Source organism: Balaenoptera acutorostrata, chromosome 10, assembly GCF_949987535.1.
Source record: "Balaenoptera acutorostrata chromosome 10, mBalAcu1.1, whole genome shotgun sequence".
Classification (NCBI taxonomy): domain Eukaryota; kingdom Metazoa; phylum Chordata; class Mammalia; order Artiodactyla; family Balaenopteridae; genus Balaenoptera; species Balaenoptera acutorostrata.
This window is the reverse complement of record NC_080073.1, coordinates 40,043,241-40,183,721: the sequence shown is the minus strand read 5'-3', so window position 1 is coordinate 40,183,721 and position 140,481 is coordinate 40,043,241. Positions and strand designations below refer to the sequence as shown.

General features: G+C 49.1%; 5 protein-coding genes and 1 long non-coding RNA gene across 18 annotated transcripts; 3 read left to right on the top strand and 3 right to left on the bottom strand.

The window, feature by feature from the left end:
• Positions 1–48,070: 48,070 nt before the first annotated feature.
• PLXNB1 (plexin B1) lies at positions 48,071–74,422 on the bottom strand. Of its 2 annotated transcripts, XM_007168815.2 has the most exons (38): positions 74,306–74,422; positions 70,134–70,186; positions 67,959–69,071; positions 67,047–67,229; positions 66,641–66,769; positions 66,414–66,514; positions 65,986–66,118; positions 65,565–65,721; positions 65,150–65,258; positions 64,965–65,073; positions 63,870–64,550; positions 63,546–63,665; positions 63,232–63,354; positions 62,846–62,939; positions 62,588–62,760; positions 62,291–62,442; positions 60,370–60,475; positions 60,057–60,193; positions 59,582–59,758; positions 59,184–59,355; positions 58,752–58,994; positions 57,906–58,082; positions 57,680–57,828; positions 57,085–57,185; positions 56,771–56,988; positions 56,456–56,634; positions 56,237–56,303; positions 55,874–56,020; positions 54,883–55,051; positions 54,500–54,603; positions 54,340–54,424; positions 53,926–54,098; positions 53,621–53,781; positions 53,383–53,530; positions 51,423–51,487; positions 51,206–51,281; positions 50,126–50,200; positions 48,071–48,812 (listed from the first exon to the last, which is right to left on the bottom strand). In XM_007168815.2, the coding sequence occupies exons 3-38, from the start codon at positions 69,063–69,065 to the stop codon at positions 48,708–48,710; spliced, it is 6,405 nt and encodes a 2,134-aa protein (XP_007168877.2). In that variant the 5' UTR covers positions 69,066–69,071; positions 70,134–70,186; positions 74,306–74,422; the 3' UTR covers positions 48,071–48,707. The 2 variants fall into 2 exon arrangements, with proteins under 2 accessions (XP_007168877.2, XP_057410046.1); XM_057554063.1 differs by lacking the exon at positions 70,134–70,186 and having other exon boundaries at positions 53,926–54,110; positions 74,306–74,382.
• Positions 70,130–87,711, bottom strand: CCDC51 (coiled-coil domain containing 51). 9 transcript variants are annotated; one of them, XR_009009401.1, is made up of 9 exons: positions 85,665–85,921; positions 85,261–85,318; positions 82,629–82,728; positions 80,099–80,418; positions 78,890–79,054; positions 77,565–78,348; positions 77,140–77,252; positions 75,079–75,224; positions 70,130–70,186 (listed from the first exon to the last, which is right to left on the bottom strand). XR_009009401.1 is itself a non-coding variant. In XM_057554067.1 (6 exons), exons 3-6 carry the CDS (start codon positions 82,654–82,656, stop codon positions 77,593–77,595), a joined length of 1,188 nt encoding a protein of 395 aa, XP_057410050.1. In that variant the 5' UTR covers positions 82,657–82,728; positions 85,261–85,318; positions 85,665–87,711; the 3' UTR covers positions 77,374–77,592. The 9 variants fall into 9 exon arrangements, 8 of the variants coding, with proteins under 8 accessions (XP_057410050.1, XP_057410049.1, XP_007168871.1 ...); XM_057554067.1 differs by lacking the exons at positions 70,130–70,186; positions 75,079–75,224; positions 77,140–77,252 and having other exon boundaries at positions 77,374–78,348; positions 78,971–79,054; positions 85,665–87,711; XM_057554066.1 differs by lacking the exons at positions 70,130–70,186; positions 75,079–75,224; positions 77,140–77,252 and having other exon boundaries at positions 77,374–78,348; positions 85,665–85,920.
• On the top strand, positions 85,769–87,927 carry LOC114236161 (uncharacterized). Its single transcript, XR_009009402.1, has 4 exons — positions 85,769–85,899; positions 85,999–86,054; positions 86,137–86,224; positions 87,708–87,927. It is a non-coding gene; the product is annotated as an uncharacterized LOC114236161 (long non-coding RNA).
• A 2,934-nt stretch (positions 87,928–90,861) lies between these two features.
• On the top strand, positions 90,862–108,109 carry ATRIP (ATR interacting protein). Of its 2 annotated transcripts, none has more exons than XM_057554065.1 (13): positions 90,862–91,410; positions 93,256–93,386; positions 94,068–94,238; positions 95,811–95,929; positions 97,316–97,473; positions 98,731–98,826; positions 99,144–99,273; positions 99,459–100,148; positions 106,174–106,310; positions 106,475–106,563; positions 107,019–107,099; positions 107,319–107,571; positions 107,981–108,109. In XM_057554065.1, exons 1-13 carry the CDS (start codon positions 91,164–91,166, stop codon positions 108,046–108,048), a joined length of 2,370 nt encoding a protein of 789 aa, XP_057410048.1. In that variant the 5' UTR covers positions 90,862–91,163; the 3' UTR covers positions 108,049–108,109. The 2 variants fall into 2 exon arrangements, with proteins under 2 accessions (XP_057410048.1, XP_007168868.2); XM_007168806.3 differs by having other exon boundaries at positions 90,863–91,410; positions 106,472–106,563.
• Positions 108,110–108,644: 535 nt separating this feature from the next.
• On the top strand, positions 108,645–110,104 carry TREX1 (three prime repair exonuclease 1). Its single transcript, XM_007168807.3, has 2 exons — positions 108,645–108,785; positions 109,098–110,104. Exon 2 carries the CDS (start codon positions 109,119–109,121, stop codon positions 110,061–110,063), a length of 945 nt encoding a protein of 314 aa, XP_007168869.1. The 5' UTR covers positions 108,645–108,785; positions 109,098–109,118; the 3' UTR covers positions 110,064–110,104.
• A 242-nt stretch (positions 110,105–110,346) lies between these two features.
• On the bottom strand, positions 110,347–132,442 carry SHISA5 (shisa family member 5). Of its 3 annotated transcripts, XM_007168803.3 has the most exons (6): positions 132,249–132,442; positions 128,701–128,857; positions 118,332–118,415; positions 111,983–112,098; positions 111,619–111,831; positions 110,347–111,537 (listed from the first exon to the last, which is right to left on the bottom strand). In XM_007168803.3, the coding sequence occupies exons 1-6, from the start codon at positions 132,316–132,318 to the stop codon at positions 111,458–111,460; spliced, it is 720 nt and encodes a 239-aa protein (XP_007168865.1). In that variant the 5' UTR covers positions 132,319–132,442; the 3' UTR covers positions 110,347–111,457. The 3 variants fall into 3 exon arrangements, with proteins under 3 accessions (XP_007168865.1, XP_007168866.1, XP_007168867.1); XM_007168804.3 differs by lacking the exon at positions 118,332–118,415 and having other exon boundaries at positions 132,249–132,441; XM_007168805.3 differs by lacking the exons at positions 118,332–118,415; positions 128,701–128,857; positions 132,249–132,442 and adding an exon at positions 113,494–113,649.
• Between the last annotated feature and the right edge of the window lie 8,039 nt (positions 132,443–140,481).

The window sequence follows — 140,481 nt, the reverse complement described above, 5'->3', positions numbered from 1 at the left end:
TGTTCGAGAGTAATTTTTTGCTTCTTACCTTATAACCTAGTCACCAAGGCCATTAAATTTTTAGGTAAAATTTTTTTCCTGATTTCTAGCTTTAGGAAAAAATAATCCTAAAGAGCCAACATTAAGAAATTAAAAAATGTTTAATATATATGTAAAAATATACGTATGTGTGTATATGTGAGCACTTAATAAGCAATATTCTTTCTAAAAGACAATTAGAATATGATCTTATTCCATTAGATTTTAAGATACCTCCTAATTTATTAATTCCCTTCAGAGGCAGACAAGGAGTATTTGTTTATTTGCTCAAAATTTTTGTATTTGTAAAGTGGAAAGTTTTATCAACTTCTGAGCACGTTAGAATAGTTCACTGTGACAAGAACAGAATCTGTAGAAATAAGTTCTGTTATCTGCCTCAAATGCTGATTACTTACCTCGCAGTCAGGTCCTTCTGAGTGGTTTTATGGTTGTATTCTGAATTTGGCACAAAGTGTGTACTGTCAGCAGGACTTCTGTGTCAGATTCATACATCACCAAGATCACACTACACAGTGCTTAGATCGCACCACCGGAATGAGAAAGAGACATCATTATGTAAAACATGCTGGGACTTTTTTTTTTTTTTAATGTTTATAGACTTTGTATTTGAAATCTCACCATATAGCTTCAAGATGATATTAATGTAGCTCTAGAATTAATTCATATTAGAATATTTAAAATGCAAAGGAGCAAAGCTGAATTTACTTGTTGGCACTGTGCTTAGTTTGAGTTCACTATATAAATCGTACCTTAGATAATCTGGTGAGCAAACCTTATTTCCGAGGCAACTCCACCAGAGTGAGCCTAGAATAGGAGAATTTTTTGAGAGTCAGTGATGCTTTTGTTTAAATGTTTTGACTAGTTGTTAGGAGACGTAGTCCACTATGGGCCCTGAGCATCCCTGTACATTCTGGCTGAGTGTTCCCGACTGCAAGGCTGACCCATTTCTGCTACTGAGAAGTATCTGTAGTGGGTCATATAGGCAACTAAGTAGGTCAGAGTGACCACCACATAACTGCTCGTCTCCAGGGGAGGGATTCTGACTTACTTACTGCTTGCTACAGTGTTTGCTGCTTGCTCAAAAGAGCTGTGCGCTTGTCCCTGGGTTCCTCTCTTGTAATGGAACCCACGGTGTGTGTAGCTGTTACCTGGTCCTCCACATTGCCCTGTGGGAATCGGGGCTTAAGGAACCAGAGCAAATAACCTGACATTCTGGATATTACTTTTGCTGAGAGTAATAAACTCTTATCTCTGATTCAGTTTTGTGACTTCTGCCAGTATTTTTGAAAGTAGGGTAAAATCCATGGCTCTTCACAATTCTTGACAATAGTTACCCTGAAAGTAGGAAAGGGGAAGATTAAAACAGAGGAAATGGCATGAATATTCACAAAATGAATAGCTAATAAGCCCCTGATTGAGAGAGATTATTTGCCTTAAAAACACTGATAGACATTTCTGTCTAGCTTTGAATCACCATCTCTGCTGACAACTGCTGAAACAAATATTTTCCGTGAAAAAAAAGTACACTTACAATACCTTCACACTCACTTTTTTTTTTAATTAATTAATTAATTATTGGCTGCGTTGGGTCTTCGTTGCTGCACACGGGCTTTCTCTAGTTGCGGTGTGCAGGCTTCTCATTGCGGTGGCTTCTCTTATTGTGGAGAACAGGCTCTAGGCACACGGGCTCAGTAGTTGTGGTTTGCGGGCTCTAGAGCGCAGGCTCAGTAGTTGTGGCGCACGGGCTTAGTTGCTCCGCGGCATGTGGGATCTTCCTGGACCAGGGCTCGAACCTGTGACCCCTGCATTGGCAGGTGGATTCTTAACCACTGCGCCAGCAGGGAAGTCCCCCACACTCACTTTTTAGATGAAATGTATATTGTTTTCTTTTACTGTTAATGTCGTAAACTGAACTTTTGATCCCCTGAACTCAACTCCTGTCATTAGCTATCAAATTTTCCAAAAAACTCAGGCATAATTTTTGGTTCCTTTCTTTGCTTCATTCCCCTCAACAATCTGTTAGCCAACCTTTTGGTTTTAGCCTTCAACTGTATCCTGAATCTAATCTCTTCTTACCATTTCCTAGCCCAAGTCAGCCTCATCTCTACGTGGATTATCTATTCTTACCCTTCTGTGGCTTATTTTTCATACAACCACCAGATTCATCTTTTTAATGCATAAAGCAGTTCACATCACTCCTCTACCTAAAGAAACTGCCGTGTTTTCCCATTCTATTGAGAACAAAATCCAAACTTCTCACCATCGCCCTTAAAATACTGTCTGACTTGGCCTTTCCTGACCTGTGTGCCTTCACAAACCACTCTCCCCTCACTCCTACCATTCCACTACCTTGTTCCCACCTCAAGCGCCCCGCAGGAGGTGCTCACTGCCTGAAAGCTCATCTCCCCAATATTTGCGTGATTCCCTCCTTGGCCTTGTGTCATCTCCTCAGAGAGGCCTGGCCAGACTTTACTATCTAAAGCAACATCCTTTCTCATCATTCTCTTTCCCATTACCCTTTTCTGTTTTTCTTCTGAGAACTTGCACCTAACTTTGTTGCTTTAGCCCACCCTTTCTTCTGGCCTTACTAAAGAAGAGAGCAGAATCTGGCTAGCAACCCTCCAGCCGTATCACTAGCTTCCTCTCTATATGTGTGGATGTGTGTGTGGATGTGTGTCTGTGTGTGTGTGTGTGGATGTATGACTAGAAATCTATTGAACACAATTAGTAAGATTGCAGAGTGCCTCAGAGGAGAAAAGGTGGTTTCCCTGAGCCAGGTAAAGAGGACCCCAAGAGCCCGACTTGCAGATACAGGATAGTGCCTGCAGGAGAGGGAGATTGGCATATCCCTCCCCTACTGATTCCTTGAATCTAAGGGCCTGGTGTTGTCCTGGTCAAAAGGGGCGTGCAATGAGAGAGTTGGCGTGAAACCTTGACATGTTATCTCCTGGAATTTGGGGCTTATGTGACCATAGAACCTGCTGCCTTCTGTCTACTTGGAGAACCTGCCCACAGCAAGGAAAAAGAGGGAGTTACCCTCACCCTGCCTCCCTAACTGTAACAAATCCCAACCCTAGTCCCTAACCTTACCCTAAATCTTATTTCCTAAGCCCCTAACCCTATCACTGACAGTGATCTAACTTTTTTGACTTGTAACCTAACCCTAGCTCTTCAGACCCTGACCCTGACTCATTCTCTTCTGAAGCTGACCTTGAAACCATGACGCTTGTCCTTAAACTCAAGTCCTAAACCTTAGGCCCTTGGTGCAGCCCTAGCATCTAACCCCACCCCAGTCCCTAACCGCCACCCAAATATCTGACCCTTGATTTGGACACTTTTGATCCCTGACCACCATTCTAACCTTAATATCTCTGATACAGATTTCCACCCCTAACCCAAGCCCTAGCCCCTAAACTCATAACCCTTTAACCCTAGACTTTGTTTCTAGATTCTGAGCCACTGACATCCTCTAACCTCCTAATCCCAACCTCTAATCCCTAAACACCAACCCATAAATTCTAACCTCTGATTCTGGAACCCTAGACTCCCAACCCTGACTCCACAAATGACAAGCCAGTACTTCACTCAACTATGAGCCACAGACAAGGGGAGTTGTAGCAACTCAGATTATGCACAAGTCAGTTGACACAGTGAGTGAAGGCCAGCAAATTAATCCACCCAGTACTGAACATGAGACAACAGGAACCCTAGTAAGCCAGAAAAACTTCCCTAAATACAGGATATGATGGATAACAGCAAGCCTGAACAAACCTCCAAGTCTCAGAAGATGGGCAGTGAAAGTCCCAGTCATTGTGACCACACCTCTATGTCCCAACACAGCAACCTCACTCAGCAAGTCATCCCAGCCTTCCCAAGATGGAAGAGAATAGTCCTTAGTAAGTTGCAAAGCTCTCAGTCATGAGATGGGTGGCTCAGTAAAGCCCTGCCCTAGGGCACAGCAAAAGAAACCTCAGAAACACAATAACCACCATGACCCAGGAAATAAGTTAGCCAGCATTGCCACCACCACCCCGTCTCCCTCATACAATCATCTGGACTCCAGGAGAAGCCCTAGCAGACCAGCTAACAACCCAGCTGAACAGGAGACAGGAACCCTATGTGAAACGAGCTCCTTCCCCAACTCATTAGGGAAAATAAAACAATCCAATTTTAAAATGGGCAAAGGACCTGAATAGACATTTTTTTTTAATTTTTAAATTTTACTTTAATACATACATATTTTTATTACAAAGATGTGATCAATAAAATGTTTTTCAAACATAAAAAGTATTACATTTGGATAACATTTTATGGGGAAGTGGAACATAAATATAAGTTATAAAAGAACAGTGTAGAATTACCGAATGTTAAAGAGCTCATTTATGTAATTTTATTTATTTTTTTTTGAATTTTTGAATTTTAATTAATTAATTTTTTGTACAGCAAGAATAGACATTTTTCCAAAGAAGATATATGAATGGTCAACAGGTACATGAAAAGATGTTCAACATCACTAATCATAAGGGAAGTGCAAATCAAAACAACAATGAAATATCGTCTCACACCTGTTAGAATAGCTGTTATTGAAAAGATAAGAGATAATAAATGCTGGCAAGGATGTAGAGAAAAGGGAACCCTTGTGCACTGTTAGTGGGATGGTAAATTGGTATAGCCACTATGGAAAACAATGTGAATATTCCTCAGAGAGTTAATAGAACTATCGTATAATCTAACAATTCTGCTTCTGTGAATATTTGCAAAGGAAACGAAAACACTATGTTGAACAGATATCTGCATCCCCATGTTCATAGCAGCATTATTTACAATAGCCAAAACATGGAAACAACCTAAGTGCCCATTGATTAATGAATGGATAAAGAAGCTGTGAGACTGTGTGTGTGTGTGTGTGTGTGTGTGTGTGTGTGTGTATGAATAATTCAGCCATAAAAAAAGAAGGGAACCCTGCCATTTGCAACAACATGGATGGACCTTGAGGACATTATGCTAAGTGAAATACGTCAGACAGAGAAAGACAAATACTGCATGATCTCATATGTGAGATCTAAAAAACAAACACACACAACAAATTCATAGAAAAAGAGAATCATTTACTGAAGAAGCAAATCAATGAGTTTGATCGTAGCTATTGGTTCCCTCCAGCACTAGCATTCTCCTCTAAAGGGATATAAAGGCAGTCGTCGTGTTTCACTTGATCATCTGGGGATTCAGTAAGTTCTTTAACGGTAAGTTCAGGATTTTTCCTGCAAGGGAAATATATGCTTAGATAAATCAAATTTGGGGAAATTAAGAGAAAAACTACCATACTGGTAACTATACCCATAGTCCAGCAAGAGGAATGCTGAGCAATTATTCTATGAATTAAGGCAGTCTAGAGACATCCTAGACATTGAAGAAGAACAAAAGCACAAAATGGAGTGGAATGAGAAGAGGAGAGCTATGGATGTGGATGCTTATGTGAGTCTTTGGACCCCAGAAGAGCCTATAGGAACTTCCATGGGGCAGAAAAGGTGGAGGGTAGACAGTGGAGTTGACATGAAGCAGAGTCTGGTCAGAGGCACATAGACTGTTAGTTGAGGCATAGAAAGTGGTGTAAAAGAATAGAGTCTAGAACTGACCCTCCAGGTTCAAGACTCAGCCCTGCTAGTCCCTAGCTCTGTGGCCTTGGGTAAGTCACATCTCCCTCTTGACCTCTGCATCTCTGAATATGAAATGCAGCTAATAGCAACAGCTTCCTCATGGTGGGGGCTGTGAGAAACACAGGAGAGGAAGTGCAGGCAAAGCATGTGACAGTGCAGGATACATGGTTGACTATCAATCAGTGATAATTGTTAGTCCCCCTGTGGGAGATACCATATTCTTTATGATCTTGTCAAGAACAGAGTTTCTGGGGGAGGGTGGGGAGGGATAAGTTGGGGGATTGGGATTGACACATATACACTACTATATATAAAATTGATAACTAATAAGGACCTACTGTATAGCACAGGGAACTCTGCTCAATACTCTGTAATGGCCTATATGGGAGAAGAATCTAAAAAAGAGTGGATATATGTATATGTATAACAGATTCACTTTGCTGTACACCTGAAACTAACACAACATTGTAAAACAACTATACTCCAATAAAAATTTTAAAAAACATACAGAGAAACTGGAAAAAAAATAGTTTCTGTTCTGCTTTGGTGAAGGACTGTGGGGAGGGGCTGCTATTCATTCGTTCATTCATTCATTCATTCCCTTTCTCCATACACCATAGCCAGCCATTTTAATGAGTTCAGTGCATATCATTTTGTTTACATGTGTTTGTGCAAAATATATATTTGTGTTTGTTTATTTTTAACTTATGTTACAATGTTGTGTTACTTGTATTAGTCCGTCCCTTGCTTTTTCTCTCAGTGCAATGTTTTGATATCTACCATATTGCTAAGTATACATCTGATTTATTCTGAAAGCTGCATAGAACTCTATGCAGCTCTAACCTTGATTTCTTGACTAGTCTCACCCAGGCTGCCCCCAAACCTGCCACCTGCCACCATGAATAACTCTGCGGTAAACAAGTATGTCACTTTACAAGTATGAGAGAATTTCTTTGTGGTAAATGCTAGACCATCAGATACATATATATTTAATTACTTACTTTGCATCAGAAGTGGTAGGTTGCTCCTCAGAGTGACTGTAACAGTCTTCCCTATCACCACAGATAGTGAGAGTACAGATATTTTCAACTCATCACTAGCATTGGACATTACCCAGCCTTTTGATTTTTGCTATAACAGGTGCAAATTGGTATCTCATTGTTTTAGTTTGAATTTGTGTGGTTATCCATGAGCTTTTGAACATCCTTCATATGCTAATTAGTCTTTTGTCTTTATTATTCTATAAAACCATGGCCTCTGCCTATTTTTCTATTGGTTTGTTGTGTATTTCCTTATTGCTTTTTTGCATATACATTCCACATATTAGCTTGTTGTTTTTAGGTGTGGCAAATATCTCCTCTTGTTCTGCCAGCTGTCTACTAACTTATCCGTAGTGTCCTTCATTTATCAAAGATCTTCAGTCCAACTGGAATATTGATTGGGAATGAAATGAATTTTTAGAAGAGTCTAGAAACTAGCATAGTCATAATACTTAAGTTATAATCTAGGAGCATGGACTGTCTCTCCATTTATTCATATATTTTCTCTTTGGAAATCTTGAGTATTCTTTTTATTTATTTATTTATTTTTGGCTGCACTGGATCTTTGTTCCTGCGTGCGGGCTTTCTCTAGTTGCAGCGAACAGGGGCTACTCTTCGTTGCAGTGCGCAGGCTTCTCATTGCGGTGGCTTCTCTTGTTGCGGAGCACGGGCTCTAGGCGTGCGGGCTTCAGTAGTTGTGGCACGTGGGCTCAGTAGTTGTGGCTCGTGGGCTCTAGAGCGCAGGGTCGGTAGTTGTGGCACACGGGCTTAGTTGCTCCGCGGCGTGTGGGATCTTCCTGGACCAGGGCTCAAATCCATTTCCCCTGCATTGGCAGGCGGATTCTTAACCACTGTGCCAACAGGGAAGTCCCAGGAAAAGAGTCCTTTGAATCCTAAACTTTTACAGGCAATAAGCAGACTTCAAAAACTACTCAGCTACAAAATTGGGCTACCATATATGGAAAAGGAAAGATGACTCAGAAGACAGAACCAAAAGCCTAGAGAGTGAAGCCAAGAGTCATGAAGAATCTTTCCCAGGCCTTGACTCCTAATAATGCAAGCGTGTTCTCTATTGGATTTCAAATTTTCTGTGTAGTGGTGATTCCTTGGTGTTTCCCACCACCCCAAACCACCTAATTTTTCCACTTTCTCCTTTTTTGAATGAGAGTGTCTATAATGTTGTCCTATGCCTGCCCTACCTTTGTATTTCGGGAATGTAGGGGACAAAAATTCGTATACTTAGTTCTAAGATTTTCACATCGAGATGAACTGAATCTAAAGAGCCTCACCTAGGCCTAATTAAACAACAAGATCCTATATTTTGAATGATATTGTAATGGTATGAGATACTTGGGGGTATTGGGAGACAGTGTTTGTTTTTTGTTTTTTGGGTTTTTTTTAGTGAGTGTATTTTGAATGTGGGAGAGAGGTAAATCATTAGGGGGTACAGGGTGTACTATGTCAGCCAGCCTTTAAGATGGCCCTCAATATTCCTTGTCCCATAGTATTCATGATCTTCTGTAGTCCACTCCTGCATTGAATAGGTCTGACTTTTGTAGCCAATACAATATTGTGGAAATGATGGTGCATAACTTCTGAAGCTAAATCATAAAACACTCCTTCTCAAGTCATTGGCTCTTAGAAAGCCAGCCACAATGTTAGGACACTCAACAAGTCCTACAGGTAGGTCTGTGTGGTGAAGTACTGAGGAACTCCTGCAGTAGCCAGCACACATTTGCCGGCCTTATGAGTGAACCATCTTTTTTTTTTTTTTTTTTTTTTTTATATTTTTGCCTTGTTTTGTGTCCTCAATTGGTTTTTCACTTCAGTTACTTTTTTTTTTTTTTTTTTAATTAATTTATTTATTTATTTATTTTTGGCTGTGTTGGGTCTTCGTTTCTGTGCGAGGGCTTTCTCCGGTTGTGGCAAGTGGGGGCCACTCTTCATCGCGCTGCGCAGGCCTCTCACCATCGCGGCCTCTCCCGCTGCGGAGCACAGGCTCCAGACGCGCAGGCTCAGCAACCGTGGCTCACGGGCCCAGCCGCTCCGCGGCACGCGGGACCCTCCCAGGCCAGGGCCCGAACCCGCGTCTCCTGCATTAGCAGGCAGGCTCTCAACCACTGCGCCACCAGGGAAGCCCTGAGTGAACCATCTTGAAAGTGGAACTTGGCTTCAGCCTCACAGGAGACTGAGCCAGAACTACCTAGCCAAGCTGCACCTGAACTTCTAGCTACCAGAAACTGTGAGATAACAAAAGCTTGTTGTTGTTTTAAGCCACCCAATATTGGAATGATTTATTATACAACAGTAGATAATACTACACAGGCAAACTGTTATAGTGTTGGGAATCAAAATAGTGATTACATTGAAAGGTTGGGGGAGTTAGTAAATAGAGCAAGAACAAGAGGGCTTAGAAGTAGTTATATTGATCACTTTGTAATAATTTATTGAACTTTGTTCTTTGCTCTTGTACGATATACTTCACAATTTTTAAAAGGCTAAAGAAAAGTCTAGAAGGGAAACTCTTCTGTCTTGATTGCAGTGTACAAGGTTGTTGACAGAATAACAGTTATAATAGTTGATGACTTTGAACTCTTACAGTGTACCTGGCAGAATTCTAAGTTTGTTTCATGTGTTGTGAAATGTAATACAACAGCTCTGTAAGAAGCCACAGGAGTAACTTGGGGAATATCACACTGCTAGTAAGAGGCAGAACTGATTTGAGCCCAGGTAGTCTGATGGTTCTTTATATCAGTCATGTAGTGAGTTCCTGCCTTGGAATATATTGCATAGTTCCTTTTCCATATTCACTACCTCTTAAATAATTGAGATGTTTAGGAGAACTGTCTGCTTCTTTTCCCAGAAGCAAGAAATGGATCTGATTTGGAAGAGGCTTCCAAATAAACACTGGCAGGTACTACCAAAAGCTATCTACAGGTTTAATGTGATCCTTATCAAATGACCCATGACATTTTTCACAGAACTAGAACAAATAATCCTAAAATTCATATGGAACCATAAAAGATCCAGAATTGCCAAAGCAATCCTGAAGAAAAAGAACAAAGCAGGAGGCATAACCCTCCCAGACTTCAGACAGTATTACAAGCTACAGTAATCAAAACGGCCTGGTATTGGCACAAAAACAGACATATGGATCAATGGAACAGAATAGAGAGCCCAGAAATAAACCCACACACCTACGGTCAATTAATCTTCAACAAACAAGGTAAGAATATACAATGGGAAAAAGACAGTCTCTTCAGCAAGTGGCGCTGGGAAAGTTAGACAGCCACGTGTAAATCAGTGAAGTTAGAATACACCCTCTCACCATACACAAAAATAAACCAAAAATGGCTTAAAGACTTAAACTTTAAGACATGACACTATAAAACTCCTAGAAAAGATCATAGGAAGAACATTCTCTGACATAAATCATACCAGTGTTTTCTTAGGTCAGTCTCCCAAGGTAATAGAAATAAAAACAAAAATAAACAAATGGGACCTAATCAAACTTACAAGCCTTTGCACAGCAAAGGAAACCATAAACGAAACAAAAAGACGACCTACAGAATGGGAGAAAATATTTGCAAATGATGCGACTGACAAGGGCTTAATTTCCAAAATATACAGACAGCTCATACAACTCAACAACAGAAAACCCAACAACTGAATCCAAAAATGGGCAGAAGACCCTAAATAGACATTTCTCCAAAGAAGACATACAGATGGCCAAAAGGCACATGCGAAGATGCTCAACATCGCTAATTATTAGAGAAAAGCAAATCAAAACTACAATGAGGTACCACCTCACACCAGTCAGAATGGCCATCAGTAAAGAGTCTACAAATAACAAATGCTGAAAAGGGTGTGGGAAAAAGGGAACCCTCCTACAATGTTGGTGGGAATGTAAGTTGGTGCAGCCACTATACTGGAAAACAACATGGAGGTTCCTCAGAAAACTAAAAATAGAATTAACATATGATCCAGCAAGCCCACTCCTGAGCATATATCCAGACAAAACTATAATTCAAAAAGATACATGCACCCCTACGTTCAAGGCAGCACTATTCACAATAGCCAAGATACGGAAAAAACCTAAACGTCCATCGACAGAGGAATAGGTAAAGAAGATGTGATACATTTATACAATGGAATACTACTCTGCTATAAAAAAGAATGAAATAATGCCATTTTTAGCAACATGGATGTAACTAGGGATTATCATCCCTAGTGAATAAGTCAGAAAGAATGACAAATACCATATTATATCACTTATATGTGGAATCTAAAATATGACAAATGAACCTATCTATGAAACAGAAACAGAATCATGGACATAGAGAACAGACTGATAGTTGCCAAGGGAGAGGGCGTTGGGGGAGGGATGGGGTGGGAGGTTGGGGTTAGCAGACGTAACTATTATATATAGAATGGATAAACACCAATGTCCTACTATATAGCACAGGGAACTATATTCAATATCCTATGATAGGGACTTCCCTGGTGGCGCAGTGGTTAAGAATCCGCCTGCCAATGCAGGAGACACGGGTTCAATCTCTGGTCCAGGAAGATCCCACATGCCGGGGAGCAACTAAGCCCATGCACCACAACTACTGAGCCTGCACTCTAGAGCCTGTGAGCCACAACTACTGAGCCCACATGCCACAACTACTGAAGACCGCATGCCTAGAGCCTGTGCTCCACAACAGGAGAAGCCACCGCAGTGAGAAGCCCATGCACCACAATGAAGAGTAGACCCCACTTGCTGCAACTAGAGAAAGCCCGTGTGCAGCAATGAAGACCCAACACAACCAAAAATAAATAAATAAATTTATTTAAAATATATATCTATATCCTATGATAAACCATAATGGAAAAGAATGTTTAAAAATATATATGTATAACTGAATAACTTGGTTGTACAGCAGAAATTAACACAACATTGTAAGTCAACTATACTTCATTTAAAAAAAAAACACTTGCAGAATGAAACAATGGCAGTAGGTGTGAAGAGCTCTTTGAACACGTGAAGTGTTACTCTCATTCTTTAGGGTACTATGATCTGGTCAAGCCCAGCAGTCTAGTATCATGCATCTGGTGACCCTCCTTCAGATGCATCTTGCATTCACGGTGGATTTGGAGGGAAGTGTCAAAGTGGGGAATTGTTGGGATGAGGATGCTCTGGAGATCCTCACCATGCCTCAGGCCTGTTTTTCCCTGGAAGCCTTTCTCACAAAGTATGGCCCATTGCTGATGGTAAGTGAACCCTGAATCCTGAGGGGGCCCACAAAACAAAATGCCTGCTGCCTTGACAAACGTTGTGGCCCTATTACATCACGATCTGTCTTCCTGGAGTTATTCTTATCACATACCCTGAGGGTCACAATATACCAATGAATGTTGGCCATGCAAACCTCCATACCATCTTGGCCTTTGATCTGCTTCAAGTACATTGCCCCAGTCATTCTTCTAAAAAAATTTTTCTCTGAATTATTTCATACCTATGTCTCTTGTTTCAAGTGTGTATTATTGTATAGTACATGAACTTGGACATGGACTATGTGTGGACAAGGCAGTATGGTTTTGGGGACACACTGAGATAAAACAATAGTATTGATGTACCAATGAGTGAGTAATTATCCTTGAGAAGAGTGCTTTGGCGCTTAGAAAGTTTTATTTCTTGGGATTATCCCAACAACTTTGTGAGGCAGGCTGGTCAGAGTTGTTTTTTTGTTTTTTTGTTTTTGGCGGCATTGGGTCTTCTTTGTTGCACGTGGGCTTTCTCTAGTTGCGGCAAGCGGGGGCTACTCTTCGTTGTGGTGAACAGGCTTCTGCATGGTGGTGGCTTCTCTTCGTTGCAGAGCACGGGCTCTAGGCGTGCGGGCTTCAGTAGTTGTGGCATGTGGGCTCTAGAGCGCAGGCTCAGTAGTTGTGGCACATGGGCTTAGTTGCTCCCCGGCATGTGGGATCTTCCCGGGCCAGAGATCGAACCCGTGTCCCCTGCATTGGCAGGCAGATTCTTAACCACTGCACCACCAGGGAAGCCCTCTTTCATATTTTCTGCTCTCTGATTCATATGTAATAAAACTTAGACTACTCTGAAACCTAAAGACCTATTTCCTTTCAATAATTTTATTTTATATTTTTCAATTTATATAAAAATCTTTTAAAATCAGGTTTCTAAATTGAAGTGCAGTTGATTTACAACGTTGTTAATTTCTGCTGTACAGCAAAGTGATTCAGTTATACAAATATGTAGATTCTTTTAATATTCTTTTCCATTATTTTTTTATTTTTTTATTTTTTGGCTACGTTGGGTCTTCATTGCTGTACGCAGGTTTTCTCTAGTTGCAATGAGCGGAGGTTACTCTTCGTGTGGCAGGTGGGCTTTTCATTGCAGTGGCTTCTCTTGTTGCGGAGCACAGGCTCCACGCACGTGGGCTTCAGTAGTTGTGGCACGTGGGCTCAGTAGTTGTGGCTCGCAGGCTCTAGAGCGCAGGCTCAGTAGTTGCGGCACATGGGCTCAGTTGCTCCGTGGCATGTGGGATCTTCCCGGACCAGGGCACGAACCTGTGTCCCCTGCATTGACAGGCGGATTCTTAGCCACTGCGCCACCAGGGAAGTCCCTCCATTATGGTTTATCATAGGATATTGAATACAGTACCCTATGCTATATAGTAGGACCTTGTTGTTCATTCATTCTATGTATAATAGCTTTAAAGTGCTAAACCCTACCTCCCACTATATCCCTCCCCCAATCCTCTGACACTTGGCAACCACCAGTCTGTTCTCTGTGTCCATCATTCTGTATCTATTTCATAAATAGGTTCATTTGTGTCATATTTTATATTCCACATATAAGTGATAACATATGGTATTTGTCTTTCTCTTTCTGGCTTACTTCACTTAGTATGATAATCTCTACTTGGATCCATGTTGCTGAAAATGGCATTATTTCATTCTTTTTTATGGCAGAGTAGTATTCCATTGTATATATGTACCATGTCTTCTTTATCCATTCCTCCATTGATGGACATTTCTGTTGTTTCTATGTCTTGGCTATTCTGAATAGTACTGCTGTGAACATAGGAGTGCATGTATCTTTTTGAATTATAGTTTTGTCTGAATATATGCGTAGGACTGGACTTGCTGGATCATAAGGTAATTCTGTTTTTAGTTTTCTAAGGAATGTAAACACTGTTTTCCATACTGATTTCCAATATGGAAATGAACAACTTACATTCCCACTAACATTGAAGGAGGGTTACCTTGTCTCCACACCCTCTCTAGCAATTGTTATTTGTAGACTTTTAAAAATGGCCATTCTGACCGGTATGAGTTGGTACCTCATTGCAGTTTTGATTTGCATTATTCTAGTAATTATCAACCTAGAGTATCTTTGGTAAGCTTTTGTTTTCAACAGGGCTAGTAAACTTAACCTTTAGAAATTTGTTTCTTGAAGGTTGGCCCTCTTTTGAATTCCTTTTCGATTACCTACCCCAGGACATTTCTTAAGGGCAGGCGTCATTTACAGCCCCTCAGGCCTTGTGAATATTGAGGGCCCGGTAGGCACCGGTTTTCAAGTTGCTGTTACGAGAAATGGCCACAAGGTGGCAGCATTTCTTCCTGCCCAACTCGTAACTCCGGCAACCAGAGCCTTAGGGAAAAGTCCTGTACCTGGGTTGTAAATTAAGAGTGGGCTGTGCCAGAACAAACACCCCAAGGCTTGTGTCTCTTCACATCGTTCCCCTTAGGCTTCACCCTCCAGACAAACCCCCACCCCTGAAAAACCGCCTCACTGAGGGTGCTGTCATCCGTAGGTGGGGCAACTCAAAGGAAGGAGGCTGGAGGTGGGAACCGCTCGCCAGGAGACGTAAGACCAAGAGACACTATTGCTGCCCAGAGGGTCCACCGTCCTTTGGGTGCACTAGGCTTCGTGTAGCTGTTGGAGGGTCCGCCTGTATCTGGAGATTGTGGTCCCATACAGAGGGGACCAGGCACTCCAGGTGCAAGGGGGGTGCTTTTGCTGGCACATCCTGCCCAGCTTCCTGGACAGTCCAGCACTGGGACCCAAGACTGCTCTGGTTCCAGGCATGTGATACCAGTCCAGTTCAACGAGGGCTGATGGGCATATAATACGCTCTTCTTTCCTTCTTTTTTTCTTTTTTTTTTTTTTGTTGTTGTTGTCATTGTTGTATTCTTTAATTGAATTTTTATCTTATATTGGCATATAGAGGATTTCCTGTATTGTGTTTGTTTTCGGTGTGCAGCAACTTGATCGTGTATACACATACATGTGTCTATTATTTTTCCGGATTCATTTCCCACACATGTAAGGGTTATTGCAGATGCTGAAAGGGCTCCCCGTGCTCTACAATAGGTCCCTGTTGGTTATCAAGTTTACCTATCTTAGTGTGTATATGTTAACCTTAGCCTCCCAATTTATCCCTCCTCATCCCCTCAACTTTCCCCTTTGGTAACCATAGTTTGTTTTCTAAGTCTCTGAGTCTGTTTCTGTTGTGTAAATTAGTTCATTTCTATCAATTTTTAGATACCACGTCTGAGTGATATCCTGTGATGTTGGTCTTTCTGTGTTGGACTCACCTCAATTAGTATGATTATGTCTGCCTCCATCCATGTTGCTGCAAATGGCATAACTTCATTCTTTTTGATGGCTGATTAATCTTCTGTTGTATACATGTACCACATCCTGTGTATCCATTCATCTGTCGGTGGACATCTTGGTGGCTCCCGTGTTTTGGCTATTGTACATATGCTACACTGAACGTTGGCGGGCATGGGTGTTTTCGAGGACTTCTTTTCTCCAGGTATATGCCTAGGAGTGGGACTGCCAGATCATATGGTAGCTCTTTTTTTGATTTGGCAAGCAACCTCCACACTGTTCTCCATAGTGCCTGCGACCAGTCTCCATTCCCAGCAACAGCGCTGGAGGATCCCTTTTCTCCACGCCCTCTCCCGCAATCATTCTTTGTAGACTTTTAATGAAGGCCATTGTCACTGGTGCGAGGTGATACCTCGTTGTACTTTTGATTTGCCTTTCTCTACTTATTAGCGATCTTGAGCATCTTTTCCTATGCTTTTGTTTTCAACAGTGGTAGTAAAATTGCCCTCTTGGAATTGGCTTCTAGAAAGTTGGCCCTGCTTTGAATTGTTTTTTGATTACCTACTGCAGGATGTTTCTTTCTTTCTTTCTTTCTTTCTTTTTAGGTGTTTTTATTTTTATTCTGAATATTTGAATTTTATTTTTTTATACAGCAGGTTCTTATTAGTTACCTATTTTATACATATTAGTGTATATATGTCAATCCCAATCTCCCAGTTCATCACATCACCCCCCACCCCCACCCCCGCCACTTTCCCCCCTTGGTGTCCATACATTTGTTCTCTACATCTGTGCCGCAGGATGTTTCTTGAGGGCAGGTGTCATTTACAGCCGCTCAGTCCTTGTGAATATTGAGTGTCCTATAGGCACCTGCTGTCAAGTTGTTGTTATGGGAAACGGCCACAAGGCGGCAGCATTTCTTGGTGCCCAACTCTGGTAACTCGGGCAATCGGAGCCCTATGGAAAAGTCCTGTTCCTCGGGTGTAAATTAGAGTGGGCTGTGTGAGAACAAACACCCCAGTGCTTGTGTCCCTTGCCATATTTCCCCTTACCCTTCACCTTCCAGACAAACCCCAATCCCTGGAAAACCGCCTCGCAGAGGGTGCTGTCGTTTTTCGGTGGGGAAACTCTAAGGAAGGAGGCTGGAGGTGGGAACCCCTCGCCAGGAGATGTGAGACAAGGAGACCCTCTTGCAGCCCAGAGGGTCCACCGTCCTTTGGGTGCACTAGGCTCTGTTTAGCTGTTGGAGGGCCCGCCTGGATCTGGAGATTGTGGTCCCATCCAGAGGGGACCAAGCACTCCAGGTCCAAGAGGGTCTTATTTGCTGGCACATCCTGCCCAGCTCCCCGACAGTTTGGCCTTTGGACCCAAGACTGCTCATGCTCCAGGCATGTGACACCACTCCGGTCACCGAGGCCTACCCAGAATATAGTAGACACTTCTTTTCTTTTTCTTGTCTTTAATTGAATTTTTATCTTATATTTGAGTATAGAGGATTTCCACTGTTTTGTTTGTTTTTGGTGTGCAGCACCTTGATTCAGTTATACCCATACATGTGTCTGTTTTTTTGTGGATCTTTTTCCCACATATGTCAAGGTTATTGCAGAGTGTCAAACAGGGGTCCCCGTGCTATACAGTAGGTCTGTGTTGATATATCTAGTTTACCTATCTTAGTGTGTATATGTTAATATTATCCTCCCATTTATACCTCCTCACCTCCTCAACTTTCCCTTTTTTTAACCATAATTTGTTTTCTATGGCTGTGAATTTGCTTCTGTTTTGTAAATTAATTCATTTTATTTCAGTTTTTAGATACCACCTCTATGTGATATTGTGTGATATTTTTCTTTCTGTTTCTGCCTCACTTCACTTAGTATGATAATGTCCAGGTCCTTCCATGTTGCTGCAAAAGGCATGATTTCATTTTTTTTCCAGCTGATTAATCTTCCACTGTATACATGTACCACATCTTCTTTATCAATTCATCTGTCGGTGGACATTTTGGTGTTTCCTGTGTCTTGGCTATTTTACATTGTGTTGCAGTAAACGTTGGGGGCATGAGTGTTTTGGAGTGATGGTTTTCTCCAGGTATACACCCAGGAATGGGACTGCCGGGTCATATGGTAGCTCTCTTTTTAATTCTTTAAAGAACCTTCATAATGTTCCTTATTGTGGCAGTACCAATTTTCTTCCCCACCAATAGCATAGGAGGGTTCCCAGTTCCCCATGCCCCCTCCGGCATTTAATGTTTGTAGAGTTTTGGATAATGGCCATCTTTCTAGTATTATGTGATATCTCATTGTTGTTTTATTTTGCATGTCTCTTACAGCAATTTGAACATCGTTTCATATGCCTGTGTCTATCTCTATGTCTCTTTTGGAGAAATGTCTATTTCAGTCTTCTGCCCATTTTTTTTTTTTTAATTTTTATTTATTATTTATTTATTATGTTTATTTTTGGCTGTGTTGGGTCTTCGTTTTTGTGTGAGGGCTTTCTCCAGTTGCGGCGAGTGGGGGCCACTCTTCATCGCGGTGCGCGGGCCTCTCACTATCGCGGCCTCTCTTGTTGCGGAGCAGAGGCTCCAGACGCTCAGGCTCAGTAGTTGTGGCTCACGGGCCCAGTTGCTCCGCGGCATGTGGGATCTTCCCAGACCAGGGCTCGAACCCGTGTCCCCTGCATTGGCAGGCAGATTCTCAACCACTGTGCCACCAGGGAAGCCCTTCTGCCCATTTTTTGATTGAGTCGCTGTTTGGTTTTTTTTGCTTGTTTTTTTGGTTTGTTTTTAATTGAGCTGTATGTGCTATCTGTAAATTTTTGATATTAATCCTTTGTGTTTGAATCATTTTCAAATATTTTCTCCCATTCTGTGGGTTTTGAATTTAATTCGGTCCCATTTGATTTTTTTGTTGTTGTTGTTTCTATTAATCTAGGAGATGGATCAAAAACCTTATTGCTGTGATTTCTTTCAAAGTGTTCTGCATATGTTTTCCTCTAAGGGTTTTATAGTATCTGGTCTTACATCTAGGTTTTTAATCTATTTTATTTTTTTGTATGGTGTTAAAGAAACTCTGATTTCATCGTCTTACGTGTAGCTGTCTGTTTTCCCAGCACAAATTATGGAAGATACTGTCATGTCTCCATTGTATATTCTTGCCTTCTTTTCCTAGATACATAGACCGTACGTGCATGAGTTTATTTTTGGGCTTTCTATCCTATTCCATTGATGTACATTTCTGTTTTTGTGGCAGTACTATACTCTCTTGATTACTTTAGCTTTGTAGTACTGTTGAAGTCAAGGACCCTGATTCCTCCAGCTCCCTATTTTTTTCTGAGGATTGCTTTGGAAATTCTGGGCATTTTGTGGCTCCATGTAAATTTTAGGATTATTTGTTCTAGTTTCTGAAAAATGTTATGGGTAATTTGATAGGGATCGAATTAAGTCTGTAGATGGTTTGGGTAGTATGGAAATTTTAACAGTATTCAATTTTCCAATTGAAGAGTACGGGATAGCTGTCCATTCCTTTGAATCATGTTCAGTTTACAGTGTTTTATACTTCTCAGTGTCTAAGTGTTTCACCTCCTTGATCAAGTTTTTCCCAAGTACTTTTGAATGCAATTTTAAAAGGGAATTTTTTTTTACTTTTTCTTTCTGATATTTTATTTTTAGTGTAAAAAGATGCATTAGATTTCTGTATGTTTATCTTGTATCCTGCTACCTTAATGAATTCGTTTATCAGTTCTAATTGTTTTTGCAAGGAGTCTTTTGGGTTTTCTATATAGAATATCATGTCATTTTCATATAATGACAATTTTACCTCTTCCCTTTTAATTTGGATACCTTTTATTTTTTTCTTATCTGATTGCTGAGGCTAGGGGCTCTACTACTATGTTGAATAGAAGTGGTTAGAGTGAGCATTTTTGTCCTGTTCCAGCTTTTAGGCAGAAGACTTTCAGGTTTTCACCACTGAGTATTATGTTGGCTGTGGGTTTGTCCTAAATGTCTTTTATTATGCTGAGATATGTTCCCTCTATACCCACTTTGGTGAGTTTTTATCATGAATGGATGAATTTTATCAAATACGTTTTCTGTATCTATTGAGATAATCATGTGGTTTTTGTCTTTTCTTTTGTTGATGTGGTGTATCACTTTGTTTTGCGTTTGTTGACACTGGGATGGATTCAACTTGATCATGGTGTATGATCATTTTTATGTGTTGTTGGATTTGTTTTGCTAATTTTTGTTTAGGATTTTTGTATCTATATTCATCAAAGATATTGGCCAGTAATATTCTTTTTTGATAGTATCTTTGTCTTGTTTTGGTATCAGGGTGATTGTGGCTTAATAGAATGACTTTTGCTGTGTTCCCTCCTCTTCAATCTTTTTGAAGAGTTTGCTAAAGATCAGTATAAGTTCTTCTTTGTATGTTTGATAGGATTTCCCAGTGAAGCCATCTAGTCCTGGACTTTTGTTTGAAGGGAGTTTTTTAAATTACAGGTTCTGTTTCACTTCTAGCAATTGGTCTGTTCAAATTATCTATTCCTTTTTTTAAAATAAATTTATTTATTCATTCATTTATTTAATTTTTGGCTGCATTGGGTCTTCGCTGCTGCACACGGGTTTTCTCTAGTTGCTGAGAGTGGGGGCTACTCTTCGTTGCGATGTGCAGACTTCTCATTGCAGCAGCTTCTCTTGTTGTGGAGCACGGGCTCTAGGTGCACAGGCTCAGTAGTTGTGGTGCATGGGCTTAGTTGCTCCATGGCATGTGGGATCTTCCCAGACCAGGGCTCGAACCCATGTCCCCTGCATTGGCAGGCGGATTCTTAACCACTGCGCCACCAGGGAAGCCCCTATCTATTTCTTCTTGATTTAGTTTTGGTGGGCTGTATATTTCTAGAAACTTGCGCATTTCTTCTAGGTTTTCCAATCTGTTGGCATATTACTGTTCATAGTATTTTCTTACAATTTTTTTTGTTTGTTTTGTATCTGAGGTGTTGGTTGTTATTTCTGCTCTTTCATTTCTAATTTTGTTCATTTCAGTCCTCTCTCTTTCCTTCTTTGTTAGCCTGGACAGAAGCTTGTTAATTTTTTTTATCCTTTCCAAAAACAAGCTCTTGGTTTTATTGATTTTTTATTGTTTTTTATGTCTATTTTATTTATTTCCTCTCTGATCTTTACTATTTCCTTCCTTCTGCTGACTTTAGGTTTTGTTTGTTCTACTTCTACTAATTCTTTTAGGTGGTAGGTTAGGTTGTTTATGTAAGGTTTTTCTCATTTTATGAGGAAGGCCTATAATGCTATGAACTCCCCTCTAAGAACTACTTTTGCCACATCCCATAGATTTTGTATGGTTGTGTTCTCATTGTCAGTTGTCTCAAGGTATTTTTAAATTTCCTCTGGTTTCATCGTTGACCCATTGGTTTTTTAGTAGCATGTTGTTTAGTCTCATAATCTTTTTTTTCCTCCTTTCTCTTTCTGTGGTTGATTTCTAGTTTCATGCTGTTGTCGTTAGAAAAGGTGCTTGAAATAATTTCTGTCCTCTTAAGTTTGTTGAGGCTTGTTTTGTCACCTAATAGGTGGTCTGTCCTAGTGCACTTGAAGAGACTGTGTATTCTAGTTTTTTGGATGTATTGTCCTGAAACTATCAATTAACTCTAACAGTTCTATTGTGTCATTTAGGGTCTCTGTTGCCTTATTTTTTTTTTTTATAAATTTATTTATTTTTGGCGTGTTGGGTCTTCGTTTCTGTGCGAGGGCTTTCTCTAGTTGCGGCGAGCAGGGGCCACTCTTCATTGCAGTGCTCAGGCCTCTCACTGTCGTGGCCTCTCTTGTTGCAGAGCACAGGCTCCAGACGCGCAGACTCAGTAGTTGTGGCTCATGGGCCCAGTTGCTCCGCGGCATGTGGGATCTTCCCAGACCAGGGCTCGAACCCGTGTCCCCTGCATTGGCAGGCAGATTCTCAACCACTGCGCCACCAGGGAAACCCTCTTTTGCCTTATTGATTTTCTATCTGGAGGATTTCTCCACTGATGTCAGTGGGATGTTATGGTCTCCTACTATTATTGTATTCCCATCAATGTCTCCCTTTGTGTCTGTTACTCTTTGTTTTATGAATTTAGGTGCTCCTATATTGGGTGCATATATGTTAATGAGTATAATATCCTCTTCTTTTTTATCATTATATAATGTCCTTTGTTATCTTTTTTTATGGCCTTTGTTTTAAAGTCTATTTCGTCTGGCATGATTATCGCAACCCCCAGTTTTTTGCCATTTCCATTTGCATGAAATATCTTTTTCCATCCCCTCACTTTCAATCTACGTGTCTCCTTTGCCCTAAAGTGGGTCTCTTGTAGGAAGCATATTGTAGGTTCTTATTTTATTATCCAATCCACCACTCTATGTTTTTTGATCAGAGCATTTAGTCCATTGAGATTTGAGGTAATTATTGATAGGTATGTATTTATTGCCATTTTAAACCTTGTTTTCTAGTTGATTTTGTATTTCTTCTTTTCTTTTTCTTGTTTTTTCCGTTTGTGATTTGATGGTTTTCTTTTGTATTACACTTGAGTTCTCTTCTTTTTCGTGTTTGTGCATCTACTGTAGGTTTTTGATTTGTGGTTACCCTGGTTTTCGACTATGTTAACTCATTATTTTTTTTTTTTTCAAACATCTTTATTGAAGTATAATTGCCTTACAATAGTGTGTTAGCATCTGCTTTATAACAAAGTGAATCTGTTATACATATACAATATGTTCCCATTTCTCTTCCCTCTTGCATCTCCCTCCCTCCCACCCTCCCCATCCCACCCCTCTAGGTGGTCACAAAGCACCGAGCTGATCTCCCTGTGCTATGCGGCTGCTTCCCACTAGCTATCTATTTTACATTTGGTAGTGTATATATGTCCATGACACTCTCTTACCCTGTCACATCTCACCCCACCCCCTCCCCATATCCTCAAGTCCATTCTCTAGTAGGTCTGTGTCTTTATTCCCGTCTTGCCACTAGGTTCTTCATGGCCTTTTTTTTTTTTTTTCCCTTAGATTCCATATATATGTGTTAGCATACTGTATTTGTTTTTCTCTTTCTGACTTACTTCACTCTGTATGACAGACTCTAACTCCATCCACCTCATTACAAATACCTCCATTTCATTTCTTTTTATGGCTGAGTAATATTCCATTGTATATATGTGCCACATCTTCTTTATCCATTCATCTGTCGATGGACATTTAGGTTGCTTCCATGTCCTGGCTATTGTAAATAGAGCTGCAATGAACATTTTGGTACATGACTCTTTTTGACCTATGGTTTTCTCAGGGTATATGCCCAGTAGTGGGATTGCTGGGTCATATGGTAGTTCTATTTGTAGTTTTTTAAGGAACCTCCATACTGTTCTCCATAGTGGCTGTATCAATTTACATTCCCACCAACAGTGCAAGAGTGTTCCCTTTCCTCCACACCCTCTGCAGCATTTATTGTTTCTAGATTTTTTGATGATGGCCATTCTGACCGGTGTGAGATGATATCTCATTGTAGTTTTGATTTGCATTTCTCTAATGATTAATGATGTTGAGCATTCTTTCATGTGTCTGTAGGCCATCTGTATATCTTCTTTGGAGAAATGTCTATTTAGATCTTCTGCCCATTTTTGGATTGGGTTGTTCGTTTTTTTGTTATTGAGCTGCATGAGCTGCTTGTAAATCTTGGAGATTAATCCTTTGTCAGTTGCTTCATTTGCAAATATTTTCTCCCATTCTGAGGGTTGTCTTTTGGTCTTGTTTATGGTTTCCTTTGCTGTGCAAAAGCTTTTCAGTTTCATTAGGTCCCATTTGTTTATTTGTGTTCTTATTTCCATTTCTCTGGGAGCTGGGTCAAAAAGAATCTTGCTGTGATGTATGTCATAGAGTGTTCTGCCTATGTTTTCCTCTAAGAGTTTGATAGTGTCTGCCCTTACACTTAGGTCTTTAATCCATTTTGAGTTTATTTTTGTGCATGGTGTCAGGGAGTGTTCTAATTTCATACTTTTACATGTTCCTGTCCAATTTTCCCAGCACCACTTATTGAAGAGGCTGTCTTTTCTCCACTGTATATGCTTGCCTCCTTTATCAAAGATAAGTTGACCATATGTGTGTGGGTTTATCTCTGGGCTTTCTATCCTGTTCCATTGATCTATATTTCTGTTTTTGTGCCAATACCAAACTGTCTTGATTACTGAAGCTTTGTAATATAGTCTGAAGTCAGGGAGCCTGATTCCCCCAGCTCCATTTTTCGTTCTCAAGATTGCTTTGGCTATTCGGGGTCTTTTGTGTTTCCATACAAATTGTGAAATTTTTTGTTCTAGTTCTGTGAAAAATGCCAGTGGTAGTTTGATAGGGATTGCATTGAATCTGTAGATTGCTTTGGGTAGTAGAGACATTTTCACAATGTTGATTCTTCCAATCCAGGAACATGGTATATCTCTCCATCTATTTGTATCATCTTTATTTTCTTTCATCAGTGTCTTATAATTTTCTGCATACAGGTCTTTTGTCTCCTTAGGTAGGTTTATTCCTAGATATTTTATTCTTTTTGTTGCAATGGTAAATGGGAGTGTTTTCTTAATTTCACTTTCAGATTTTTCGTCATTAGTGTATAGAAATGCAAGAGATTTCTGTGCATTAATTTTGTATTCTGCTACTTTACCAAATTCATTGATTAGCTCTAGGAGTTTTCTGGTAGCATCTTTAGGATTCTCTATGTATAGTATCATGTCATCTGCAAATAGTGACAGCTTTACTTCTTCTTTTCCGATTTGGATTCCTTTTATTTCTTTGTCTTCTCTGATTGCTGTGGCTAGGACTTCCAGAACTGTGTTGAATAATAGTGGTGAGAGTGGGCAGCCTTGTCTTGTTCCTGATCTTAGTGGAAATGGTTTCAGTTTTTCACCATTGAGGACAATGTTGGCTGTGGGTTTGTCATATATGGCCTTTATTATGTTGAGGAAAGTTCCCTCTATGCCTACTTTCTGCAGGGCTTTTATCATAAATGGGTGTTGAATTTTGTCAAAAGCTTTCTCTGCATCTATTGAGATGATCATATGGTTTTTCTCCTTCAATTTGTTAATATGGTGTATCACATTGATTGATTTGCGTATATTGAAGAATCCTTGCATTCCTGGGATAAACCCCACTTGATCATGGTGTATGATCCTTTTAATGTGCTGTTGGATTCTGTTTGCTAGTATTTTGTTGAGGATTTTTGCATCTATGTTCATCAGTGATATTGGCCTGTAGTTTTCTTTCTTTGTGACATCTTTGTCTGGTTTTGGTATCAGGGTGATGGTGGCCTCGTAGAATGAGTTTGGGAGTGTTCCTCCCTCTGCAATATTTTGGAAGAGTTTGAGAAGGATAGGTGTTAGCTCTTCTCTAAATGTTTGATAGAATTCGCCTGTGAAGCCATCTGGTCCTGGGCTTTTGTTTGTTGGAAGGTTTTTAATCACAGTTTCAATTTCAGTGCTTGTGATTGGTCTGTTCATATTTTCTATTTCTTCCTGGTTCAGTCTCGGCAGTTTGTGCATTTCTAAGAATCTGTCCATTTCTTCCAGGTTGTCCATTTTATTGGCATATAGTTGCTTGTAGTAATCTCTCATGATCTTTTGTATTTCTGCAGTGTCATTGGTTACTTCTCCTTTTTCATTTCTAATTCTATTGATCTGAGTCTTCTCCCTTTTTCTCTTGATGAGTCTGGCTAATGGTTTATCAATTTTGTTTATCTTCTCAAAGAACCAGCTTTTAGTTTCATTGATTTTTGCTATTGTTTCCTTCATTTCTTTTTCATTTATTTCTGACCTGATCTTTATAATTTCTTTCCTTCTGCTGGCTTTGGGGTTTTTTTTTTTTTTTTTTTTTTTTTTTTTTTTTTTTTTTTTTTTTTAAAGGATTTTCTTATTTATTTATTTATTTATTTATTTATTTTTGGCTGTGTTGGGTCTTCGGTTCGTGCGAGGGCTTTCTCCAGTTGCGGCAAGCGGGGGCCACTCTTCATCGCGGTGCGGGGACCGCTCTTCATCGCGGTGCGCGGGCCTTTCTCTATCGCGGCCCCTCCCGTCGCGGGGCACAGGCTCCAGACGCGCAGGCTCAGCAATTGTGGCTCACGGGCCCAGCTGCTCCGTGGCATGTGGGATCTTCCCAGACCAGGGCTCGAACCCGTGTCCCCTGCATTAGCAGGCAGATTCTCAACCACTGCGCCACCAGGGAAGCCCACTTTGGGGTTTTTTTGTTCTTCTTTCTCTAATTGCTTTAGGTGCAAGGTTAGGTTGTTTATTCGAGATGTTGCCTGTTTCTTGAGGTAGGCTTGTATTGCTATAAACTTCCCTCTTAGCACTGCTTTTGCTGTGTCCCATAGGTTTTGGGTCGTCGTGTCTTCATTGTCATTTGTTTCTAGGTATTTTTTGATTTCCCCTTTGATTTCTTCAGTAATCACTTCGTTATTAAGTAATGTATTGTGTAGCCTCCATGTGTTTGTATTTTTTACAGATCTTTTCCTGTAATTGATATCTAGTCTCATAGCGTTGTGGTCGGAAAAGATACTTGATACGATTTCAATTTTCTTAAATTTACCAAGGCTTGATTTGTGACCCAAGATATGATCTATCCTGGAGAATGTTCCATGAGCACTTGAGAAAAATGTGTATTCTGTTGTTTTTGGGTGGAATGTCCTATAAATATCAATTAAGTCCATATTGTTTAATGTATCATTTAAAGCTTGTGTTTCCTTATTTATTTTCATTTTGGATGATCTGTCCATTGGTGAAAGTGGGGTGTTAAAGTCCCCTACTATGATTGTGTTGCTGTCAATTTCCCCTTTCATGGCTGTTAGTATTTGCCTTATGTATTGAGGTGCTCCTATGTTGGGTGCATAAATATTTACAATTGTTATACCTTCCTCTTGGATCGATCCCTTGATCATTATATAGTGTCCTTCTTTGTCTCTTGTAATAGTCTTTATTTTAAAGTCTATTTTGTCTGATATGAGAATTGCTACTCCAGCTTTCTTTTGATTTCCATTTGCATGGAATATCTTTTTCCATCCCCTCACTTTCAGTCTGTATGTGTCCCTAGGTCTGAAGTGGGTCTCTTGTAGACAGCATATGTATGGGTCTTGTTTTTGTATCCATTCAGCCAGCCTGTGTCTTTTGGTGGGAGCATTTAATCCATTTACATTCAAGGTAATTATCGATATGTATGTTCCTATTCCCATTTTCTTAAATGTATTGGGTTTGTTATTGTAGGTGTTTTCCTTCTCTTGTGATTCTTGCCTAGAGAATTTCCTTTAGCATTTGTTGTAAAGCTGGTTTGGTGGTGCTGAACTCTCTCAGCTTTTGCTTGTCTGTAAAGGTTTTAATTTCTCCATCGAATCTGAATGAGATCCTTGCTGGGTAGAGTAATCTTGGTTGTAGGTTTTTCTCCTTCATGACTTTAAGTATATCCTGCCACTCCCTTCTGGCTTGCAGAGTTTCTGCTGAGAGATCAGATGTTAACCTTATGGGGATTCCCTTGTGTGTTATTTGTTTTTTTTCCCTTGCTGCCTTTAATATGTTTTCCTTATATTTAATTTTTGACAGTTTGATTAATATGTGTCTTGGCGTGTTCCTCCTTGGGTTTATCCTGTATGGGACTCTCTGTGCTTCCAGGACTTGATTAACTATTTCCTTTCCCATATTAGGGAAGTTTTCAACTATAATCTCTTCAAAAATTTTCTCAGTCCCTTTCTTTTTCTCTTCTTCTTCTGGTACCCCTATAATTCGAATGTTGGCACGTTTAATGTTGTCCCAGAGGTCCCTGAGACTGTCCTCAGTTCTTTTCATTCTTTTTTCTTTATCCTGCTCTGTAGTAGTTATTTCCACCATTTTATCTTCCAGGTCACTTATCCTTTCTTCTGCCTCAGTTATTCTACTATTGATCCCATCTAGAGTATTTTTAATTTCATTTATTGTGTTTTTCATCATTGCTTGGTTCCTCTTTAGTTCTTCTACATCCTTGTTAAATGTTTCTTGCATTTTGTCTATTCTATTTCCAAGATTTTGGATCATCCTTACTATCATTATTCTGAATTCTTTTTCAGGTAGACTACCTATTTCCTCTTCATTTGTTAAGTCCAGTGTGTTTTGAGCCTGCTCCTTCATCTGCTGTGTGTTTTTCTGTCGTCTCATTTTGCCTATCTTACTGTGTTTGGGGTCTCCTTTTCACAGGCTGCAGGTTCGTAGTTCCCGTTGTTTTTGGTATCTGTCCCCAGCGGCTAAGGTTGGTTCAGTGGGTTGTGTAGGCTTCCTGGTGGAGGGAACTAGTGCCTGAGTTCTGGTGGATGAGGCTAGATCTTGTCTTTCTGGTGGGCACGTCCACGTCTGGTGGTGTATTTTGTGGTGTCTGTGGCCTTATTATGATTTTAGGCAGCCTCTCTGCCAATGGATGGGGTTGTGTTCCTGTCTAGCTAGTTGTTTGGCATAGGATGTCCAGCACTGTAGCTTGCTGGTCGTTGGGTGAAGCTGGGTCTTGATGTTGAGATGGAGATCTCTGGGAGATTTTTGCCGTTTGGTATTACGTGGAGCTGGGAGGTCTCTTGTGGACCAGTGTTCTGAAGTTGGCTCTCCCACCTCAGAGGCACGGCCCTGATGCCTGGCTGGAGCACCAAGAGCCTTTCGTCCACACGGCTGCTGAATCAAGTAGCCCCGAAAATGGATGGCGCTGGAGCGAGGAGCCCACACCCGCCACTGCTGGCAGTCCGAGCGTGCAGGAGCAACTCATTATTTTATGTACTTGCTTTAGACTGATAGTCATATAAGCTCAAACACAGTCTAAAAAAATCTGTATTTTCTTACTCCCCTCCCCCACATTTTATGATTTTCATGCATTGTTTTACATCTTTGTGTTTATCCTTTTGCGGTTTATTGTAGTTATAATCATTTTCATAATCTTTTATTTTTTTAAATTTAGGTACTGGCTTATTTAAGTGATCTACAATCCTTTAATATATTTGCTTTTTCTCTTGTGATTTTTCCTTTCCTATCGGTTCTTGCTTCTTTTCTATTTAGAGAAGACCTTTCAATATTTCTTTTAGGATAAGTTTAGTATTGCTGTATTCTTTTAGTTTTTGCTTGTCTGAGAAATTATTTATCTCTCCTTCTATTCTAAATGATAATCTTGCTGGGTAGAGTATTGTAGGTTACAGGTTTTTCCCTTTTAGGACTTTGAATATATCTTGCCACTCCCTTCTGGCCTGCAAGGGTTCTGTAGAGAAATCAGCTGATAGCCCTATGGGGGTTTCCTTGTAACTAACTCTTTGTATTTCTCTTGCTGCCTTTAGAATCCTCTCTTTATCTTTAATTTGCCATTTTAATCATAACATATCTTGGTGTGGGTCTGTTTGAGTTCATCCTGTTTGTGACCCTCTGTGCTTCCTGTACCTGGATATCTCTTTCCTTCTTTAGGTTTGGGAAGATTTTAGCCATAATTTCTTCAAATCCACTTTTGATCCCCTTTTCACTTTCTTCTCCTTCTGGGATCCCAATTATGATTGGCACATTTTACATTATCCCATAGGTCTTGTATATTGCTTTCATTTTTTAAATTTGTCTTTGCTCTTCTGATTGATTTCTATTGTTCTTTTTTCCAGAACACTTATTGATTTTTCTGCATTATTTAGTTTGCTGTTTATTGCCTTTAGCTTGGTTTTCATGTAGGCAATTGAGTTGTCTAATTTTGATTGGCTCCTCTTTACAGTTTTTACCTCCTTATTATAGGAACTGCATTTCTATTGATAGCCTTTCTTAATTCCTTCAGCATTTTTATTGCCTCCCTTTTGAACTTGAGGTCTAATAGACTGGAGGAATCTGTTTCATTGTTCTTTCAGGGGATTTTTCTTGTTCTTTTAATTGGGAGTGGTTTCTCTGCTGCTTCATCTTACTTCTATTTCTGACTCTATGAATTTAGGAGAAATAGTTATCTACTGTGGTCTTAGAGGGCTGTTTTTATGTGGGAGTGTCCCTGTGTAGCCTGCATGAGTCTAATGTGTTTGATGTGAGGGCTGTCCTTGGTATGGATGCCTGCCATATATTTCTTCAGGGTGTGCTAGCCGTTATCGCCTTGATAGGGTGTGTGATTGTTGTTGTGGTGACCAGAGCTTGCACAGGATATTGGGTGCGGGCAACTCTTTGCTCTGTGGTTATCACAGCCCTCTTGGGGGTAGGGTTTTCTTCCCAGTTGTTGCATAGAAGCCCCCAGATCTGGTTCTAAACTGTAGTTTGAGGTAGGCAGGACTGGAGCACTCCCATTGGGAAAGGAGCCATGAGTACTCCCCTGCAGGAGCTGTCCATCAGGGGGTGCGCTCTGAGATGTTGCCTGTCACCCAGAGTGCACACTCACAAAGTACACTCTTGTTGGCATGCCCTCAGCCCCGCCTCAGCTGTGGGAAAGCTGGCAAGGACGTCCCTTGGGCACTATGCTCACAAAGCTGCCAGGGTAAATCCCCAGAAGCAAGCATCCACCGGGAATAGGCTCAGATTGCAGCCCCATCTCCGCGTGTGGACAACCCACCTTGCATGCTCCCAGAGCTCAAAGAGGCAGAGCTGTGCCCACTGTGAGCAGAATGAGTCTGCTGTGGTGGGCCTCGCCCCTCCCTTCATGCATGCTTTTGACAATGTGGCTCCTATGGCGGACCCAGGCTCTGTTGTGCGCACACCCCTAGTTGTGACCCAGACCATTCTCCAGGCCCTTCAGGCTGTCTCCACGCAGCCAGACCTAGTCCTCACACTGGGTCTGTCCCCTGAAGCCTGAGTTTCAGCACCCAGCCCGTGCGCTCCAGCAGACATGCATCTCAGGCTGCGGAGTGCAGCGAGGGGGCCAAGACCTCTGGGCTGGTCTCTCTGTCCTGCCTGCAGGAATCCAGCTGCTGCACTCTCCTCTGAGCCTCTGAGGCTCCCTATCTGTCCGGGCTGATCTCCCAGCTGGTGAAGAGGGAATATTCCCCCTTTCACAGCTCCCTCCCAGGGGCACAGGTCCCATCCCCAATTCTTTTTCCTTTTCCCTTTTGTCCTACCGGTTACATGGTGATCTTTCTTGCAGCTTTGGTTGTATGAGATCTTCTGCCAGTGTTCTGTAGGTATTCTGTGAGAATTGTTCCACATGTAGATGTATTTTTGATGTCTTTGTGGGAAGAGGTAAGCCCCGTGTCCTTCTATTCTGCTATCTTGAGCCAATAAATTCTTACTATATCAGTAAGTGAAATCATGGAGGGATAACTGGAACCAGCACAGTGCAGAAGAGTCACAGTGAGGGAGAGAGTGTGAAGTCAGATATTAGAAAAAGAGCACCAAAGAGGGGAAAGTGTAGAAGAGGGCACGTCAGGAGTGGAGAGAGAGCTAAAGAAGTGAATTTGATGGAAATGTGTGAGGAGAGAGTAAAAAAGGAAATACAAGAAGAAGAGATTTTTTTCACAGTTAAAATGAAATGAGACACAAAGTGAGGCGGCTGTAGCTAAGATTAAAAGCAACACAGGAGTAAATGAATAAGAAGAAGGAAGAGTTGATTCAAAGAAATAGAGGTGGGGGAAGGAATTTTGTGATAGAAAATATGCTAAGGTGAGGGAAGCGAGAGGAGACAAAAATAATAGAACAGCATCAGAAAAGGAATGTGAGAGGAAATGGGTGTGTAAAGTCACGGAGGCAAAAAGACAAGACAGGAGGAGGAGGAGGCCTTTGTAAGGAAATTCAGCCAGTTTACTGATAAGCAGGCACACGTGGATGGGAAACAGGGCAAGGAAAAGAGATTTTAAGAGAGGGATGTGCAGCAGCTGGCACTGCAGTGATGCATTAAGTAGACCTGATGACATTAACGTATGAGACAAGAAGTGAGAACAGGCGCATTAAACTGAAACTCCATAATTTCTAAGCATAGGAAAAGCTGGAAATGGGAACAGGGCAAAGTGAGTACAGAGCCTAGGACAACCTAAGGAAAGAAAGCAATGGATGGTAAGGATGCGGGCGGAGAGAGGGGCAGGCTCAGGAGAAGGACAGAGGAGGGGGGACAGGACAGGAGCTGAGCAATAAGGAATCAATGTCAAGCAAAGACAATATAGCGACCCCTCCACCTTTGCTGTTGGCTGGTGCTGCTCAGGCAGTTGACATGCATTGGGTGATTTTGACCTCCAGAGGCCGGTCTTTGGGAGGAGAGGCAAAAGCCCCCACCACGGTCAGGCATGTGGGTGGAGGCAGAGCTGGGTGAACCTGGGGATTCTGAGGACAGCAACATTGACCAAATTGCTATATAACCCCTCAGAGTCTACGACAATTAGAATAGAGGTCAGAGAGCAAAGGTGGAATGATTTACAAAGTTTCAAGAGTAGGATGGCTTTAGAAAACAGGAAAAGAAATACAAAGAATGCAGTGGTCTTAGTAGGAAAAGAGAAGAATGGTTAAGAAAAGGTAGTATGAGAGAATAAAAATTGACATGGGTTAAACAAAGAGAACAATGAGAAAAATAGAAAGTAAGATAATATGTGAGAAGGATGACAAAGAATACTCAAATGGAAGGAGAATGAAGAGAACATTTTTAAAGGTTTTGAAAGAGAAATGAGAGAAGGGGCTTCCCCAGAAGTGTATCCCCCAGATCTCCAGCTCAGGCCTGAGAAGAGAGACTTGGCTGGCTGGTGTCCCTGAAGCTGAGAATGCTATGGAGAGTGATCACATGGTCCAGGGGACAGGAGGGCGACCTCATCCCACAGTGGGATGTGATTATCATGTCACCCAAAGTGGATTTTACCAGATCATGGTAAGGTCTCTAACATCGCGTCAAATTAGCCTATGGTGAATTAGCCTGCCAAAAAGTCTATTGTGACATTTTGGGGACACCACCTCTTCCAGATGTGCATGTTGTGTGAATGAAAACTCTGTGATATAAACTCAGAATGTAAGTCTATTCTGTTGAAGTAATACGTTACAAGTCAGCTTGATGAAATACAATATAAAATTTTAAAAAATTATTAGCTTGGGCTTCCCTGGTGGCGCAGTGGTTGAGAATCTGCCTGCCAATGCAGGGGACACGGGTTCAATCCCTGGTCTGGGAGGATCCCACATGCCATGGAGCAGATGGGCCCGTGAGCCACAATTACTGAGCCTGCGCGTCTGGAGCCTGTGCTCCGCAACAAGAGAGGCTGCGATAGTGAGAGGCCCACACACCGCGATGAGGAGTGGCCCCCACTTGCCACAACTAGAGAGAAAGCCCTCGCAAAGAAACGAAGACCCAACACAGCCATAAATAAATTAATTAATTAAATTTAAAAAAAATGATTAGCTAACTTCTGCAAATATATGAACTATTTAAAGGAAAATGAAATAGATTCTAGAATGGCATTTAAATATCTACCACAATTATTTAAGGGAATATTCATTTATGGTATACATATAGGTATAACTGAATCACTTTGCTGTACAGCAGAAATTAACGCAACATTGTAAATCAACTATACTTCAGTAAGAAAATTGCACAAGGAGAATATTCATGTATGTGGATAATGACAGAAAAATGTAAACAAGATAATAATATTGGGAGTGGGCAATCCATAAGTTTGTCGACATTTTTGTTTGTTTGTTTGTTTGTTTGTTTATACTGCAGGTTCTTAATACGCATCAGTTTTATACACATAAGTGTATACATGTCAATCCCAATCGCCCAATTCAGCACACCACCATCCCCACCCCACCGCAGTTTTCCCCCCTTGGTGTCCATATGTCCATTCTCTACATCTGTGTCTCAACTTCTGCCCTGCAAACCGGCTCATCTGTACCATTTTTCTAGGTTCCACATACATGCATTAATATACGATATTTGTTTTTCTCTTTCTGACTTACTTCACTCTGTATGACAGTCTCTAGATCCATCCACTTCTCAACAAATGACTCAATTTCGTTCCTTTTTATGGCTGAGTAATATTCCATTGTATATATGTACCACAACTTCTTTATCCATTCGTCTGTTGATGGGCGTTTAGGTTGCTTCCATGACCTGGCTATTGTAAATAGTGCTGCAATGAACATTCAGGTGCATGTGTCTTTTTGAATTACGGTTTTCTCTGGGTATATGCCCAGTAGTGGGATTACTGGGTCATATGGTAATTCTATTTTTAGTTTTTTAAGGAACCTCCACATTGTTCTCCATAGTGGCTGTATCAATTTACAGTCCCACCAACAGTGCAAGAGGGTTCCCTTTTCTCCACACCCTCTCCAGCATTTGTTGTTTGTAGATTTTCTGATGATGCCCATTCTAACAGGAGTGAGGTGATACCTCATTGTAGTTTTGATTTGCATTTCTCTAATAATTAGTGATGTTGAGCATCTTTTCATGTGCTTCGTGGCCGTCTGTATGTCTTCTTTGGAGAAATGTCTATTTAGGTCTTCTGCCCATTTTTGGATTGCGGTGTTTGTTTCTTTAATATTGAGCTGAATGAGCTGTTTATATATTTTGGAGATTAATCCTTTGTCCATTGATTCGTTTGCAAATATTTCCTCCCATTCTGAGGGTTGTCTTTTCGTCTTGTTTATGGTTTCCTTTTTTTTTTTTTATGGTTTCCTTTGCTGTGCAAAAGCTTTGAAGTTTCATTAGGTCCCATTTGTTTATTTTTGTTTTTATTTCCATTACTCTAGGAGGTGGATCAAAAAAGATCTTGCTGTGATTTATGTCAAAGAGTGTTCTTCCTATGTTTTCCTCTAAGAGTTTTATAGTGTCCAGTCTTATATTTAGGACTCTAATCCATTTTGAGTTTATTTTTGTGTATGGTGTTAGGGAGTATTCTAATTTCATTCTTTTACATGTAGCTGTCCAGTTTTCCCAGCACCACTAGTTGAAGCGACTGTCTTTTCTCCATTGTATATCTTTGCCTCCTTTGTCATAGATTAGTTGACCATAGGTGCGTGGGTTAATCTCTGGGCTTTCTATCTTGTTCCATTGATCTATGTTTCTGTTTTTGTGCCAGTACCATATTGTCTTGATTACTGTAGCTTTGTAGTATAGTCTGAAGTCAGGGAGTCTGATTCCTCCAGCTCCATTTTTTTGCCTCAAGACTGCTTTGGCTATTCGGGGTCTTTTGTGTCTCCATACAAATTTTAAGATGATTTGTTCTAGCTCCGTAAAAAATGCCATTGGTAATTTGATAGGGATTGCATTGAATCTGTAGATTGCTTTGGGTAGTATACTCATTTTCACAATGTTGATTCTTCCAATCCAAGAACATGGTATATCTCTCCATCTGTTGGTATCATCTTTAATTTCTTTCATCAGTGTCTTATAGTTTTCTGCATACAGGTCTTTTGTCTCCCTAGGTAGGTTTATTCCTAGGTATTTTATTCTTTTTGTTGCAGTGGTAAATGGGAGTGTTTCCATAATTTCTCTTTCAGATTTTTCATCATTAGTGTATAGGAATGCAAGAGATTTCTGTGCATTAATTTTGTATCCTGCAACTTTACCATATTCATTAATTAGCTCTAGCAGTTTTCTGGTGGCATTTTTAGGATTCTCTATGTATAGTATCATGTCATCCGCAAACAGTGACAGTTTTACTTCTTCTTTTCCAATTTGTATTCCTTTTATTTCTTTTTCTTCTCTGATTGCTGTGGCTAAAACTTCCAAAACTATGTTGAATAATAGTGGTGAGAGTGGACATCCTTGTCTCGTTCCTGATCTTAGAGGAAATGCTTTCAGTTTTTCACCATTGAGAATGATGTTTGCTGTGGGTTTGTCATATATGGCCTTTATTATGTTGAGGTAGGTTCCCTCTATGCCCACTTTCTGGAGAGTTTTTATCATAAATGGGTGTTGAATTTTGTCAAAAGCTTTTTCTGCATCTATTGAGATGATCATATGGTTTTTATTCTTCAATTTGTTAATATGGTGTATCACATTGATTGATTTGCGTATATTGAAGAATCCTTGCATCCCTGGGATAAATCCCACTTGATCGTGGTGTATGATCCTTTTAATGTGCTGTTGGATTCTGTTAGCTAGTATTTTGTTGAGGATTTTTGCATCTATATTCAACAGTGATATTGGTCTGTAATTTTCTTTTTTTGTAGTGTCTTTGTCTGGTTTTGGTATCAGGGTGATGGTGGCCTCATAGAATGAGTTTGGGAGTGTTCCTTCCTCTGCAATTTTTTGGAAGAGTTTGAGAAGGATAGGTGTTAGCTCTTCTCTAAATGTTTGATAGAATTCACCTGTGAAGCCATCTGGTCCTGGACTTTTGTTTGTTGGAAGATTTTTAATCACAGTTTCAATTTCATTACTTGTGATTGGTCTGTTCATATTTTCTGTTTCTTCCTGGTTCAGTCTTGGAAGGTTATACCTTTCTAAAAATTTGTCCATTTCTTCCAGGTTGTCCATTTTATTGGCATAAAGTTGCTTGTAGTAGTCTCTTAGAATGCTTTGTATTTCTGCGGTGTCTGTTGTAACTTCTCCTTTTTCATTTCTGATTTTATTGATTTGAGTCCTCTCCCTCTTTTTCTTGATGAGTCTGGCTAATGGCTTATCAATTTTGTTTATCTTCTCAAAGAACCAACTTTTAGTTTTATTGATCTTTGCTATTGTTTTCTTTGTTTCTATTTCATTTATTTCTGCTCTGATCTTTATGATTTCTTTCCTTCTGCTAACTTTGGGTTTTGTTTGTTCTTCTTTCTCTAGTTTCTTTAGGTGTAAGGTTAGATTGTTTACTTGAGATTTTTCTTGTTTCTTTAGGTAGGCTTGTATAGCTATAAACTTCCCTCTTAGAACTGCTTTCGCTGCATCCCATAGGTTTTGGGTTGTCGTGTTTTCATTGTCATTTGTCTCTAGGTATTTTTTTATTTCCTGTTTGATTTCTTCAGTGATCTCTTGGTTATTTAGTAACGTATTGTTTAGCCTCCATGTGTTTGTCTTTTTTACGTTTTTTTCCCTGTAATTCATTTCTAATCTCATAGCATTGTGGTCAGAAAAGATGCTTGATATGATTTCAATTTTCTTAAATTTACTGAGGCTTGATTTGTGACCCAAGATGTGATCTGTCCTGGAGAATGTTCCATGCGCACTTGAGAAGAACGTGTAATCTGCTGTTTTTGGATGGAATGTCCTATATATATCAATTAAATCTATCTGGTCTATTGTGTCATTTAAAGCTTCTGTTTCCTTATTTATTTTCATTTTGGATGATCTGTCCATTGGTGTAAGTGAGGTGTTAAAGTCCCCCACTATGATTGTGTTACTGTCAATTTCCTCTTTTATAGCTGTTAGCAGTTGCCTTATGTATTGAGGTGCTCCTATGTTGGGTGCATATATATTTATAATTGTTATATCTTCTTCTTGGATTGATCCCTTGATCATTATGTAGTGTCCTTCCTTGTTTCTTGTAACATTCTTTATTTTAAAGTCCATTTTATCTGATATGAGTATAGCTACTCCAGCTTTCTTTTGATTTCCATTTGCATGGAATATCTTTTTCCATCCCCTCACTTTCAGTCTGTATGTGTCCCTAGGTCTAAAGTGGGTCTCTTGTAGACAGCATATATATGGGTCTTGTTTTTGTATCCATTCAGCCCGTCTATGTCTTTTGGTTGGGGCATTTAATCCATTCACGTTTAAGGTAATTATCGATATGTATGTTCCTATGACCATTTTCTTAATTGTTTTGGGTTTGCTTTTGTAGGTCCTTTTCTTCTCTTGTGTTTCCCACTTAGAGAAGTTCCTTTAGTATTTGTTGTAGAGCTGGTTTGGTGGTGCTGAATTCTCTTAGCTTTTGCTTGTCTGTAAAGCTTTTGATTTCTCCATCAAGTCTAAATGAGATCCTTGCCGGGTAGAGTAATCTTGGTTGTAGGTTCTTCCCTTTCATCACTTTAAGTATATCATACCACTCCCTTCTGGCTTGCAGAGTTTCTGCTGAGAAATCAGCTGTTAACCTTATGGGAGTTCCCTTGTATGTTATTTGTCGTTTTTCCCTTGCTGCTTTCAATAATTTTTCTTTGTCTTTAATTTTTGCCACTTTGATTACTGTGTGTCTCGGTGTGTTTCTCCTTGGGTTTATCCTGTATGGGACTCTCTGCGCTTCCTGGACTTGGGTGGCTATTTCCTTTCCCATGTTAGGGAAGTTTTCGACTATAATCTCTTCAAATATTTTCTCTGGTCCTTTCTCTCTCTCTTCACCTTCTGGGACCCCTATTATGCGAATGTTGTTGCGTTTAATGTTGTCCCAGAGGTCTCTTAGGCTGTCTTCATTTCTTTTCATTCTTTTTTCTTTAGTCTGTTCCGCAGCAGTGAATTCCACCATTCTGTCTTCCAGGTCACTTATCCGTTCTGCCTCAGTTATTCTGCTATTGATTCCTTCTAGTGTAGTTTTCATTTCCGTTATTGTATTGGTCATCTCTGTTTGTTTGTTCTTTAATTCTTCTAGGTCTTTGTTAATCATTTGTTGCATCTTCTCAATCTCTGCCTCCATTCTTATTCCGAGGTCCTGGATCATCTTCACTATCATTATTCTGAATTCTTTTTCTGGAAGGTTGCCTATCTCCACTTCATTTAGTTGTTTTTCTGGGGTTTTTTCTTGTTCCTTCATCTGGTACATAGCCCTCTGCCTTTTCATCTTGTCTATCTTTCTGTAACTGTGGTTTTTGGTCCACAGGCTGCAGGATTGTAGTTTTTCTTGCTTCTGCTGTCTGCCCTCTGGTGGTTGAGGCTATCTAAGAGGCTTGATGGGAGGCTCTGGTGGTGGGTAGAGCTGACTGTTGCTGTGGTGGTCAGAGCTCAGTAAAACTTTAATCCACTTGACTGTTGATGGGTGGGGCTGGGTTCCCTCCCTGTTGGTTGTTTTGCCTGAGGCAACCCAACACTGGAGCCTACCTGGGCTCTTTGGTGGGGTTAATGGCAGACTCTGGGAGGGCTCACGCCAAGGAGCACTTCCCAGAACCTCCACTGCCAGAGTCCTTGTCCCCACAATGAAACAGAGCCACCCCCCACCTCTGCAGGAGACCCCCCAACACCAGCATTTAGGTCTGGTTCAGTCTCCCCCGGGGTCACTGCTCCTTCCCCTGGGTCCTGATGCGCACACTATTCCGTGTGCGCCCTCCAAGAGTGGGGTCTCTGTTTCCCCCAGTCCTGTCGAAGTCCTGCAATCAATTCCCACTAGGCTTCAAAGTCTGATTTTTCTAGGAATTCCTCCTCCTGTTGCCGGACCCCCAGGTTGGGAAGCCTGACGTGGGGCTCAGAACCTTCACTCCAGTGGGTGGACTTCTGTGGTATAAGTGTTCGCCAGTCTGTGAGTCACCCACCCAGCAGTTATGGGATTAGATTTTACTCTGATTGCGCCCCTCCTACCATCTCACTGTGGCTTCTCCTCTGTCCTTGGACGTGGGGTATCCTCCTTGGTGAAGTCCAGGGTCTTCCTGTCAATGACTGTCCAGCAGCCAGTTGTGATTCTGGTGCTCTCGCAAGAGGGAGTGAGAGCACGTCCTTCTACTCCGCCATCTTGGTTAATCCTTCAACATTTTTTTTTAATAAATTTATTTTACATTTTATTTTTGGCTGCGTTGGGTCTTCGTTGCTGCACGCAAGCTTTCTCTAGTTGCGGCAAGCAGGGGCTACTCTTCATTGTGGTGCGCGGGCTTCTCGTTGCAGTGGCTTCTCTTGTTGCCTAGCATGGGCTCTAGGCGCTCTGGCTTCAGTAGTTGTGGCTCGCGGGCTCTATGGTGCAGGCTCTGTAGTTGTGGCATGCGGGCTTAGTTGCTCCGTGGCATGTGGGATCTTCCCAGACCAGGGCTCGAACCCATGTCCCCTGCATTGGCAGGTGGATTCTTAACCACTACACCACCAGGGAAGTCCCGATACTGTAGTATTTAAACTATAGTTGATTACAATGTTCTGTTAGTTTCAGGTGTACAGCAAAGTGATTCAGTTATATGTGTGTATATATATATATATATGTATAAATATGTGTGTATACATATAAACACACACTTTTTCAGACTCTTTTCCATTTATTAGATGATATTAAATATGGTTTCCTGTGCTATACAGTAGGCCCTTGTTCTTTTTTTTATATATAGTAGTGTATATATTTTAATCCCAAACTCCTAATTTATACACCTTCCCCTTTCCCCTTTGGTAACCATAAGTTTGTTTTCGATGTCTGTGAATCTACGTCTGTTTTGTTAAAGAGTTCATTTGTATCACTGTTTTCAATTCCACGTATAAGTGATATCTTAGGATATTTGTCTTTCTCTGACTTACTTGACTTAGTGTGATCATCTCCAGGTCCATCCATATTGCTACAAATGGCATGATTTCATTCTTTTTTTATGGCTGAGTAATATTCCATTTTGTGTGTTTGTGTGTGTGTGTGTGAGATATATATATGTCGTCTTCTATATCCATTCATCTGTTGATAAACATTTAGGTATTTAGGTCGCTTCCATGTCTGCACTATTGTAAACAGTGCTGCCATGAACGTTGGGGTGCATGTATCTTTTCCAGTTAGAGTTTTCCTCTTTTCCGAACATATGACCAGGAGTGGGATTGCTAGATCATATGGTAGTTCTAATTTTACATTTTAAGGAACCTCCATATGGCCATTACCAATTACATTCCCACCAACAGGGTAGGAGGGTTCGCTTTAATGATATTGTATCTTTAATTAAAAGAAATAATGGAGATTAAAAACTCATTCAAATAAATTTATGTAATACTCTTACCAGAATATTGCTTTCAGGAGAATTAACAATTTTCTTTCTTGATGTTGTAAAATGTACCTCAGATTAACTGACATAAACTTGATAAGTAGAATAAAATGAAATATTTAAAAACCATAATTTTACGAAATTGAGTTATTTGTAGCAAGGTGGATGGACCTAGAGACTGTCATACAGAGTGAAGTAAGTCAGAAAGAGAAAACAAATACCGTATGCTAACACATACATATGGAATCTAAAAAAAAAAAAAAAAAAAAAACGGTTCTGAAGAACCTTGGGGCAGGACAGGAATAAAGGAATAAAGACGCAGACATAGAGAATGGACTTGAAGACATGGGGGGGGGAAGGGTAAGCTGGGACGAAGTGAGAGAGTGCCATGGACATATATACACTACCAAATATAAAATAGATAGCTAGTGGGAAGTAGCTGCATAGCACAGGGAGATCAGCTCGTGCTTTGTGACCACCTAGAGGGGTGGGATAGGGAGGGTGGGAGGGAGACGCAAGAGGGAGGAGATATGGGGATGTATGTATATGTATAGCTGATTCACTTTGTTATACAGCAGAAACTAACACACCAGTGTAAAGCAATTATACTCCAATAAAGATGTTAAAAAAATAAAATAAAATAAAACAAAATAAAAACCATAGTTTTAAAAGTAGTAAAATCTGTTAATATGGAAACGAATATGTTTCCGGAGTTACAATTACTTCTAAAAAGAAAAGAAACTGTAGAAAATGTGTGACTTGCTGATAGAAGGACAAAACCATTCACTTAGAAGCCCAGCTTTTAACTGTACCTCAGTAACTCCTTAAAGGAAATTATCACTTGATAATTTACACAATAGATGTTAAAAGGTATTCAAATAGACTTTAAGGGAGGAAGTATTACTAGAAATAAAATGTTCAAAATGATAAAATGATCAAAACACAAAGATATACAAATTGTAAATATTTATAACTCGCTTCAAATATGTGAACCAAAACTTGACAGAAATAAAGGAGAAATGCATGAAGCTACTGAAGGGGTGAGGAGTAGATAGGAAACCACAGGACTGAATGAAGTACAAGGAGATGGTGGAAGAAGCAAGAAGCACAGAAGGACCCGCGCTGGGCCACCCAAAACCCAGGAAACTGCTCCAATAATGGAGACAGGAAAGCACAGGGGCCCGGACCACATGCACGAGCCTGAGCACAGGTACACTCATAGGGAAATGGTAAGCGTGGAGGAGGAGGTGAGGCAGTAAATGGTATCTGCCCTCCTGAAGCCAACTACAAGAGGTAAATTTTACACCATGTTAAAAAAAAAAAAAGGACATGAAAAGATCTTCAGCATCCCTAATTCCTTGAAAAATGCACACCAAAACGACAACAAGGTACGATCGGGCACTAGTCATCATAAAGTCTACAAACAATAAATGCTGGAGAGGGCGTGGAGAAAAGAAAACCCTCCTCTGCTGCTGCTGGGAATGGAAATGGCTACCAGCCACTATGGAGGTTTTATAAAACACTAAAAATAGAGCGATTATAAGATCTGGCAATCCCACTCCTGGGCGTATGCTGGGAGAAAACCATCCTTCGAAAAGACACATGCAGACTTCCCTGGTGGCGCAGTGGTTAAGAATCCGCCTGACAATGCAGGGGACACGGGTTCGATCCCTGGTCCAGGAAGAACCTACATGCCGCACAGCACCTAAGCCCATGCACCACAACTACTGAGCCTGCACTCTAGAGCCTACAAGCCACAACTACTGAGCCTGAGCACCTAGAGCCTGTGCTCCGCAACAAGAGAAGGCACCACAGTGAGAAGCCCACGCACTGCAATGAAGCCCCAATGCAGCCAAAAATAAATAAATAACATTAAAAAAGATAGAAAATTAACCCTTTAAAAAGAAGAAAAAGACACCCGCACCCAACATTCATTGCAGCACTATTTAAAATACCTGAAGCATGGAAGCACCCAAAATGTCCATCGACATAGGTATGGCTACACAAGATATGCTACATATATAAAATGGAATATTTCTCAACCCTAAGAAAGAATGAAATCACGCCATTTGCAGCAACATGGATGGACCTAGAGATGATCCCACTAAGTCACACAGAGAAAGACAAATATCATATGATATCACTTATAGGTGCAAACTAAAACTTGATACCAATGAACCAATTAACCAAACAGAAACAGACTCCCAGACATAGAAAACTAACTTAGTGTGACCAAAGGCAAAGTTGGGGTGGGGGGAGAGATAAATTAAGAGGTTCGGATTAAAACATACACCCTAATATATGGGATAATCAACAAGGACCTACTAGACAGCAAAGGGAACTCTCCTCAACACTCTCTAATAACCTGGAATGGGAACAGAATCCGAAAAGGAATAGAAACATGTATAACAATCAGGTTGCTGTACACCTCAAACAAACACAGCATTGTAAACCAACTATACTTCAATAGAAGATACAAATTACAAGGGCTTCCCTGGTGGCGCAGTGGTTGAGAATCTGCCTGCTAATGCAGGGGACACGGGTTCGCGCCCTGGTCTGGGAAGATTCCCACATGCCGCAGAGCAACTGGGCCCGTGAGCCACAACTACTGAGCCTGCGTGTCTGGAGCCTGTGCTCCGCAACAAGAGAGGCCACGATAGTGAGAGGCCCGCGCACTGCGATGAAGAGTGGCCCCCACTTGCCGCAACTAGAGAAAGCCCTAGCACAGAAACGAAGACCCAACATAGCAATCAATCAATCAATCAATCAATCAATCTTTAAAAAAAAAAAAGAAAACAAACAACAGCATCAACAAACCATAATGGAAAAGAATATAAAAAATAATGTATATATATGTATAACTGAATCACTTTGCTGTACAGCAGAAATTAACACAACATTGTAAATCAACTATACTTCAATTAAAAAATAATTTAAAAAAAAAAAAAAGAAGATACAAATTACATTAGAAGAGAAAAATGAAAACAAGTGCCTACTCTAGTCCCCTCAGGCCTCAGCAGCCTGGGCTGGTGTCACATCCCTGGAACTTGAGCAGGCCTGGGTCCCAAGGCTGGACTGTCGTGGGGTTGAGGGAGCTAGGGGGGAGGTGCCAGCAAGTGAGCCCCCCTTGTACCTGGAGTGCCTGGTCTCCTCTGGGTGGGACCACAATCTCCATATCCAAGCAGACCCTCCTCCAGCTACACCAAGCCTATGGCACCCCAAAAATGATGGACACTCTGGGCTGAAAGAGCTTTGAAAGTCTCCCTGTCTCCACATCTCCTGGTGGTGGGGTTTCCACTTCCAGCCTCCTTCCTTAGAGTCGCTCCAACTACCTAGGACATCACCCTCAGCACAGCACTTTTGCAGGGGTTGGGATTTGACTGGGAGGGTGAAGGGTAAGGGGGAAGAAGTAAAAAGGCACAAGCCCTCGTTTGTTTCTTCTGGCACTTTGCACTCTAATTTACAACCCAGGAACATGACTTTTGCTAGGCTCAGGTTGCCCAAGTTACCAGAGTCGGGCATGAAGAAATGCTGCTGCCTTGTGGCCGTTTTCTGTAACAACAACCTTAAAACCAGTACTTAGGGGAACTTAATACTCACAAGGCCTGTGGGGCTCTAAATGACCCCTGCCTTCGAGAGATATCGCGCGGTAGGTAATAGAAAAAGAATTCAAAACAGGGCCAACTTTCAGAAGCCAGTTTCAAGAGGTAAAATTTTACTCACATTAAAAAAAAAAAAAACTACATGAAATGATCCTCAGCATCGCTAATTGTTAGAGAAATGCAAATCAAAACGACAACAAGGTATAATCAGGCACCAATCATCACAAAGTCTACAAACAATAAATGCTGGAGAGGGCGTGGAGAAAAGACATCCCTCCTCCGCTGCTGCTGGGAATGGAACTTGCTACCAGCCACTACGGAGAACACTATGGAGGTTTTATAAAACACTAAAAATAGAGTAATCATGAGATCCGGCAATCCCACTCCTGGGTGTATGCCCAGAGAAAACCATCCTTCGAAAAGACATCTACACCCCAACGTTCATTGCAGCACTATTTACAATACCCAAAGCATGGAAGCACCCAAAATGTCCATCAACATAGGTATGGCTACACAAGATGTGCTACATATATACAATGGGATATTTCTCAACCCTAAGAAAGAATGGAATCATGCCATTTGCAGCAACATGGATGGACCTGGAGATGATCCCACTAAGTCAAGTAGGTCACACACAGAAAGACGAGTATTATATGGTATCACTTATAGGTGCAATCTAAAACATGATACCAATGAACTAATTAACCAAACAGAAACAGACTCCCAGACTTAGAAAACTAACTTATCATGACCAAAGGGAAAGTTCGGGTGGGGGGAGCGATAAGTTAGGAGGTTGGGATTAAAACATATACCCTAATATACATACATACATATATATATATACACACACACACACACACACACACACACACACACACACACACACACACACACAGATATATATGATAATCAAGAAGGACCTACTGCATAGCACAGGGAACTCTACTTGATAATCTGTCCTAATCTATAAGAGAAAAGAATTTGAAAAATAGTGGATATACAAATATGTATAATGAATCATTTGTTGTATACCTGAAACTAGCACAACATTGTATATCAACTATACTCTGATAACATTTTAAAATTAAAAAAATAAATAAGTAAGCTTAAATGCTTTTGTACAGCAAAACATCCATAAACGAAACAAGAAGACACCATATGATTTTGGAGAAAATATGTGCATATGATGGAAATTTGAGGGATTAATTTACAAAATGTACAAAGAACTCATACAGCTCAACGTCAAAAAAACAACCCAATTAAATAATATGCAGAAAACTTAAGTAACATTTCTCCAAGGAAGACATCCTGATTACCAACAGGCACATGAAAAGATGGCCAACATCACTAATTATTAGAGAAATGCAAATCAAATCCACAATTGATGTATCACCTCATACTCGTCAGAATGACCATCGCCAAAAATTCTACGAATAGGGACTTCCCTTGTGGTCCAGTGGTAAAGAATCTGCCTTACAATGCAGGGCATGCGGGTTCGACCCCTGGTCAGGGAACTAGGATCCCACATGCCTCGGGGCAACTAAGCCCTCGTGCCACAACTACTAAGCTTGTGCACCTCAACTAGAGCCCGCGTGCAGCAAACTACAGAACCCACATGCTCTGGAACCCACGCACCACAACTACAGAGCCCACACACCTTGGAGCCTGCACACCACAACTAGAGAAAACCCGCACGCCACAACTAGAGAAAAGCTCATGTGCCACATGATCCTGCATGCCTCAGTGAAGATCCCATGTGCCGCAACTAAGACCCAACACAGCCAAAAATAAAATAAATAAATAAATAATAAATCTTTTTAAAAAGTCTACAAATAATAAATGCTAGAGGGGGTGTGAGGAAAAGAGAACCCTCCTGTACTCTTGATGGAAATGTAAATTGGTGCAGCCACTATGGGGAATGGTATGAAGGTTCCTTAAAAAAGTAAAATAGAGTTACCATATTTTCCAGCAATCCCACTCCTAGGCATATATCCAGAAAAGATGAAAACTCTAATTCAAAAAGATAAACCCACCCCAATGTTCATAGCAGCACTATTTACAACAACCAAGAAATGTCCATGAACAGATGAATGGATAAAGAACATGTGGTGTATATATATACAATGGAATATTACTCAGCCATGAAAAAGAATAAAATAATGCCATTTGCAGCAACATGGATGGACCCAGAGATTATCATGCTGAGAGGAGTGAGTCAGACAAAGACAAATATCATATATCGCTTATATGTGGAATCTAAAAAAGTGATACAAATGAACTTATTTACAAAACTGAAATAGACTCTAGACATAGAAAACAAACTTACGGTTACCAAAGCGGAAAGGAGGGAGGGATAAATTAGGAATTGGGGATTAACAGATACATACTACTACATATAAAATAAACTAAAAGGACTTACTGTATAGCACAGGCAACTATATTTAGTCTCTTGCAATAACCTATAATGGAAAGAATCTGAAAAAAATATATATATATATCAATCACTTTGCTGTACACCCGAAACACTGTAAGTCAACTATACTTCACTAAAAAAAAAAAAAGATACGGAGCTCCTGGTCCTCTAACTGGACAATTACTCTGATATTTAAGTTGGTGAAAGTTCACTTAATGAAGCAAGTCACTCCCTAATCTCCTTAAGGTGTCCCCAGTGATGAGAAACGAAGGTCCTTTGCATACTAACATGTTTATGGGTAATGTAGTAGGTGAGGGCACTTTTTGCAGTCTTGATCAGAATAAAGAGATTGATCAACCTGAATGACAAATGTCCTACACTGAAATTGTGGCCAAGACCCAATTAGAATCCTTAAGTTCTGTCAGGTTTAGAATCTCCACTTGCAGCTGTGGTGTTTGAATGAAGACTTAGAAGTTCCTATCTTATTGTGCAGGTTTGTGTTCTTTGTATCTTTTATTAGAACAACATTCTGTGAGGGCTGAGACATGAAAGTGAATTACTCAGAACATGTTCAATAGTCACAGCTGCCAGGTGTGCAGGTACATAGTTTTCCTCTCCCCAGAGCCCTCACCTACCCTGTTATAGGCCTCCTAGGACCTGTAGGGGCCTGAGCCCTGAACAGAGGCACGAGTCTGTCACGGCCCCTGTGGTGTCAACCAGGCTCCCTCCCTCTCCGGGCCTGCTTGACGTCCACCCCAAACTGAATTCCCCATCAGCCCTGCTCCCTGAGACTGTCACAATGGGGGATCAACTCCATGGTTTGGCCAGATGAAGGAGTCAGACCCATTCTGAGCCACTACAAAGACCTGGCAGGAGCACGCATTTGAAGCACTAAAGCTCACACACCGGAATGACTGACAGTGCCTGACTGCTGGCTGACCTGTCTCTGACTGTGGTCTGGACATCAGGCAGAAATGAGGAGGGAAGGACATTAGAGCAGAGAAGAGCAGTGGTGACTACAGTGGGCATGGACGCACCAATGTGGCTCCTGCCATCTTAGGGACGAGGACCTTGAGAAGGCACTATTTAGGGCCAATAAGAGGGCGGGAAGAGGACTCTTCCTGGACTCATATTAGCCTGTGTCTCTTCAAACCCCCAATGAAGACCCCTAAGTTGGGGGGTGGGGCCTCTGTGTCAGAGGGGAAGGAAGGCTAGGGGGTCTCTGGGCTATAAGCAGAGAGCCATGGGGGAGAACCTTGTGAGGACCTGAAGGCTGGAGGGCCATCGACTCACCTCTGTTCAGTAGGCTGGCCTCCTGTGGAGGCCAAGGGTGGTCTCAGTCAAGGGAGCATCAAGCCCCACCCGTGTAGACCCAGCCAGCAATACAAGATCCAGCTGAGACAGTCTCGAAGCTCACCTCCAGCTACAAATCAGGAAACCCAAACAAGGTGGCCTTCACGCAGGCAGACAGTTGGGTTATCTGCACCCAAAATACCTTGACTTAGAAGACAACCCAGTAACCAGAAGCCCCTCAGAACAGCCCAGGCTACAGGGGTTCAGGGAGTCTAGAAGCTACCGACAAAAAGGGCCCCAAGATCCACTCTGCCTGGAGTTCACTACAGTGATGCCATCCTTTCCCAGTTCCTTTCAAAACAAATGCAACAGGAAAGGAGAAATTTGAACACTCAAATTGCTGATAAGGCAGACCTGCTTGAAGAAACCACAGACCCCTGCACCTTGGGTTTCAGGCCCCCCAGCCCCGTCCTGGATGGGGTTCTCACTTCCTTCACAGCAGCTTTGACTCCAGCAAGCCCTGCCCAGGAGTCAAGGAGAACCCAGCCAGCCCTGTGATCTGGAGCATTCTGTGGGTGCCATGAGACCTCCCGGAGGCTGCAGATCCCACCTCCCCATGGTGCCTGCCAGGCACAGTTGCCACCCTCCAGCTAAGGGAAGGCTGGGCCAAGCCCACATCTCAGACGGCAGACAGTGTGTTATCCTTTAATGAAGAGCCGGGTCAGTAGGGCCACCATTCTCCCCGAGGACCCCCTGCAACAGACACCCCTCACTCCTGGCTGCCTCAGTGGCAGGGTGGCCCTGAAGCAGCCTGCCCTGCTGAGAGGTCAGTTTGCAGCGGCCTAGTAAAGGCATTCATCTCTCCAACCTAGGAACGTGGCAGCAGCAACATGGCCAGAGGCAGCTAATGAGGTCAGGGATGGTGGAGGAGGAGGGCGGGGCAGGAAGTGGGGGCTCTCCTTCCTCTCTGAATCCCCTGGGATAAAAGCCAGTGTTCAGGAGCAGTACAGTCTCCCCAGGGGCTGGAGGCCCTTCCAGCCACTCTCTGGAAGCCCTTAGTCCCCAGTTTCCCTCAGACTAACGTCACACAGAAAGTAGCCCGCAGGGTCACTGGCCTCAGGGTCACCACTCCATCAGCCTCAAGGCCCCAGGCCTGCGAGATGAGTCCAGTAGGGCCCAGGCCAGAGCCACCAGGAGACTTGGAGCCACCTTTCACTAACTCCGCTGGGCAGGCACTACAGGCATCTAAGAAGGTGGTCTCTCCCTCGTGGTTCCGGGGCTGCCCAGGCGGGGCTGAGGCACAGCAGGCCAGGGCTCTCCAAGTCCCTACAGATCTGTGACCTTGTTTTCTACAGCCGCTGCGATCTGCTGGAGCCGATAGCCCAGCTGCATCTTCTGGGCCGTGCCATCTTCCTCCAGGGCAGTGATGATCTGAAACACAGAGACCAACTCAGCAGGGGGAGACAGCCAGCCTGCTGTCTGCCTTTGCCACAGACTTCAATAGGCCTCCACAGCTACCGCAGCAGGTGTGGGTAGGGGCCCGAGAAACCCTGTGAGCCGCCGCACTCACTTCCTCAGGGCCTCCTCAGGGAGGGGATGATGACAGCAGAGTCACTGTGGGGTTTTAAGGATTAGTGAGGACCTAGCACTCACGGTAATGCATATCACCTCCCCGGTAAAATCGTTTTGAGTGGAGGCCAACTTCACCCACCATGCTGGTCTTCTCGGCCACAAACCCCCTGGAAGCCCTGCTCCACCCATCCTGGCTCCCCCGCCCACCAGGCAACAAGCAGTTCCTAAATTCCTGCGTGCCGGGTGCTGGACAAGGAGCAGGGACCCGGCAGTGATGACAGGTACGATCCCTGCCCTCGTGGGGCTCACTGGAGGGGAGACAGGTATTGACCAAACACGGACAACTACAAAACCACAAGGGGGGCTGCCACAGAGGGAAGGGTGGGAACAGGAGGGGCTCGCCGGCCACGCCTCCACAAGGGGACAGCTGTGTCACGCGGCCCCGCCTCCCCCACACCGGCAACCACACTGCTCGGAGCAAGGCACCTGGACTTCACGCTTGCGCATCACTCCTGGGTCAAATGCCTGCCCCCACTCCAGGCCTGAGCCGCGAGGCAGGGCCCTCATCTCTCAACAGCAACGGCCACATCCCTGGGGCCACGCAAACATCTGGGTAGATGATTCCAGCAGGCACTCAGTGGGTTGACCGGTGGATGCTCTGATCCTGAGGCCCAGCCCAGGAATCCCCCAGAAAGCCCCCTTACCGGTTCTGTTGTGCCCTCATCTGCCCCAGACCCTGTACCCAGACCCTCCTCTCTGGCAGCGCATGCAGCCCAGCCAGGCCCACACCCCCAGAGATGGCCTGCACAGCACACTGCCACATGTGGTCTCAGGTGGGGCTCTGAGCGAGCGCAAGGTCGGGGCACAGGTGGCCGCTGTGTGTCCCTCCCAGCACATCCTGCACACCATCTCCAGGCCCTGGTAGATCCCCAGCCATCCATCACCACCACCATGCCCAGGAGCCCAGCTGAGGAGCCCGGATGGGGAGGGCAGCAGCAGGTAAGAGCCGGGCCACTACCAGGAAGCACACCTGAAGAACAAACACTTCCCGAGCCCAGGGCCCAGCCCCCCACCACCACCCTGTGCCTGGGGGAGACCCGAAGGCCCCACACTTGCGTCACAGAGCCAGTCACCCTCTCACATCATCCTGACCATGCCCAGGTTCTGCCCACCTGGTCATAGTATTTGTTGATATACTTGTAGAGTTCGTGCAGGGCCACTCGCACCCCCAGGTCTCCAGAGTAGTTCTAGGGAGGAGAGACAAGAGGTTACAGAGATAGGGGGTGCTGCCAGCCACCAGAGGAGGCCCAGGACCCCAGGCAAGGGGAGTGGGGAAGAGGGCGCTGGGAGGTAGAGGAAGGAACAGGGCCCTGCATTGGGAAGCAGAGCCCCTCCACAGACGGGGGATGCCAGGCTAGATGTGCTAAGCTGGGGACAGGATAGGACCAAAGGGCCTCCTTGGTGGAGAGACCCTGGATCTGTAGTTTCACCATGGCCTGGGGTCTCCACTGGGGCTCGGTGTCTCTCCCCGTCCAGGCTCCAGCTGGGACCCTCTGGCGTCCCAGGCAATCGCAGAGCCAAGCAGAATAGGTGCTGCTCACAGGCTGTGACCCAGCATAGTTCTGCTCTGACCTCATTCAAGTCTTTCCTGAGGTCACACCCAGGCCCCTCCATGGGGACATCTCTGAGCCTCAACCTCCTCTTCAGGACAATGGAGTTGATATCACCTAACTTGTAGAGCTTTTATGGGAATCAAATGAGAAGTAATCAAAGCACCCCACACACGGCAACACCCCAAAACTGTAGCTGCTATTGTTATTGTGGTTGTGGTCATCATCATCATGGTTTCAGATTTACATTGTTTGGACTGGACTGTTTGGAGGCTGTTTTAGGAGTAGGTGGGGGCATGTCTATAGTGCCAAGGAAAGCAGAGCAGTAGGAAGACGTGGACAGGCTGACCCAGGCAGTCCTGGGGCTGAATCCCCGCCACCTCGCTGCCTTGGAACTATGGTCCACAGGCCCCGAGGGGCTGCAGACATCTAAACACCTGGCTGAGTCAGGTTAGGTGGCAGCTGCTAGGACAAGGCCCCTGCTGCTCTCTGATGAGACACTGGGAGCCCTGGTCTTTCACAGAGGCAGCGGGAACACTGTGCTGAGGCCCCCAGGGCTTCCCTGCAAAGGAGCAGTGTGAAGGGGGCAGGACCCTTGTGGCAGAAGGCCTGTGCCCAACCCAAGAAGCAGGAGGGCCATACCCGGGACAGCTCGGCCAGGATGGAGTTCATCTCTTGATCACTGGCGGGGATGGTCTGTCTGATGTCTGCGTAGTACCTGCCAGAGATCATGGGTCCGGCAGCCGCTGGGAAAGCAAACCCCTCCTCACCCCACCAGGCCCACCCCTGGGCCTCAGCTGTAAACACCCACCAATCTGTCCACCCATTATCCCCCAGATGCAGTCCCTTTCCCTCGTACCTTTCCACCATCTGTTTGTACCGGGGAATATCCCGAGCATACAGAAGTTTGTTGATGGGAGAGTCCTGGGTGCCAGCAGGTGAACAGTGAAAGGAAAAGAAGGATGAGAGCTTCTGTTAGGGTGACCAGCTGTCCCAATTTTCCCAGCACTGTTTCAGTTTTAAAACTAAGTCCCGAATCGCAGGAAACCTCCTCAGTCCCAGACAACCCGGATGGTTGGTCACCCCACCTCATTCCTTCTGTCACCCCTCCCCCAATGTCCCATCTCTGCTGTCATCACCTTGAGCTTCCCCCCATCTCACTCCAAGGTCATCTCTCAGCTCCATGTGCCTCCACCCGGACCTGGCAGGGAACTGGCATGCAGGGTGGGAAGGGTGCAGTGCCATGTGGAGCCCTAATACTGCTTCTCCAAGTGCTGTTCATTCCCCATGTAATCATTTTAAAAATCAGGAAACTAACCCCGATATTTAATTAAATTGCCCCAGACCACCTCACTCCTGTGTGGCTGAGCTGGGATTTGAAGCAGGTCTCTCAGACCAGGGCCCACACTCTAACACAGCCAGACACATCCTCTACCACCGAACTGGGCTCCAATCCCAGCTCTGTCCCAGTGGCTGTGGGCAGCACACTTCCATTCTCTGGACCTGCTGCCTCATCCTACAGCTGCTGGGAGGGTGAGGCAAGACTGCACTGCCCCCTGTGAGCAAGGGTGTGAGCGCTGGGCCTGAGGCAGGATGCCTGCTTTTCAGCAACTCTCCATGGGTGGCCCTTGGCATCCTGGTTTGCACTATTCCTGAGCTACCTAGGAAGCATTTGCAGTGCTGCTGGGAAGGGGAAGCAGTGTGAAGATCAGGCAGAAGAACCCAGCTACCATACAGCACACACCCTGGAGGTGACCCCTGTGTCCTGGTGTGTCTTTGTGGTTCTCAGCTCATCGCAGGCAGAGTAATGAGAGCAGGCAGAGCAAAAATGGCTTCCAAAAGACAGCACTACAGAGTGGAACTTTCCATCTTGTTTCCCCATGGAGATCTAGAGCTAGATCTCTCAAGAGGTCCCAGGCCCAGGGGTCGAGGCTAAGCAGAGTCCGTTCTCATGCAGAGCCACGACAGCCCTGCCTGCTGGGTGCCTGAGCAGTCATGGTGGTGACCCCATATCTGTCACGGGACTCTCTGGGTCCTGACCACTGTGACAACATACCTCCCCCTCTCTGTGCCACCAGGCAACCCTGACCACCTCTCCTCCATGCTTCCCAGCTCCCCTGTCAGCACATCCCTCCTCGCCTGGCCCTCCCCTGGACTCTCCTCCCTGTACTGCACGGGCTGGCAGACACTTCCACTGCCCTCGGGAATCAAATCTCCGAGGCAGCCTGGAGCTGCTCTGTGATTGTAGAATCCATGGGCTCACCTCCTCCAAGTCTCAGCTCACCACCGCCAGAGGCCCAGGGCGCGTAAGGAACTCCTCCTTCTTCCTCACCCCCATATCCAACCCACAGCTTCTGCCTGCCCTGTACCCTCTAGTCCCAGCTTGAACCTGGCCACCGCTCGTCCCAGGGACAACACAGCTTCCTCTCTGGACTCCAGGCTCCAGTCCATCCACTGCACGATTGCCAGGAGGCTCCAGCTAACTCTCAGGTCTGACCACCCCCATCGCCCTCGGGGTGAGTCCTAGCCAAGTGGCCCTGGCCTCCTGCCGCACCGCCAGCACTCTTTGCTCCACTTAACCCCGTGAATCAGCACACGTGCCCCCTTGCCCTTGCTCATCCCTGAAGGCTGAGGCACGGCCACCTCCTAGGGAGCCCAGGGACAAAGCCTGGCCCCGGGCCTGGGGTCAAAGGCCTCCCATATCCTCGTCCTTGACATCCTCAAGAAGGCCTGGAGTCTGTGCATGCACAGCACTCTCCATCCCCGGCCACACTGCCCCACCCCACCCATGCCCTCCCGGTCCACCCCAACCAGCTCACCCGGCCCAGCTTGTGGTCAGCCAGAGTGCAGGCATCCATGAAGGTCTGTGCAATGACCAGGAACACCGCATCCATGTTGTCAGATGTCTGCACGTCGAACACAAACTGCGGGTTTTTTATTATATTGATCCAGAACCTCAGCGGCAAGCTGCGGGCAGGGCAGGTGTGGCCAGTGAGTGTGCTGGGGAGACAGGAGAGAAGACCGCGCACATGCTAAGCCCGCCCACCCCACCCCCACCTGTTGGTCTTCCATATATGGACAGTGTCCTGGTCCGAGATGCCATGCTGCTGGGCCTGCTCGTCCAGCAGGTCAAAGAAGTACTTCACAGCGAGCGGCACGGGACGGCTGGTGCTGAGAATCACCTGGAACAGGTCATCCACAAACTTCTGCAGGGTGCCCTGCGGAGGAGGGGAAGCACGAGATGCAGTCAGCAAGGGGACCTCAGCCCAGCCCAGCCTCAGACGCCTTGTGACACCAGGCCTGTGCAAGCCCCCCACACCCCCAAATCCCACTACCTGTCTCGTCCCTGCCCCCAGCCCCACCTTCATGGACAGCAGGCGGGTCAGGTAGATCTCAGGGATGGCCTTGGCTCGCTCCCGCTCCCCGCCCCGGAGGCTGCCCCTCCGAGGCCTGGGCGGCTCCGGCTCCTCGCTTGGCTTCACCAGGTGCCAGGGCCGGATGCCCCCCTCGTCCACATCCTCCAGCATTGGGGTCCCTGTACCAAGACCTTACAGCTTGTTACCCCTCATCAGGTGCCCCCTGCCCTAGACCCCCGGGGTCCTGCCAAAACCTAGGAGTGGGGGCACCTGGTTAAGGGCTTCTCTGGGTGGAAGGGAAGTAGACACAAGCCCACCCTGCGGTCCAGAGAACCTTCCCCCATTACTGGAGACTGGGCAAAGCAAGGGTAGAGGACTGCAATGGCAGGGGCAGGGCAGGGGGGGAGGGTAAGTACTCACTCTCTCCAGGGACATAATCCTGGCTTTCCCGGAGGACATGCTTGGTGAGGCAGGGGACGAGGGCCACAGTTGCTCCGTCTGGGACCTGTTGACCACAGTTGGTGACCCCCTCCACCAGCCCACCCCACCACAGCCCTCCCCCAACTCCCACCCCTCCCACCTTGTAATGCTGCAGGGTGTTCAGGCGCCTCCACAGACCCTGGACCTCAGAAGTCACGTCCTCGTCGGAAAGAATGAGATGCCCGGCCACCCCAGACCGCCATTCTGCAAGGACAAGATGAGCTTGGTCCAGGGCTTTCAGAATACCCTCCCTGCAGTGGAACCTGTCCCCTTTTCTACAGGGACACTGGCCCCTCCATCAGGGGCAACCTCACCCAACTTCTCTGAAGTCCAGAAACAGGGGCCCCTCACCAGGTGACAGGTCGTCCCTGTAGAGGTGTTCCAGAGCCCACTTCCCCTGGGTGATAAGCTGACCCTGCAGAGCTGGTCTAGGGCCAGCCTAGCTCTGGGGGTCCCCAGACCACCCTTCCCCTCTGCCCTCACCGACGTCCAGGGTGTGGGGGTCTGGCCGCTGGGCAAGAGGCACTCCTTTATAAAGCTGGTCCAACATCTTTTCCTTGGCCTGGGAGATGGTGTCACAGTCCAGGACCTTCACGGGCACACCCTGGGCTTCTCCCGCTCCAGGCCCCACGGCCAGTAGTGCATTCAAGGTCTATATGCACGATACATGGGAGCATTCAGGGCTCATGCCACATGTGGGATGACCAAGATGCAAGGCCAGGGCCAGGGACAACCCATAAGGAAGCCACTGCCTCTGACCTCCAAGCACCAAACAATCACTCCTTCTTGTCTCTTCACCTGCCTGCCTCCCCAGGGACAGCAGCTCCCTCCACTCTGTGGCCCCAGCACCTGGCACAGTGCATTAGTGTCTGCTGGGTGAATGGCAGAAAAAATGGGAGAGCACAAGTCCCTCTGAACTCTGATCCTCAGGCTCCTGGCGCAGACAGTTAGGCTGAGGCACCCGAGGAAGCCTGCATAAGAAGTGGGGTCTCCACTAGCCAGAGGAGCAGGCCTGGCGGAGCCTGAGTGGGATTTTCCCAAAGGAACTCCACGTGGGCCATGAAGGGAAAAGTTCCCCAGAGGGAAACAATGGGCAGGTCTGCCAGGGCGACTCCCAGCTTGGTGGGCATAACCATGCCCCTGGCAGGATGCTGAGACCACGATTAGGCAGACACTCAGGCCCTTACACAGCAAGGACCCGGATGGGCCCCGGGCAGGGTGGGCTGCTCCCTAGTCTCTGGCTGTGGCCACCCTGACCCCACCCCAAACCTGGGGAACCTCTGAGGCCCTATCTTCAAGGTCTGGCCCTCAAGCCCCTATCCTGCCAGCCGGAGGTTAGGCTGGCTCAAACCAGATGCAGACACCCACACAATCATACGTGGTCACCCTCCTCACCTTCATGGGAGACTGACTCACCAGCAGGTTCTCTCTCTCTCCCCCTCTCTCCCTCTCTCCCTCTCTCTCCCCCCCTCACCAGGGGACGGTACTCCACGTCCTCTCGGAGCAGGCGGTTGTCATTCAGGGTGTATTTGGCTTTGCCAGTCACGCTGTCTACCGGCCCCTTGTCCACTTGATGCTTAATTCCACGGAAAAGCATGTACAGAGGCTCCCCTACCGAGTCCTGGGGGGAGTGGCGGGCAGTTAGGACGCCCGGGGCAGGGGACAAGCATGGGACGGAGGTGCTGGGGAAGGGGACAGGATGCAGGCTGCAGAAGGCTTAAGGTGACTGAGGACATGCTGGGCAGGGGTGCCCAAGCTGTGCTGGGGCAAGAAGCTGCGTGGTTCGGAGTCCTGACTCTCCCTGGAGGGGAGCCCCACCCACCTCTGCCTCACTCACCCTCACGAAAGTGTAGAGGCAGATGGACATCCAGTTGGTGAGCAGCTTCTCCACCACGGTCTCTGTCCTGGGATGACAGGAAAGAGGGGGCAGAGTCAGCAGGTGGGGACCCAGGGCTTTCTATTCTTCAGACCCCAGGCCCCAGAGGGCCTGACTCAGGTCTTGGCTCCAGCTGTCCACGGCTGCCTGGCCCCCGTGGTGTCTGACGGGCATACAGACCTGCGCAGCATCAGTTTGGGGTTCTTGGCCACGTACTGCGCCACCAGGTCACTGAGCAGGGTGCGCAGGATGTCAGTGAAGTACTCAAGCTTCCCATGCAGTGCCACGGTGAGCAGAGATGCCACATAGGCGCGGTCCCGAGCTGAGAAGGTGCGCTGGCTCTCCAGGGTGTGGATGAACTGGCGCCAGGGAGAGGGGACGGGTGGGCGGGGAGGGCAGATTCAGAAACGGAGGGACTGAGAAGGGATGGGGCTGGAGGGTAGGGGGGCCCCCTCCCCACCCCTGGAGGGCCCAGATAGGGGGCGGGGCCGGCACCTTGATGAGGAAGAGCTTGCTGTTAAGCAGGTTGGAGAGCTGCCCCAGCCCTTGTTCCACAGTGGGTCGCCGGCTCTCAGGCACGCCCAGGTCCCGGTGCAAGGGCGACTCCTGGTGCCCAGGGAAGAAGACCCTCTCGGCATACACCTTGTAGTCGAGGAAGGGGATGCCGCTGCCCAGAAGGTCACTGGTAAGATCGGTCATCTCGGTCATAAGGTCTGTTGAGCAGAAGAAGCCAGGTTTGGGTGCAGATCCCAAGGTGATGGGAGCAGGCTTGGGCAGAGCCCTGGAGCGTGGGGTCTTCGCAGCCTCACCTGTGAACTCCTTCTTGCAGCGGTCCCGCACGCTGCTCTCCAGATTCTCCAGCTGGATCTGCACCTTCTTATAGTCCCTCAGAGCCTGCTTGCTCTTCCTCCTGCTCAGCGCCAAGGTCAGGGCAGGGATGGCCAGAGGAGGCCCGAGCCCTTGCTAGGTCCCACCGGGCCCAGGCCTGCCCAGGCCAGCACAGTCTAACCCCGCCATGCCCAGCCAAGCGAGGGCCTAGTCAGAATAATTAAGTCTGTCCCATCCCACGCAGGTCACACCCACCCACAACTTGTCTAGCCCAGCCTAGCCCAGGGATCAGCAAACTATAACACGGCCAAATCTGGTCCCTGGCCTGTTTTTGTAAATAAAGATTTGTTGGAGCACAGCCATGCTCATGTGTTTATATGTTGTTCGTGGCTGCCGCAGGGCTATAATAGCAGAGCTGAGTCACTGCCACCAAGACCGCCTGGCGCACAAAGCCTGAAATAGTTACTCTCCTGCCCTTTATAGGAAGTGTTTGCCTATCCCTGGTCTAGTCTGCCCCTTCCCAATCCAGCCACACCCTGCTACCTGCCCAACCCAGCCACACCTGGCTGCACCCACCTGTACATGAGGACAATGATGATGACACCCAGAGCCAGAAGAGAGGTGCCCACCCCCAAGCCCACCTGGGCTGCCATGGGAAAAGCCACAGGGTTCTCGCCATCGTACTGCACGTGGCCCAGGGAGAAGCGTAGGTTCCCCATCTGCACCTGCACGGGGAGCCACCTGTGAGCAAGAGGTCAGCGCACGCCCGATGCCTGCCCCGGCCCAGGGCCTGCCCACTGACCGTGAACTCAGGCAAAGCGTCAGGCACCTCCCGGAGGGCATGGTGCCAGGGTAGGGGCTGCTCCACGGGGGGCTCGCAGTACAGGTGGTGCCGGGTCAGCGTCTTCACCATGCAGGGGCCGTCCCCTATCATGGCCACCACCTCCTCCTTGGACATCGCAAGGTCCAGATTCTCCCCCTGGAACATGGGGTCACTGATCGATCATTCAGAACTCTTCCTTAAGGGGAGGAGCTGATGGTCACTCAGATCCTATCTCCCCAAACGTGGGACGGATGGTCCTGAGACCCACCCCCAGGAGCAGGGCTGATGGTGCCTCAGCACCTCTTGTCCTGCACACGGGGTGACAGCCCCATGGATGTTTCCCAAGCTGCCCCCTGACCCTTTTCTGCCCCTCCCTATCCTCCTTCCTTGAGTCTAACTTCTCCAGAGCTAAAAATCTGGAGAATATAAAGCTGTCCCCAAATCCTACCCAGTGACCTAACAAAGCAGAGCCCCTGCTACTGTGTGTGTCAGAACACACGCCAAGTATGTGTCCACATGAGACAGGCTGCCAAATGGGCATCAGCCCAGGCGCCTATTGTGTACCTCGCCGCCACTGCGTGTGCCAAACTATTTACATATCGTTATTCAGACACCTGCCATGGAGTGTGTCAGGACCCAGACCACAGGACCTAAGCCCCGGCCAGGTGTGTCAGGCTAGGCACCCCGCCACCAGCCCCCTCGGCACTCGCCATGTCCATCCACTGGCCTTTGCTTTGCTGTCATGCCCCCTCTGCCACACAGAGCAGTACCATCCAGCAAAGTGAAGGGTCTTGGGACCCTGCCAGGCCCCTCTAGGAGCAGTACCTCCACAGAGAGCACACTCCCAGGCTTGTGCCGGAAGGGTGCGGTGGGGTCCTCAGGGTTGAGGGGCTGCAGAGTGGGGTCGGCCTCATAGGAGAAGGGTGTGGGGTTCAGTGTTGCAAAGTCAAAGACCAAGTTGTCAAGGATGAATTCCACACGGACCCAGGGGTCCTCAGGCAGGCCTGGGAGGGCCGGCGTGCGGCACGTGATGAGCTGGGAGGAGTTCACGTGGCAAGGCTCCTCAAACTAGGGCAGAGGGAGGGAGGACAGGGAGGGTCCGCTGAGGGTGCACAAGGGGGGGGGGTCCAGAAAAGATGGGGACATAGCCTCCACTGGTACCCGCCACCCACGGCTGTCTAGGGGGTGGGGGGGATGAGGGGCAAGGTGGGCGATGGCTAGCCCAGTGAAGGCAGGGGATGCCCATGGGGGTCCTACGTGAAGGCCACCACAGGAGGCTCCGGGGGAGCACGCCGTCTCCGGGATCACGCGGTGCCTCCGCCCAAGCCCCTGGCCTGGCCCTGGCGCTCTCATGGCCACAGTCACTCGGATTCTTGGTGTCTGTACCACGTCCAAATTCTGGCCACGGACCCATATCTCACGTCCTCCACTGAAAACACAGCCCATGAGCCACTTATGGCTTATGTGAACAAGGCTTTAAAGCACAGCCCAGTCCCTGATGTTAGGTCAGCTCCGACCCAAAGCCCCACGGCCCCTCTCCCCACCAGCAGCATGGGAGTCGAAGCCCCCCACATAGAGCCCTACAAACCCCCATGTACTGGAGCTGCAAAGACCTCCCGACCGCATGCCCTGCAGCCATGCCCTCGGCCCAGCACCTGAGGAAGCTCTTGGCGGGGCCAGCAGAGGTGACATTGGGGTCTGATGTGTACTCGAACTGGCTGTGATGAAGCCTCCGCTCAGCAGCCCCAAACCACACAGCCACGGGGAGCGTGGCAGGCGTGGCGTGTGGGCTGGTCTCACACCGCAGCTGCTCCGCCTGCTGCTCCAGCAGCCTGAGAAGGGAGGGAGAAGTGGCAGGCAGGCCCGACTGGGCTGGAGGGGCATAGGAAGGGGGAAGGGGTGATTCCAGGACACGGGACCCACTCGGGCCGCAGCTCACTTCCCTTCAGTGCTGATTGCAGTCTCCACAAGTGACCCTGGAGGCTGCACTCCCAGCTTCGAGAGGGGCTGGCCACTTTCTGATGGAGCAGACTTGGCCCTCTCCCCTGTTTCTGCTCTCCCTAGTATCCCACCCCTCCATCTTCTCCCCGGAGCTCAAGGATATTTGCAGAATGAGGAAGCGGCCCTCACAGGTGACAAGGCTGGTCTCCAACTACCACTCGGATGTCCTCCAGCCGCCCGGTCAGAAGCTTGGAGCCGTGCAGGGTGAGGCTGGTGCCCCCGGCTCTGGGGCCTCGGGCCGGGAAGATGGAATGCACCTTTGGGTCCTGTGGGAAGGGGACAGGGAGAAACAGACAGGCATCAGGCCAGAAACAGGGAGGCAGGGGGAGCAGACAAGGAGGCCCTGGGGTGGGGAGCCCCAGGGAGGCGAACCAATGGGCTGGGAGGAGCCACCTAAGGGGGTGGCCCATGGGTAGCTGGTGGGGACTCGACAGTCAGGCACCTGGTAGGCAAAGTCATGCTCTGAGACGCCGTGTCCTCTTCCTGGCACCTCCACCGTCACAGCGCCTGCCACCTCCTCTCCGCTGGCCCCAGTGATACACACAAGGCTGTGGGCACAGGGCAAGCTGGGGTGCTGGGCCACACTGAGGGCCCCTCAAACTGACCCGGCCGCCCCCTCCCTGCCCCACTTCATCAGGTGTTCTGCCTGGCTCCCAAGATTGACAGAGATCCTCTTGCTTTGGAAGGAATTCCTTAACGACTCACCAGGAGGCTTTGGCCTCTGAGAATTAATATCTGTGGTTCAATCATTCAAGTCCAACCCCAGAGCCCCCTGACAAGGAGAATTTCTCTCTCTGAGGGGCACAAGCCCTGGTAAGGCTGGTGGCAGGGGTGGGTTGCTGAGCTAATGAGTGGGCCTAACCGGCCACCATCATCACCGTGGGCACAGCACCAGTTACAAGGTGGTGGAAACTTGATTTCCTCATGAAAAAATGTTCCTGAAAGCCTCTAGTCAGGTCTGGGGATAGACGTGAAGGGAAAGTAAGCAATCTAAGAAATGCTGGTTCTTAGCCAGGAAACAGAAGCTTGGGGCAAATTAGCCTCCAGAATGTGAAGCCTGCAGTGGTTCGACTCTGTGACATTGTCACGGTCACTGCAAACACCCCCAGAAAACAGAACAAGCGAAGTGTGAACTACCCGGGAGAGGCTTCAGCTGGAATGTATTTTAATCACTTTATAAATCAGTTCAGAAAGTACTTTAGTCTCATGGTTCTAGAATCATTAACAGTCACCTAAAGTTCTCAGTCATAATACATTCAGGGGGGAAACAACATGCTCTAGCAGAGTCTTGTTGAAAATAAGACTGGGGGGTACTTGCCTGGTGGCACAGTGGTTAAGAATCCGCCTGCCAATGCAGGGAACATGGGTTCAAGCCCTGGTCCGGGAAGATCCCACATGCCGCAGAGCAACTAAGCCTGTGCTGAGCCTGCACTCTAGAGCCCGCGAGCCACAACTACTGAGCCTGCATGCCACAACTACTGAAGCCCACGCGCCTAGAGCCCGAGCTCCGCAACAAGAGAAGCCACCTCAATGAGAAGCACACGCACCAAAATGAAGAGTAGCCCCCGCTCGCTGCAACTAGAGAAAGCCCGCGCACAGCAACGAAGACCCAACACAGCAATCAATCAATCAATCAATCAATCAATCAATCAATCAATTTTTTAAAAGAAAGACAATAAGACTGTGGGGCCCCAACACGGGCCTACAGATCCAGACCTCTGCAGGAAGTGGAGGGAGGTGGTCTAAGGATCTGCTCTGGGGGATTCTGGGCCAACTCTCCAGGTAACCCTGACATTCGGCGGGTTGGAGACCTGCTGCTTGTGGATGTCTCCTTCGCTGTGTTGTGTGTGTGCACATTTGGGACCCTGCAACTGCCAGCCTTGTAAGCCACAAGCCCTGGGAAGGTGGGAGGGGTCCCAGGGACTAGACAGAGGGGCCTGACACTCAGCAGGTGTGTCACACAAGTCTATCCCCGTGAGGAGCCTGCCCAGGGCAGTGCTTGGGGAAGAAGGGTCAGCAGGTGGGAAGGTCAGCCCCAGAGCACAGCTGTCTGGGATCCAAGGAGCTTGCTACCGCAACTATGCCCGTGGTCACTTGGAAAGCGGGTGAGCACACCTAGGCAGTGCCAGGAAGCAGAGCCGCCTGTCAGCTCTGAGCAGTGACTAGACCCAGGCCAGAAACCTGCAGGTCTGTGCACAAAGCCAAGGCCTTGATAGTAACCCCAGCCCTGAGACACTGTGATCAGAACCAAGGAAAGGGGGAGAGGGGAGGGCAGACAAGTAGTGGGTGGATGGCCCTAAGCAGGAAAGCCAGCCGTGAAGCCCGCGTGGTGCCCCCTGCTCCTGTTAGTCCAGCCCACTCACCTGCTGGACACCTCGTACTCCTGAGCGTCCACAGCACAGGGCACTCCAGCCACCCTGACCGTGTCCTGCACGTCCTGCACATGTTGGCCCAGGTTGGAGCCCCTGATGGTGACACGGGTGCCTCCGTCTACAGGCCCAGTCAGTGGCTCCACCTGTTCCAGGACAAGGACGGCTCACCTCCATTCACCTGTTGACCTTTGGCAGCCTGGAGAGACAGCCCCAGCCTCCCACCTTTCGGCCCCCTGAACCCACAGCACCCCGAACCCCTTAAAGGGATGCACCAGCATTTCAACACACCGAGTGGATGAGGGGTGCCGGGCACTGGGTGACCACAGCCTCAGCCTCGCCACAGGCCTCCCGGGCCACGCAGCGTGGCTGCTCCCCCTTGCACCACACACAGCCGTACTGGGGCGTGGCAGTTTGGCAGCGGCTGCAGTCCTCGTGTCCCACGGAACAGTCATAAAGCACCACTGGGGGTGGAGAGTCAAATGTGAGAGGCAGGCCTGGAAGAGCCCTGTTGCCACCAGCCAGTCCCAGCAGCCCCAGGTCACTCACCGTGCAGCCCATCCACACTGTCCACACGCAGATGGCCAGCCCGGCGCAGAAACAGCCCCACGTGGAGCTCTGGCTGCAGAGCCTCATAGCTGAGCTGGAGAAATGGGAGTGGGGTCAGAGCCCGGGGTTAGGGGAGGCGTCAGGCCTGGGGAGAGGGTGGTCAAAGAAAGGACCAAAATGACTCATGGGAACACAAAGCCAGAGGTCAGAGCTGGGATACAGGACCCCATGGGGCACAAGGTCAGAGGTCAGAGCCGGGGTACTAGGACTCCCTTGGGGTCACTCAGTCAGAGAACGGACTGGGATGAGTGTGGTGCAGCCAGCTAAGCTTGGTAGCCAGCCTGTGGCCAGCGCGCCCTTGCCCACCCAGGACTCGGGATCTGTACCTGGTGCTGCTGGCAGGTGACGTGGCACCGGGTATCTGGAGGCAGCTCACATTCGACCCGGGCCTCAACCACCACCTCGTGGCCCTCCAGCTCCATCACACACTCATGGTCTCCTGGGCTGTCCTGGGGACAGAGGACACGGCTACGGGGGCAGCTTCAGGAGCCAGGCCTGGTGAGCCCCGCAGGGCCCCAGCACAGTCCCCGGGTTGGGATTGAGACCCGAGGCCGTGCCCTTTCCTGCTCCCCGGGACTCGCGCATAGTTTGCCAACAGCCAAGGAGACCACAGCAACAGCTGCAAAGAGGACACACTCACCTGGAAGAGGTGCAGGTTCCTGCCCAGCAGTCGCACTTCTCGCGGCACGTGGACCGGCATCAGGCTGGAGCCCTGCACGCTCTCCACACAAGGGCAGGAGCCTGGCCCCGAGGTCGTCCCCTGCAGGCACCAAGCGCCGGGCAGTCTATGGAGCCCACCTGCCGCCTCAGCCCTTTCCCAGGCAGAACCCCGGGGCCAGGCCAGCGTGAGGCAGCGGACAGCCCCCTCCCCTCCATCCTTCCCCTGCAGAATCGCGAGGTGGCCAAGAGGCTGCATCTGTCCCAATCCCCTCCCCTGAGGCCTCCTTCCTGGGCCGGGTCTCACCAGCTCCCAGAGCCCAGGGGTGTCGTACTGGTAGTCAAGGCTGGACAGGAGGATGAGGGGGGCGGGAGGGCCCTCGTGCTCAGCAGAGTCTCCATCACCTGAGAGGAGGGTGGAAGTGGAGAAGGCGGGCGTGTCACCCCCCGTCCACTCGTCCGCCTCGGGCAGCTCGCCGCCTTCTCTCATGAGCCAGTCCAGAGCGGGCTTCGTGGAGCCAGCGGCCCCTGGGAAAGTGGTGGCGGGAGCCGTGCCGGGGGGCTGGTCCAGGGGTACCGCAGAGGGGAGAGCCTCAGGGCCAGGCTCTGCAAGGGCGGGGGGCAGTGCTGCTGCGTCTGAGGGCGATGGGTGTGAGGCCAAGAGGTCCTCGGCGGTGGCTATGGGTCCGAAGGCCGTGGGGGCAGGGAGAGCGGTTCCAGGCCTCTGGCGGGGGCTGGGAGGAGGAGGGGCCTCATGGAGAGGTGAGCCCGTGGAAGCCGAGGCAGGTGTGGGGCCGGGACCTGCCCACGGCTCCCGGGGGCTGAGCAGGGAAGGCCTGGCCCCGGGGGGAACATCCAAGGCTGTGGCTGTGGAAGGAGTGTCCACGGGAAGGGCGTAAGGAACTGGGGTGACCGTGGCCCTGGGGGCTGTGGGTGGGAAGGAGGTGGGTGCGTCTCTTGCAGGAGGGGCTCGGGAGAGGGGCGGGCTCTGAAGGGGGAGGCAGAGAAAGACAGGAAGGGCCGCTCAGCAGGCAGGTGCGGGAGCAGGCGGCAGGCAGGCAAAGGGTGTGTTAAGAGGAAAGGAGACCAAGGAAAAGAGAAACAAAAACAGCCCGTTAATTCTCCAGAGGGGAAGGGGAGGGCGCGCTCTAGGGGCGTCTATGGCATCTGTGCCAAGGTGGGGCACGAGGCCAGACCTCCCCTCCTCTCAGCTACAAACGTCCTCTCCCGAAACAGGTGGGACGTTGACAGCCGTCCTCCAGTGAGTCCGTCACACACAGCAGCTCAGGTGCTCACGACAGAGCACCCGGGGCAGGCAGACACACAGACCCCGGGCCATGAGAGAAACCCTCACAATGGGGAGCCTGAACCCCCCTGGGGCCCGGCCAGGAGTTGGGCTCACCTGTCGGCTGACCACCATGGGCCCAGCATCACACGAGGCCTTGTGTGTGCACAGGTGCTGCCAAACACACCAGTTACACCCCCAGAGGCTTCTCACGCAGGCCTGGCACCTGCACAGAGCACAGCCATGGGGTGGAGATCGCCACGGGGCAGCCCAGGGGCTGGGGGTCGGGGTGAGGAACTCACTGTGCAGATGGGCGGAGCAAGGTGACGGCCATGCAGTCATAGAAGGAGAGGGAAGCCTCGGCAATCACGACGGCGCCAAACCTGAGCTCCAGGCTCACGGAGACGTGGTCTGCAGAGGGAGGAGCGGGCTGGGCTGAGGAGCAGGGAGGGGCACTCAGACCCCGAGCTGACGTCCGAGACCACACAGGGTGGGTTTAGCACTCCGACCAGGAAGGGGTACCCAGGGTCGGGAACACAGGCCACAGGGTAGAAAACAGGGACTTTAGGGACTGGGGACCAGAGGGGGGCCTCAGAGAAAGGCATCGCTTCAGGACCCTTTGCCTGGATTCACGCCTCATCCTGATCACACCCCTTGGAGCAAGATGGGAGGAGAGTGGGGCTCCCAGGCCCCGGGCTGGCTCCTTCCCTCACCCACCGGCTTCTCTCGGCAGCTCTGGAGCCTCACTAGGGTCTGGGGAGGGGCACATCACACCAGAACTGGTCAGCAGGGCAGGACTCTGGTATTCCCCAAAGTGGCAGGAGTAAGACTCCCCTGGCCACAGGGGTGGCAGATCAGGTACCGACAAGAAAACCTGCGAAGAGAGGCCAGGACACGCTGTTGGAGCCACTGGGCAACAGATCAGGGCTCCGTTTACAGGCTCCCAGTGTGGGCAGGCACCAGCGGCCACCAGCCCCCAGTGATCACAAATACCCTCCAGCCTGGGTTAGTAACAGATGGAGAAAGCAGAGCCCCCAGAGAAGCGACTTGGGCAAGGCCATATGGTATTTAAAATACAAGGTTTCGACCCATCACCAGAGCTCCCCCCAGCCAGGGTTCCGCCTGCTCTGGTCTTCACCTCCCTCCTCTCCTCACGGCTGATGTTAGCAGGACTCAAGGCTGCCACTCGCAGACAGCCCACCTCAGGCTGGAAGCTCCACAGCCACCGCTCTAAGCCCCGGCCCCGAGAGCACTCGGAACGGCGACTGCACCTGGGCAAGAATGACCAGTGTCCACCTGTGACCCTCACGGGGCCACTGGCAGTTCATGGGGCAGGGACACCTACAATCCTAGGGACCTGGGCAGGATCCTCAAGTCGGCCACGACATGCCTGGCAAGTCAGGGTGGAGAATAGGGGTGAGGGTAGGGCGTTGGGGCATCCAGGGGTCAAGGGTTGAGAGTCAAGGGCCAAGGACCAGGAACCCTGGACAGGGCAGGAGAATTGAGGGCATGAGGCTGGGGTTGGGGTGGGGCTGGGGAAGGGGCCAGGGTCGGGGGAGCGCTGACCTGCCGAGGAGCACACACCACCCACAGTATGGGTCCCTGTGAGCCAGGCAAGATGCACAGTCCAGGTGCTGAGCACAGGAGGCCACAGGAACCTTGAGAAGCTACAGCAGCGAAGAGGACTTGAGGTCAACAATCCAAGCACCAGTGGCTCCCCACATACAGGCCCCCAGCTCCCCCGAGGCCCCTCCCAGCAGTCATGCCCTCCCTGGCTGGCGCGTGGCACTCACCGTGCTCTGGGTCATGACATACAGGTGCTCGAAGGCCCCATCAAAGATGAGGTCTCTGCTCACCGCAGACCCCTGCTGGATGATCCGTGTGGAGTACGGGTGGCCATCACTCCCTGGGCCCAAGTAGACCTGAGATCAGAGACCACAGGGTCTGAGGCCCAAGGCCCTCCCCTCTCGCCCCAATAAAATAATTTACAGGTAGAATTTCCTCCTAGAGAGTACAGGTCACACCACCCAGCCCCAGAAAGAGGAGCACAGGTCATCTCTCCCAGCCAGGGCCAGGGCACATCACATATCTCACATTGCAGCCCCAGGGGTCTCAGGAGTAGCTCTGCCCAGCCTGGGTCCCCAGCAGCCTGTCGCCTCCAGATCCTGGGGCAGGGCCCAGTACCTCCTGTGGACTCACCTTATGCAGCTGCCCTTGACTGTCACCCAGGAAAGCAATGGTGTGTCCATCTTCCACAGTGATCGCCACGGCTGTTAGCTGAACCCCTGGCCACTCCAGAACTGGCGTGGCTTCCAGGGGGACACGGCTGGCCATGGGGCTGGGCGTGTGGTCTGAGCCACAAGGGTAAGCATCCAGGGTGTCCTGCAGGCAGCAAGAAGCACAAATAAGGCCCTGCCTGGATAATGTCCCCTGGCCCCTCCTCCCTGGACAACCCCACCCCTTCTCCCAGCGTCTCTGCCAGCTCTTGGCTCTCCCACAGCTGCATCCTTAGCCTTGCCCCAGTGGCTTACCTCCACAGTCTGCAGCGGCTCTGTCCCCCTCTTTTGATCCCCACATGTCTGGGGCCCCACTTTCTCCCATCCCTGGCCTGGGAGCTGCTTCCTCCAGTTCATGCCCTCAGCCTTCTCCTGGACCACTTTTCCAAAGCCTCTCCAGCTTGCATCCTCCTCTCCAGGTCTACTAACCTGGGTCCCCTCCCACCTCTCACTGACTCAGTCCCCCTATATGTGGCTTCTACCCTTTTCATCCATCCTGAGACTAGAGCCAAACAAGTCTCAACCTCACCTGCCTCTCTCGCTCAAGAACCTAAAACAATAGATTCCATCCCCCCTACATTCTGGGTCCCTGCCCCATTCCCTAGAACCTCAAATGCCCTCTCAGTCCACCTACACAAATGCCATCCCTTCAGCACCTGGTCCAAACCCACCCCTGCACAGCTGGCTCTCTGTCCCCCTGAATGCCACTCTTACCGTAAGGTACCCTTCCATCGCCCAGACACAAAGGAATCACTTAACATCCATTGACCTGATCAGTAAATGCCTGGCCAGTGGCCTCAGAGACAGGGAAGGGCTGGGCGGTGCCAGGACTCACCACGGGCAGCTGAGCACAGTCGGAATTGACATCATACTCAATGTAGGCCACCTCGGCCCCATCCTCAGCGCGGCCCTCCCGAGTGTAGCAGGCATCGCGTGTGCGATTAGCAAGGCGATCCACCTCATCCAGGGGGAAGGCACAGAGGGCAGAGGCTCCAGATGCCCCGGCAGCTGCCGACGGGGGCCGGCCCACAGTGGGGGGAGCGGCCGAGGAGAAGGCTGCAAACAGCACCTCCCCCCGGGCCACCTCCGCGGACATGGCCACAGCTGCAGCCTGGATCAGCCCGTAGCGGCCCCCCTGACAGGCCAGAGGCAACTCCACGTAGGAGTAGTAGTGCTGGTCCCGGAGGCACACACGGGACACATAGGCACGGAAAGCTCGAGACTGAGCCTGCAGGTCCCGCCGGAGAAACAGGAAGTAGGCACTGGCCCCGCGTGCAAAGGCGCTCACAAAGTGGTGGCTGTACTCGGAGAGGCGGCCCACAGCTAGCTTGGCCGTCTCCTCGTAAGAGAAGGCGGCCTGGGGGTCCAGCGGCCTTAAGGCGCGGGTAGTGATGGGAGGGATGCCACCCCCCACGCCCCTGCTGGTGTAGCCCCGCCCCACAAAGAGGAGGGGCTCCCCAGCCAAGCCCTGGGCCACCAGTCCCACCGTGGTGACGGCAGGGTCATTGGCGGCCACATACTGGGTGTCCCCAGGTCGCTCTGGCCGCAGCAACAGCTGCCCGAGCTGCCCCAGGCGCCGCTGCTCACAGACCCCCTGGTGCACACTGCCACACACCACCAGGGCCCCAGGGCTCACCAGGAGCAGCTGGTTCGGGTTGTTGGTGGGCTGGGCCTGAGGGCACTCATCAGGCATCACAGGTGGCAGACAGTCCCTGCTGTCTAGCACAGGGCCAGTGGACACAGTGGCCTCCAGCTGCAGTTGAGGGCTCAGCTGGAACAGGAAGTTGGTGGCCCCTAGGTAGAGGGTGCCTGAGGTGGGATCCCGCGCCAGGTGCTGCAGATGTGTACCATTGGGAGTGAAAGCAGTCGGTGGTGGGGGCTGGAGGGTGAGGACCCACCCGGCCCAGAGTGCCTGGAGAAGAGCTGGGCCGAGGGCAGGCATGGTCACCTGGTAGGGAGAGAGGTTGAGCGGGGCTCATGTGGCCACCTGAGCACCGTGGGACCAATGGTGAGGGGTAGGACTGTGACACTGCCAAGATGCCCCTCCTAACTCAGGGAGGGGGGAGCAGGGAAGACCAGGCTTAGACGGCACTGTGGTTAGGATGACCCCAGGACCACACACTAGCAAGGGGTCAGGAGACACTTCAACACTGCCCATTCTCTGTAAGCACTACTCTCTCACAAGACCTGCACCCCACACCCCTCACCCTGCCCTGCCCTGCCCTATGTCATAACAGGGTCCAAGGGTAAGAGGCTAAAGGGGCAGAGACATGGGAAACATCCCATTCCCAGGGACTAGGGCCTGGAAGGGGCAGGAGAGCATGGGATGGGAAGAAGGGACCCAGAACCCCAAAGAGAGAAAGGCACCCTCTGCATGGATGCCAGTTTCCTGGGCAGAAAAAGGGAGGGCAAGGCCTCATGGGCCACCTGCATGTTAGAGTAGGGTAAGAATTGGATGAAGGGCCTTTCAGGGTAGGAATCCAGAAGGGTAATAACCACAGAACCAACGGGCCAGAGAGATGAGGGGGGTTAAGGCTGCCAGGGAGGGTTTCCCTGGTGGCTCAGTGGTTAAGAATCCGCCTGCCAATGCAGGGGACGCGGGTTCAAGCCCTGGTACGGGAAGATCCCACATGCCGCGGAGCAACTAAGCCCGTGCGCCACAACTACTGAGCCTGCGCTCTAGAGCCCGTGAGCCACAACTACTGAGCCCATGTGCCGAACTACTGAAGCCTGTGCGCCTAGAGCCCGTGCTCCGCAACAAGAGAAGCCACCGCAATGAGAAGCCCGCACACCGCAACAAAGAGTAGCCCCCGCTCATTGCAACTAGAGAAAGCCCGCGTGCAGCAACAAAGACCAAACACAGCCAAAATAAATAAATAAAATAATTTTTTTTAAAAAAAGGCTGCCAAGTATAGAGCCTAAAAGGCTAGCTAGACCCCACCTTGGAGAGCCCTCAGCAGAGGTGGGAGTCACACTGCTCCCAGACACCTAGGTGTGAGGTCAGGCTCACCTGGCAAGGCCAGCTGGATCAGGAGACAACAGCATGCCCCGTGTGAGAGTCACCTAGCCAGGGAGAAAGCAGAGCATGAAGCTGGGGGCTCGGATGCAGGCATGTGGGCTCCCCACCATGGAGGCAGCACAAAGGTACCTCTCCCGGCTGCCCAGTCTGCTGGTGGAGCTGGGCCCAGCCTGGCCCTCGGCCACCAAACACATTCCACAGGGACGCCTCCTCAGAGCCCACAGGGAGGGGGAGGGCAGCAGAACCAAGCACCCTCAGGGCCTGGGAAAGGGCAGCTAGGAAGGAGCTGCGCGGCTGGCAGGGCCCAGTCAGGCCCCCACTTTAGTCCTGTCTCCCCTGCAGCCCGTTCTCGGCACTCTCCCATCCTCACCCTCTGCCCAAACTCTGCCCCATCAGGGTACCCCGGTACATACCCTCCACACAGGCCCGGGGCTAGCCTAGCCCAAAACCACCACCAGCACATAAGCAGACACATGCTCGCACACACCAAGAAGCATACATACCACCCACCCTGCATGCACACACCCACACACAAACACATGGGTGCGAGCACACACACAGATGCATGCACATACAGCCTGTGCATACCGCACGGAGACACATACCCAGAAACACAGGCAAACATTCCACACAGACACGCTACCCACCTGCACTTAGACACCTGCACAAAGACACGTCCACAGAGACAAACTCTTGACACAAAAAAACATGCACTCCACACAGGCACATCACACGCACCCACCCACCCAAGACATACACACCACCACCCACTTTCAGACCCCACACACACAGACTCACGCACACTTCCCTGGTTTGAGCCCTAAGTCCTAGAGGGCTGCAGAAGCCAGGCCATCTCTTGCTATCTCCTCTCCTGCAGGTCAGAGCAGAGCAGGGCTGGAGGGTGGGGGGCAGGGGGGGTTGTCCTAAAGGAAGTCACCATACTAGATGTGCCCCACATCCCCAGGACCCTCGCAGGCCTTGAGTGCCTGCTCTCCTCACAGACCCCTCCTTGCAGGCTCCACCTGAAGCCAAGTGAGACCAGGAAACCATGACACCACCTTTCCCAGACCTGGATGGTCTCCAGCCAGGAGCACCAAGATTGGTAAAGCGCAGGGGACAGGCCATGCATCCCAAGCTGAGACACTTCCCCTACTTGCCTGTGCCCAGGCGGCATGGCCCAGCCCCTCCCACCACCCAGCTGCCAGTCTGCCTGTTCATTCTGTTCCCAGAGCTTCCCAGGGTCCAGGTTGGCTCCTTCCAGCCAAGTCTCCCGGCAGGGTGCTCCTGAGGCTGGCCCAGAGTGAGCAGGGCTGGGCGTAAGGCTTGGAAGAGGGTCCAGCAGCCCGGTGGAAGCAGAGTACTGTGGCCACGGCCCGGCTGGGCAGTGCTCCCAAAATAGCTTGGGGGTTTCCATTTTTAGTGTGCAGAGAACAGGGCAGCTCTATGGGAGCAGGAACAAGGCAGCCTCTGTTTGACATCGAGGGGGTAGGATGAGGGGGGCGGCAGGGAGAGTCGTGAACCCGGCGAGAAGCCCAGGACTGTGGCAAGGCCAGGCTTCCCAGGAGCCCCCCACCTTGTTTCCAAGGAATGGGAAGAGAAAGTTTCTTCCTCTGGGAAGACAGGGTCTGCCTGAGGATGGGCAGAGGCCATCTCCCATGCCCAGCCACTGCTCAGTCCCTCCTACCACCTCCCGCCTAGGGATGCGCCTTGGCAGAGGGTCTGACCCATCATTCGCTTACAAACATTTGCTCAGCGCCTACTTCAAGCCAAAGTTCTCCAGCCCTCAAGGGGCAGCAACCAAGACAATCCCTAAATGTAAAACCACAGCTGGGTCAAGTGGCCCACAGGAAGCAGATGGGCAGGATCAGAACAGCTCCTGGCAAGGCCACATAGGATACTGGAGGCTGACCCACGCTGGGAAAAGTGTCAGGCTTCTTCAATCACTGCCACAGGGCAGAGCAACCCTCGCCCTTCCCCGCATACCATGGGTAGGAGGAGGACAAAAAGAAGAAGGGCAGGGCTTCCCTGGTGGCGCAGTGGTTGAGAATCTGCCTGCCAATGCAGGGGACACGGGTTCGAGCCCTGGTCTGGGAAGATCCCACATGCCGCGGAGCAACTAGGCCCGTGAGCCACAACTACTGAGCCTGCGCGACTGGAGCCTGTGCTCCGCAACAAGAGAGGCCGCGATAGTGAGAGGCCCGCGCACTGCGATGAAGAGTGGCCCCCGCTTGCCACAACTAGAGAAAGCCCTCGCACAGAAACGAAGACCCAACACAGCCAAAAAATAAATAAATAAATAAATAAATAATAAAAGTGTTAAAAAAAAAAAAAGAAGGGCACATATTTCACTTAACCTCTGCCACCGGCCATAGAGCAGCTCCCGGCCCCTCCAGCTTACCCCCTCCCACCTCAGGGGAACTCCAAGCAGAATCGGAGTACATCCCTCCTTCCAGAGTCTTTGGGGCACCCCAGGGCCCGGAGTATAAAGGTCAGGCCCTCCAGTCCACACACTCTCCTGTGCGATCCATGCCAGTGCTCCCACGCACATGCTCTTCGTTCCTGCCAGCCTGAACTGCAGGCTGTTTCACACTCCTCCATGCCCACTCCCTCTCTATCCCATTAACTCTGGTGCCCAACCATCTGGTGCCCAACCATCGTGCCCAACCCACGCCCCTCACCTGCCCCGCCTGTTCGCTAAGGCTTCCCAGGGAAGCCTTCCCTGTCCCCCTCCCAGGCTCCTGAGGAGCCCACTGCACATGGTCGGTGGACATCCCCAGCCACCACCCTGGTGTATATTGCAGCTCTGCCTTGGGCTCTCTAAGCTTCAGGTTTCCCATCTGGAGAATGGCAGGCGGGACTGCTCTAACCATTTAACGTGATATGGTGTGTGCCTGGCATTAGTGGCACCAACCAAGGCCACTCTTCTCCTTGTTCCACGCTCCCACTCTTGAAGCTCCTTAAAGGCAGGGAATGTGACTTTTGATTCAGAGGCCCCAGTAACCAGGACAGACGTTAGCACAGAGCAGGTGCTCCTTACATATTGAAAGAACCCTCATTTCACAGCCAAGAAAACCCAGCCAGCAGGGGAGATATGGAGCCCACAACCCCCTCCAAGCCACTTGGCTTCTTGAAGGACGACACAGTGTCAGCCCCACTTTTATTAATGATCAGGCCAGAGCAGACTGAAAAGGCTGGTTTGGAGCTGGGCCTCAGGTCCCCAACTTACACAGCTAGGATCTCTTGCCCATTCCCCAGATCTCAAGCTCCAGCCAGAGTCACAGCCAAAGCCTAGCTCTTCTGGGCCCACCTTTCTCTGGACCACTTCAGCAGGGCCCAAGGCTGCCTAACTTCTGTCTGCAAAGAGCAAGCACCTCTCCCCGCCCTCCTGGGGCTGTTCTCACCAACCAAGAGGGCTTATAAACTCTGCCCTTCAAACTGGGAGAGGGTTCATATCCCAGCCCTCATTTACCGAGTCGCGGGGATTAGTGGGAAACCGGCCTTTCCTTTCTGCCCTCGCTCTGCTCCCAGGGTCCACCCAAGAGAAGTTACTAATTGACAGCGCAGGAGGGCACAGTGCTTACCCTGTTGTTTGTGTTGAGGTGGGGTGGGGGTGAGGGTCCACCATTTACCGGTGAGGACTCAAGGAGTGCTCATCAATCACCCACCGTCCGTTTACGGGGGGTGGGGGGCTGGGGCTTCCCCTCTGGGGGTGCGTGGCAGGGGGATTACAGGCTGCCTTTTGTCAGTCGCGCCGAGCGCAGCCTGGAAGGGCTGTTACTACGTAGGGGAAGCCTCGACCTCCACATCGACTTTTCCCCGACCCTCCTCCCTCCTCCCCGACCAGGGCATGGACCCCACCAGTGGTCCTGGGAGGGCGGGGAAGAGGCCGGCCGGTCCCGGGCTGAGGCGGCGGCGGCGGCGGCGGCGAGGAGGGGGCGCGGAGGAGCAGCTCCACCTCCTCTGTCTCCCAATCGCGTTACAGGCGGAGCCGCCAGAGTTTCCCTTCGCGCGGAGAAGTATGGTCGCAACTCTCAGGACCGAAGCCGCCCACCACTCACACGGGCTGCCCGGGCCCGGCGGCAACGAAGCTCCAGGCCCTTCCATCCCGGGGATGCGCCGCCTCGCCCCGGTCCCACCGCCCCGGCCCCGGGCCCCGCACTTACCACCCGGCCGGGCCCCGCAGGACTAGCACGCCGAGGCGGGCGCCGGCCGCTCCGGGCTCGAGATCTGCGCGCGCGGCGGCGGCCTCCCCCCCGCCCCCCCGCGCCCCACCCCCGGAGGTGGGTCTGGCGGAGCCGCAGCTGTTACCCGGAGACCGAGGGGCGGAAAACTGCGGCCGCTGCCCGCCCCTCCCGCCGCGGCGCTGCCACCGCTGGGAACAAAGGAGACAAAGCCGCGTCGGCCGGGCCCGGCTTCGCTCCTTCCCCCCCTCGCCCGCCGGGCCGCCCTCCCCCCGCCCGCCGCCCAGGCCAGGCCGGAAGCAGCCGGGAGAGCCAGGCGCGCGGCCCCGAGCCGCCCGGGACCCCGCATTCCAGCCCGCCCGGCTCTGCACTTGCCGAGGGCGGGGGACTACACCCCTCCTTCGAGGGGTCGGGGGGGGCGGCGGCGGCGGGCTGCACCACGGCGGTAGCCAGGGCAACGCGGACGGCGGCGGGAGGAGGGTGAGGAGCGGGAGCCCCAAGGACCGGCTGCCCCACCCCGCCCAGTCCCGCCGGGCCTCACCTGCGCGCCGCGCTGGAACCGGAATTGGGAGCCCTCCGGGATGGGACGTGCCGGACCGGGGGTCGCGCTCTGCACCCCAGGTGTGGTGGTACTGCGTCCCGGCCTCTGCCTGTCTACCTGCCTGCCAGCGCCGGGTGGGACCCACGCCCCTCACCTGCTCCGCCTGTTCGCCAACCACCACCCCCGCTGTGCGGCGCCGCGAGCTCCCTCTTACCTGTCCAATACCTGGCTCCTGTGGTCGTCCTCCTCCAACTTGAACTCCTAGGCGCCTTGTTTCTCCGCACCGCACGAGGTCTGCCCACCGGCCCTACTCCCAGGACTCCCAAACAGCCGACCTCTCCTTCCGGCCCCCACCTCTGGCTGTGCGGGAAGAACGCAGGCTTTGGGGTTGGGCCTGGGTTTGCGCCATCACTAAGCCAAGTAACCTGACCCCTGCCCCCCAAACACACACGCCTATTTGCTGACCGCCAAGTGGAGGTGATACCACACCTAGCCCGGCTGTTAAAGGAGGGCACACCGCTGCAACAGTGCACAAGCAAGGGCACATTTCCTTCCAGACCCGTACCTGGGCCCGCCCCAAGCTGAGAAGCCTTGGGCAAGTCAGGACTCCCTCACCTGCAAATACTTGGGCCTTCCAAGGGAGGAACACTTGGGTTCTCTCCTGAGGCCCAGGTGTGCCCTCTGCTGGGCCTTTCACACCCTGCCCTGCCCACTGCAAAAACTCAGGAGCCAGGACCTAGCCCATCCTATTAGGACTTCTGGAGCGCTTTGGCTCATGGCCATTGGGACAGCCTCTTGGGAGGCAAAATTTGTCACACAGAGATCACTCTGGAAGCCCCCAGAGCCTCCACAGGCTTGGGGAAGCCTCAATCAGAAGGTTCAGGTCATCCACACTGGCTGCTGTCAGAAGAGCTAAATCACAGGCACCCTCTTCCCACCTGCCACCCATCAAGAGTCTGTCATCATTCTCATATACCCGACTCTGCCTTCCAAATTCTCCCTCCCCAACTCCTCGGCTCGCTCCCTTCCCTCCACCCTCTCTTCCAACACCTGGGTCCAGGACTCAGCACCTTGTCCACACCAGGATGGCACCCCTTCCCTGGTTCCCTCGTCCCTGGCCTCTGGACATCAGAGTGGCCATCTGGGTCCTCCACTTCATTCTCTAACTTTATGCTCCACAACTCTCCAACACCCATCACCACCTCAGCCAAGCTGGTGTGCCTCAAGGCCCTCACCCACCTTGCCTCTCCTGGCTGTGCAGCTTGTGGGGGCCACCCTCCATGTGCCTGGAATCCTCCCCTTCCCAGACCCATTCACTCAAGTGCACACCCTTTAGGACCTACCTCACTGCAGAGGGGGACCTAGGACTTCCTACCCCACAACACCCCTCACCTATACACAGACAAGTCACCTCCTACCCATCAGGAGGGTGAACATCCCAAGTGCAGAGGTCATTTCATCCCACACCCTCCTGGGGAATCCATTACAAAAAGAAAACAATGCCGTGGATAGAGTGACCAAATGATCAAGGGACCAGGGGCTCAGAGGTTCACATCACCCATGGGGCTACTTGGGCCATGCCCACTGCCCAGGCTTGAGCACAGGCTCCCAAGAGGGAGGGCATCTCATGGAAGCACTTCTGGCTCCACAGGCCTCTGCTGTGAGTCAGCTCTGCCCAGCCCACAGAAGCCCCTATCTGCAGACCCTGCACACAACCTCAGTGCACCCTGAAAGGAGGGTGGGTTCTCCAGACCCACAGTGCAAGCCGAGTGCCTCCCCACTGCTCCTGTTTAGTCAAGGACACACAAGGCCACCCATGGCCATTTACCCAGGAGGTCAAAGGTTGCTGTTCTCCACTGAAAAGGAAGAGGTAAAGGGTTCTCAGGGCAGTCCACCTCCATGCCCCCCCAACTGCACCTCCCACCTCTGGGAGGTCCCTCCCCATCACTGCCTCACCATTCACACTGCTGGTGGGCTGAGCTCTGCCCAAGGCTGTAGAGGTCATCCCTAGGCTGTGTGTGGGACGACACCAGCCCGAGTGGTGCTGCCCAAAGCATTCTCTGCACCAGGGAACCAGACTGGCAGCCAATCCCTGTAACTATGTCCCCAGCAATATTTACCAACCATTCCCCAATCTCTCTTCCCTGCTCTCCTCTGATCATTCCTCCAGTGTTAGAAACAGGAAGTTTTCCCCAACATGGCAGAGAAAGTGATCCAGAAGAGGGGCAGTAACCATGGTCACCAATGGGTGGGAAGCAGGCTAGGTTTTACTCACTGGAAATCATGGGCCACGTGACACAGGAAGGCTGGGCAAGTGGAGGACAGGCCAGGAAATCCAAAATGAAAATCCAGGCCTCAAGCGGTAAGTACATCCAAAATGGTCCTGAACTGGGGGCAAGACCAAGAGATGAGAGAGGAACTAAAAGGGGGCGATTACCCTACTTCCAGGCCCAACCCTCGAGTCCTAAATCTCAATTTTCAATGGACAAAACTCAGTCTAACAAATTACTTTAAATAGGACAAACTTAAAGACATTTTAATTGGACATTAGCACAAATTTTCAATAGTTAATGTAAATGAGTGTTGCCTAAAAAGTAAAGTTATGTCTGCTGGTGAGCCACACAGACCCAGGCTGAGGTTGAGTGCACCCCTGAAGGCTCACTTCATTGCTTCATTCTCTAATTAAATCTACATCCATACCTCCTCCCTCTGGAGGTGGGTCCAGGGGCTAGCTGGTCCTGAACAGCATATACAGCACAGGCAGGATGGCCACAAATGTCACGCAGGTGACCAGTGTGCCATAGATGGTGTTCCTGTTGACCTGGGCTTCTAGCCTCTGCTCCATGTCCGACAGCCCCAAGATCATGCTCCCCTGTTCCAGCAAGGTCCCAGACAGGGCCCCATCTGCCGGCTCCACCAGGCCTGGGTGCGCTGCAGCCTTTGCAAGCTGAAGCACCCCAGCCACTTGGCTCAAAGTCTCTTCCAGGCCATCAAGCTGGTCTCGTAAACCCTCTAGACATGAATGGACCTGCCTGGAATGGCTGAGCTGCTCTTTCAAGGCAGCTGAAAGGACATCTGTGTCTCTGTCTCGGGTGGGGGAAGTACCTGCCTGGGACAAAGAGCTCTGCCCAGGCCCAGCTTGCACCAGGCCCCTCAGGTCTGCCATGAGGTCATGGAGGTCCCTCTGCTGGAGGGAGTAGCTGGACGCCTGTTCTCGGATGGCTTCCTGGAGGCTCACAGGCCCCTTCTGAGCCTCCAGAAGCAAGACCTTCAGCTCCTGTAGCCGCACACGGTTCACGTAGGTGGAGCCAGCCACACCAATCAAGGCCCCCAGGACTGACCCAATGAGGGACCAGTTCTTGGTCCTCTCAGCCCGAGTGCGCTCCTTCTCATGACTTTCCCGCACAGCTGCAGAGAAGAGGGAGAACTTCTCTCGCTCGGAGTCTTCGGCACGCAGATAGGTCATACGAAGCCTCTTCTCCTCCTGCAGAAGCAAAGCTGTCATATAGCAGCAACCTGGCCCAGCAGCCACCAGCAGATGTCCCACTACCATGTCCTTGGGGCTCAGCTTCACGCCTGGCACAGATTACATGTTCCATAAACACGCTGAATGATTAAAGGTAGCATAAGCCTGGTCAGGAGGGAGGAGCAAAGGAACTGGGGGTGGTCAAGGTGAGTGGCACTATCCTCCCCAAGCAGTCTTGGGTCTGGCCGGACATGCAGTGGTGTCTACAGAATGTGTCTAACAGAAGGGAAGTGTCCGGCGCTCTCTGGGCCAGACTCCTGCATGGTGCTCCCTCCTCAGTAATCTGGGGTCCAGATTATACTGTCCTGGACCACTGATCCCAGTACTCCAGGACGAAGTGCGTGGAGAAGCTCTGGAAGCCTGGGGCCCAGTCCCTCCACAGGGGCTTCTGGTTTACCTCCTCACCAGGTGTCTGACCCCCTAACTAGTCAGGGCTCCCACCTCGCCCCTCCATGGCCTGCCAGGCTAGGGTCCCTCTCCAGATGAGGAAGGTGCCCACCTGCAACATCCTGTGCTCCAGAGTAGCCAGTTCCAGGTACTGGTTATCGTCTCTGGAGATGCGGTCCAAGCGGTCCCTCACCTCCTTCAGCTTGGCCTGCTGACCTTCCAAGTCCTCCCGAGCCTCCCGGACAAGCCCTCGAGCCACCATGAACACTTTCTCTGCCTGCAGAGAGAACAACAGAGGCCATTTGCCCCTTCTCTCCATGCCCGCACAGACTCAGCTCCATTCCCAACCAGACTGGGCTGAGAAGAGGTCAGTTGGGTGTCAGTACAAAGGGTGGAAAGAGAGTCCCTCAGACACATAATCCTGGCTCACCCAGTGGTCCTCAAAGTGTAGCCCCGGGCCCCGCCCATCAGAATCACCGGATTTGTCCGTTCAAGTGGAAATAACATGCCCCTGAGAAACCTGAAAATAGCTAAAGATGCATATAATCTGTCCACCAAACCCAGCTGACTCTAGTCTTGACAAACCACAGCAAGGCCCTTACGTTCTTAATCGGCTTCATGTGTGTTACCTTAGCTACACCTCCCAACAACGCCAAACGCCATGACAGGCATTGCCCTGGCCTCCATTCAAGAGATGGAGAAACCCCAGCTCAGCCAAAGTGATGGCCTCCAAGGGGAGAGACAGCACTGTGCCTCAAAACCTCCGGCTAAGCCCCAGGTTCTTCCCACCCCACTACACTGGTCTGTGCCTACGTGGGAGTGGGAACAGAGATGGCAGAACGCATTTCCACTGCCACAAGGGACTTGACAACCACAGGCAGCTCTTCCCACCTCACAGTCTGATGTTTCCCAGTGCTTCTACTTTCACGAGGGATGCTTCAATCACACATGGGGCTTTGAGGACACTGTAATGCAGCAACCCTCCAGGTAACTCTCACCACCAACCCCCAAGCAGTCAATGAAGGAAGTGTTTGCTGTCCTAACAGAAAGGATGTTAATGGCCCGGGACTCACTGGTACATAGCATACACAACAACTTGTTTTCATGGGAGAGAGGAGGGCCCTTCACCCCGGTAGTATCAAACCCAGGCTGTCATGTGAGAAACGAGTCAGATCCTTCTCCTAGTGGTATGTGTTCAAGAAAAGGCAAATCTGGACGTGGCCTCCCAGCATCTGTGGCTGGTAATTTACTTGTCAGGAGCCTCCAGGCCACACTGCCCAAGTCAGAGGGCAGGGCCAACCACCCCAGCTACCCTCCTCACCTCAGTCACGTTTCCCTGGGCCTCTCGAACCTCACTGAGTCCAACAAACTCTTCATATCTGTCCCACCAAGTCTTGGCCATGGAGGACGCTCGTTGCTGAATGCTGTGCCCCAGGGCTCCTCCCAGCGCTGTGAGGCGGTGGTACAGCCCGAGGGCCACCTCCTCAGGTCTTTTCTCGCTGGGCTGGCTGGGGCCTGGGCTGCAGAGAGTCCTGGTCATAATGAGGTCCCTTCCAAGGAGGCCTCTCCGCACCAGTACGGGAGACACACCCACGACGTGCCGCATGGCCAACACAGGGCTGCACCCTGTCATCGGGAGATCTGTGGGGGGATGCCAGAGAGATCAGCTCACAGCCAAGAAAGGCTGGGCTTAAGTCAGATCTCAAGTCCTAGGGACAGTTCTGAACTGAACAGTTTCCATTAGAAAGTCCAAACTGCGCAGCACTCTGTTGGGCCCAGAGATGGCAGCCACCAGGGTCAGGCTTCACTAGGTGCCCCCGGACAAGGGAGCATGTCAGGGAAGAGCATACTTAGGAGCTCAGGCCTTCCACCTCTCTCCGTGACGCCACATGAACCAGATCCTCCCATTCCACCCACCTTCCCACAACCCCAGGTCTCTGTTGTGATCTGCATGAGAATCCTGGTGTCCAGTTTTCTGATAATCTCAAAGAAAATTCTTAAACCTGCGTTGTGTCCATGCTAACAGAGCCCCCACAAAGATTCACAAAGACTCCTAGGGAAACTGGAACTGACTGAGGGGATTTGGGGGAAAGATTTCTATAAATGACTATCAAAACCAGCTTCCCAGACTCCCTGAGGGCTGCCTCAACCCTGGGGAAGCAGTTTCGCTTCTGTTCTAGGACACAGGTCGTTCATGTCCCAAGGCAGAAAACTCTCTCCTCAGCTCTCCTCTGAAAAGACAATTCCGGGGGAAAACAAAGCAAAACAAAACAACCCAGATTTCTTCATAGAGGACAGCTTTTTTAGGTTCACACCAACTTTCCTTCTGCCCTTCAAGCCCAGACATTCTGGGTGACCAACTCCCAGTCTCACATTTCTCACTTTCCATAAGCTTTCTTCCTTCTTTCCAACCTCAGTAACTGCCCAACAGGTTAAGTTTCTTTCATCTTTCCCTTTTCAACCTTGCTTTGATGTTTGGGCCCCAACAGTCCTACTTCTCTGTTACCTGAACAGCACAGGGAGTCTCCCATTATCCAGTCAGGCCTGGCCCGAGCCCAGGAGCAGCAGTGAATTCTGAGGACCCCGAAGAGAGGGCCAGGTGACCCATGCTCCCGGGGCAAACCTGGGCCAGAGCACCCTGGTCTGGCCAAACCACCCCTGCCCCCAAGTACTGACTCTGGCTGTCAGAGTGACACCTGGTAGCCAAAAGACCAGGCCAGAGAGAGAGGTAAGCAAAGGGAGCAGGGGACAGGAAGACAGGCTAGAAGAGCTCCAGTTACAAAGAAAGGACCATCCCTGACGTAAGGCGATGAGCATCCCAGCCTCCTCCCCACGGTGCCATGCTTGGAGAAGCTCAGACCCTCTTGAAAACAAAGTTGCTTGGGTAGGGGCATGCCTCCTGGCAAAAGCCTGAGCTGAGCGCCACAGAAGGGGACATCTCTGTGACAGTGGTTCCAAGCTGGTGCTGCACCCAAACCCCTCTGCCCCTTGCCTAAGGCCCAAGGGAGCACACGCCACCCATGGCCCAGCAGTTGGGCCAGCCTCCTAGGCCTCAAGGCCAGTGACCACTGCACACAAGCTGTGGCCTCACAACAATCCTGCAGGTGTACCCCTCATCAAAGCAGAGCACCCACCCTCCTCAGCAACGCTCAGCAGAAAGGTGTCCCCCTTGTCCATCACTACTTCTTCAGCCCTCTTCTCTCTTGATCCCGCTCGACCACCAAGGTTGCTCTCCTGAAGCCCTGCAAAACTTCCACCTTGTCAGATCCAGCAGGTGCTACTCAGATTTCTTCTCCAATACCTCTGCAGCTTTCAACACCCTCTCATTTTGAAATCACCACCCCCCTCAGATTCCTCCGACCTTCTCAGCCTCCTTTCCTGGCTCCTCCTCTATCAGCAGCCCAATCTTGGACCCCAGGAAGGTCACTCATCCCTGGCAGAGAAGACAGCTACAGCCTCCTACGCAGTCATGGCTTCCTCCCCTGCCCCTCACAGCCGTTCTTCATGTGGCAAACAGAGGCTCTGTTATCTCGTAAGTCAGATCACATCCCTCGGTGCAAAACCCCCTGACAGCTCCCCGGTCACGTGGCATGCACACCAGTCCTGCCATTGGCCAACAAGCCCCGGTCCTCTCAGCCCTCATCCCCTTCCTTCTCTCCATCCCTGTACATACTCCACTCCAGCATCCTCACCACGGTAAGCACAATCCTGCCACAGGGTCTGTGCCCTGCCATGTCCTCTGCCTGGACCGCTCTGCCTCCACAAGTCCAGTTACCTCACACTTACGTCTTTGTTCACATATCACCTCTTGATAAGGCCTTTCCTGACCACTCCCTCCTTGGCCACCTTACCTGCTTTCTTTTTCTCCATCAGACACATATATTGCCTTCTTCATGTATTGCCTCGTCCCTCACTAGAACATAAGCTTGGAGACAGCAGGGACTTGGCTTCCTGAGGGGACACACCAATGAATCCCAAGTTGTTCCCCCACTCTAGTCCCTCCTCTCAGCCGCCCACCCCAGCCTGTCTCCTGGCTCCTCCCCACTTAGATATCTCACAGGCCCATCAACCTGTGGGCAAAGGGAAGATGTTCCTGGCACAGAGACAAAGTGGAACAGTGCTTGAAGTTGTCTAAATCTGAAGGGTGACCTGTGAAGCAGAGAGGAGAGTGGGTGGAGAGGCTGGACAGGTGGACAGAGGGCCAAATGAGCAGAGGCCCTGCGCCCAGTTCAGGACGCTGCCCCTCCACATCCATTCTCCTACTCCATCCAGATGACTATCTTCTACCAACTGCTCTTTCCTCAAACCTCCATCACCAGTACCTCATCCTCACTCGTATAGCTGATGGTTTGCTTCATTTTTCACCAAGAAAATATTTTAAAATTGGAAGAGAACTTCCATAAACTCCTACCACACCTTCCCACCTGCCAGTGTCTGTCTCATCCCCACCTTCTCTTGTTCCTCAGGATGAATAATTCCTGCTCTAGGAAAGGCCAAGCTGTGCCCCAGGTCCCATATCCTCTCCCCTCGTCAGACACTAATTGATTTGACACTCCCTCCAGCAACTGCCCCACTTCTCTGCTCCTCTTTACTCCTTGGCAAAGTGCCTGCACTAGCTGTCTCCAGTTCCTCTTCTCCCATTCTCATTCAGCCCCCCTCTGATCTGGCCTTCACACCCACCAGGCCACTTGAACTGCTCCTGTCCAGGTCATGTCCACGTGGCTAAACCCAATGATCAGTTCCGTCCTCATCTCGCTTGCCTTGTCAGCAGCCTGAGCCTCGTGATAGCTCCCTCCTTCTTGAACCACCTTCTCCTCTTGCCTTCCAGTCCCCACTCCCTTCCACAACCCCTCCACACAGTGCCCCAGGGCCCTGTCCTCAGGCTCCTCTCTTATCCAGTCCTGTGGCTTGAAAAATCATCTACAAAAAAGTTCTAAACTTGATTGTAGGGATAGTTGCACAACACTGTAAATATACTAAAACCACTGAATGGTACACATTAAGTAGATGAATTGTGTGGTATGTAAATTATATCTCAATAAAGCTATTACTAAAAAACAAACAGAGAATCCTCTGGCAGTCCAGTGGTTAAGACTTGGTGCTTTCACTGCCAGGGCCGGGTTCAATCCCTGGTAAGGGAACTAAGATCCTGCAAGCCACGTGGCGTGGCCAAAAATAAATAAATAAATAAAAACCAAACAAACTATAATCGGACCTCTCCAGCCCACACCTCTCCTCTGAATTCCAGGCTCATTTATCGAACTGCTCACTCCATGTCTCTGCTTGGAAGGCTGATGGGGATCTTATCTTCCTCTCCCAAACCTGCCTTTCCCACAGTCTTCTCCATCTTGGTTGATGGAAACCAATCAGGCCCAAACTCTCATATCATCCCTGGCTCTGCTTTCTCTCCCTCCTCACATCCAATCCATTAACAAATGCCACCTCCACCTCTGAAACTAAATCCAGAATCCCTCTTCCTCTTGCCCCTGCCACTGCTATCACCTGGTCCCAACGACCGACATCTTTTGTCTGGATTATCCTAAGAGCCTCTGACAGGTCTCCCTGCTTCTACTCTAGCCCCTACTGTCAATAGAGCAGGCAGTGGTGCTTTCAAAACACGGTCAGACCATGTCTCTCTCTGCTCAAAGCCTGCAACGGTTCCCCATTTCTCTCAAGGTAAAAGCCAAAATCCTTTCCATGACCTACAGGGCATCCACCTCCTGGCTCTCATTCTTCTCTCCCCTCACCAGTCTCCTTTTCCTCACTCTGCTCCAGTCACATGGACCTTTTTCCCCTGGTTTTTTTGAGACAAAATTGACACACAACATTGTAAAAGTTTAAGGTGTACAATGTGATGATTTGACAAATGTATGTACTGCTAAATGTTTACCATAACAAGGTTAGCTAACATATCTTTCACTTCACATAATTCCCATATGATTCCCAGCTTTTGTTTTTTGTTTTTTGTTTTTAATTTATTTTTGGCTGTGTTGGGTCCTCGTTTCTGTGCGAGGGCTTTCTCTAGTTGCGGCGAGCGGGGGCCACTCTTCATCGCAGTGCGCGGGCCTCTCACTGTCACAGCCTCTCTTGTTGCAGAGCACAGGCTCCAGACGCGCAGGCTCAGTAGTTGTGGCTCACGGGCCCAGTTGCTCCGCGGCATGTGGGATCCTCCCAGACCAGGGCTCGAACCCGTGTCCCCTGCACTGGCAGGCAGATTCTCAACCACTGCGCCACCAGGGAAGCCCCCAGCTTCTTTTATGTTGCTAGAACATGCTAGGCTATTCCCACCTCAGGGGCTTCACACCACCTGTTATCTGTACTGCTTGCTCCCTTCTCTTTTTCAAGTCCTACTCAAATGTCATAGCTGTCCACTCCCACCCCAGGACTCCTTAACCACTTTCTCTGCTTTATTTTTCCCCAGGCACATATAACATGACCCGTGGTATGCATTTCACTTATTTACTGATAGTCTGTCTCACCCACCAGAACGGCAGCTCTGCCAGGGCCAGCACTGTTTTGTTCACTGCTGCATCCTCAGTGCCTAAAGTACATACATATAGTACACACTCAACAAAAATGTACTGGATGAATAAACAGAATTTGCAAAATATCGCACCCCGGGCTATATTATAAAACCCCAGCTCCTTCCGGTGGCCTCCAAAGCTCTAGAACCAGGTGGTCTAGCCCCCGCCCATTTCTGCTGCCTCCCTCGCATCTCCCACCAGCCACACTGTAAGGAATGCGCCGAGCTTCAAGGCCTTTGCACAAACCCTTCCCTCTACCTGCAGTCCTTTCCCCGTGCACGGTCCCAGGCTTAGCGCTTGCGGTTAAAAACCGTTCGCGGCTTCTGGATCCTCCCGGGGCAGGACACCCCACCTCCCCAGTACCTGGTGGGCTTGGCGCCGGAGCCGCAACCCCAATGGTGCGCCCGTCACTCAGTTGATCCCTGACCCTTTAGTGCCCGCCTCCGGACCGCTTCCGGCAGCGGGAGCGCAACTTCCGAACCAGGAGCCAATCTGCGGGCCCGCATGGAGGTATAGGCTCAGGGGGTGGGACGGGAAGCTCCGCATCCGGTGGCAGGGTCTGGGGAAGGGGCGGCAGGCGCCATGTCGGGCCGCGAAGGTAAGTGTGCGGGGACGATGGGGTGGGGTGGGGTGGGGCGGGGCGGAGAGGGACGGGACCCGGCGGGGGCCAGGCTGAGCGTGCTCGTGTCGCACGCAGGTGGCAAGAAGAAGCCCCTGAAGCAGCCCAAGAAGCAAGCCAAGGAGATGGACGAGGTGAGGGCTGGCGCAGAGGCGTGGGCGGGCGCGGAGGGTCTGAGAAATCCGCCGGGAGTGAACCCGCTCTCCCTCTCCGTAGGAAGATAAGGCATTCAAGCAGAAACAGAAGGAGGAGCAAAAGAAACTCGAGGAGCTAAAAGCGAAGGCCGCGGGGAAAGGCCCCCTGGGTGAGTGAGGGCGGGGTAGAGCTCAAGCCGGACAAACGCCTGAGCATCAGTCTGGATACGGGCCCGAGCATGTCCGTGTCCTGCCTCGTTGGTGAGTTGCGAGGTTTCTGTTGCTGGTGTCCGCTGCAGTGGACGGCCCTAGCCAGGCTTGGTTTCGCAGCAGCGGGAGAGGGGGCGGGAGCCAGACCCAGTATGGGCTTCTCTTGCTTAGGGAAGTGGCAGAAATGGAAATAAAGAAATTTATATATCTCAGACACACGTTCGTACAGTTGAGTTTGCAGATATCCTCTACAGCTTCTTGCTCCAAATTCGTATTTCACTGCTTCTTTGTTGCTTGTAACATTTCTTAATTTACTAATCGTATTGTTAAAACTAGCAAAATACTTTTGCATCCTGAGTCTTTTCACTGCTGGATGCGCCTAGTCTAATGGATAAAGTCCAAGTCTGTTGGCATATTATTGTGCTATATGTTTTTTAACTTAATTCTCTACGATTCTGCCTTTTTTTTGCCTTTGTGTAAGAGGAATTGATTACATATCAAAAGTTTTTTTTAACCCTGTCAGTCATTGTACTTTGTGCTTCTTAAATCCTGTTTACATTCATCAAAATAGGATTATTTTCTCAACAGTTATCTATACCCTATTGGATCACTGAGCCACCCTAGGGACAATGAAGGCTGGAATGGTGGGAGTGTCATTCAGGGTTTCCCAAGACCTCTATTCTAGTGGGTTTGAGTCATTTTTGTGTACCCACAGAGCGCTGAGATTCTAGATATTGAGATTCCTTTTTGGAATGATGTGAGGTATCTTGCACCTTCCCTTAATCTGTGATTATGTATGGGGAGAAGGCCAACCCTTAGTGAAATCCTGTACTACTTGTTTCTTATTGAGCATCATCTACTTTTTTTTTTTGAGGTTTATTTTGTCATAGCCCTTTAGGACTTTCATTTCTATATTAGGCATACTTAATTCTATAACTGTTTGTTAAATTACCTACCGTGTGCCAAATACAGTCATTTGTAAATTGGGTAAAATAAAGGTAGTGAGTAAATCAGATCCCAGGATCATAATATAGAAGTTGATGTGGTGTGACGTGGCAAGAGTATGGACTTGGAAGTCAGGCTACCCAGGTTGGAATCCTGGCTTTGTCGCATACCAGTTTATAACTTTGAACAACACCTAACACTGAGACTTTGTTATCTGTAAAATGGGTTGATAGGGGATGAGGATTAAGTGAGCCCGTCTGAAATACACAACACACTTGAGATCCAGACCAGTGCGCAGCCATTACTCGTGCCCTGCCTTATTCTCATTCTACTTTTGCCCAGAATAGATAATACTGGGGAAGCCCTGTGCATGCTTGTGTCCAAAAAAATGCCCAGTACATAGAGCTGGGCCTTATTAGGATCCTTATCAGGCCCCTGGGGCTTCAACCATGGAGCTGTCTTTTTCCCTGGATGAGACTTTTTTTTTTCCTTTTGCAGCCACAGGTGGAATTAAGAAATCTGGCAAAAAGTAAGCTGTCCCTTGTGCCTGAGGCAATGATGATCCTTAGTTCCATTCCTGTTTAAACATCTGGATTAAACATCTGGATTCCCTGCCATAACATCTGTTGCCACCTATAGCTAGAATGAAGTGTTGTCTTGGAACCTATTGTACATTTAAGAATAAACTTTTGTAAAAAAATAAATAAATCACACAGTGGCTCGTCTTTAGTTCTTCTTAGCCGTTTCTACCTTAGCTATGAGATCCGCATAAACGCAGCCCAGAATCCTGCCAAAGTGTGTTCTTAAGTTCTTATTCTGTCCTGAATTCTGTACCACCTGGAATTAAACCAACTCATTTGAAATGGCTGTTGTTTTCTGTGTGGTTGTATACCCAACAGAATATATTACATGAGATTAGTGGAAGAATTTGTACTTTGGGAAGAAAATCTATCTTTCTGTTATGACATCCACATTAGTATTTGTTTTAATGGGGTTGTTCATCTGTTCATGTAAGGAGTCTTGCTTGTGCAAGCCGGGCATGCACCAGTGAACAGTTCCTCTTGTCAAGGAACTTCTCTATTGTTGGAGGGGAGCAGGACAAATACATATGATACGTGTTATGAAGGGAAAAAAGACTGGAAAAAGGAGAGATTCCTAAAAGTCTGTAAGAACTAAGCTTACTCTGAAGCCCCCAGGTCTGCATTTCCACTAGGGCTTCAGAAAGGTCCTTGCTAGGTTCCCATCTCTTACACTCTTCATTCAACCCATCAGCAAAATTAAATCTGAACCCTTCATATTTACTCTTATACCACCAGACCTTCATTCTGACCCTAAAATCCCTCACCTAAATTATTGTAGTCACATCCAAATTTGTCTTCCTGCCCCTACCCTTGCTTCCCTACAGTCTAATCCTTATTCAGGACCCAGAGTGATCTCTAAACCATAAAGTTACATTTTGTCTCTCCCTGGCTGAGAATTCTTCAGTGGCTTCTTAGTGCAAAAAAAACACAAGTCCTGACAATGACCAGTGAGGCACTAAGGGATCTGGATGCCACTCCCTACCCTCTGGTATCTAGCATTCATCCTCCTGATCAGTTGTGAGCCACAGTGGCCTACATTCCAATCAAGCTCCTGCCTCACTGTTATCACCAACTGGAAACTCCCTTCCTTTAGAGTACTGAAATGTCACAGTAGTGAGCTCTTTCCTGACTATAGTGGCCGTCCCAGTGTCTCTTAACCCTGTTTCCTTTTTCTCTCCTGACATTTGTTGATTATCTACCACTTTTGACTCCAGGAAGAGTAAATTCCTGGAGGACAGAGACCATAATGTGTGCTAAATGCATATGTATTGAAACAATTTAGAGGCACAAGTCTAGATTTCCTCTCTAGGCCCTTGATACAACTATGGGAATAATGCTAATAACACTTCGCTTTCTCTGAGAATGTGTTTTCAATAAGGGCTCTAGAACCAGTCTGAGATTTTGCTGAGTCAAAACTGGAAAAGGTTTTGATAGAGTGAAGCCTGTATTATCATTCTAATGTACCATTAGTAGAAAAAGAAAAACAGCCCACTTTGCTTCTCTCCCGGAAAGTTGCACAGCCAGCAGCATCTTCTTTGGACTTCAGGGATTCCCTGTTGGACCTTGCCAGCTCGCACCCATCCCTGTGCTACTGAGAATAACCCTTCAGAGAGCCAGTGCCAGCACACCACCCTTGAGATTAAGCTACTGCTCTTTTATTTGGTGGAACCTAATCAGCATTAACAAATGGAAGTATAATCCTGTCTCTTTAGGGGACCAGAGTCTTGGAGCAATTAAGACAAGCATTCAACATTTGGGCAGCTGTCTGAGGGAACCTACCAATTACCTCAAAAAACTAAAGCCAGGTATTCAAGACCTTCTAGGCCCTGACAACCATCTCCCTTTCATTTACTGCCTTCACAAACATTCATAGGACACTCACAGGCCAAGTTTGGCACTGAGCATTCAAGTATGAAAAGTCTTGCCCCAGTTACTCTCCAACACCCTGTTCCTGCTAACTGTCCTGCACATGACTGCTGCCCAGTAAAATCCTGTCAGCCACTCAAGTCCAGCTTGAATCCTTGCTCCTCTCTAAAGCCTTACCTTCTCTCTCTGCCATCGATAATTCCTACCTGGCACTTGTGTGGCGTCCATTTCAGTGTTGTGTTCTTGTCTGAGTAGTCTTGGTGCCATCCTCCTTGGTAACTCTTTTTTTTTTTTTTTTAATTATTTATTTATTTTTGGTTGCATCGGGTCTGTTGCTGCGCACGGGCTTTCTCTAGTTGCAGCAAGCGGGGGCTACTCGTCGTTGCAGTGCACGGGCTTCTCATTGCGGTGGCTTCTCTTGTTGTGGAGCACAGGCTCTAGGTGCATGAGCTTCAGTAGTTGTGGCATGCGGGCTCAGTAGTTGTGGCTTGTGGGCTCTATAGAGCGCAGGCTCAGTTGCAGCACACGGGCTTAGTTGCTCTGGGGCATGTGGGATCTTCCCGGACCAGGGCTCCAACCCATGTCCCCTGCATTGGCAGGCGGGTTCTTAACCACTGCGCCACCAGGGAAGCCCTCCTTGGTAACTCTTGATAACTTCCACTCAACCTGTAGGATAGCCCAGGTGCTGCTTCCAGGGGGCCTTCCGTAACTTCCTGAGTTTCATTCATTTCTAACCTATGACCGTCGCTTGGGACAAAAACACTCAAGAGCTCTCAGAGAAATGAATGAATATTAACAGCCTGAGCAGTTAGTTCCCACCCCCTCCAACACAGGCACACCATTCTCAGGATCACCCCTTCTCAGACCTTTCTTTCTCCAGACCTACCTCAAAGGTACACATTCAAAACATTTACTGTTCTCAAAGATGTGTGCTCACAACAGCTCTATTCATAACTCCTCGCCCAGTCCCACTCTCCCAGACTCCTCCCCAAGAGAGCCTTGGGGTATATGAGAAGTGGGTCTGGCTGGAGAACAGCGAGCTCACAAAGACCAAACCCGTGAAAGCTTCCTGCCTCGATTCACATGTGCACGTGTGAAAATCAGGGCGAACTCCTCCAAGCACAGCTGTGTACCCTAAGTGATGCCAGAGAGCGGGCGCAGAGCCACCTGCGCAGTGGGGCTGGTGAGTTAGCCCAGGTAACTCGGTTCTCTCCTCTTAGACCACCCACCTACTGGGGTCCCAGCCGTCGGTACGAAAGCGCCAGGCGGGGTGGTGCCCAGAAGGGCGGGGAGCGACCTAACTCGGTATGCACCCAGTTGAGCACAGCGACGCGGTCTGATTACGTCATCCCTCCGCGCCCACCGACTGGCAGGTGATTGGCCCGTTGGCACGGGGGCGTGGCCCCAGCGGCTGAGACGAGCTGCGGCGCGCGAGCGGTTGGTCCAGCCCTCCGGCCTCGAGGCTACAGGCCGGATTCAGTGCCTTTGGATACGGCCGGCGGCAAGCATGGCTGGAATCCCCGCGCCAGGCAGCAGGAGGCGGAGCGGGCCCCCGGCACCCAGTCGTGGCCCGCCGCCCAGCACCCAGCACCCTCCGAGCAAGCGGGCCCGGGGCTTCCTCGCGACCGCCCCCCCAGACCCAGAAGACCCATTCGGCGCGCACGGGGATTTCACCGCCGACGACCTGGAGGAGCTCGACACCCTCGCGTCACAGGCCCTGAGCCAGTGCCCGAACGCGGCTCCGGACGTGTCCAGTGAGTGCGCCTTTTCCCCGAGGGTGGTGCAGACCTCGCTAGACCCACTAGATGACTGTGGCTTAGGAACCCCACGACCGCTGTTCCGGTGTCTTGCACTCACACTGCCACTTCACCTTTTAAAAATATAGGAACAGTTTGATTTAAGCAGCGGCGTGTCCCAAAAGGTCCTTTGATTTGGGAGAGAAATGTATCAGGAGTGTCAAACAACCGATTTGGAATACCGAAAGCTAGGTTAACATTTTACTTTAGTTTCTATACTTTGGACCACTAAAGTTCTTAGTTCTTAGCAGAGATCCTTGCAACACGACTACCACCACCATCAGAATCATCACTACCTACACATGGGGACCCATCCTTATGACAGGTTTGGGAGGCTTTAGATCTAATGAAGACCACCTTTTCCCTTGGGCCGCATGAGCATAAGAGGGGCCTGGCAGAGGCAAGAGATAAGAGACTCATTCTTTTATACAACCAATAAATCGTACTAGGTGCCCAAACTTTAGGAGCTGCAGACACTTAGCAATAAACAAAAGACAAAAGCCCCCTCCTTCATGGAGCTTACATTCATTCTAGTGAAGTCTTGTGGGGCTCCCAGGAAGAGAAATCTCTACTTGGATGTCTTACATGCATCTTATATTCCACACAATCATTTCCTGGAAACCCAGTCATCCACCAGCATCTCCAGCATGGTGCCCGGCAAAGCATTCAGAAAACACTCAGAACATTTGATGACCAAATGTTTTGCATGGCAATGACTAGCACCACTCTCCATCATGTAGCACAAGGCAGGCAACAGCTCCCTTTCCTTGACCATGCATCTGATTCCTTTCCAAATCCTGTAACTTTACCTTCTTCATCTATCTCTGGAATCCATCCTCTCTGCATCATCTCTGCCATCTCCCTGATCTGTGTTACCATCACCCCTCCCCGGACAATAGTCTGCTAAATTGTTCCCACATTTCCAGTTATGACTCAAGTCAGACTTTACACCACAGCCAGAGTGATCTTTTCAAAACTAGAATCTCTGTGTCACACACAGATACACGTGAACATCCCTACTGAAAGCCTTTAATGACTTCACACTACTTCTAGAATAAAGATCAAAATCCTTAACATGGCCAGCAAGGCCCAGCATGGCCTGTCCCTTTCCCTCTCCTTCTGTGGGTTCTAGCCACACTAACCTTCCTTCATTCCTTGAATTCTCCCTGCTTCCTTATAATACAGAAACTGCTCATTGCTGTTTCTTACACACTGAGCGTTCTTTCCATCCATTCCCCATCGCCACTCATCTGGTTAGTTCCTGCTTGTTCTTCAGCTCTCCATTCAGTCATCACTTACCTGGGGAAGCCTTCTATTCATCCCGTTGGATCAAATCCCCTATTATAGGCTTTCCTATATTTGCTCTTCTCTGCAGCTCTTACAACAGTTGAAATTTTACATTTATTCTTGTGTTTTTGAGTGCCATGTAAGCTCCATGAGTGAAAGGACTGTATCCATTTTGCTCACCATTGTACCTTTCTTTAGAGGCTAAATTGTGCCTGGCATATTGTAGGTGCTCAGTAAATATCGTTGAATAATAGATCACTGAGTTCTGACCAGTGAGATTCCCACAGCACCTTTCATCCTTTAGATGAGACTCTTAAAACTGGGTGCAGAATGGGGAGAGGGTGGCAGGATCTGTTATTTCCTGAGGATTGATTCATGTTCTTATGTTGGAAAATACCTATAGTACTTACTAGATCTTTCTCTAATTTGCTTTCAAAAGTGATTGTTTTCAGCATTGTCTGGCGAAAGTGGGAAAATGTTGGGTCCTAAAAAGTATATGGGAACTGTTTTCTACAGATGTTCGTAAGGTCCCCAGATTAGATGGGATGTCAAAAAATCCTGCAAGGAAAAACAGAGAAAGTGTTCCAGTTAAAGATAATTTCGAATTAGAGTTACTTCAGGCACAGTACAAAGAGCTTAAAGAAAAGGTAAGTGATTTAACTTGTGGCTTTTGTAGTTAATTCATTCACTTATGCATGTGTTATAAAGCATTATACAATAAAATATATAAAAGTTTTAAAACAAGAGTCCAGATTCATCCCCATGAATTGGGGGAAAGAAAGCCAGAAAATTTTGGTTGAAACTAAATCCTGAGATTCCTAACAACCAGGGCAAGAAAGGAAACACTGTAAACCATATACAAAAAGATACAAACTTTCTGTTATAGCACTGAGATAAATTTATAGCCTATGTCTTATATAAGAAACACAACATCATAATGGTTGCTATTTTCATTAGCAGTTTTGCAAAAAAGCAAACATTCTTCATATGACTATCTCTAGGTCCCTAGAAAAACCAAGAACATAATGTAGAATTTTAGTTCTGTGAAGTGTGTGACCCAGATTGTTTAATACCTCTTAGAGCCTATAGAATCTGCATGCAGAAGTGACAAGTGTGTCCTTAAGCTATCTTGCTGAATATCCACTGTCCCAGGAATGGGCCTAGCAGATCATGGTGATGTCTGGTTGGTACAGATATATTTTGAGCACTCATTGGTCTGTTGGACATGTTTTAAATGTGTTTCTTCATCTCCCCAGCTACATGTTGAAACAAGTACATATAAAATTTTCCCTTACAAACTTTTCACAACATCAATTTGGGATTTACAGATGAAGGCAATGGAAGAAGAAGCGCTCATTAAAAATGGAGAAATTAAAATTTTACGAGACTCACTGCATCAGACAGAATCCATTCTAGAGGAACAGAGAAGATCACATTTCCTTCTTGAGCAAGAGAAAACTCAAGCACTCAGTGACAAAGAAAAAGAATTCTCCAAAAAGGTGACCCAGAGCATTTGTTTTGCCTGTACGGACATCAGCTTTGCCTGATCAATGAGTTCCTTTAGAAGCAATGACTAAAGTTGCTTATAAATCTTCCAGGAAGATCTCAACAGTTGTTTGTCTTAAATACTTTCGCTACCAACTAATTGCATGTACTTTTCTCCAGGCTCTGAGGTTTGGAAAAGGACTTAGATGAAACTCTGCTTTGCTGTGGTAGTCTAAGTTACTAGCTCACACTTTGCAGAAACAGCTAAAATTAGTGGGTTTTTTGTTGGGTTTTTTTTGTTTTTTGGCAGATCAGAAACTCAGTTGACCTAGCTTAGGCCAAAAGAAAATGTATTGGCTTCCATAACTAAGTCTGGGAAAACAGGTGTGCTGGGGCCTCAAAAGACTCAAGATTTGCCACGACTCATCTTTATTCTCTGTACTATTGATAGGCTCCATCCTTATGGTAGAGGATGTGTTCTCCAGGGGCTCCTGGGCTCATATTTCATAGCTCCAGAGCAGACTGAAGACTTAGGGTTCCTTATCTCCAAGTTTTAAAATTCTGGGGAAGGCTCTAATTGGTCTAACCTGAGTCAGGTGCCTGCCTCTGAACTAGTCACTGTAACCAAAGAGATAATAGCTCCCATTCAAATCACATATTCAAAGGTAGGAAAATGATGTTTCTTGAGAGAGGGAGATACTGTTCTGGGAAGAAAAACAGTGGGTGTCCAGTATATACCACTTTCCTTCACTTCCCAAGGCTTCAAACTCAAGGACATGGGCCTTATTCTGCCATTACTTCATTCAGCAAACTTGGCAATCTTTAAAGAAGCACTGACCTGTGCCCAAGACTAACAGCAGTAGTTGCCTTTCCATATACATGATGAAGAGCAAGGGGTTTGCAATCAGACAAACTAGAGTTTGAATCTAGGCTTTATCACATTCAAGCAGTGACCTCAGGGTGATGACTTATGCTCTATGACTCATTTCCCTTATCTGTTCCAGAAAATAACCAGAAGGGCTGTCGTGAGACTTAAATGGTCCTGCCCTTGTGTCTGGTGCTGTGCCTGGGGAATGGCAGCAGTTACCATTGGCCAGAACAGCAGGTCTCCCCACACTGTACAAGGTTTTGGTAAAACTCTTCTAAATACTCAGCCCAGACCTTCAGGAAGACTTGGATTGTGCACCACTATATTCACTAAAAGGTCTACATGTTACCATGAGATATGGTACCTTGTCGAGCTCTGTGCTGGGCATTTTACATTCACCATTCTTACTTAATCCCCCCAACCAGAAGACAGGTATTTATGTTACAGATAAGCTGGAGTTCAGAGAGGCTGAGTAAATGGTGTTTGAACCCTCACAAACTACCCAGCTATAGTTCAGGTCAAAATATCTTTCTAGAATACCATGCCATCTTTCAGGAAGAAGGTTAAAGCTTGCTATTTCAGGACATTTATATCACAGCAGACTTTTATACTATCTCTCATTGCTTGTTTTTCCTTTACTAGCTTGAGATTTTGAAGCCCAGAGCTGTTTCTGTATATGTGATGAGGCCTCTATAAGTATGCTTCTTTTGCCTTCCAGCTCCAGTCATTGCAGTCTGAACTCCAGTTTAAAGATGCAGAGATGAATGAATTGAGGACAAAGCTTCAAAGCAGTGAACGAGCTAATAAACTAGCTGCTCCCTCCATTTCCCATGTCAGGTAATGATGGTGCTAGAGGGAGAATACAGTTTTGTATCATTTAGTAAAAAGTCTGAATAACAATGTCAGGCTAGTCCCGAACAAAGGTCGTTTAGACTCTGCCACTGGGGCATAGATGCTCTTTCCTGAAGGCCTCAAAGATGGTTTGGATGAGACTAGAATGGTTTGGGGCATCATAGCATAAAGGCCCCGCACTCTAGAAGTGCTTCCTCCCTGTAGACTTTATAAACACAATACAACTCCTCGGGATGGAAAGAGGCTGGAAAGATGCTCTCCAAACTTTTGGAGTGGACCAGTCTTCATTTTTATGTAATTTGTTTCAAATAAATGATTTTCCCCAACTGTATTTCAGTCCCAACTGCTTGGAATATTTTTTCTCATTTGCTGTCCAGCAGTCCCCACCTTTGCTGCAGATGTGATCAGCTTGTTAATGGTCCGTCCCATCCCCTGCCTGCCAGAGAAGTCTGGCACACTGTCAGGATCAGCCTTGAAATTTGAACAGTGTGGGTCAGGTCGTCTTTTTCTGGCATTCAACATTCTGCTGCCTTTGCTTGCTATGGGCAGGGTGTGAAATAGAACACTTCTTGCCTTGAGTAGCCCAGGTAAGACAGGAGAGCAGAGGGAGTCCATCCTCACCTCTTCACACTAACAGGAGGGCCTCAGCATTATCTGATCCAATCAGAGGGTTAAGACTGCTTCTCTAACATAAAGACCCTGGCACCAAGGCACTGGCTCAGTTTCCAAGTTGCAAGACAAAATACACCTTTTACTAGACCCTCTTTCTCCTGAAAATATTTTCATTCAGTCCCTGACTATTATAAAAGAGGTTGTTCCAAACTAGTGGTTACCAAGGGGGAGAGGAAATGGGAAAGAGGCAATATAGAGGGATAGGGGAGTAAGAGGTATAAACTATTAAGTATAAAATAAACTACAAGGATATATTGTACAACAAAGGGAACATAGCCAATATTTTATAATAACTATAAATGGAGTATGACCTTTAAAAATTATGAATCACTACAGTATATGCTTATAACTTATATAACATTGTATAGCAACTATATTTCAATTAAAAAAAAAAGAGGTTGCAAACTGAAAAGATGTTTTGGTGGAATTGGAAATAGTAATGGAATTATGGCCAATACTTTTGGGTGATTGGAAGAAGGTGGAAGCAAATGAAAGATTTTTTTTTCAACAATTTGAATCAAAATGCCTTGAATTTTGCATTGCTGTCCTGACAAAGAATAACAAACGTATAATAGATAAAACTTTTGGTCAAATCACCTAGACAGGAAAAGTTTAAAGTTTGTTAGAAGTTTTATAACCAGGTATTTTACATGGTGTTAGCAGAATCATTACTTTGCTTTCATAGTTAACTTTTTCCAGTCCTAGGAAAAGCCCTTCTGTGGTTATAAAGCCAGAAGCATGTTCTCCACAACTTGGAAAACCATCTTTCCCTACAAAGGAGTCTTTTAGTGCTAACATGTCCCTTCCCCACCCCTGCCAGACCGATCCAGGATATAAGTCCCTGATGGGCAAAGAGGGTAAGTCAGTCTATCCATCATCTGTTGCTCTATATCAGACTACTCAGACTTGAGCCTTGAAACATTTGAGTATTTATTTTCTCCTCGTTTCTGTGGGTCAGCAGTTCTGACAGCACAGTGGGGATGGTTTGTCTCTGCGGGCACTGAAGGCTTGTAGGGGGCTGGAGGATCTATTTCAAGGTGGCTCACTCACATGTCTGGCAGTGGAATTCCTTTCCACATGTGGGTCTTTCCACAGGGCTACTTGGCTGATCTCATAACCTGGTAGATGGCTTTCTCTAGAGCTAGCAAACCCAGAGCAATAGGTGGAAGCTATCCTTTTTATGGCCTAGCCTTAAAAGTCACATAGCATCACTTCTGCCACATTCTGTTTATTAGAAGTGAGTCATTGAGTCTGGGCCATGTTCAAGGGAAAGAAAACTAGGCTGCACCCCTTGAGGAGAAGTGTGTCAAAGAATTTGCAGGCATATTTTAAAACCTCCAGTCAGCATCCTTTGCCATGCCAGAAACACAGCTAGTATGCAGGAACATGTGCTCCTTTCATCGCCCAGCTGAGTCCAGACTGAGGGAATGCTACTGCTTTCTAGAGAGACAGTCTAGCATTAGTAGGTTTTCACTCTGAGACCGTGCTATGCCAGTTTATCTTACAATTCAGATACATTGCCTTTGTTCTACCATCAACCCTTTCAAGTCATTAGCATCACGCCACCCCTGAGAACTACAGCTACTCACATTTTTGACATTTAGCAACTTCAGGAGCGGTTATCGGGTAGTGTTATGAGCCCACGGTGGAGCCCACTAGCCTGGCCGAGAGTCCCAGTCACATTGCTTACTGGCTTGTATGATTTGAGCAAGTCCCTTAACCTCTGTGCCTCAGTTTTCCCATTTGTAAAACAGAGCCAATGATAACACCTCCTGGTTGGGTTGCTGTGAGGAACAAGAGAGCTAGCATGTATAAAGCTCTTAGAACAGTGTCTGGCACATAATAAGAATCATATAAAATGCTTTTATGTTATTGCCTGATTTTGAAGTGGGGCAAACAATTTAATTTTCTTTTCCTTTCCTTTCCTTATGCAAGTTCCTGTTTTATATGAGGAAGGCAAAGATGTGAAGGTTCTTGAGTTGCTTTGGCTCTTATTTTGATCCAAAGTTGAAGAAGTAGAACAATGTATGTTTTAAACTCATTACATTTAAGAGTTTCTGATACACTCGTGCTTTTGTGTTCCAGTTTTGATTAACATATTATCTGTTATTCAGAGAATAAGACCCACAGTCTGGGAGATGACCCGATAAAGCAAGAACAGTCCCAGAAAAGTCCTGTTGACAGCTGGATGCAGAGATCAAACACTCAAGGTACCAGAATGCCTGCTCCTTCTGCAGGAGGCCTGCCTGGGTCCGATCATCCTCTGTGATGCTGCAGTGGAATTGCCTAGGGAACTGTCCTGGGCTCAGTCAGCACCCCAGGCAGTGCTTTAGAGGGTCCAGGGGAGTAGTAGTCTGTGACTTAAGCAGAAGACTATAAAATAGAAGGGACCAAGAGCAAGTATGCCTCCGAGCCTTCAGTACCCACGGGCGTCTCAAGGGAACTTAGTGGCAGTTTAGAGGATAGTTGGCATCATAGAAAAGCACTCTCGTGTCAGAACCTTCTACAGTCACCTTGTCTTCTGCAGGCTCCATTTTGATAAACCTTCTCCTGAAGCAGCCTTTGATCCCAGGGTCATCCCTAGGTCTGTGCCACCTCCTGAGCAGTTGTTCTGAGGCTCCTACCGGCACCCTGTTCCAGCTACCTGGGCTTGGCAGGTAAGCATAAGACTCCTAAAAAGCTTGTTTGGAAGAAGTTTCCAGGAAGCAAGTCCCTATCTGGTCCTGACCGGCCTAGGAGGTCTGCTCTGGGCAGGAAAACTAGAGAATTTAGCAGGCAGGTTGTTTGGGTCCCTTGACCTTATCTCCCTCTCACACTTGTTTTCTTTTGTGTCTGTTGCTAGTACCTTGACTGGGATTTCAAGCCTGAGGACCACAGGTTCTTGTGATGGGTCATTTCCCCTCTTGGCCCTGAGAGAAGCACAGAACCTGGCACTTACTGGACTGAATCTGGTGGCCAGGAATGAGGGCTCCTGTGACAGAGACCCAGCAGAGGGAGGCGGAAGGGCCTTCCCACTCTGCCAGCTTCCTGGAGCTGTGCACCTCCTCCCCCTGGTACAGTTCTTTATCGGCTTACACTGCCAGGCTCTGCAGGATTTGGCAGCAACCAAGAGAAGCGGAGCGCCTGCGGACTCACCAACACATCCCTCCTGCGTGAGCTCTGGGGTAGAGGCCAGCCCTGAGGACTCACTTTGCAACCTGGAAGGCTTCTCTGTGGCTTCACTAAGCGTTCTTCAGCACCTGGTGTGCCACAGCGGAGCAGTCATTTGCCTGTTACTATCAGGAGCAGGCGCGGATTCTGCTCCTAGGGAAGGAGACCAGAGCCTGGTTGACGGACATGGTCCTGGGGATGTGACCTCAGCCCCAGCGGGGCTTGCCGGTGACCAAGGCCAGCATCCACTATTGAAGATGCTTCTTCAACTTTTGGCTTTCTCTTCTGCAGCAACAGGTCACCTTAAAGCCAGTGTCCTCAGCCAGTGCCTTAAGGTTTTGGTGAAATTAGCTGAAAATGCTTCCTTTGATTTCCTGCCCAGGTATAACACAGCATGGGAGTCATGATTCCTTGTGGGTCTTACCCGGCCTCTTGAGGTCTGTCCTGTGGCCCCTCTACTTGTTCCCATCTTGACTCGTCCATACTGCTCAGCTCTAAGCCTTGGTTTAGGTTCTTAGCTAGAGTTCTAAAGTGATGGGAAGTGGGGCCAGCAGTTAGAAGAACCAAGGAAGTGGTTTATTTGGCTTAGTTCTGCCTCTGGATAGTAGGTAAGCAAAAGACACGTGATAAAAGAAGGCTGCTAGTCACTATGGAAGAGTGTCCTGCCCCCGAAACAGACAAAGGCTGAGCCAAGAGGCCTTTGAACCTGGGACATGGATCAGGTGAAGACCAGATTTCACAGCCACATTGAAGTTTAGTTTGGTGGGATTCCCTGAAGAAGCAGAGGGTGTGCGGAGGGTCTGCAGCTACAAGCTGATCTTGCTGGGCATCTGCCCATCATCATGGTGTCCACCACTGGCATGAGCCACAGGTTACTTGCTCTTCTTTGAAGGTTTGTTGCAGAACACTGTTGTCATAAATTCCTAGCTTGGGATTCCAGACCTTCAACACTGGGAAGGTAAACACCACCCAGCCAGTCCCCTCGTCCTGTAATCCCATCTCCCCCTCAGCATTCCACCAAGAGGCCAGTTCCTCTGTTGGATGTATCTTAAGTCTTTTTGTCTCTGAACTCAGAATACCTGTTTGCTAAAAACACTTCTGGATCCTGGTTTCCATATGAATATATTCTGGCTTGTCTGGTGCATCCTAAAGGTGGTGCTCAGAGCTAGACACAGTGTACTGCAGAGTAGTGTGAGCATCAAGGTAGGCGCGTTACCATCACCCAGGTGACTGGCAGGGGACCCAGCTCATGGTGGCTGATTGCTTCTTTTTATTTATTTATTTATTTTTTTTGAGTCTTCTTTTTCCTTTTATTTTGTTTAATTCCATAGTGCTTTACAATTTTCAAAAGTTTCACACACGATTTCGTATAATCCCATAACAATGCTTTTTTTTAATCCCCTACCCCTATATTGCCCTTCCTCCCTTCCCTCTCCCCACTGGTAACCACTAGTTTGTTTTCTGTGTCTGTGAGCCTGTTTCTTTTTTGTTTTATTCACTAGTTTGCTGTATTTTTTAGATTCCACATACGATATCATACAGTATTTGCCTGTCTGACTTATTTCACTTAGCATAATGCCCTCCAAGGCCATCCATATTGCTGCAAATGGCAAAATTTTGTCTTTTTTATGGCTGAGTAGTATTCCATTGTGTGTGTGTGTGTGTGTGTGTGTGTGTGTACACACGTGTACCACATCTTTATCCATTCATCTGTTAATGGACACTTAGGTTGCTTCCATAACTTGGCAATTGTAGGTGATGCTGCTATGAACATTGGGGTGCATGTTTCTTTTCAAAGTAGTGTATTTGGTTTTTTTCAGATATATACCCAGGAGTGGAATTGCTGGGTCACATGGTACTTCTACTTTTAATTTTTTGAGAAACCCCTATACTGTTTTCCACAGTGGCTGCACCAATTTACATTCCGCCAACAGTGTAGGATGGTTCCCTTTTCTTCACATTTGTTATTTCTGTTATTTTTGATGATAGCCATTCTGACTGGTGTGAGGTGATATCTCATTGTGGTTTTGATTTGCATTTCCCTGATGATGAGTGATATTGAGCATCTTTTCATGTGCCTATTGGCCATCTGGATGTCCTCTTTGGAAAAATGTCTTTTCAGTCCTGCCCATTTTTTGATTGGGTTGTTTGTTTGATGTTGAGTTGTATGAGCTGTTTGTATATGTTGGATATTAACCCCTTATCAGTCATATCATTTGCAGTTATCTTCTCCCATTCAACAGGTTGTGTTTTCATTTTGTCGATGGTTTCCTTTGTTGTGCAAAAGGTTTTAAATTTAATTAGGTCCCATTTGTTTATTTTTGCTTTTGTTTCCTTTGCTCTAGGAGATGGATCCAAAAAAAAAAACAAATTGCTGCTATTTATGTCAAAGAGTGTTCTGCCTATGTTTTCCTCTAGGAGTTTGATAGTATCTGGTCTTCCCTTTAGGTCTTTAATCCATTTTGAGTTTATTTCTGTATATGATGTTAGAGAATGTTCTAATTTCATTGTCTTACAAGTAGCTGTCCAGTTTTCCCAGCAGCACTTATTGAAGAGACTGTCTTTTCTCCACTGTATAGTCTTGCCTCCTTTGTTACAGATTAAATGACCTTAGGTATGTAGGTTTATTTCTGGACTCTCTATTCTGTTCCATTGATCTATGTGTCTGTTTTTGCACCAGTACCATACTGGTTTTTTTTAGCTTGAGATTTTAATTTTATTTATTTATTTATGGCTGTGTTGGGTCTTCGTCTCTGTGCGAGGGCTTTCTCTAGTTGCGGCAAGTGGGGGCCACTCTTCATCGCGGTGTGCGGGCCTCTCACTATCGCGGCCTCTCTTGTTGCGGAGCACAAGCTCCAGATGCGCAGGCTCAGTAATTGTGGCTCACGGGCCTAGCTGCTCAGCGGCATGTGGGATCTTCCCAGACCAGGGCTTGAACCCATGTCCCCTGCATTAGCAGGCAGATTCTCAACCACTGCGCCACCAGGGAAGCCCTACCATACTGTTTTGACTACTGTAGCTTTGTAGTATAGTCTGAAGTTAGGGAGTATGATTCCTCCAGCTCTTTTTTTTTTTTTTTTTTTAAGGATTTTCTTTTTAATTAATTAATTTATTTATTTTTGTCTGTATTGGGTCTTCGGTTCGTGCGAGGGCTTTCTCCAGTTGCGGCAAGCGGGGGCCACTCTTCATCGCGGTGCGCGGGCCTTTCTCCATCGCGGCCCCTCCCGTTGCGGGGCACAGGCTCCAGACGCGCAGGCTCAGCAATTGTGGCTCACGGGCCCAGCTGCTCCGTGGCATGTGGGATCTTCCCAGACCAGGGCTCGAACCCGTGTCCCCTGCATTAGCAGGCAGATTCTCAACCACTGCGCCACCAGGGAAGCCCTCCTCCAGCTCTTTTCTTCTTTTTCAAGATTATTTTGGCTGTTTCAGGGTTTTTCATGTTTCCATATAAATTTAAAATTTTATTCTAGGTTCTGTGAAAAATGCCATTGATAACTTCATAACAATTGCACTGAATCTGTAGATTGCCTTGGGTAATATAGCCATTTTGACAGTATTGATTCTTCCAATCCAAGAACAGTGTATATCTTTCCATTTATGTCGTCTTCAATTTCTTTCATCAGTGTCCTATAGTTTTTGGAGTACAGGCCTTTTGCCTCCTTCGGTAGGTTTATTCTTAGGTGTTTTATTCTTTTTGATGCGATGGTAAATGGGATCGTTTCCTTAATTTCTCTTTCTGATAGCTCATTGCTAGTGTATAGAAATGCAACAGATTTCTGTATATTACTTTTGTATCCTGCAACTTTACCGAATTCATTGATGAGCTCTAGTAGTTTTCTGGTGGCATCTGTAGGATTTATGTATAGTAGTATAATGTCATCTGCAGACAGTGACATTTTTATTTCTTCCTTGCCAATTTGGATTCCTTTTTATTTCTTTTTCTTCTGATTGCTGTGGTTAGAACTTCCAAAACTATGTTGAATAAAAGTGGTGAGAGTGGTCATCCTTGTCTTCTTCCTGATCTTCAAGGAAATGTTTTCAGCTTTTCACCAATGAGTATGATTTTTTTTAATTTTATTTATTTATTTATTTGGGCTGTGTTGGGTCTTAGTTGTGGTATGTGGGATCTTCGTTGAGGCATGCGAGATCTTTAGTTGCAATGCATGGTCTCTTCATTGTGGCATGCGGGCTTCTCTCTAATTGTGGCATGTGGGTTTTCTCTTCTCTAGTTGTGCGTGCAGGGTCCAGAGCTTGTGGACTCTGTAGTGTGGCGCACAGGCTCCAGAGTGTGTGGGCTCTGTAGTTTGCAGCATGTGGGCTCTCTAGCTGAGGCGCAGGAGCTTAGTTGCCCTGAGGCACGTGGGATCTTAGTTCCCCGACCAGGGATCGAACCTGCATCCCCTGCTTTGGAAGGCGGATTCTTTACCACTGGACCACAAGGAAAGTCCCTACCAATGAGTATGATGTTAGCTGTGGGTTTTTCATATATGGCCTTCATTATGTTGAGGTATGTTCCCTCTATGCCTACATTCTGGAGTTTTTCTCATAAATGGATGTTGAACTTTGTCAAAAGCTTTTTCTGCATCTATTGAGAAGATCACATGGTTTTTATTCTTCAGTTTGTTAATGTGGTGTATCACATTGATTGATATGTGGATATTGAAAAATCTTTGCATCCCTGTTTCTTATTTTTTAAATGAATGAATTCCAGGAACCACATTTTTAGCAGTTCTCTTGGTAGATATATCATCATTCTATTCCTGTTGAGCTTGTCCACAATAACATCAAAAAACAGCCATTTAATGGGTGCTTACTGCAGGCCAGACACAGATGCCTTCTGTTCACTAGCTTGGGTGGTACCCTCAGAGCCCTGTGTCTTCACGCCCAGCACAGAGCCTGGCTCACTGTGAGCACTCAGTGTTTGTTAAATGAATAAACCCCATGTTGGGGTAGGGAAACTTGTCTGAAACCCCAGAGGGAGTGTGCTAGATCAGCCAGTTAGGCTCCTGAATCATTGTTCTTGATCACTGTCTGATGCCACCTCCCACGCAGTGCTTCTCCTCTGAATTCCTTCATGCTTGCGGGCTGAACCCCATTACCACACAGCTTCTTGTTCCCCTTGAAGTAAAAGCCAGGGACAGGTGCTACCAAGGCTCCATAGCAGTATGCGACACAACACGAGCAGCCAGGCAGGCTGTGATCTCCTATGAAAGGCACCACTGCCCACCCAGGCTTGAGGGTGCATCACCCCCTCAGACTCTTGTCTTCCCACTGCATCTGTTTTAGGGGTAGGTCCAGCGTAGCTCCCCAGGTACTGGCATGGCAGGCGCTTTTGAACAAAAAGTTCTCATCCCCAGCTCAGCCAGGGCAGCATGACTTATTTATTGTGCATTTAGGGGCTGTGCCAAAAAAAAAAAAATTTTTCATTTAAAAAGAAGGCTCCGATGCTATCAAAAATAATTTGGAAACCACTGTGTTGTATATAAAGATGGATTTTTTTAGTTTCAGGGGGCCACTTCTGGCCTAATAATGAAATTAGGTATTAACCGGTTAAACTCCAGTTTCCCACAAAGTTCCACACTCCCTGGTGACTAGAAACATTCAGCTTGTCTCTCATACAGAATTTGCTCTAAAATGAGTTCGCCCCAAATAGACCTTGCTTCCTAATGGTGTACAAGGAATATTCTTAACCCTCGGTGCCGTGTGCATGAAAAGGGACATACCCGCAGAACTGCCCCTCCCCCCACCCACGAGGCTGCGTGGGTTGAGCAAAAAGCAGTGCTTGTCTTGGGACTCGGTTCCTTGGTAATGAATGCGCCATCCCTTTGCCCACAAGACCAGGGGGAGAGTGCCCAAGCCCCTCACCATGCACACCCTGAGTGCGTACCTTCTCATACGTGGTGGCAGAGGAGCTGGTGTTTCCCGACAAGTGGGGAAAATTAAGTCTTCCTTGCCCAGCGAGTGGTCTCGTAAGATCCAACCATAGCCAAGTCCACATTGTCACTGCTGACGCCTGGCCAGTCCTCTGGCGGTGGGCACAGGACATTTCTCTCACACTCAAGTTGAACCTGCCTCCCTGTTTGGGAGCAGAGGCAAGAAGGAGCCCAAGAGCAGTGTGGAGGCCGGCACCCGAGGTCCAGGGGGGCACCTCGTATTTGCTGGGTGGCACTGTGCCAGGTAAGGGCCTGTCATCTCTAAGCCACAGCAGTCCCACAGTGAAGGGTAGTACCCACTCGTTCACCTGAAACAAGTATCAGCAAGTAGGGTGGCATTTGAACCCAGGTCTGTCTGAATCGAGTCTCCTTTTTACTGGCCTCTTCAATTTCCTGTTGCCTACCGTGAAAGGTGAGGGTGAGTTATGGGATTGGGTTGGAGGTGTCACGTCTCTCTGGGGTCCTGTGTTTCAGGTTCCAGTGCGTGTTCCGGGTGCTGCCACAGTGCCTGCGCCCAGAGACACCCCTGCCTAGTGTGCTGCTGACTATTGAGCTCCTGTCCCTCCTGGTGGACCATGAGAAGCTTGCACCTCAGCTCTGCTCCCACCCGGGTAAAGCAGGCCGGGGGCGCGCGTCTGGACTACTCCTGCAGCTTGGAGGGAAGGGTGGTGGCAGGGGCAGGTCCGGGGCCTCCTGAGGGCTTCTGCAGCTTGTACCTCAGGCACTGGGTGAGAAGGCGGATCCTGAGTGAGAGGTGGGGTGTCCTTTCCAGAAGGCTGCCTCCTGCTGCTGCTGTACATGTACATCACATCGAGGCCTGACAAAGCCGCCTCAGAGACGCAGTGGCTTCAGCTGGAACAAGAGGTAAAGACACCAGAGCCCCTTTTGTGCTGCTCACCACCCCACCCCACTCCACCCCACTCCATCCCACGTAAGAACCACTCTTCTCCTTCCTCTGGGAATTAAAGGAAGCTTTAATTCATTTTGGTAACGTGTTGAGCCACTAGCAAGGTAAACTCATTTGGGGGGGCTCCATACTCCACAGATACAGTACAGTCGGAGCCCAGGGTATCCTGGGACTTGGCAAGGTTGCCTGGTGGCTGGAGGTGGGCACAGAAGCAGGTGGGTCAGTGGTGAGACACAGGTGTTGGTCCTGAGTGTCTCCTGGGAAGGTCCCAAAACACTACCACCTCTTGGATCCCATTAGTGCAGACAAGCAGTTGCTGAGGCAACTGGAGCTCTTGTAGAAGCCTGAGAAAGCCCTTGCTGTGACCAGGGCCTCATTGTGCCATGGATGGGACAGTCTGTTCTTGTTCTAGGCTGTGTGGCTCCTGGCTAAGCTTGCTGTGCAGAGCCCCTCCTCCCCAGTCACTGGTTCCAGCTGCCAGTGCAACGTGGAGGTGAGTGCCGGGGGCAGGCAGGGGCCGACAGCGGGCAGCTCTGTTGGCGGATGACAGGGCCCTGTGAAAGCACCCCATGCTCCTTCACCAGGGCTAGACCCTGGTGCCACTGCTCAGAACCTTCCTCACGCGGGTGGCTAGGAAAGATGCTGCCCAGCTAAGCAGGTTGTCAGGGTGCAGGGACCACCTGACCTGACCTCAGCCTGCGCCCTCCCCCAGGTGGTCAGAGCACTCACGGTGATGCTGCACAGACAGTGGCTGACAGTGCGGAGGGCAGGGGGGCCCCCGAGGACTGACCAGCAGAAGCGGACGGTGCGGTGTCTGCGGGATACAGTGCTGCTGCTGCATAGTCTGTCCCAAAAGGACAAGCTTTTCACTGTGCACTGCGTGGAGGTCCTGCATCAGTACGACCAGGTGATGCCAGGGGTCAGCATGCTGATTCGAGGGCTTCCTGACGTGACAGGCTGTGAAGGTGAGCCTGCAGGAGGGCCCCTCCCTGCCCCAGCCCACATGTGGAGTTTGCCCTGAAGTTCGTGGACAAATCAGACTACCTGGCCTTAGGTCAGCAGCGCTCCATCCACACAGCCTTTGCCGGCACTGGGGCCATTCTTTTCTTCCCGCTCCGGTTCTTCTCTCAGCATATCAGCCTGCCTTTTGCTCATATCTACTGAGTCGGCCTGGCAGAGCCACGGTTTTTCCAGAAACATCCCTGTCTGAATTGCCTTTGTATTATTTTGCTTGCAGTAGCTGAGGGAGCAAGGCCTGGGCGTGGAAGGGACTGCTTAGTTCCTGTGGGCCTGGTAGGGAGGAGGTGGGACCTCCCCCAGTCCCAGCACCTTCAGGCAGGCCTTCACCCCAGAACCCTCTTGTTTTTGGCTCAGAGGCAGCCCTGGATGATCTCTGTGCCGCGGAGGCCGATGTGGACGACCCCGAGATGGCCTGTGGCTGAGGCCTGTGAGCATCGAGCCACATGGTGGCACCAGCACCACTACTTTCCTTACCTCATCCCCTGATTAAAAGCAGTGACAGGCTGTTGGAGAACAGGCCAGCCTTATGTTTCCTGAGTCTGATCTGTGTCGGCTAAGTGGGAGGGACAGAGCAGGAGGGGGACCCAGGGAAGGCTGAGATCCTTCTTCCTGTTCCTGGCCGGCAGCCCCATGGTAATGAATCTGCTTTGAGGAAGGAGCCCTGCCTTGCCCTGCCCTGCCTGTGGAATTGTCCTGAGTCATCACTTTGCCAGAGGCCATGGGAAGAAACCATTGTGTGGCAGGGAAGAAGGTGGCCCTCAGCCCAGGCCTAAACCAGGGAGGCCTGGGAAAATGGGGCCAAGGGGTGGGTGCAAAATGGCCACGGCAGGGGTTCCCAGCAGGCTCGAGTCCTGGAGCTAGCCTGCCCCATAGCCCTGTCCTCCCGGTGTGAGGGCGTGAGGGCCCTGGTGCGTTGTGCCAGCCAGCAGGCCCACAGTGAGAGGTCTGAGAAGGCCTTTGGGGATAGCACTGTGGGTGCCTGGGGAGGACGGGTGTTGGCAGGAGGGACAGCCCAGGCAGGCTGACAAGCGGGGCGGGCCTTACTCACACCAGCCGCTGGGCGGGCTCAGGCTGAGTTTCACTTCCCGCCACTGCTGCCAGCAGCAAGAACCAGCTGGAGAGTGTGCACCCTGAGTCATTGCTGCCTGCCTGCTACTCGGTAAGTGAGGACCCCCGAGGGGAGGGGGTAGGGTGGGAGGGCCATGGGTACCTGCCCCACCAACCCCCACCGGACTAAGTGGGCACTAGAGGGAGGAGCCAGGCCTTCCCCTGAACAGAAGACGGTGTGCTGGTCCCTCTAAGAAAGCCACCCCACCCTCTCTGGCTTCCCGCCCTGAAAATGGGTCCTGGAGCTCAGCAACAGTGCCTGCCCATGCAGGGAAGGCCAGAGGGGTGCTCCTGCCCACCCCACTTGCCGTACCCCTTATCACTGGGCACTCACACCCACCCCCCACCCCATGCTCCTCCCCAGGCTCAGCGGCAGATACCCACCATGGGCTCGCAGGCCTTGCCCCCGGGTCCTGTGCAGACCCTCATCTTCTTGGACCTGGAGGCCACTGGCCTGCCCTTCTCCCAGCCCAAGGTCACAGAGCTATGCCTGCTGGCCATCCACAGATGGGCCCTGGAGAGACTTCCCACCCCTCAGGGGCCTCCTTCAACAGTGCCCCCACCACCCCGGGTGCTGGACAAGCTCTCCCTGTGCGTGGCTCCGGGGAAGGCCTGTAGCCCTGCAGCCAGTGAGATCACAGGCCTGAGCACAGCTGTGCTGGCTGCACACGGGCGTCAATGCTTCGATGCCAACCTGGCCAACATGCTCCGAGCCTTCCTGCAGCGCCAGCCACAGCCCTGGTGCCTCGTGGCACACAACGGTGACCGCTACGACTTCCCCCTGCTCCAGGCAGAGCTGGCTGTGCTGGGCCTTGCCAGCGCTCTGGACGGCGCCTTCTGTGTGGATAGCATTGCTGCCCTGAAGGCCCTGGAGCAAGCTGGCAGCCCCTCAGAGCACGGCCCAAGGAAGAGCTACAGCCTGGGCAGCATCTACATGCGCCTGTACGGGCAGGCCCCACCAGACTCACACACAGCCGAGGGTGACGTCCTAGCCCTGCTCAGCATCTGTCAGTGGAGGCCACAGGCCCTGCTGCGGTGGGTAGATGCTCATGCCAGGCCCTTCAGCACCGTCAAGCCGATGTACATGGTCACAGCCTCAACTGGAACCAGCCCAAGGCCATCTGCTGCTACGGCCACTGTACCCCTGGCCAGCGCCAGGGACACCAGCCCCAACCGTGGTGGAAACAGGAACCCTAAGCCCCTTTCCCCAGTGAAGAGCCCTGGAGCCCCACCCAGGGAGGGACTGCTGGCCCCACTGGGCCTGCTGGCCTTCCTGACCTTGGCAGTAGCCACGCTGTATAGGCTGTCCTTGGCCATACCCGGGCAGTAGGCCAAGAAAGAAATTCTGACTAATAAAGACCCTCCACAGCACCGAGTGATCACTCACCTCTACCCTCCGTGGCAGCCTGAGAGCCTCCCGCACTTCTGCCCACACTGAGACACCTGGGGCCGGGGGCACAGGAAGTGGCAGTCTTTGTCCGTCACCCTCCCTAGCAGGATGGTCAGACGTCTGAGCCCAATAAAAGTAGGGAAAACAAGGAACTTCAAATACTGGATGGAAATGATACCTAGCCTAAAACCCAATCCCAGCAGCCAAGAAAGGAGACAGCAGCTCCAAATAGTTGGATTTATTATAAACAAGGGTGCAGACCCTAGACTCTCCAAAACACATCAACAGGTACAAAGCTACTATGTGGTGAGACATTAACGGAGGAATAGGGAACACCGAGGTATGTGTCTGGGCCAGAGCAGCCACCAAGGGTCCCCTCCACCTTTGGTCCAGACGACACCTTGGCCCAGGCGTCCCCACTGCCAAGACAAACTGTGGCCTGGGGTACAGGAGCTGGAAAGCCTGTGAGGCTGGCGCTGGGGAAGCAAGGACTATCAGACATCAGAGTTCTCTGCTCTCTGGGGCAATTTTCCTCCAGGACCCAGGGGTTTCAGCCTCACAGCAACTATTACACACATTTTGAAACAGAAAACAGGCAAAATACTTAGGTAAAAGTAAAAAAAAAAACACTGCAGGGAGGACACCTGAGTGTGTAGGTGGACGGAGGCCACCCTGCCCACTTAAGGTGGCAGCCAGAGCCAACCAGGGCAGCCAGAACCGAGGGTAAACGTGGCCCTCCAGGTGGTCCCAGGAAGGATGCAAGAACACAGCCCAGGCAGACAGCTCTCAGGGAGGGTGGGGCTCTGCCTGAGGTGTTTTGATATCAGGAGGCTGCCCACCCTCCACTGGGCATGGCACAGGCTCAGGGAGCTATGGGAAAGGGTCGAGACCCACCTGTAGCCAGTTCCCAAGCCTCACCCACCTGCCTGCATCATGGCTCGGGTTCTTCAAAGACAAGCCTGGGGACAAGCCAGGGCCTTGAGCAATGGCTAGCCATTCTGCAGAAACTGGAACACGAGTGCATCCTGCCTGCAAAAGTCTGTACTATCCTAGTGTTACAAGCCCCACTTGCTCTCCCTGGGGTGGTCTGGAAAAGAACTGTTCTTTGAATTTTGCTTGAGATTTCAGGAAGCATAATTTCGAGTGAGGAAGGCAACAAAGTGTGGTCCCAGCAACTCTGGCAAGGATTGTTCCCAACCCCTCATTGGCATCACAAGAAGCCTCATGTACAAACAGGACACACACACCACACACGGGGAGAAAAGGACCGTGCCTGCATACCCATTCACACACACATGACAGATCAAGTGGCAGCCAGAGATGCAAGGTTGTGCTCAGGGGGCTGCCTTCGGGGGGTCCATGTAGGCTGGATTGTAAGGAGGCTGGCTGGCAGGATAGGGCATGGCTGCACCTCCTGAAAACAGAGAGGACACTGGTTGGCCGTGGGCACGGCTGCAGGGGGTCAGGCACAGTTGGAGTCGGTAGGGGTACTCACCAGCCACTGTCTCATGGTAGGCAGGGGGGCCCATGGGCTGGGCCAGGTAGGGTGGTGGGTACTGCGTGGGGTAGGGCGCTGCTGGCATCCCTGGCTGGGGGGGCATGGAGTGGTAGCCCTGGTATGTTGGTCCGGGGTAGCTGGGTGGCACACTTGGAGCTTGCGAGTAAGGGGTGTGCACTACTGTGGTGGCCGTGGTGGTAGTCACGACCGCTGAAAAGAGAGTCCCAGTTAGGACCCCCAGGCCTGCCACCCCTCCCTCCAGCTCAGCTCCGTCAGGCCCCTGGTAAACCACGCCCACCACCCGCGGTCAGCACCCTCACACAAGGGGTCACAGTGGGGCAGGTGGGGTGGGGGTGCTTACGACGTGGTCGGCGGCACATCTTGTACAAATAGCAGCAGGAGCAGGTGAAGCAGATGATGATGGTGACAACGGAGAGCACGAAGATGGTCAGTCCGACGGCCACAGTCGTTCCAAACCTGCCAAAAAGCCAGTCAAGGCCCAGGGCCTCTCTCCCCTACCCAGGACCAGCAGTACCCACCACACCCCATTCCCAAGGTGCACCCCTCTTGCCGGAGGAGACTCTGGGCAACACAGGTAGAGCAACCTCTGGGGTATGTAGCTTGAAACTGTTTCAGCCTCAGGTGTTTCCTCAAGTGTAAAATGGGGTTGACTGAGAGTCCATGTGAGGCCCCTCGCCCAGGGGGGGCCCCCTAGCCACACCCTCAGGAGCATGGGAGAGAGTTCTTCAGGTGCCTCCCCCATACACACATCTTGTCTACCCGCACCGAGCCAGCGGCAGATGTCCATCGAGTACACGCCACAAGCCAGGCACTGTGTGGCTTGAACCAAAAACTCAGAGGTGGGCGAGACAGACCAACTCATGGCCTCTGGGAGCCCACAGATCATTAGAGGAGGCAGGTGTTGAAGGGAAAATGACTCAGGAAGCACAGGTAATGAAAACAGGGAGAAGTTCCAGGAAAGGGGAGGCTGGTGTGGCCAGGACAGTGAAGAGAGGCACGCAGCGAGCCCAGGGTAGGGCTGCTGGCCCCCGGAGTGACGGTGAGCTTGCTGGGTGCCAAGCAGTGTGTCAGGTGTCCACATACACCCTCGCTCTGACCAGAAGGGCAGGTGGGTAAACTAAGAGCCGGGCGGGGCTGGAGGGGCCCTGCCTTCTGGAAGAGGCCACCTCCCTGCCCACGCAGGCCCCTCAGCAAGGACCAGGACCAAGTGGAGAGCCCGCCCCCTGAGAACACAGGCCGTGGGTGGGAAGTTCACCAAAGCCGACCTTCAAGGGCACAGCCACAGCCCCAAGCTGTCCTCCCCTGTTCCCCGAGGCCAAGCAGTGTTCCAGTAAAAGGCAACTGCACCAAGCACATCAAAACATGGAAGGGGCTTGGTGAGCTTTAGGCATTCGCCTCCCCTGAGGCCTGGGGGAAGGCTGGGCACCCCCCTTTGCCCCGCCTTGGGTGGAGGGTCTTCCATCTCACAGTCCAGATGGGCAGCACGAGCTCAGCAAGGCCCGGCGCACAGCTTTGGGACAGACTAAGGACAGACCCTTCACACTCCAGACTCAAAATACCTGACTGTGTTCGTAAAATAGGAGCCGTTGGCCACTGTGAGGCCCAGAACAAGGCCCCAAGACAGGACCATCAGGTACCCTTCCTGCCTAACCAGAGGAGCCTGTCACTGCTCCTCACCCACAAACTCCTCCCAGACCCTCCACTGACCCAGGGATGTAGACACGCACACCACGTTCACACGCAATCAATAGCACTCAACTGTAGGGCCACCACCACCGATCTCTAATCTCTCTTTCTCTCTCTTCTGTCTCTGTCTCTGTCTCTGACACACAGTATGGCGCCCAAGCTCACCCCATGTTAGCCTCCACCTTCACTCAGGGGCTTCCTGCACCCCCGGACTTCCCCCTTCCATCATGAGGCCACTCGGTTTCAATCTCCTCCCCTTTCCAGGAAAAGTAAAGCAAATCTCCTCGGCCCTCCCCTACCCCTGACGTCAGAGGCAGGAAGGAGAGATGCGAGGCCTCTTAAAGACACAGTGCGGCTGGCTGGCGGGCGCCCCAGCTGCTCCCAGCTGCGCTCCAAATTGGGGCCAGGAGTGGGGAGGGAAGTGCTCGGCTGTCTTCCTGGAGCTGCCTCCCCAGCCCTGCCTGCCCAGGCCCAGCTTCTCCACCCCACTGTCCAGGATAGCACTACCACGGGGTCCGAGACATGCCCCGCCTAGGGTCCCCAAACGCTCCTGCTCCGCCCAGCTCAGCGGGCCAGCCCTGTTCCAGCGGTCCCCTCGATGGGCTCCTTCAGCCATCTAAGCCTACCAGCAGACCCGGGGGCCCGCCGGCCTGTCTCCTCAGCTCCTCCTCTCCCACCAGCACATGCTCCAAGCCACAAACCTGCCTGAACCTGAACCTGCCTCACCAGGAAGATGCAGATGCCTCCCCAAGTCCCCTTGGCCACCCTGTCAGGTCTTATCTTGTCACTCCTGCTCGAAAGCCTAGTATGGCTCCTGTAGCTCCTGGGGTCACACAGGAATTTGCTTTATAATTTACTTGTTAAACTTTGTGTGATGTGTGTGTGTATCTGTACTTTTCTCTCTCTGTGTATATATATATATATATATATATATATACATATATAATAGTTGATAATATAAGGAAAAAAATCTAGGATTTGTCTCATCAGATAGTAACACTTACAATAAGGCAAATGTTAATCTTAATTAAAAGTCTAAATAAGATAAAACCTGTGTGGCCTGGGACTCCCACCCTCCCTCCTGTGTGCTCCAGCCACATCACCCTCCTTTTCAGCTTTTGAAAGCATGATGCTGTGTCCTACCTCAGGGCCTTTGCACACGCATTTCCTCCCGCCCAACTGCCCAGTCTGCTCTTCTCTTCCTCCCACCCCTACACAATTAATTCTTGGTCACTTTTCAGACCTCAACTCAAAACATCACTTCCTCAGGGACACCTCCCCTGACCATGCAGATGAGGTCAGGCTCCTCGATAAGTGCTCTTACAAATCAAATTCTTGTCTACCTCAGTTTATAAACACACATTCCTTTGTGTGAGCGTTTGATTAATGTGCATCTTATCTCCAGCCTGTGGATTCATGGATGCACAGACTGCACCAGCTCTGGACCATCACTGTATCTCCAGTGCCTGGCCATACAGGAGGTGCTCAATAAGTATTTAACAAATGAATAAATTCACTCAGGGACCCCATGGGCAGCACCTAGTAGGACAGCAAGGCACATTGCCCTGAGGAACAGCAATATTTGAGGGGTGGTTGCAGAGTGGGGCAGGGGCCTGTGGCCACGACAGGCCACGACACTAGTGGAACCACACCTCTGTGAGGAAGGAATGGGGCTTCCCAAGGCTGAGGCTACCTCCCAGATCAAGGAGCCCAAGGGCCAAGTTCAGAAGGCAGAGTTGGCCTAGGCAGAAAGGGACAGAAGGCCAGGGGAACAAGAGCCCAGGCAAGGAGCTTGCAGCGGGGCTGAATGGGACGGTCCCTAGGAGGCCAAAGACTTCCAACGTCCAGACACCAAGAGGGCCGTCTCTGGAACTGGGACACCAGCACTCTCACTGCGACACTGGCCAGGCAGCACGCAGCCGTGACACAGTGAGTGTGAGCTGCGGAAAGAGCGCAGTGAGGGCTGAGAACTGACACAGGTTGGCGATGTCCACACCTCACCTAGTGGACCTCCCTGCCCTCCCCCTGCACCATCACAGCAGAGTCAGCGCAGAGGGTCAGCGGTGACGAGCCTGGAGCCAGTGGTTCCACCACTTGGGTGCTTCAGAACACACCATTCCTGCCTATCATCCTGTGAGTGAAAGGAGCTAGGAAGGGACAATGAAATCAGGACGCAAAAGAACTATGACAGGGAACCAAGGAAGCTCTGGGGAGGGAACCAGCCACTGACCATCAACAGGGCAGGACAGGAGTCACCTGCCAAAGTGGGGAGTGGGTGTAAGACCCACAGGTAACATGGCCACACCATGGGGAGCATGGAGCCCAGGCCATGACAGGCAGATGTGGTCTCGCATCGCTGTGCTCTGACCTGGTGGCTCGTTCTTGGAGGACCCAAGGAGTCACCCAGAGGAAGAGCGGGGGTATGGGGGTGAAGTCCAAGAATGAAGGGGGAGGGGTCGGAGGTGGGGAGGGGGGCAGAGCTGGCACAGGCCCCCTCAGCACATAGGGTCCCTCCCCTGTCGAGCGTCCCCCGAGCTTCCAACCAGGGCTGGACCCCACCAAGGAACCAATGCTCCAATGGACAAACAACAGTGCCCTTGGCCAAGGGGGCATCACACGAATGCTCACCCGAGAGGATGTCTCCTTGGGGCCCAGAGGGGCGGCCACCTGGGGGCATCCACAGGAGACATGTCACTGATGACCCCATCCCTCCACCCTCCCAGCACCTGCTCCTGGAGCCCTAAACCTTTGTAAGGCAGGTGCTGTGCGCCACGCTGGGGCTCTGCTCAGAAGCAGAGGAGAGATGGGGCAGGATGGGGTGGGGGCCCAAGGGGGCTGAGCAGCATCTGCACTCCCAGCAGATGGGCAAGATGGCCTGGTGGGGAGGCAGCAGGGCACTCGCACCTCCGCACCTGTAGGAGGGGAGGGGAAATGCTCCTGAGCTGGCCCCGGGAAGCCACTTCTCTGCCTCCTGGGGGACCTTGTTCTGCGGTGTGGAACCCACATTTCTCACACAGTGCTCAATACTCACTCACAAGCCAGGCCACCTTCCACTTTCCTTCCCCCTCTCTGAACCCTCTCCAGCCCCTCCTGCAGCTGATCCCCAAATGTCGCTGACCCTCAACACACTCAATCCCACCCAAATCCGAGCCCTTCACCCGAAACCCACTCCTCCTCTGTCCTGTATCCCCCCATGCAGGGCAGAGAGCGGGACACCACACCGCGGCCCCTTCCCTGGCCACCCTCCTAGCAGGCAGCCTCACCTCACCTCACCCCGCCAGCCCAGCCTCTCTCTGGCCTACAACACCTGGACCAGGAAGCCATGGTCCAGGCTCCCCGCCCGCTGCTGACATCCTCCAGGGAGCAGCCAGAGTGGTCTTCATCCTAAAACACCATTCAGACCCCAGCACTGCCCAGAGCCCTCCATGGTGCCTGCCCAGGACGAGGCCCACACTGGCTGGACATCAGACCCCCTGTGGGGCCAAGTGAAAGCCCACAGCCTCGGGCCTCAGCAACTGGGTGCTCCCTGCACGTAGAGGGAGTGGCGCTTCCAGGTCTCAGTCTCTGACCAACACAGGGAACAGGATCAGCGGGCAGAACAGAGGGAGGAGGCCCAGCCACAGGCGCCTAGGAGCAAAGCAGCGCCTCTTCCCCTCCCCCACTCACAGGAGCCCTGCCCCAATTCCTCTGCAGCCAGAGAGGCCCACACTCACCCAGGCCCACAGGGCAAGATGGGACAGGACAAGAACCTGGACTCCACTACACAGGCCCAGAGCCCAAAGTCTCTTCCTCCAAAGGGGCAACCAGGCCTAGGTGGACCTTCTCAGAGGGGCTTCTAGACCCACCGAGGTAGGGGGCAGACGGCACGTGGAACAGACTCCGCCAGGAAAACACACAAGCAGCTGCATGCCCGTTCCATCCACGCAAAATGTGCATCACAACACCCATCACGGTGGCCACAAGACAGGGCAGGAACCTGGCCAAGGGGACTGAGTTTGGGCGATTGGGGTATTCCCCGGCCCCCTGAAGGGAAGGCCCTGACAATAACCATGACCCACAAACCCTCACACAGACTGTGCATCATCAGTTATTCTAGCATCTTTACCACACAATAATCACCCCATCACTATGCACCCTATACCACCATTGCCCCCATCGCTTTCACCACTGCCACCATTACCCCAACACCAATACCCACCACCAGCATCCCTATCACATCTCCCTGCCACTGTCCCCCATCACCACCATCACCTCCTACCATCATACACCTGCCTGTCACTCCATTACATAGCCCCACCATAGCCCCCATTACCATCAGCCTCTACACCATCAACACGCACTACTCCCCCATTACCACACACCCACCATCATCTACCATCACCCTATCCCGGATCAAGAAGCCAGATGTGATAGGTATGCTGGTGGTAGGTACTGGTGTTGGGGTAATGGTGGGCAATGGTGGTGCGGGGTGCAGAGTGATGGGGTGATTATTATGGGGTAAAGATGCCGGGATAACTGATGATGCACCGTCTCTGTGTCAGGGTTTGTGGGTCGTGGTTATTGTCAGGGCCTCTCCCCACCACCACTGCACCCAGCATCACCACTGTACCATCACCACACACTCAGCATTGTAGCCCCCATCATCTCATCCCTGCCACCACTGCCGCATCACTATCGCCTTTGCCACTATCGTCCCCATCACTGTCACCCCCTCCCCATCACCTACACCCATAGGTCACCTGTGCCCACACCATCACCTAGGTCAATATGAACGCCCACACCTGGCCTTTCCATCGTGAACCCCCAACCACAGTCTCCCCCATCCCTGGCACAATGATGAAGACACCCAACACAAGGATCAAAGGTCCTGGAGGTCAGATATGGTGACAGCTTCTCTGGGGCCCTAGCCCAAGGACTCTGTGCCATCCCAGTCCCCACAGCCCTCCTGAGCCCCCTTGTCACCTCTTCCAGGAAGATGTACCCAGCCTGCAGCTTTTATTTACCCGGACATGGGGTCGCTGTCCAGGCTAGAGCGGAACTTCAGTGTCGAGCCCAGCTGTTCCGGTGGCTCCACATTGGTGGGGACGCTGCAAAGAGGAAACCTCACAATTAACATGCCTGCGCCCCACCCAGCACACCAAGAACGAACAAACACTACCTTAGCACACACACAGAACATGCACGAAAGCCAACCCCATACTGGGCCAGACAGGTAACCCTGGGGGCCTCTGGAGGACGGGTATTACACACACCAAGATCTCAGGCTACAAAGCCACACGTCCTTCTAAAGTGCACATGGGACGTTCTCTAGGACAGACCACATGTGAGGCCACAACACCAGTCTCAAGAGATTTGAAAAGACAGCTATCATACAAAGTATCTTCAACCACAATGGGATGAAGTTATAAATCAGTAACAAAAGACACATGCCACAAAGTTAAAGAAAAAAATCCTAAAAGAAAAACCCCTCATACCTTGGGAAACCAACATATTACAGCAACAACAACAACAAAAGAACTGTGGCTTAAATAAGAAATCATAGAGGAAATTAAGAAATCTGTAAAACTGAATGATAATAAAAATACCATTGGTCAAAATTTGTGAAACACAGCTAAAGAGTTCTTAGAGGGAAATTACAGCTTTAATACTGAGATGGAAGTAAACTGAAGAAGATGGGAAAAACGTAATAGAACAAACCCCCCAAATAAGGAAAGAATTAATAAAGATAAGTGCAAAAATAAAAGAGAATAGCAGCCGTGGAAAATAATAGAGAAGATTAACAGAACCAAAGCTGGTGGACCTCTGGCAAGACTAATCAAGAAAAGGAGAAAAGATGCAAAAAGATAAAAATACAGAATGAAAAGGGGTAAACTATAGACACAACAGAGATTTTAAAAATAATAACTGTCTGGGAATTCCCTGGTGGTCCAGTGATTAGGACTTGGCGCTCTCACTGCTGAGGCCTGGGTCCAATCCCTGGTCAGGGAACTAAGATCCCACAAGCCTCATGGTGTGGCCCCCCTCCCCAAAATAACAATAACTGTTTGAATTGAACAAACCACCTGTGAAAAGGCATTTTTGAAACAAGTGGAGGCAACTGAAGACAGACTAGTACAGAAAGCTATTTTTTTTTCTAATTTTTAAATTTATTTTTTAAAGTACAAAAGTAATATATAAATACAGGCTCGTTGTAAAAAGTATTTGAATAATTTTTAAGCATACAGAAAAGTAAATACAAATCCATTTCTTTACATAAGATGATCCTCAATACATGTCTTTATCTCTTCCCTTTCCTTAAAGTCTATTTTATCTGATATGAGTATAGCTACTCCAGCTTTCTTTTGATTTCCATTTGCATGGAATATCTTTTTCCATCCCCTCACTTTCAGTCTGTATGTGTCCCTAGGTCTAAAGTGGGTCTCTTGTAGACAGCATATATATGGGTCTTGTTTTTGTATCCATTCAGCCAGTCTATGTCTTTTGGTTGGGGCATTTAATCCATTCACGTTTAAGGTAATTATCAATATGTATGTTCCTATGACCATTTTCTTGATTGTTTTGGGTTTGTTTTTGTAGGTCCTTTTCTTCTCTTGTGTTTCCCACTTAGAGAAGTTCCTTTAGCATTTGTTGTAGAACTGGTTTGGTGGTGCTGAATTCTCTTAGCTTTTGCTTGTCTGTAAAGCTTTTGATTTCTCCATCAAATCTAAATGAGATCCTTGCCGGGTAGAGTAATCTTGGTTGTAGGTTCTTCCCTTTCATCACTTTAAGTATATCATGCCACTCCCTTCTGGCTTGCAGAGTTTCTGCTGAGAAATCAGCTGTTAACCTTATGGGAGTTCCCTTGTATGTTATTTGTCATTTTTCCCTTGCTGCTTTCAATAATTTTTCTTTGTCTTTAATTTTCGCCACTTTGATTACTATGTGTCTCTGCATGTTTCTCCTTGGGTTTATCCTGTATGGGACTCTCTGCGCTTCCTGGACTTGGGTGGCTATTTCCTTTCCCATGTTAGGGAAGTTTTCAACTATAATCTCTTCAAATATTTTCTCTGGTCCTTTCTCTCTCTCTTCTCCTTCTGGGACCCCTATAATGCGAATGTTGTTGCGTTTAATGTTGTCCCAGAGGTCTCTTAGGCTGTCTTCATTTCTTTTCATTCTTTTTTCTTTAGTCTGTTCCGCAGCAGTGAATTCCACCATTCTGTCTTCCAGGTCACTTATCTGTTCTTCTGCCTCAGTTATTCTGCTATTGATTCCTTCTAGTGTATTTTTCATTTCAGTTATTGTATTGGTCATCTCTGTTTGTTTGTTCTTTAATTCTTCTAGGTCTTTGTTAATCATTTCTTGCATCTTCTCAATCTCTGCCTCCATTCTTATTCCGGGTTCCTGGATCATCTTCACTATCATTATTCTGAATTCTTTTTCTGGAAGGTTGCCTATCTCCACTTCATTTAGTTGTTTTTCTGGGGTTTTTTCTTGTTCCTTCATCTGGTACATAGCCCTCTGCCTTTTCATCTTGTCTATCTTTCTGTAACTGTGGTTTTTGGTCCACAGGCTGCAGGATTGTAGTTTTTCTTGCTTCTGCTGTCTGCCCTCTGGTGGTTGAGGCTATCTAAGAGGCTTGATGGGAGGCTCTGGTGGTGGGTAGAGCTGACTGTTCTAGTACAGAAAGCTATTAATGAACTGCTGTTAATGTGCCAAGTGTGTTCCTGATATATGATTATATTTCTTTTTAAAGGACTCACTTGTGCAGATAACAACTAACATTTAAGGAGAAATTTTTATGCCTGGGATGGGTTTTAAAATAATCCAGAAAACAAAAGTAGTGGGAGGTATATGGAACACTAATGTCAGAGTATTGATAACTATGGGAGCAGGTGATGGATATATGGATTTATTATTCTCTCTGCTTTTGTATATATTTGAAAATTCTCAAAATAAATTCTCAAAAAATTAACAAAATAAAATTCAAGAAACAAACAAACAAACAAAAAAAAATGCAAGAGCATTAGGAACAACTATACCATACTAAATTTGAAGGACAAGTAAAGCTGAGAAGAAAATATTTTTTAAAATTTCAGTGTGCGTGCTTTGGCAAGCAATAACAAGAGTAAAGCACACCAAGCTGGGATGCAGGGAGGGCGGGGGGAGTGTGTGGCTGGGAAGAGACCTCCATGGAGGTGGGCCTGGCATCTGAAGCCCCTTTTCTCCTGGGGGCATTAGCCTATTTCAGAGGGGCAGCTGAGAGCAGCATTTCTGAAATTAGAAATTAGAAATTATATCCAGAGGCCAGCAGGTGGGCAAGCCCTGATGATTCCCACTTACTTGGGCTCGGTCCTGAAAAGCAAGGAGAAACTCAGCAAGAGTTTCTCAGCTCAGCTCTGCAATTAGGCCAAGGTGACCTTAGAGTGCTCAAGTCCCTGGCAAAAGCAATATCAATCCTCCCTGGAGGAAGTCCTAAGGTCCAAATGTCTACAATCAATTTTGCAAACGCAATGTTTGGCACACAACTGAAGATTTTCAGGAACACTAGGACACTAGACAACATGACTAGAAAACAATAGAAACAACTGACTATAGAAATATCCACAGGGGCTTCAAATATTGAAGTTATCACACCCTGACATTAAAACAAAACATACTTTAAGATAACTAATAAGAACCTGCTTTATAAAAATAAAATTAAATTAAATTTAAAAAAAATACTTTGGGACTTCCCTGGTGGCACAGTGGATAAGACTCCGTGCTCCCAATGCAGGGGGCCAGGTTCAATCCCTCATCAGGGAACTAGATCCCACATGCATGCTACAACTAAGAGTTCACATGCCACAACTAAGGAGCCCATGTGCCGCAACTAAGAAGTCCACCTGCCACAACTAAGGAGCCCACCTGCTGCAACTAAGGAGCCGGTGAGCTGCAACTAAGTAGCCCACCTGCCACAACTAAGACCTGGTGCAACCAAATAAGTAAATGAATATTAAAAAACAAAACAGGGCTTCCCTGGTGGCGCAGTGGTTAAGAATCCGCCTGCCAACACAGGGGACAAGGGTTCGAGCCCTGGTCCGAGAAGATCCCACATGCCACGGAGCAACTACGTCCGTGTGCCACAACTACTGAGGCTGCGCTCTAGAGCTCACGAGCCACAACTACTGAAGCCCATGTGCCACAACTACTGAAGCCCGCGTGCCTAAAGCCCGTGCTCCGCAACAAGAGAAGCCACTGCAATGAGAAGCCTGCACACTGCAACAAATAGTAGCCCCTGCTCGCCGCAACTAGAGAAAGCCCGCACGCAGCAATGAAGACCCAACGCAGCCAAAAATAAAAATAAAATTAAAAAAAAAAACACAAAACAAAACAAAACATACTTTGTTCAAGGAGATGAAAGGAAAAAAAAATCAAGCAGTTTAGGAGAACTTGAAATATAAAAAAGAAACAAATAAAAATTCTAGAACTAAAAAATTACACAAAAAGATAATAATTTATTAGACACAGTGCAAGATATAATTAATCAACTGGAGGATAGGCCCAAACAAATATACGTACACTAAAGCCTGGAGACACAAAAAGATGGTAAATGTAAATACAAAAGAGGAGTAGGTGAAATATGGAATACAGTGTACAAATGTCTTACATATGTGTAATTAGAGTCCTAGAGGGAGAAGTGTGAGAATGGAGCAGAAGCAATATTTAAAAAGATGATGGCTGGAGTTACTCAGTTTTCCTGGATATCTCCCATAAATGCAGGAGATATGCATGCTATTAAATTGTTTGTTTTTCTCCTAGCAAAAACAAAAACAAAAAAAACAAGCCAACAATTCCAGAAGTACTGTGAACCCCAAGCAGCAAAAATTCAAAGAAAACCACACGTAGGCACATCATAGTAAAACTGCTGAAAACCAAATACAAAGAGGAAAAACTTAAAAATTAGTTAGAGAAAAGATATGTTGCTTGCAAAGGAGCAATAATAAAGCCATCAGCTGATTTCTCAACAGAAACAACAGACATCAGGAGTTAATGGAATGAGGGAACTTCCCTTGTGGTCCAGTGGCTAAGACTCTGCCTTCCCAATGCAGGGTGCCCAGGTTTGATCCCTGGTCAGGGAACTACATCCCATATGCCACAACCAGAAGATCCCATACGCCACAATGAAGATCCGACGCAGCCAAATAAATAAATAAACATTAAAAAAAAAAAAGAAGACAATGGAATGAAAGCTTCAAAGTGCTGAACTTTGGGACTTCCCTGGTGGTGCAGTGGTTAAGAATCCGCCTGCCAATGCAGGGGACACAGGTTTGAGCCCTGGTCCGGGAAGATCCCACATGCCGCAGAGCAACTAAGCCTGTGTGCCACAACTACTGAGCCTGCGCTCTAGAGCTCACGAGCCACAACTACTGAGCCTGCACGCCTAGAGCTCATGCTCCACAACAAGAAAAGCCACCGTAATGAGAAGCCCACGGACCGCAACAAAGAGTAGCCCCCGCTCACCACAACTAGAGAAAGCCTGTGCACAGCGACGAAGACCCAACGCCGCCAAAAATAAATAAATAAATTTATAAAAAACAAATAAATAAATTGATCTTTAAAAAAAAAGTGCTGAACTTTGATAACTTCAAAGTGCTGAAAGTTAATAACTGCCAACCTAGAAATCTATAACGAGGAAAAATATCCTTTAAGAAAGAATGTAGGACTTCTCTGGTGACGCAGTGATTAAGAATCTACCTGCCAGGGCTTCCTTGGTGGCGCAGTGGTTAAGAATCCGCCTGCCAATGCAGGGGACACGGGTTCGAGCCCTGGTCTGGGAAGATCCCACATGCTGCGGAGCAACTAAGCCTGGGCACCACAACTACTGAGCCTGAGCTTTAGAGTCCACGAGCCACAACTACTGAAGCTTGTACGCCTAGAGCCTGTGCTCTGCAACAAGAGAAGCCACCGCAATGAGAAGCCCGCACACCGCAATGAAGAGTAGCCCTGGCTCGCCGCAACTAGAGAAAGCCCGAGCGCAGCAACGAAGACCCAACACAGCCAAAAATTAATTAATTAATTAATTAATTATTTTAAAAATCACTTAGACAATATTGAAGAATATCAAAGCTTATTATAAAGACACAGTAATTGAGTCTGCTTTAGCCCAGGGACAGACAAATAGACCAATGTAACATAATACAGAGCCTAGAGACAGCCACGCATATGTGGACACTCAATCTGTAACAAACTTGGCACTGTAGAGTGATAGAAAAAAAAGATAGTCTTCTCAATAAGTGGTGCTGGGTCAACTGGATACCCATATTAAAAAATGAAATTTGATCTCTACTTACATGCACTACTACTACTATGCATACTTAAAAGAAATCCATATACATGTGCACCAAAAGATATGTACAAGGATGCTCAAAGCAGCATTATTTGTTACAGCAAAAGAAAAGGAAGGAAGGAAGGAAGGGAGGGAGGGAGGGAGGGAGGGAAGAAACAATCCAAATGTCCATCAACATTAAAATGGATCAACGGCGGTATAAAACTTAACATACACCAATGGAAATGAGCAGACAACACAACATGGATGAACTCACATGTTGAGAGAAAGAAACCAGATAGGAAATAGATGTATGATGTCATGTGTATGTCTGTGTGTGTGTGTGTGTGTTTAACAGGTATAGCAGTTTAATGGTTACCTTTTGGGATAACAGAGGGAATACTGATTGGTAAGTAACATGAGGGGGCTTCTGGGATGCCATGATGTGCTAATTCTTGCCCTGGATAGGTGGTGGTTACATGGGTGTGGATATGTTTACCCTGCAGTAATTCACTGAACTGTACACATTATATTTGTGTACTTTTATGTATGTATGATATATACTGCCCCCAACCCCAATAAAAAAGCTAAACTATAGAACTTAGGGATGCATGTTTGGGTATTACAGCTCTAAAGAAAAGCAAGGCTATATAAAAGTTAGAATTATCACTATCTTAGTGCGATGAGATGAGAGACAGTGATTGGGAGTAAGCTCAACAGGACTTCTGATGTCTTGACCTGTATAGTAGTTATGCAGATATTTGCTTTGTGATAAATCACTGAGTTGTACATTTATTTAATGCAGTTTTCTGTATGTGAATTATATGTTACAACATAACAGAATAAAAAACAATCTCAAGGAATGAGTTTAACAGCAGATTAGACACTTGAAGATTTGAATGAACTGAAAGGTTAGAAGACATTATCCAGAATGCAGCACAGAGATGAAAATATGGAAGAGAGACTAGGATATGTGGACACTGGAGGAGAACATGCAGCACGTATAAATGGAGTCCCAGAAGGAAAGGAGAAGGAGAAAGGGCAATACTTAAAGAATAGCAGAGTATTTTCTAGAACTGATGAAAGACACTAAACCACAGATTTAAGAAGCTCAAACATAACATCATAAATTTAAAAAAATCTATACCTAGATATATCATAGTGTAACTGAAGAACACCAAAGACAAGAAAAGAAAAATCTTAAAAAGCTGTCATAAGCTTCTGACTTCTGATGCTGTTTGCACCATATTAACCTGCTATCATGTTTATCACTTCAAATGAAAATGGTTTAAAATGAAAAAAAAAAAAAAAAAAAAAAGCTGTCATAAGGAAAAAAAAAGATTTCTTTTAAATGATGGACAACTGACTATTGAGCTGATGTCTCAACAGAGATAATGGGAGTCAGAGAAAATAACCATCAACTTAAGTCCTGCTCAGATAAAATATTCTTTAAGAATGAAATCAATATAATTTACCATATTAACAGAATAAAAATAGAAAAATCATCTAATTATCTCTAAAGATGCAGGAAAAATATTTGACAAAATTCAAGATCCCTTCATGATTAAAACTCCAAGCAAACTAGGAACAGAAGGGAACTTCCTCAACCCAATAAAGGGCACCTATGAAAAAGCTACAGCTAACATCATACCTAATAGCGAATGCTTTCTCCCTAAAATTGAGAACAAGACAGGGATGTCTGTTCTCACCATTTCTATTCATCATTGTACTGGAGGTTCTGGCCAGTGTGATGAGACAAGAAAAAATAAAAGTATACAGATTGAAAAAGAAGTAAACATGGGACTTCCCTGGTGGCGCAGTGGTTAAGAATCTGCCTGCCAATGCAGGGGACACGGGTTCAAGCCCTGGTCCGGGAAGATCCCACATGCCGCAGAGCAACTAAGCCCGTGGGCCACAACTACTGAGCCTGTGGTCTAGAGCCCACAAGCCACAACTACTGAGCCCACATGCCACAACTACTGAAGCCCACGCGCCTAGAGCCCATGCTCCACAACAAGAGAAGCCACCACAATGAGAAGCCCACGCACCTCAACGAAGAGCAGTGCCCACTCGCCGCAACTAAAGAAAGCTCGCACGCAGCAACAAAGACCCAAGGCAGCCAATAAATAAATAAATAAAAGAGGGGCTTCCCTGGTGGCGCAGTGGTTGAGAATCTGCCTGCTAATGCAGGGGACACGGGTTCGAGCCCTGGTCTGGGAAGATCCCACGTGCCGCGGAGCGGCTGGGCCCGTGAGCCACAATTGCTGAGCCTGCGCGTCTGGAGCCTGTGCTCCGCAACAGGAGAGGCCGTGACAGTGAGAGGCCCGCGCGCCATGATGAAGAGTGGCCCCCGCTTGCCACAACTGGAGAAAGCCCTAGCACAGAAACGAAGACCCAACATAGCAATCAATCAATCAATCAATTAATCAATAAAAAAATAAATCTTTAAAAAAAATAAATAAATAAATAAATAAATAAATAAATAAAAGAAAAAGAAGTAAACACTAGAAGAAAAAAATGGAATGAAAACAAACCAAAACAATACAGTAAGTGAAAAAGAAAGAAATATAGAACGAGACAAATATAAAGCACAAAACAAGAGAGCAAATATTGAATATAATCCCAGAAATACCAACAATTACATTAAACTTAAATGGAATAAATCCTCCTGTTTTTTAAAGCTACCAGAATAAATTTTAAAAAAAAAAGAAAGAAAGAAGACACTTATAAAATGTAAAGACAGCAAAAGGGTAGCAGTAAAACGGTAGAATATGATCCAACAGGTATGCAGCCTGGTGTCGTCATTCCCCAGAGAACTTTGCAACTCCTTAGTCAGTAACTACATGCACCTCTCTGACCTGGCAATTTGCTCCACTGTACTTGGCAAGAAATTCTCACATGGCTCTGTAAAGGAGGAAGTATATGAGGATGCCCACCGCAGTTATCTATGATAGCAAGTTTTGGACTCACACCACAAAGAATGACATGGCAGTGATGGGCACAGGCCAGATGTACACACAGCAATGTGGATAGGTCTTACAAACACTGCACTGACTGCAAAAAGTAAGAGGGTTGGGCTTCCCTGGTGGCGCAGTGGTTGAGAGTCTGCCTGCCAATGCAGGGGACACAGGTTCGAGCCCTGGTCTGGGAAGATCCCACATGCCGCGGAGCAACTAGGCCCGTGAGCCACAACTACTGAGCCTGCACTCCGCAACAAGAGAGGCCGCGATAGTGAGAGGACCACGCACCGCGATGAAGAGTGGCCCCCGCTCGCCGCAACTGGAGAAAGCCCTCGGACAGAAACGAAGCCAAAAATAAATAAATAAGTAAAAAGTAAGAGGGTTCACTGTGCCCACAGAATATAAACTTTGCAACACAAATAATCGAAAGAATACAACAGACTGACTGGTTGCCTACAGAATAAGAGGGGAATGGAATGGTCATGGGAGACTAAAATAAGATGGTGTAAGATGGTGGAGGGTTGGTCTTGCCCAGACCAATGATGGTCACCTGCCATGAGCTGAGCAGTATGACTACGTCAACCCTCTATACCTGTGGCCAAACACAAACGAAACACACAATGTGGCAAAGGGAGACACACACAGGGTCCTAGAACCTTGGTTCCAGCCTATGAAACAGTTTAAACCCAAGATGCAGTGTAAATCCACGGGCCATGGCAAGAGGACACAGGCATGGCCCACAGTGGGCTACACGCCCATGCACTATGCCCTCCAGGGTCCACAAGATGATACCTGCACAAATCACATACAACCCCCCACCAGGTGCACACACACACTGCGGGGTACACTCACGCCAAGGTGTCCACCCTGAGGACACGTTGGTACAAGTACACACCCAGGGGTGAGCCACAGGGCCCGCTGAGGCCACCAACCCCTGAGAAACCTGCTCAGCCCTCGAGAGTGGGGGAGAGAGGAACAAGGGACTACCTGAGGAGGGTCTGGGGAGTCCAGCCCAGAACAAGGACTCCCCAGTCCCCAACCCTCAGTGATCTGCCACCATCTCGAGAGGGCTGAGAGGAAAGAGGGGCAGGCTCAGGCCGCCTACCTTGTGACCTCCGATGCACCCACCTGGCCTCCGGAACACCACACTCTTCTCCATTCCACACAAATTTCTTCAGCACATCAGAGCAGCAGTACTGGTCATAACAGGTGCCACAGCAGAAATCAGGACAGAACTTGGGGAAGAGGTTGCGTCCAGGGGAAACCATACACACCTCACTGTGGGCTGGAACAGAGAAACACACCGTTCATCTGTGGCCATGGGGCCAGGCCTCAGCCCTGTCCCAGCCAATACAGCCCCTTCCCCAGCAAGGCCAGCAGGCCCCAGCATGCCAGGCCATCTCTGAGCCATCCCACTCATTGGCCACCTCTGGCCACTGCCCCAACCAGCCTTGCCCTCTCCCCTGGGCCACAGCAGAGGTGCCAACCTGGGCTCCCTCCCTCTCCAACCAGCCCACTTGCCCTCCAGATGGGACAGTGAACTTTCTACGTGTGAGTCTGACTGGGCCACTCCCCACTCTCAGGCCATGGGATCAAGCCCAGAGTCCACAAAGCAGGGTCCAGACTACAAAGGACCTTGAAGTTCACCCCATACTCTGCCTGTATTCTACCTGTTTCCCATCCTCCACCTTCAAATCTACCTACCCATCAAGGCCTTACTCCAGGCCCCCTCCTACAGAAGCCACCCAAGCCCAGCAGTCCCAGCTGCTGGGGACCAGGCACTGGACTGACCCCTTCTTTTTTTTTTTTTTTTTTTGCCACACTGCACGGCATGTGGCATCTTAGCTCCCCCCTGCACTGGAAGCGCGAAGTGGACTGACCCATTCTTTTTTTTTTTTTAATATTTTTTTTATTAATTTATTTTATTTACTGTTTTTTATTTTTGGTTGCATTGGGTCTTTGTTGCTGTGCACGGGTTTTCTCTAGTTTCGGTGAGTGGGGGCTACTCTTCGTTGTGATGTGTGGGCTTACTGTGGTGGCTTCTCTTGTTGTGGAGCACAGGCTCTAGGAGCACGGGCTTCAGTAGTTGTGGGTCGCGGGCTCTACACCGCAGGCTCAGTAGTTGTGGCGCACGGGCTTAGCTGCTCCGAGGCATGTGGGATCTCCCCGGACCAGGGCTCAAGCCCGTGTCCCCTGCATTGGCAGGTGGGCTCTTAACCACTACGCCACCAGGGGAGCCCAGACTGACCCATTCTTAATCCTCACTCCCCGTCCCTACAGCTCAGCTGCAGCAGCCTCAGCCCCTGCTGGACACTACGACTTCAGGGGCTGCCCCTCACAGATTATAGCTTTACAGCAGGCTGCCTCCTGACCAATTCACCATTGGCCACAGTCACTCCCACCACAGAAGTGTCCGTGCGGTACTTAGCCCTGGGCTGGGCCTGCAGTAGGCACCTAGGAAACGTTTGTGCCCTTCAGGGCTCTGAGGCAGTGGCACCATGTGGAGCCCCAGAACCATCACAAGGCTCTTAGCCAGAGGTGGGATCTAAGTATACCTGGCTGACAAGTGTGGAAAATGACCACAAAGTTTGCAGACTTCCAGCAAGATGTTACAGCCAAATGTTCCCACGCATCTTTTGGCTACATTAGCACAGATCTAGCGCCCACCAGCAGGACAGAATGGTCCTGGATTCTGCCTGGACAGACCCCAGATGGAACACCCAGTCCAGCAAGGCCCAGATGACTATGGTAGGCTGGGGATAGTCCTGATAAACCCTGAGGTAGAAAGTCCTGGCACAGCACTGGGACTCTAAAGACCCAGCCTGGTTGGTATACTGAAAGGGAAAATTTGTCACCCCTAAATATTCCTCTTTGGGGACTTCCCTGGCAGTCCACTGTTAAGACTTCGCCTTCCAATGCAGGGGGTGTGGGTTCGATCCCTGATCGGGGAGCTAAGATCCTACAGGCCTCGTGGCCAAAAAAACAAAACATAAAACAGAAGCAATATTGTAACAAATTCAATAAAGACTTTAAAATTGGTCCACATCCAAATAAATCAATAAATAAATATTCCTCTTTGGCCTAAGGATTATTTTAAGCAGATTATTTTTAAGAAACTGCAGACATAGGAGAAGCTCTGAAAACTAAGAAGTTACCCTTTTGTAATAGACATTTGTAAGTATAAAGGAAATCTCCATTTGTAAGGGTATCTCCCTCGCTGTACTAGGAAGAGGGGGATGACCTTATCTCTAGAATCAACGCTGAAGGCATAGATTTAAATCTGCATAACAACCTTACCCTTGTTTACTGGGCTTTTCCTGGTAACTTCCCATAACTGACCCCCAGTATCCTCTTTTGCCTTTAGTTCAAGATGGTATTTAAGGTGAGGGCTTCCACCGTTTGGGGGAGTTACTCAGTTTTCCTGTGTCTCTCTCATGTATACAGGAGGTATGCATGTTGTTAAACTTTTGTTTTTCTCCTGTTAATCTGTCTTACATCAATTTAATTATTAGACCAGTCAAAGAACCTAGATGGCAAGAAGGGAAAATTTTTCCTCCCCCACAGTATCATGCACCCTGGGGCCATTGGCAGAGCAAGGTCCAAAGACAGAGGCACTGACTGACCTCCTTGAGAAGGGACAACTAGGAATGGGGTGGTTGGTGGGGGAGATGCTTTATTCCTGGCAGCTCCAGGCAGAACCCTGCTCTGGGCGAAGCTGCAGGGCAGAGGATGGGACCACCAACAGGCCCAACGTAGCCAGCTGTCCACCTGCCAGCAGGTACACTCAGCATAGCCCATGCTACTGGGAGGCTCAGGCAACCTACCTCCAGCAGGGCCATTACAGCCTTTACAGCCACAGCCCAGCCCAAGCGTCTAAGCTGGGCCTGAAGACACACACAGGTGAGTCTGTTTGAGCCAAAAGCCCATGACACAAATGTTCTTCTGATGCCCAGACGCTCAGAACCAGGCTGTCCAGACCTCACTGGACCAGAGAACAGGGCTCTACCTTCTCACTTTCCCAGGTCCTCCAGATTCGTCCCAGTCCCAAGGAAATAAAGTCCTTCCCTTGGAGGAAACCACCCACCCCAGAAGCATTTTTGGCTTCCTATGGAGGCGGGTGGGGGCAGTACGCTCTTCCAATCCCTACCCATGAAAGGCCCCCAGCCTGGCTTCCGCCGTCTGTGATTCATCCGTCTACAATCAACACACACAGTTAGTGTGTCTCCTCCAACCCTGGGGGCCAGCTTCAGCAGTCTCCAGGAATACCAGGGCCATGGAGGCAGAGTGTGGAGGCTCCCAGCCAATAAACAGAAGCTGAGGGAAGGCCTCTGATGGAGGGGCCAGGCCTCCCTGCTGCCACCATGCCCCGCTAAGGCCAGGCAGGGAATCCTACCCACCCCCTTGGAACACTAGAGGACAGACACCTCCCCCCTCCCCATTCTACGACAGAACAATGATGGCAGCTGCCTGGGGTCTGGGCAGTGTCAGTGCAGACGGGAGGGAGGCTGGAGTGGAGGAGAGACCAGTCGTGGGGTCCGCTAACTGCCTCGGAGTTATTAGGGCTCGTTTGGGGTCACTGCGGGGACGGCGCTGTCCGGGCTCCTACCAGGTACGGCGCGGACGTGGCCACCCCCCATGCCTGCCCGGGATAAACTCCCCCACCCGCCAAGACTCACCACCCGGAGGCGCTGGTAGCAGCAACAGCAACAGCAGCAGGATCCGAGGCGCTGGGGCCGGCGCGGCCATGGCTGGGCGGGTGGGCGGACGGGCCGACGGACTGACGGTCGTAGCGCGGCCACAGCCTCAGCGACCCGCTTGGCCACCCGCTTCCTCGCCTCGCCCCGCCCCGCCCCGCCCCGGCCCGGCCCGGCCCGGCCCGGCCCAGCCCGGCCCCACCCGGCTGTTCCGGGAACCCCGCCCGGGAGGGAGAGGAGGGGAGGAGGAGGGCGAGGGAGGGAGGGGAAGTGGACGCCCCTCCCAGCCTCGGGGCTAGGCACGGTCCGGTGTGGGCCCCTCGGGACCGGCTCTCAGACCCAGGCGACCACCGAAGCTGCCTTCGGCTCTCGGGGTCCTGTCCACCCCTAACCCCAGTCCCCACCCTGGGGCCCGGAGGGGGTCTCCGAGGGGATCTGCTTCCTAGCACTTGAGTGCCTGTTGGGTCCTGCTGGCAGGCCGGACACAGCCCCTCCCCGCTCCTGGGGTTCCTCACTTGCCCCGGGCATCCTCACTCCCCGGGAGGTACCTGAGGACCAAGTGGGGTGGCTCGGGGACAGCGCCCAGAGCAGACCTCCACACACAGTAGGACCCTAACAGACGCTGGTTCCCTTCTGAAAGCCTAGTTCGGAGGCTTCCGGGGACCCCATCTCTGAGGACACGCTATCACCCTGCCTCCTGCTGTGACACCCCTACCCCCGTGGTTACTCTACCCTGAGTCCAGGCAGGCTCACCCCTGCCTCAGGGCAAGCCTGGCTCCCATGGCCTGGTCTGAGGGAAAGGAACTGGCAGTTCCCAGACACACATTATACCATCACCTGCCTCAGGATTGGGCCAGCAGAATTGGGCCATCCTTGTCTGCTGCCAGAGCAGGGCTCTCACAAGGCACCCTGAGAAGCGGCCACGGCTAACAGGCCTCCACTGCCCCCTCACTGTGGGTCAGGGCATAAGGGAGCAGGACCCTATGGGGACTTGCCCGCATAGACCCCCCTCCCCCATGTCCTCTGCTGTAGCTCCTCTCAGAAGTACCTAATCAGAAGTATCTGATGCACATTTCCTGAGTTGTTTTATAGATGCTAAAACTACCACCAAATGGAAGAAATTAACTACTTGATGATCATGAGCACCTAGCCCCAGGATTGATAATGTTAACACCTGTGACATGGCCCTGTTACTTCACCATCAACCAATCAGAGAATTGTGCACATGCTGATCACATACCCTGTGACTCCCCTCCTTCACCTGGCCTTTAAAAACACTTTGTCGAAACCCATGGGGAATTGGGGTGTTTTTTTAAAACAGTTTTTTTTTTTAATTATTTATTTATTTATTTTTGGCTGCATTGTGTCTTAGTTGTGGCACACAGGCTTCTCTCTAGTTGTGGTGTGGGCTCAGTAGTTGTGGCTCATGGGCTTAATTGCTCTGTGGCATGTGGGATCTTAGTTCCCCAATCAGGGATTGAACCCATGTCCCCTGCATTGGAGGGTAGATTCTTAACCACTGGACCACCAGGGAAGTCCCACTGGGGGTGTTTTGAGCACTAGCTGCCCTGGACTCCTTGCTTGGCACCCTGCAATAAACGCTGCACTTTCCTTCACCACAGCCTAGTGTCAGTAGATTAGCTTTACTGCACTCAAGTCAGCAGACCCAAGTTTGGTTCTCAGTAATGAGTCCCCGCAGAGTCAGGGATAGGGAACTGGACTACTGTCTTAGTCCCTTGGGGCGGCTATAACAAAACATCATAGATTCAGTTATAAATGACAAACATTTATTTCTCACAGTTCTGTAGATTGGGAATTCCAAAATCAGGGTATCAGCTCATCTGTGTCCATTTAGAGCCTACTTCCTACCTAGTTCACAGATGACTTCTTTTCCCTGTGTTCTCAGGTGGCAGAAGAGGCAAAGGAGCTCACTGGGGCCTCTTTTATGAGTGCACCAATCCCATTCATGAGGGCTCCACCCTCATGGTCTAGTCACTTCCCAAAGGCACCACCTCCAAATACCATCACCTTGGGAGTCAGCAGTTAAACATGTGAATCTGAGGGGACACAAACATCCAGTCTATGGCAAGCATTCTTTTTTTGCCCAGGGTTTCTGACCTGCTGCCCACTCTGCACCTGCCACAGTTAAACTCATTACACTCAAGGCAGAAAACATGAAGTATCACACTAACCAGGCCCCTGAGCCAGTGTGTACATCCGGCGTGCCACCACGTTTCTCACCTGAGCGCGGGGGCTTCACGTAACAAGGCGTGAGGCCCGAGGAGACAACTCGGGATGCCCTCAGTGCAGTTCCCCAGACCTAGGAGGCTAGGGTCCTCCTCTGGGCCTGGTTTCTCCATGGTCCCCCTCACCACTGGTCAGGGGGACTCAAGACTCAGCATGCTGTGCTGGGCACACTGTGGGGGCAGAGGGGTGACTGCCCCCAGGCAGGATGAGGGGCCCTCCCTGACACAGCCCAGCCTCATCCCAACCGGCTGCCTCTGCCCCCTCAGCTCCACAGTCTGAAGCTGAGCACCGCCCAGGTCCCCCTTCCCCACGCACAGTGGCCACCACACACTCCCCTCCATGTCCACCTCGCCAGCCACCTTCTGAGGCCTGTTTCACACCATGGGTGCCCCGCCTTGCGCCTCCCACAGACTTGGTTTCTCTTCATAACTCAGTCCCTGCCCCCAGTCAAACTCCTAAGAGTTGTCCTTTTTTTTTTTCTAATTTTTACTGGGGGACTTCCCTGGCTGTCCAATGGTTAAGACTCCATGCTTCCACCACAGGGGGTGCGGGTTCAATCCCTGGTCAGGGAACTAGGATGCCACATGCCACGTGGCCAAAATAAATAAATAAATAAATAAATTTGTATTGGAGTAGAGTTGATTTACAATGTTGTGTTAGTTTCAGGTGTACAGCATAGTGATTCAGTTATACATATATCCACTTTTTTTTAGATTCTTTTCCCATATAGGCCATTACAGCTAAGAGTTGTCCTTTCTCACCTTCCATCGCCTGCCTTTGGCCTCTCATCCCCATCTAGGGGCTTCTCTCCTGGCCTAGTCCTCCCTGACCTTTTCAGTATTGGGTTCCCTCATGCCCCCTCATCTTCCCACACCTCAAAGACACCCGTGTTAAACCTTCATGGTTGAGCATAGTGGCGGCTCCAGGACCCACCCAGAGCTGTGCATGGGCAGGAGGGGGTGAGGCCAGGAACACCCAGCGGCTTGGAAGTCACAGCCATGCATCCAGCATGCATGTGCCCATGTGTGTGTTCCGGGGGGGTGAGGGGGAGCGGGAACGGGCAGGGGTCCCTGTGAACAAGGCCTATGAAGCTGGAAACTGTCACTTCCACAGGTTGCCTGAGGAAATCTGCTTCTCCCGGACAGAAACCAAGCTCCCTGTGCCAAACTTCGGGGTCTCAACAAGACTGAGGAGTCCCATGTCCATGTAAGGACCCAGACCAGCTGGACTAGCTCAGCAAAACAATGCCAGGCCACAGGTGAGGGGCCGGCAGCTGCGGACCTTTGTGCTTGGCTCCGCCCCCTCAGACAACCTTTCTTATCAGGCCCCGCCCCACCCCCTTTCATTCCAGTAGGTGCCCTCCCCTCCTGCTTGAGGCAGACCCTACCTTAAATTCTGCCCCTTCCCCATCTGGCCTACCTGAAAGGCTCACACTTTATCTCAGGGCACAGCCCCCTGTGCCTCTTGTCGTCCTGTCCCAGGCTGGTGGCACCTCAGGCCCTCCCCTATGTCCTCACCCTCTCCCTCTGTATTTCTCCCTCACACTGCCTGCTGATGTCCTGGACCATCTGTTTGTCACCTTCCTTACCTCCCACCCACACCTCTCCTCTGGCCCTCCCCACTGCTCACATGCTCACCACCCACCAGCATCCCAAGGCACAGTGGACCCTGCCCTGCCCTCCCTCCCAGCCCTTTTGGCCTCCTGTGCCCATCCACCACCATCCTTGCCCTGAGGACTCCCAGAACTCCATCTCCAAAGACCTCCTCGGCTTCCACGGGCAACTCATTGTCCCCAAACCTCTGTCCCCATCTCTGCCTGGTCACCCAGGCATGCTGTCCAACTCTCTCCACGCTCTGCCACTTTCACCTCCAGAACATTCTTTTGCCCACCACTGACCCAGCTCTGAACTCACCTGCTCCCCTCAATGCTTCCTGTGTGGATCTCCCTAAACTACAAGTCAGTCACACACCCTCGCTCTAAACCCTGCAATGGCTCCCTGTATCTCTTAAGACAAAGTCCTGATTTCAGTCCCACAGCACTGAATGGGGCTCCTTGGGCTTCCTTGCTCTCAGCACCCACGACATGCATTCCACCACCTTCTCTGGCTCCCAACTTAAACACCTCCTCCTCCAGGAAGCCTCTCGAGATGCCAAGTCTGGGTTAGGGCTCCCCTCAGTGTTCCCACAGCCCTTGTGACCCCCCAGCCCAGCACCAAACCTTGGGTTATGTGGGTGTCTTCTGCTACTTTGCGGGCTAAGTGAGGCTGGGACTATGTTTTCTGTATCCAACACAGGGCCATGCACACGGCAGGTGTTGGATAACAACTGGAAAAGGAAATAAAGGATCTCCTTTAGCCCATTGACCACTTTCCCCTGAGCACCAGCCCGGAAACCGCTCCCCCTGGGAGATGGGCTGCCTCAGCCTCCCCAGTCCCCTCTGTGGGTTCCACCCAACCCCACTCCCACCGCCCTAGCACGCATCATGCTGGACTATAGCTGTCTGTGCATCTACCTCCCTACCAACCACATCAACCTCAGTGCTGATGCCCATAGTAGATGCCTGTCCAGGCCCGTCTTCTACTTTTCCCTCCACATCCACCCCCTATCCCACCCTGTCCTCGGGTTCCCTCTTTCTCTTTCTCTCTTCTCGTAGTCAGTCGTCAGGCTTAAGCAACAGAAGGCAGTTAAGTTGCAGGAGATCCATCAGAGGGTGGGAGGAGAGTGCATGAATGGCGCTGTTCCTTCCCTACTCCTTCCCCAAAGCTCCTGTGGGCCTTCAGACACACCACACCCCACCGCCAACACCACCGGCTCCACCCTCACAGACACAGCTCCTGCGTCCCTCCATTCAGGGCCATAATGCTGAGAAATTGAGATTTTTATCTTGAGAGCCCCAGGGAGTGACTGATTTAAGAGATCCCTCTGGTAGACAGATTACAGTAGAAACTGAACAGGAGTGGGGGTCGGGTGTTGGCTCCCACCAGGTTCCACTAACCCTTCCCCTCCTGGGCCTTGACCCTGTGGGTTGTGGACAGGGAATGTTGCCTGACTTTCCTGTAAACAAAGAATGTTGCCCACTATCCCAGTTCTACAAGAATCAAGCCATTAGCCACTGCAGCAACCCACGGATGGTGCACCTGAGGGGAATTCAGGATGGAGAAAAACAGGAAGCGTTCTGTGCTTTGGATACTGACCCTAGATAGTTAAGATGCATATCAAAGGAATAATTTCAATGAACCCAGGTCCTTGCATGTTCCCATACATAGAAAAACATTAACTTGAGATGTCTGTTCTTTGTGATTAGTAATCTTGATGTTCAACTACATATTTTTGTTTTTGTTCTTCCCACAAAAAAACTCCTGTAGATCCTGGCTCCTCCCTTATCTCTTCAGAGCAATTCCTCAGAGCTTTCTGAGAGGCTGTCTTCTGGGCTTTAGTCCTCGGTAAGGTCCCACACAACTTTTAGGTTGTGCATTTTTCTTCAGTCCACAAGGCCTAGGGAAGGAAAGTGCTCCCAATGCTAGCCCCAGGTGCTGCCAACCGAATTCACCCACAGCTCCGTAAACGGCCCTTTTATTGGACTCTCCTCAAATACGCACAGTGTTAATAATGACTATTTTCTGGGACTTCCCTGGTGGCTCAGTGGATAAGACTCTGCGCTCCCAGTGCAGGGGTCCCAGGTTCGATCCTTGGTCAGGGAACTAGATCCCACATGCATGCCGCAACTAAGGAGCCAGCGAGCCACAACTAAGGAGCCCTCCTGCCACAACTAAGACCCAGTGCAACCAAATAAATTAATACATATTTTTTAAAAAGACTATTTTCTGCTGGGACTTTTATGTGGCAGTCAAGCTGTATATGGGAACTCTGCATGGGGCCAAAGCAATACCCAATGATGCTCAGAAAGCCCAGTGTCCCACGGTGTGGGTGGCCGGGTGTGGGTGGCATCAGCCTAGGACTGACCCACAGGGCCAGGAGTGTGAGAGCTAAGTAGAGCACAGCTCTCCTGCCATTCCTCTTCACCAGCACCCGGGCTCCCTTCCTCCATTTCAGAAGGCAGAAATGCCAGACATCCACTTCCCAGCTTCCTTTGCCCGAGGCCCAGCCAACCAGATGTACCCTCCTTGGAATCAGATGTACCTTCCCTAGAGTCAGACGTACCTTCCCTGGAGTGTGCCTAGTGGGCTGGTGACCAGAGCCTCTGCAGTGGTGGGGGTCACGGCAGCCAGGTAGCAGCATGCAGTGTCTGCCAAAGCAGAACTGTGCCCTGGGCATGGCCTCTTCGTCTTGTCCTCCTGTGCCCTTGGTGGTTCTGGGAGCCACACAAGTTCATTTTCATAAATTCCATTTCTGATTATGTTGGGCAGAGTCAGTTTCCTCCAACTGATAAAGTTGTCAGCAGGTGACCAGGGAAATGGGGGTGCATCCGGAGTGGACATTTGCCTGGCTGGAGCTAAAGGCCGTGGAAATCCAGCCAGGATGAAAGGAAAGCCTTTGGCAACCCCAGCAGGCTGAGGAGACAGAGCTAGTACAGCCATCACCGGTGGTGTGGTACAGATCTTCCACGACTTACGATGGGGTTACTGATAAACCCCCTGTAAGTTGAAAATGTATTTAATACATCCAGGACATTGGTCGCCTCCTCAGTGAGGACTTCATACAACCCTGAACCATGCCCTCGGCTCTGTCCCAGAACCCTCTAATACACTACTTACCTCTTTACTGTGTCTTCCACCACTAGAATGTCAGCTCTGTGAGGGAGGGAGTTTGCCCCTGTGCTTACTGCTATATTCCTACTGCTTAGCACATGGTAGGCGCTTAATGCGTTAAGTTAATGAATTAAGTGAAATGAAGATGCATATGAAAGAATTCGAGGAATCAGATTGCAACCAACCTCCAGCCCTTCTCCACCTCCCTTGCCCACTGAAGCAAGGTGTCCTCCCCTGAGACCTCATGAGGGAGTTACTTTGCAAGGGGAGTCAACTCTTCTCATGCCCCTCCTCCCCAACTCCTTAAACTAGAGATGGATACCAGCATGTCTGGAGACCTTATTACAAAGTCAGACCCAGAGGGGATGGCTTATGTATCAAAAGAATTTAAGACTTTGGTATTTTACATTAGCTAAAATATACACACTATGCAGGGGTGGGGGGTGGGGGGGGGCAGGGAAAGACCGAGGCCCTAGACCATGGAGATAAGAACATCAGCTTAGATAGGGTGGACTTTATCAATGCAGGTGAGCTTGCCAGGAACTTTGGATTCAATGTGAAGTCTTAAGCTACTGGGGGTTGTTCTGCCTGTCTATTTGGTTGGTTGAAATGAAAACAGGGTCTCACTAAATGCAATTGAGATGCCAAATGCTCCCTGGTGTAACGTAGAGGAAAGAACCCAAGGCCTCAGGAAGATTCACTCATTCATTCAAAATAAATGTTGGACTGAATTTATCAGGGACAACTCACCTTTTCCCTGAGTCCCTGGAGACGACCCAGAAGATACTCCCTTCACCAAGGCCCTAGGAAGTTCATCGCTGAGAAGTTTCCATTTGCCAGGGCTGCTGTAACAAAGTACCACACCCTGAGTGGCTCAAACAACAGAAACTTACTGTCTCATAGTTCTGGAGGCTGGAAGTTTGAAGCCAGGATGTCAGCAGGATCCATGCTGTCTCTGAAGTTGCTGGGGAATTTTGGATTAGGGGCGCACCCTACTCCAGTATGACTTCATCTTAATTTATGACACCTGCAACCACCCTATTTCCACATAAGGTCACATTATGAGGTATCGGGGGTTAGGTCTTCACTGTATTAATTTGGGGGACACAATTTGACCCATAAGTACCATAGTCACGGCTGTCCATGGGTCAGAGATTCTGGTTGGAGACACTATAGTTGAAATGCCTCCTTGATTTCAATGCAGATACCAGGATCTTTGGCAGGATCACCAGGCCCCTAGGACAAAAACTGATGGGGAG

Bases quoted from the DNA above. Each gene is read 5' to 3' on its own strand.
- PLXNB1 (XM_057554063.1), bottom strand. From the start codon at position 69,065: ATGCCTGCCCTCGGCCCAGCTCTTCTCCAGGCACTCTGGGCCGGGTGG. The intron at 53,531-53,620 runs GTGGGGGTGGGG...CCCTGCCCGCAG, and splicing joins CATATATGGAAGACCAACAG to CTTGCCGCTGAGGTTCTGGA. The intron at 51,488-53,382 runs GTGAGCTGGTTG...GCTGGCACCCAG, and splicing joins CTGACCACAAGCTGGGCCGG to GACTCTCCCATCAACAAACT.
- CCDC51 (XM_057554066.1), bottom strand. From the start codon at position 82,656: ATGTGTCTGATGGAGAAAAAGAAAGCAG. The intron at 80,419-82,628 runs GTAAGGTGGCCA...ATCCCCCCACAG, and splicing joins GATGGAGAAAAAGAAAGCAG to ATCTCCCGATGACAGGGTGC. The intron at 78,349-78,889 runs GTGGGCACCTTC...TTGCTTCTGCAG, and splicing joins TGGAGCACAGGATGTTGCAG to GAGGAGAAGAGGCTTCGTAT.
- ATRIP (XM_007168806.3), top strand. From the start codon at position 91,164: ATGGCTGGAATCCCCGCGCCAGGCAGCAGGAGGCGGAGCGGGCCCCCG. The intron at 99,274-99,458 runs GTAAGCATAAGA...GTCTGTTGCTAG, and splicing joins CAGCTACCTGGGCTTGGCAG to TACCTTGACTGGGATTTCAA. The intron at 107,572-107,980 runs GTGAGCCTGCAG...TTTTTGGCTCAG, and splicing joins TGACGTGACAGGCTGTGAAG to AGGCAGCCCTGGATGATCTC.
- TREX1 (XM_007168807.3), top strand. From the start codon at position 109,119: ATGGGCTCGCAGGCCTTGCCCCCGGGTCCTGTGCAGACCCTCATCTTC.
- SHISA5 (XM_007168803.3), bottom strand. From the start codon at position 132,318: ATGGCCGCGCCGGCCCCAGCGCCTCGGATCCTGCTGCTGTTGCTGTTG. The intron at 112,099-118,331 runs GTAAATAAAAGC...GCTTTTTGGCAG, and splicing joins GACAGCGACCCCATGTCCGG to GTTTGGAACGACTGTGGCCG. The intron at 111,538-111,618 runs GTGAGTACCCCT...CTCTGTTTTCAG, and splicing joins CTACCATGAGACAGTGGCTG to GAGGTGCAGCCATGCCCTAT.